Genomic DNA, 121,896 nt, shown 5'->3' with positions numbered 1-121,896 from the left:
AATCTCTATCAGGGAACTTGCCAGATACTGACATTGAAAATTTCTTCTTCAGTTAGAAGTTTGGCTAGAGAGGAATTTTCAATCTGAAGTATATAGTCAGCATCAGTATTAATAGAAGATGGTCTATTGCGAATACTATGGAAACATTCACCCCATCTCATCAGGATCATGGCCTTTTCACTGATCACTGTAGCTTCATTAGCACTGAGTAGATAAGATGCCCCACAGGCCTTGGCCATAATAGCCTTCCAAGCATCATAAAAACGCTTTGAATTGTTACTATCAGCATAAACTGAATTTCATCTACCTTCTTACTGAGCCAAGAATCCTGTACCTCTCTAAGCTTCGTTTACCCTTTACTTTTGATAGAGTTAAATGCAGCCTTCTTAGAGGGAGATGAACTATCCTGCTGGCAAATCTTTGACTTCTCACTTTTCATTTAGCAGCTTCTGAATTTCTCCATCATTTTCATCAAACTAATCATGTTTGAGTGATCTGGCCCAGATGAGTTAAAAAAAAACAACTAAAAAAACTCACTCCAGAAAAATGCATAAAAAGTTCCAACTTCAATAAGTTTCAATTGCCAGTCTTATTTCACTCAAAGCTGTGATTAGAATAAATTCAATAGGGTTAAAGATAAAATCTTATATTTAGATTCAAGAAGTCTATTTTAACAAATTCATAATGGGGTATGCGAGTTTCCCGTTGTTTTTAAATTCCAGTTCTTCATATAAATTTTAAAGAAAACAAGTTTTCCAAGTCTTCCTGCATTTGATGAATAAAAAAAACTTTACACATTGTAGACATGACCAAAGTATGAATTTGCTTTGCTTAATCACATATATTTGTTATAAGGGCATATAGGCAAAGAGATTTTTGGAGACATTTTACTAGAAAAAGAGAAAAAGAAAAATGCATAAAAGAAAATTGGAGAAGAGCAAGGAGATATGGACAACCAGTTCAGCTTTGAAATTAATGATGCTTTTATTAAATTTATTTTTAAAAGAAATGCAAATTGTACATAATGGTCATATGCAATTTTGCAAGCAACCTGCTTTTATTATGATGGAAAGATCTATGTTTGCTCATATTTGTCAAGTTCAGAAAAAAAAAAGATCAATTTATCCCTACTTTTCACCATTCCACAAAGATGATCCCTTCAGACATATGAAAATTACCAATATCTAAAATAACATTTAATGTGAAAGTGATGGATTTTATCAGTATGTCAAATAAACAACTTAGGGATATAACAAAAATACATTTTGAAATTAAGAAATGAACATTTCATTAAATTCTTTATTATATATCTTAGTATAATTTTCATTTAATGCCTCTACTTTGATATTCATCCATCTCCTATAGTCTGGCTCAGAGAAGTACTGGTGGGAGTTCAGAAGGCTGAGGTTTTGAATAGCTAATGACCCAAATTAGCACAATTAATCTGATGAGAAACAAGAGTTCCCAGACTACTACCTTCAAAAGAAGGTAACAAGCCTGCATTCCCACTACAATTATTTGTAACATCTTCAGTTAAACTTACAAACTTTATTTCTTTCCTCAATTGGAGGATAAAGTATACACACACACACACACACACACAAAACCAATAAAGGACCATAGGTACAATATCATTTCCTCTTAACAAAGGATACTGCCATTTTATCCCAAACAGCTTGATACAAGTGCATTCCTGGATCTGAACAGCACTACCACCAAATTTAGGAGATGCAAATAGTTTACAGCATTTCCTTTTCTAAACATAATAGGGAAAAGAGGGAAAGTCAATGTAAAATGTGAGCTTTGCTCCCATGAATTTTTTTAGGTTTTTGCAAGGCAAATGGGGTTAAGTGGTTTGCCCAAGGCCACACAGCCAGGTAATTATTAACTGTCTGAGGCCGAATTTGAACTCAGGCACTACTGACTCCAGGGCAGGTGCTCTATCCACTGTACCACCTACCCGCCCCCTCCCATGAATTTTTAACAAGTACTAATTACAGAACTAGTATTCAAATCTCAAGTGTTACTTTCTACCAATGTGAACCTGGACAAGTCAAAACTCCTCTGAACCTATTTTCTGATCTATAAAATAAGAAGGATGGAATAGATGACCACTAAGGTATGTCAGACTTCAAATCTATGATCCTATGACTTTCAAATGACTAGGGAAATAATTGTCACACCAGTGTATGTGACATTTCTTTTTTGCTTCTTAAACATCAAATCTGCTTCTTAAGATCAAGTCAAGGATTCTTCCTTCTTTTCTTTTTCTCCAATTGTTGCTGTACTCTTTCTTCTTTTTTCTTCAAGTAATTAGTCATATTATCAAATGTGGTCTTATAGAGACTGCTAAAGCTATCATCCATGCCAGGGGATCCTATGATAGGAAAAAAAGAGAATGAATAAAATAAATATAATATATCATAATCTAACACATAAATATAAATAAATGATGAGCAACAGCTTCTTGTTCAGGCATCAAAATATGGTTCAGGGCTCTATTATAACTTATAACTTTATTAATGAATTAATACATAAACTACATTATTTAGGAAAAATGGATTGTCCTTCAGCAAAATGATGAAGGGGATAGCATTAGAAATTAGGAAATAGTGAGAGCATGATTATAGAAAATTGCAATCAAGAAATCTATATTATACATTTGGTTTTTAAATAAAGAGATGGGTGATACTGTATAATCAAATACAAATAATCTTGGTCTCAGATTTCTTATTGTTCAGTTAGATTAGATCAATTCAATTTTAAATGCTGAGATTGTTATTCAAATAACTCATCAAGTATTTAAATAAATGTCTTTATAAAAAAGCAAATGCTTTAATTCAAAACAGCATCAAACATAAATATAATGAAAAGGTTTCATATTAACTATTTACATTTAATTTCAAAGTCTGTAGGACTATTTTTTCACTCTCTTTTAAGTTCCCTTTAAATTCCTACCCATCAGAAATAAATGTCTATTTTATTCCCATTTACTCTCCCCATTAATCAAAGCATATATTCCATTCTTCTTTCTACCTGTGCTTTTTTCATTTTATATTATGTATATTATTTCATAAACATTTTTTCAAATTTCCTTGTTTTCCTCTACTTTTTAGCCTTAAATATACTAAAGTAAATCATTCCATTAATGTGCCTACTGTGGGACAATTAAGTTTTTAATTACTACATAAAATGCTGCTTCAAAAATCTGTAAATAGATAATTTTTATCATAGAAATTTCTCCAAGTGTCCCTCCCTTTTCAGCTTCCCTGAGAATCATCTTCTAAAACAAACATTTAGAAGAAAGAGAAAAGCAAATTTAACATCCCCCCAAATTGTTCTTATTACTTTTGGTGTTTTTAGTTTTAGAGTATGGGTATAGAGATCCTACGTATTTCTAAGGATATTTGTAATTATTGGTATAGAGACCCTTTGTATTTCTAGGTACAGTAATTCAAACATTTGTTGACTTTTGCTATACTCTATAGGTCCTTTTTCTTTCCCTCCCCTAAAAAATTTCATTAACATTTATTTTTTTCATTTTAGTTTCAAATTCTTTTCCCTTACAACCTCTTCTCCCTCCCATTGAAAAAGTAATGTTTTTTTCCCTTTCCCTTTAGTTCTAACTCTTCTTTCACAATATGACTAATATGTAAATATATTAAACATAAATGTACATGTACAACTTTTACCAGACTGTTCACCACCATGGAGAGATGGAGGGAAGGGAAGGTGGTAGAAAAATGTGGAACTCATAAATTTGCAAATAGACAAATGCTGAAAAATTACTATTGCATATATTTGGAAAAATAAAATAAAATTTCAATCTAAAAAAATTATATATGTGAAATCATAAAAATCACATTTCCATAATAGCCACATTATATTTTTTAAAAGTCAAGAAAAAGGTAAAAAATTTCATTTTGATATGCCCTCAGAGTTCATCAGTTCTCTCTCTCCATAGCTAGATAGTATTTTCCATCAGAGTCCTTTGGAATTGTCTTGGACTATGTCATCATAATTATAATATTGCTGTTACTGTGTACAGTGTTCTCCCAGTTCTGCTCGTTTCAATTTGCTTCAATTTATATATGTATTCCCAAATTTTTTTGAAATCATCCATCTTATCATTGATTATAACTCAACAGTATTTCATTGAAATCAAATGCCAAAATTTATTCAGCTCCTACCCAACTGATGAGCAACCCCTCAATTTTTCAATTATTCACCACCACAAAAAGAGCTGCTATAAATATTTTTGTTCGTATAAATATATTGCTGGGTCAAAGGTCAGGTATAGTTTGACAGCCCCTTGGGCACAACAACAAATTGTCCTTCAGAAAGGCTGGACCAGTTTACAGCTCTACCAACAGTGCATTAATGTCCCTACTCCTCCATACACTCTCCAGCACGTCATTTTCCCTATCTGTTATTTTAGCCTAGATGTGAGCAAAGTTTTTTTAATTTGCATTTCTATGATCAGTAGTGATTTAGAGTTTGTGTGTCTAGGGGGCAGCTTAGATTTCCTCTTCTGAAAACTGTCCATTCACAGATCATGACCATTTATTAACTGGGCAACAGGTCTTATTTTTATTAATTAGTTCAGTTCCTATATATTTAAGAAATAAGGACTTTTATCAGAGAAACTTGCTATAAAACTTTCCCCCAGTTTCCAGTTATCTAATTTTAGCTGCATTAGTTTGCGGAAAATCTCTTTTAATTTAATGTGATCAAAATCATATTTTATTTTCTCTCTATATCCTATCTAGTCATAAACCTTTTTCTTGTGCAAGGATCTGAAAGGTAAAATTTTCCATGTACCTCTAATTTCTTTATTACATCACCCTTTATTTATGTCTATATCAAGTACCCATTTTGATTTTTTTTCTTAGTATATGGTGTGAGATGTTGGACTTGTCTAGTTTCTGCCAAAATAACTTTCCAGTTATCCAAGCAATTTTTATCAATTGCGAGTTCTTGTCCTAAAGGCTTGGTTGTTTATATTTATCAAACACTATTCAGGACTTAAAAATTTGTTTTATTAATTGTACTTACAAATAAGAAGTGAAGAGCTTTTTATGGATTAATCTGTAATTGGCAATTTCCTTTACTAGTTTGTTAGTTGAAGAAGTTGAACTTTTTTGAGATACACTTTAAAAGTTCAAAAGTTCAAGATTTACAAATGATATCAATGCTATATGTTAAATAACAGCAGTTTAAGTATATATTCATATTTTGCATATATTTTAGTAAGAATGCTATGAATATTTTTCCATTACATACTAAGTTGATTCTTGACTTTTTACTGTGTTGTGTTGAAGAAATGTTTTCTATACCTATTGCTTAGAGTTTTTACACTATTAGATATTATCAAAGATATTTTCTGAACTCGATACAAGGTTTTTTTCAGTTATAATTTCATAGAATCAAAGAAGGCTATCTAGTACAATCCAAACTCAAAAAAGAAATCTCATTATAACAAGCCTGTACAAAAAGATATCACTAGTTTTAAATGAATCCCTTCAAGGAAGGGGGACATACACCCTTCCAAAAAAGCCTATTTCAATATAGATAACTAATTACTAAGGAAATGTCTCTATTAACAATCCTAAATTCTCTCTTCTAAAATTTCCATTTATTGTTCTTGGTTGTGAATTCTAGGGCTAACAGAATAAATCTAAATCCTCTACTACATAATAGCTCTTCAAAAGGGTTAAGAAAGCATTCTCCTTGAGTCTTCTCTGCTCCAAACTAAATATTCCCAGATCCTTCAATTGATCTTTATATGGCAATGACTGAGGGTCTTTTAGCACTCCGACTGCCCTCAATTGATCAATGTACTTCACAAGTAGCATCCAGAATTGCTGATTGTTAGACCCAGAACACAAATTCTATATGTGCTATGATGAGGACATATAGTCTATCAAGACCATTGCCATCTTGGTACTACAAGTTATTAGTTTAATGCTGTTCAGATCAAATTATTTTAGTTTTTTTTTTAGCAGTCACATCACATTGTTATTTAATTGTTCAATCATGCCTGACTTTTTGACTCAATGGACCACAATGTTCATGAGGCTTTCTTGGCAAAGATACTGGAATAGCTTACCATTTCCTTCTCTAGGAAAACAGAGGCCAAGTAACTTGCCTAAGGTCACACAGCTAGTAAGTGCCTGCAGTCACATTTGAACTCAGGTCTTCCTGACTGCAAGCACTGTGAATATCACATTACTGACTATATTGAGTTTATAGCCAACTAAAAACCCCAATCTTCCAAATTGCTATCAACTATGCTTCTACCATCTTGTATTTGTAAAATGAACTCCAGATCCAAATATTTTAATTTACATTTATTCCTATTAAATTTCAAATTGTTAAATTCAGCCCAAATTTTTGGCTCTTCAATATCTTTTTTTAAACTTGTCATTCCACCCAACTTTGTGTTATCTGCAAATCTAACAAGCATGGCTTTTATCCAAGTTATTCACAAAAATGTTAAAAAAGTATAGGACCAAGAATGAATTGGTCTCCTGGGTGTCTTAACTGGAGACCTTCTACCAAGGTGGAAATGAACTATTAAAGACTACTCTGAATCCAAACATTCAACCAGTTATAAATCCATAAAAGTGAACTATGTTCTAGCCTACATTTTTCCTTATTTTACACAAGAATAGTAGGGATTTTATCAAATTCTTTCCTAAAATCTAGATAAATGATACTAAATTTATTGACAATATTGATTCATGGTTTGGTTTGTTTGTTTTTTTAAAACCGTACCTCTGATTTCGTAAGCACAGGGAGTTCCTAGTGAGGAACTCCTCCTGATATGTATGAAAACCTCAGAAATTTATAGATTTAAAGAGTTTCCTAAGCCATAAAGAATTTAAGTTAATTTCCTAGAGTTACACAACCAATATATATCAGAGGAAGCACTTTCACCCAAGAACAGTTCTAACTATTCTGTAATGCCTCACTCAATTTAGTAATCCCTGTCTTAAGGTTAGCTCTGTACACAATGTTCTTGATGAACCCAAACTATGCTGGCTTTTTGTAACTACTATTTCCTTTTTTGAAGGTTCATTAGCATTTTCTTTTAAGAATCCACAGAAGTTTTGTTGGAACTTGACATAAAGTTAGTTAGTTCAAAGCTACTATCTTTTATTCTAACCTTTAAAAAAAATTGATTTGTTCTTTTGCAGATCTCCAATACCTCTCTAGTTCTTCATAATTATTTGAGTGGCTAGTGACCACATTCACTAGTTCTTTCACTATTAGAGAATGTGACTTCCGTGGATCAGATGACATTGCTTCATCAAGGTGCTCCCTCATCTCTTCAGGATCACTTTCTGAGTATTTTTTTTCCTATTCTTTATCCTATTCCTATTCTTTATCTTTCTCCTATTCCTATCCTATATCTTTATCCTATTCTTTATCACAGGCCATTCTACTTGGTGAAGAAAACAACAGTTCGACCTTTTCTTTGTTTTAACTTTCAGTGTCTCATCCACATATCCCAGTCTTCATGTTCCTGTTTTGGTCCTTCTCTCTCCCTTGACATAGCTAAAGCCTACCCTTCCCTCAAAATGAAACCTCCTTTTGTTGTCCTTAGCTTTCCTTGTTAACTTCAGAAGCTTAAATACTTACATTTTTCTTCTGATAGCTTTTCTGATGCTGTCAAGCCAAATATAAACTCTAACTCTGCAAGATGAATAATCTAACTATACTACAGTATTCTTAGCTAATACTATATTTACTAATTCTGGATCTAACTCAAAAGCAAAAATGAATTAAACTTTGTTAGTATTACTTTTTTAAGTTTTAATTCCATATTTATCTGCTACAAGGTAATGAGTAATGGTAAATCTTTTTCTGATATTTATGAATAATCTTTGTAACACAAATATTATTTGTTCTTGAAAAGTTTGAAAGAATTTGGTCTGAAAACTTTCTCTACTAAGTTGGTTTATTTTTATGGGGAAATTTCATTGCTTACAACTCTTATTTCTTCCTTTTCAGACTGGTTTGTTTAAATTATTAAATTCTTCTCATCAATTTTTGAAATTAATATTTTTCTAAAAAATGTTTTTAGTTTTCCAATTTTTTAGACATGGATCTGTTAATAATTCTTAATAATATTGCCATTTCTTTTGTGTTTGTTGTGAACCCCATTTTACAAACATGATTTAACTAATTGGTATTTTTTCTCATTTTAAATCTGAATTTGGTAGGAGTGAGGGGAAGGGGGGACAATTCTTGGTTTTATTACCTATTATTCTTTCATTTTCTATTTTCCACCCTTCTTTTCAGTCCTTAATTTCATCCAGGCACCATACATTTAGAGCAGCAAAGTACATCCAAGAAAATTTGATACAACCTCTTCATTTTAAAGAATGAGTGGCAGACAGGTCAAATGAGTCAATTTGTCCAACATCACCAATATAAACCCAAGTCTTCTGACTGCCAATTCAACACTTTTTCACTGCAACATGTTGTCTACATGAATTTTTTTCCTGCTAAGAATTACAAAGTACAGGGCAGCTAGGTGGTGCAAAGGGGGCGGCTAGGTAGCAAGTAAATAGAGCACCAGCCCTGGAGCCAGGAGGACCTGAATTCAAATCTGGCCTCAGACACTTAATAATAACCTAGCTGTGTGAACTTGGGCAAGTCACTTAACTCCACTGCCTTACCAAAAAAAAAAAAAAAAAAAAAACCCAAACATATCACTGATACTCTTTCTTTTATGAATATGCCTAAAGAGAAGTTACATTTTTATCCTTTTTAAACAGGAATGTGACGTCCTATTCATTTCATTAAGTAATTTATAATCGAAGTCTACTTTTATCAATGGAAATTATAATCATGCTTCTTTTTTTGAATCTCCAATAGCATGATCCACCTCAAAATAGTTGGACTATTCATATTTATTTTACATAAAACAAACACAACTGATCCAACATTTTTCTCTTACTCTTAAGCCTGACTAAAGGGAGTTAGGTCAATCAAAAATCATCTACTTTAACTAATACAATTATTAAATAAAGTATTTTAGCGGGCGGAGCCAAGATGGCGACAATAAAGGATCAAGTCTTAGGAGCTCTTTGATAAACTCATAAACCAAGGACTCTAACTAAACTTTCGAGAGACAGAACCCACAGAGGGACCCAGTGAGGCACTTCTCCTACTCAAGGTAACCTGAAAAAAGAGCAGAAAGGCTCTGCTCCCCGGGGTTGGAGGGGCTGCCCGCCAGAGGGGTGGCCCACCAGAGCAAAACAACCTCAGCCTTCAGGAGGCAGGCCCAGGGCGCTGGGAGCCGCAGCTCTGAGCAGCAGGGGAGTCTCCGGACCTACACCCCGGGGAGCACCAGGCACAAAGTGGGGGAACAGCGGGGGACTCTGCTGGAGCGAGCACATGGAGCCCAGCCTTCAGGGCACACAGCAAGCAACGTGGTCTTTCTGCAGCCCTGATCCAGGAACAGAAGCAGGTGGAGCCGGTAAGCAGGAGCCCCCAGGGCATGAGTCCATGGAGCTGAGGGAGGGGAGTGAAGAGAGAAAGACTACAGAGCTTTGTCCTCAGCCCCAGGAACAGGACTCTGGGGCTCTGACCAAGTTCAGATCCTGATTGCAGTCTAGGCTAACCCCACCCCCAAAGAGCAGCAGGCCCCCCCCCCACCTCAGCCACATGGCAGAGGGGGGCGCATATGGTCATTCACAGACCAGGAGGGAGGACAGAGCCTCACACACTGGGACCCCTGTGGGAGTGTCCCAAAAGATCAGGAAGCACCCCAAAACAGGCGCAGGCTGGAAAAAATGAGCAAGCAGAGAAAACAGAGGATCACAATTGAGAAATATTTTGCAAATGAGCCCAAGAAGGATCAAAATACTCAGTCTGAAGATGAGGAAGCACAAGCTCCTGCATCTAAAGACTCCAAGAAAAACAGAAATTGGGCTCAGGCTATGACAGAGATTAAAAAAGACTTTGAAAATCAAATGAGAGAGTTGGAAGAAAAACTGGGAAAAGAAATGAGAGAGATGCAGGAAAAACATGAAAATGAAGTCAGCAGTTTAGTCAAGGAAATCCAAAAAAATGCTGAAGAAAATAGCATGCTAAAAACCAGCTTAGGTCAAATGGATAAAACAGTTCAAAAAGTTATGGAGGAGAAGAATGCTTTAAAAAGCAGAATGGGCCAGAAGGAAAAGAGACAAGAAAACTCTGAGGAGAACAGATCCTTCAGACAAAGAATAGAATGCAGGGAGATACCAGAAATCAGGAATCAATACTTCAAAACCAAAACAATGAAAAATTAGAAGAAAATGTGAAATATCTCATTGAAAAAAAACTGATATGGAAAACAGACTTAGGAAAGATAATTTAAAAATTATTGGAATACCTGAAAGTCATGATCAGGAAAAGAGCCTTGACATCATTTTCAAAGAATTACTACAGGAAAATTGCCCTGATATCCTAGAAGCAGAAGGCAAAATAGAAATGGAGAGAATCCACCGATCCCCCTGAGAAAGAGATCCCAAAAAACCAACCTCCAGGAATATTATAGCCAAGTTCCAGAACTCCCAAGTCAAGGAGAAAATATTACAAGCAGCCAGAAGGACACAATTCAAATACCTTGGAGCTGCAGTCAGGATCACACAAGACTTAGCAGCAACTACAATGGAAGCTCGTAGGGCTTGGAATAGAATATACCAGAAGGCAAAAGAGCTTAGAATGTAGCCAAGAATGAACTACCCAGCAAGGCTGAATGTCCTCTTCCAGGGAAAAAGATGGACTTTCAATGAACTAGGGGAATTTCAAATGTTCCTGTTGGAATGGCCAGAGCTGAACAGAAGGTTTGATCTTCAGATGCAGGACTCAGGTGAAGCATGGAGACTGGAGGAGCTGGGGGAAATATGAAGGACTTGATGATGATGAACTACATGTATTCCTGCATAGAAAAATGACACTGATAATACTCATATGAACCTTCTCAGTTAATAGAGCAGGTAGAGGGAGCTTTTATAGTTGAAGCACAGGAGAAAGCTGAATTTGAAGATAAAATATGGTGTAAAAATGGAGTTAATAGAAAAAAGGGAGATGTAATGGGAGAAAGAAAAAGGAGAGGGGGAATAGGCCAAGATATTTCATATAATAAGACTTTTCTTTATTATAATGAGCTATTGCAGTGCTATGGAAGGGGGGAAGGCAAGGGGGAATGAGGGAAACTTCGCTCGCATCAGAGGTGACTAGGAGAGGAAACAGCATATATACTCAATGGGGTATAGGCATTCGGAGTAAGGAGAGGGGGTGACAGGGGGAAGGAGGGGATGCGAGTGATGGAGAGGATGGACCATGGGGGAGAGTGGTCAGATATAATACATTTTCTTTTTTACTTCTTGCAAGGGGCTGGGATTGGATGGTCTGTCCAGGACTAGGGATCTGTCTGCTGAGCCAGTCAATGACCCTACAGCAGAGTCAGAGTGAAAGGAGAGAGAAAATATAGTACATGGTAGTGGAGAAATACGAAAGGAGGGAGTTGCGATCAGCAATGGCAACGCTGGAAAATTATGGAAGTAACTTTTGCCATGGACTAATCATAAAGAATGTGATCCACGCATGACAGAGTTGTTGATGTTAGAACAAAGACTGAAGCACATTTTTTAATATTATTGCAGAGCAAATGGGGCTGGGTGGCCTGCCTGGGGCTGCATAGCAGGGTGATCCTTGGGTGTCTAAGACCAGATTGGGACCCGGGTGCTCCTGGCTCAAGGGCCAATGCTCTGTCCACCGCCCAGCCACCCCTACTATTATTACTATTTTATTTTATTTGGGGTCTTTTTTTCTTTTCTTTTGGTTTCTGCAGGGCAGTGGGGTTTGGGTGGCTTGCATATCACACGGCTGGGTGATTGCTGGGTGTACGGGGCCGGATGTGGGCTCGGGTGCTCATGGCTCCAGGGCTGGTGCTCTGTCCATTGTGCCACCTGGCCGTACCTACAATTATTACTATTATTTTTTTAATTTTAATATTTTTTCTCTCCCCTTTACTTTATCACTGAAGCAAGTCTATATTTATGGGGGAGGGCATATCTCGTTTACTCTTAAACAAGAATATTTTACTAATGTAAAAATAACACTGATTGTACAAAATGAGAATAAATATTAAATAAAAAAAAGAAAGCAAAAAAATAAAATAAAATAAATTTTAAAAAAAGTATTTTATATTTCAGGTTTATTAAACTATCAAGTCCTAGGCTTCCCTAAGTTTTGACTGTCTTTGAAATTGCCAATTCCTCTTCTTTCTCTTCCTTTTATCTGTGTTAAAGTTTTTTATTAGTAAATATGAAAATACCTCAATTTTTTAATCCTTTAGCAATCATAATTTGCTTTGTTAAATAATATACTTTTTAATCAAAACTGATTGTTGCTATTATAGATAGAAAAGATAATATACTTTATCCATACACATGTACATTTAGGTATTTAGTAATGCTTAACTAAAAATTTTAACAAGCAAACCAACACTATTCTTTACTTATGTAGTCAATTTTGTTTTTGCTGTTTGTGGAGATCTCTTTAATTGTGGATTTTTGTTGATTCTAAAAGTAGTGTCACTAGATTACTAGTCATGGAGAACAGTACAAGATAAGAACACAGTAAGGTAGGAAGGGGTCAAGTTAAGAAGAGCATTAAAACTTAAACAGATTTCAAATTTGATCCTGGAGATCACAGGAAAGATAGTAAGAGGAAAAGAAGTGAAGATAGCCATTGTAGATGTTTTTCTCAAGAAGTTTAGCCACAAAAGGAGAGAGGCAGAATTATGACTTGAAAAAGATTAAGTGAGGAAATTTTGAGAAGAGGGAAAAAACAAGCTTATTTGTTGGTAATAAAAAAACAGTCAATAAATAGGCAGATATTGATTATTAGGAGAGATAAAAGAAGGACACTGGATAAGAAGGAATGGAATGGAATTATTTGTGTATGTAGAGAGATTTGCCTCGGCAAAGGAGAAAAGCCACCTTTTTATATGAGACATAATTGAAGGAAATCATGGCAAACAGCATCTGGGTGATGTGATAAGAGGAAATGGGGAAAAACTTGTGAATAGCTTCTATTTTTTGTCAATGAAAAAAATATGAGGAAAAATTCTCAACTGAGAGGGTCAAGAAAATAAAAGATATTTTTAAAAAGGATGAAAAGGCTTTAAAAGAACTCCTATGGAGAATGGAACAGTTAATGAATAAAAAACCATAAAAGTATTACTTTACCACAATAAGGCCCAGTTGAAATTATGTAACAAAATTGTAGAGGATACAATCAGCAGAATGGGAAAATAAGGATAGTGGCAGCTGTTAATGTTTTCTTGATTGCCTTTTTCAGTATTAATATGATGAGAAATATGGATATTAAATTAAAAGCCTGTCTTGAATGAAGCAAAGTTACTACCAAGTTACACTGACTATTCAGCATGCTCTTAGTAACACAAGTAATTTTTCTTATTAGACTAAACAGCATAATTTAGAAGATGAATCTGCATGAAAAACAAAATACCACCTTATGTCACTGCAAAAATCAAATAAAATAATCAAAAGTTTATTCATCTTAATGCTTCCTTCCTAACAAGAATAAGTTGATTATAAACAAAAATTCAAAACATGTATAACTAGGTAAAGAGTTTCATACACTAAAAATTATGAAATATTTAAGAGGGTTTTGCTGTTTTTCTGTGAGGCAATCATGGTGACTTGTCTAAGGTCACACAGTTACTAAGTCAAGAGTCTGAGGCCACATTTGAACTCAAATCCTCTGACTCCAGGCTTGATGCTCTGACTACTGTGCCACCTACTTGCCCCAAATATTTAAAAGTTTTGATCAAAAAATATAAACTCTAAGAATATAGGATAATTGGATCCTTCCCATTAAGAAGGGGAACAGTGTCTTTTTATCCTTCATTTTCTTTCTTTCTTCTTCTTCTTCTTTTTTTTTTGCAATGCAATGGGGTTAAGTGGCTTGCCCAAGGACACACGGCTAGGTAATTAAGTGTCTGAGGGCAGATTTGAACGCAGGTACTCCTGACTCCAGAGCCAGTGCTCTATCCACTGCGCCACCTAGTCACCCTATCCTTCATTTTCTAAGAAGACCATAAGATCAGGGAGATGATGCCATGTCAAGCCCATGAATTGGATTTAAGTGAGGACATCTGTGCTAGGTCCCCAGTCTCTCTTTCTTCTTCAGAGCAATCTGGGTCCAGTGGCCAGATATGGATCAGGACAACTGGAGATGGACCTGGACGTAAGGCAATCAAGGTTAAGTGACTTGTCCAAGGTCACAGCTAGTAAGAGTCAAGTGTCTGAGTTCAGACTCCCATCTTCCTAACTCCAGGGTCAGTGCACCACCTAGGTGCCCACAGAAGGGGAACAATATTCAGATAGAAGCAGCTAGAATGACTGGGGAATATTTATGAATGCAATCTAAAAACTCCAAAGCAATTCTACTGACCATTGTGTTTTCCTTTATCTGAGCAACTAGAAATGGAATATTCTAAGGTACATGAGGTTGTGCTTATTCTCAGTTTGTGCATTTATAAGAGTCTCTAACTTCCTTGACCTAGCCCAATATAAAACTACACTGCCTCTAACATGGTCAGTCAGTGGTTGGGCTTTATCTTGAGAAAACTGATTTCCTAAACACTTCCCTTAAATGCTAATCCAGACAAATACAGCAGTTGATAGGAAAGTGAATGCACATCTTCTAGAGCCTTTCTTGAATCAGGGAGTCCACTTGGTTCATATATAACTCAATAAACGCTATCATTAGATCAAATGATTGTTTCCTTTAATTTTTGAAGCTGACTGAACACTCAGAAAATGGCTTTTACCCACACAGATAGACTCATATCCTTTCCTAAGCACAAACAACAAATTAAGTCTGTCATTGAGTTCACACCAAGTTGGAATAAGCCCTGAGAAAACTAGCTTTATAAGTATGAGTTTAATAGAACCTCAGATATCAATTAGCCTATGTATAAAAAGGTTAAAGTCAAGAACTGGGAAGTCACCTATTAAGATTCAGAAAATCCAGGGTTTAGACACCGGTTGTCTAAGGAAAACTCTAAAACTAAGTTGCAGGACAGCTGCTGATCTGTCCTAGTCAAAGGAAATATAAACAACAAACAAATGAAAGTATATGTTGCAGCCCCTTTCTGTCAAAATAGCCATGACATGTAATAGTGAATACATTTTCCTTTTCATTCCAAGACTAAGAGCAGTAATGCTGAAAATGGTCACAGGTACCCACTGGCAAAAGAATGCCTTGTCAAAAAGGAGACCCTAGAAATGATTTCAGACATTACATTAAAAGTAAATATCTCACCACCTTCCATCATGGTCCAGTTTTCATGTAGGTTATTAGAGATTTTCTTTAACACCTCATGTTTGGAAACAGGCTGAGGAAGGGAAAAAAAGTCAATATTTATCATAAGAAAAATGCAATTCCACGGAGTTCTCACCATAAAGAGGAAAACAAATATCAGAGGGGTGGGAGAGGAGCAAAAGAACTGAAATTACCTTGAGTCTGAATAATGCTTTATAGTTTTCAAAGAAGTTTATATACATTATTTATTGATCCTAATAAATGAGATAAGCATAGTATCATGAAAGATAAATGATTTGCCACACTTAAACAGCTGATAAAGTGGCAGAGCTAAGAACCCAAGCCATCACTACCCTAGACTGCTCCATAACTATGCTATACAGACTCTTCCTAAAAAATACAAACAAAAATACTGAAACATGATCCAGCAAAAATTTTAAGAAAAACAAAATAAGGTGCACAGAACTAGTACTGTACCTACATAGCCTATATTAATGTGAATAATTTATGTGATTTAAAATCATGCTTCTTACCTGCCACTGTCCATTCTCAAGGTGATAGAGCAAAACAGGCACTTCTCTACACTCTTGTAAAATCCAAAGTCCTTGCATTTCCTCAAAAGCAATGTCCCACACTCTGTGATTAAAGGTAAGTTGTTGTTTGTATATCAGCTGTTTCTTGGTACCCTCAAGTTGGAAGATGTAGATTACAGGAATACTTTTAAGAAGAAAAAAGAAAAATTTTTAAAAATTAATTTCATGCAAATTTTAACAATTCATATGCAAAAAATCTAGGTGTTTTAGTGAAGAGCAAGATAAGTGAGTTTAGTATTGGGGAGGAAGAGGAAGATTTATTTGCTTTTATAGTCCTATCTCCTTGGATTGAGAATATGAAGATTATAGCATCAGAAATAGCAATCAAAGATTGTAATGTTTTATAACTATATTCAAAGATTCCTGTATATAATTTTACAAATTTACAATCATGTACATAAGTTTCATATATATCAGATTTTTAAAAAGCCTCACCCTTAAGAATTCAAAAGTTAGATAGTATCAGCTTCATCATGGTAGCCCACCATATTTTCCCTCTCCCATTAACAATACTTACTGTCAAATCATATAATAAAAATGGCTTGTTGTATTCTGTTTTATCAGAGGTAATGTGGTCAACCCGCAGAGTGAGACAGTTAAAAGGGATTAAGGATAATTCCAAGTTCACTAAGTTTCGTAAGCTTCTCTTATAAGGAATAGACTGTGGCATAAGATATCATCATTCAACAAATACTCAGTAACTGGCTACTAATACTGTGCTAGACAATTGGAATAGAAAAAAGCAAAACATAAATTCTAAGATCTTTTATTAATTTGATTGCTAAAAGACAGACTGCTTTTACAGAATAAGTTACCAGATGCTCTTTCATCTGTAAATTACCAAAACTTTAATATTCAAGCAAAAAGTCTTTCAAAAAGATATGCAATTCTGGGGCAGCTAGGTGGCACAGTCAGTAGAACACTGGCCCTGGAGTCAAGTTCAAATCCAGCCTCAGACACATAGCTATGTGAACTTGGGCAAGCATCTTACTCCATTGCCTTGCAGGAAAAATAAAAATTAAATTAAAATTTTTTTAATTTATAAAAGATATGAAATTCCATCATTTTATTTGTAGTAGATACTATAGTTCTCTAAATAATTCTAGTCTATTTGACAAATATAACTAAATAACTAGGTAAAAGTTACTCTAATGGGAAAAGAAACAAATAAAGGTGTCAAGTCGCAAGAGATGAATTCTCAACACATCTGCCAGTTCCTACTGAACTCAAAATACCCAGTATGCCAGAAAATTCATACAACTCCATGATTGTCCCAATTATTTTTGCTGAAATGTGCCCATGTCTGTATCCCAAAGAGAAGTGGTAGCAAAGAAGTGGAAATAGAGGGGATGCCCATCAATTAGGGGATGGTCGAACAAGCTGTAGTATGTCAATGTAATGCAATATTATTGCTCTATAAGAAACAATGAGTAGAAAGACTTCAGAAAAACCTGGAAAGACTTACATGAATGAATGAAGTGAGCAGAACCAGGAGAACATCATATACCACAACAGCAACACTGTGCAATGATCAACTATGATGGACTCCTCTCAGCGTCACAAAAATCAAAAACTCTAAAAGATCTGTGATGGAAAATGCCATCCACATCCAGAAAAAGAACAATGAAATCTGAAAGCAGATCAAAGCACACTATTTTCACCTTTTTAAATTTATTTTTTTGCATTTTCCTTCTCATAGTTTTGTACTTTTATTCTGATTCTTCTTTCATAGCAGGATTAATTTGGAAATGTGTATAACATGATACACACACACACACACAAACACACACAGACATATAAAAGCTATATCAAGTTACTTACTATCCTAGGGTGGGGGAAGGGAAGGAAAGGGAAAAAACTACAAAATGAATATTGAAAACTATCTTTAAAGAGAATTGGAAAAATAAATTTAAATTTTAAAAAATGAAATAATGCCAATGGAAAAAGTCAATTTGAGGGGCAGCTAGGTGGTACAGTGAATAGAGCACCAGCCCTGGAGTCAGGAGTATCTGAGTTCAAATCCAGTCTCAGACCCTTAATAATTACCTAGCTATATGCCTTGGGCAAGTCACTTAACCCCGTTGCCTTGCAAAAAAACTAAAAATAAAAGTCAATTTGAGGCCTTTCCCACATTTTAATATAAATCTATCGATAATAAAGATAAGGTTAAAAAGAAGATTAGAGGCATTTTGGAAACTATAAGATAATTCTGTCAATCCCATGTTCCTCCTTTAAATATTAATCTTAACCCCATTTCAAAAACCTTAAAAAAATATAGAATCAGGAAAGGAGGTTAATGAAAATGTAGTAAAAATAAAGAATGGGCAGTCCAAGAATTGGTATTTATATATAAAATTGGTGGAGGTGTGTGTGTGCACATGCCTGCGTGTATATAAAAATTCTAGTGGTTGGTTTCAAGTCCAATGGATGATTTGTCCTTAAGACAAATTTATGGGAAGGACATGAACAAATTACACAAGATGAGAAAGTGGGTTATGATTTGCATCAAATGGAGAGAATAAACATAATAAAAAGGTCACACATCCACTAAAGCAGTGAATTACAATTACTATTAATAAAGCAGACAGTGTATGTTTACACATTCTCATGAAATAGCCCAAATTCACTGGAAGGAGGCATCCCAACAATGAAGCAATTATTAAGATTTTACAAATCAAAATTTAGCTTTAAATTCATATAGCATGAGGGGAAGGAAGCGAGATTGGGTAAAAAAAATTGTAAAATTAAAAAACCAATTAAAGTAAAAGAAGTCATATAGCATCCAGATAAAAGAGGAAAAGTCTACTGAAATAAAAAAGGGCAATCTCCCCTATTTTTGGAATATTCAAATTCTTTTTTCTTAATTTTTTTCCAATTTTATATAAAGATAATTTTCTTTTTTTTAGGTTTTTTTTTTTTGCAAGGCAGATGGGCTTAAGTGGCTTGCCCAAGGCCACACAGCTAGGTAATTATTAAGTGTCTGAAGCCGGATTTGAACCCAGGTACTCCTGACTCTAAGGCAGGTGCTTTATCCACTAGACCACCTAGCCACCCCAAAGATAATTTTCAATATTGATTTTTAGTAAGAGCTTTGAGTTCTACATTTTTTCCCTTCCCTTCCTTCCCTCCCCACAGCAGCAAGTAATTTGATACAGATTATATGTTTATAATCATACTTAACAATATTTCCATGCTAATCATGTTGTAAAACAAGAATCAGAACAAAAGGTGAAAAATCCATGAAAAAAATAATAAAACCAATTTTAAAAAGTGAAAATAGTATTCTTAGTCTTCATTAAGAATTCATGGATTTTCTCTGGATGTGGATGGCATTTCCAATCACAAGTCTTTGCTCGAGGTACTGATGAGAAGAGCTAAGTCTATCATAGGTGATCATCATACAATGTTGCTCTTAATATGCTCAATGATCTCCTGGTTCTGTTCACTTCACTCAGCCTTAAGTTCATGTAAGTCTTTCTAGGCTTTTCCGAAATCCATCTACTCATCAATTCTTATGGAACAATAGTACTCCATCATGGATATCCCCCTCAATTTTCAATTCTCTGTCACTACAAAGAGCTGCTATAAATATTTCTTGTTCATTTGGGGTCGTTTTCCACCTCTTTTTGATCTGTTTGTGATAGAGACCTCATAGTGGTATTGCTGGATCAAAGGGTATGCAATTTTATAATTCTTTTAAGGTATGCAGCTTTATAATTCTTTTAACATAGATTCAAACTGCTCTCCAGAAATATTACATAAATGTATAATTTTACCACATGCCCTCCACAATGCATCACTTTCCTTTTTTGGATATAAGTAAACTCAAATTCTTTTTTTTTTTAGGTTTTTTTGCAAGGCAATGGGGTTAAGTGCCTTGCCCAAGGCCACACAGCTAGGCAATTATTAAGTGTCTGAGGCCAGATTTGAACTCAAGTACTCCTGACTCCAGGGCCAGTGCTCTATCCACTACACCATCTAGTCACCCCCAAACTCAAAATTCTTAAACAGATCTGTGATTTTATTTAAGGGAATAATCCCTTCAATTATGAAGATTGCTATTCACCTGTGAACATGCACCCTTTGTGACGCTTTTCTATGTCTTCTCATGGCAAGGACACAAAGGAGGAGAGGCGAGCAGTTTTCAATGATCTTGCTTCCCTTTAATACTACAAAAGTACCACAAGTGGCATATATGTAACATAGAACAGTTATTCTGAAACTTTTGCCATAAAGCCACACTACTATCTATCTCCTGGATGAATCTGTCATTTGGGATCTTCACAGTAGACTTTTCACATCCACATATACCTCTTTACTGCCACCTGTGGAGTAGTGAAAATTTTGGACAAACCAGGAATATAGCAAAAAACAACTACATTTAGAATGTTTATTGTTCAGAAAATAACATGGAGATAGATGATAAATCTATGGAGCTCATACAACCTATTTACCTACACCTCAGTTACATAATGCAAATGGACAGGGAATTGGTCAAAGTTAAACAAAACAGTTCTTTTAATGACTCCAAAGATGTTCCTGCCTCAAAGATGAAGGCCCATTTTTAATGACACTACTCCATTAGCCATGTCATATGCCTGAAAGTCATGGTACACTACAACTTCCAGGATTTATGGTATGTCATAAGGAAGAGTAATAACGATCATTTGATAGCTTACCAGTCACATAAAATGGCAATGCAGTTTTCTTGGCAACAATAAGTTATCCTTGAAACAGCAAAATTCTGTGGGGAAAAGGGAGAAAAAAAGCATAGTAGTTTACATTTCTATAATGTTGTGAAGTTCACAAAGTATCTTGCTTTTCTATAATCAGAACTTTTATCAATTGATTCTCAGACAGTGGGCTAGAATGAAAGTTAACACTTATAAATTGGTTGGGGGTATCAAAAAAAAAATGAGGAAAGGAAACCTCCATAAAAGGAAATCAACAGGATGCACAGATAATATAGGATTAAAAGTCTGAAACTGCCCAAAATTCCTAAACACAAAAACAAAAACCCAATCAAAAAAATCTACAGAAAAATTCTTATACTGCTTATTCTAAGACTCATTCAGTCTTGAAAAATTCCAGCAAGTTCTGCAAAGTGACCAGGAGAAAAGAAATTCAAATAACACAATACTATTGTGCAACCCTAAGAAATCTCTGAAGAGAATAATCATTAATTGAAACAATGAATATTCTAAGAAAAAGAGAAGCATTTTAAGAATATCTAGCAAGATAACCTGACTTGAAAAAATTATTTATCTCTTAACACCCCATAAAGGAGAAAGAGAAGGGAAAACACATAAAATAAGCAAAAACAACAATAAAACAAAGAGATCATTAACAGATTTTCTTTCTAAAACTACCTAAAGAGAAAGAATTAAAGTTGAAAGCAATACAAGTAATAGGAAAAATGTGGAGAAAAAAATCTATTGTTTAAAGTAAACGGAAAGGGGGGCTAGGTGGCACAGTGGATAGAGCACCGGCCCTGGAGTCAGGAGTAGCTGAGTTCAAATCTGACCTCAGACACTTAATAATTACCTAGCTATGTGGCCTTGGGCCAGCCACTTAACCCCATTGCCTTGCAAAAACTAAAACAAAAACAAAAAACAAATAAGGTAAACTAAAAGAAGCACATGTAATAATCATGATCTCCAAAAGGCAACAATAAAAATAGCAATTATAAGAGATAAAAAGGCAGATTATATTACATAATAAAAAAGTATTATAAACAATATTTTGTCTTTTTTTTTCAGTCGTGCCCATCGCTTCATGACTCCATTTGGGGTTTTCCTGCCATTTCCTTCTCAAGTTTATTTTACAGATGAAGAAACTGAGGTAAAGAGGGTTAAATGACTTGTCCAGGATTACTCAGCTAGTATCCAAGGCTGGACTTAAATTCAGTTATTTTAGGGCCAGTGCTCTATCCTCTATACCACCAACAGTTAAAGCTAATATTATCAATGATTAATATACATGTATCAAATGGAATAATATTTAAATACAAAAAAATGAAACATATCCTTTATTAACTTCACAACAAAAATTATATTCAATAAAGAAATTATGAATATAGCTTAAAATAAATTTTAAAAAGTAATTTAATCCCAAGGGATTGGTAGGTACGGTAACATATCGCAGCAACAACAGAAAATTTCCAAGAAAATAAAGAGACATCTCAAAATGTTAGGGATGCAGCGAAAGTAGTCTGTAAGGAAAATTTTTTATAAACATTAAACAAGTTCATTAAAAGAAATGAAAAGCAATAAATTGTTCATGCAATTAAGAAGCAAAGAAAAAAACACCCAAATAGGAATTCTAAAAATGAAAAAGATTAACAAAACTGAAAGCAAAAAACAAAAAAACTGAATGAATAAATTTTAAAAATGAACAAGATAAACCATTACTTATTCTAATTTTAAAGAAAAAAGAAAGGGGAAAAAAAATCACTCTCAAAAAAAAAAAAAAGAGGAGGAAGCTAGGTGGCATAGTGGATAGAACACTGGCCCTGGAGTCAGGAGTACTTGAGCTCAAATCCAGCCTCAGACACTTAATAATTACCAAGCTATGTGGCCTTGGGGCAAGCCACTTAACCCCATTGCCTTGCAAAAAAATAAAATAAAATAATTCATAACAAATGAAAAAGGAAACTAACAGTATGCTGTCTTACTGTCAATAAAACTGACATCATAAAAATCAAAAAAATACTTGAAAAAGCATGAAATGTCCAGATGCTACAGAGAATCTAAATAATTTAAGTATAGAAAAAGAATATGAACAAGTTACAAATGGATTTTCAAATGGGAAAAATTCTAGAACAAGATGAATTTACAAGCAAAACAAGTCTCAACTATTCAAAGAATAGTACATAAACTGTTTACAAAAATAGGAAAAGCGATTACAAGGCCCTTTATTTTTAAAATTTTACTTATTTAAGGCGATGGGGTTAAGAGTGACTTGTACAAGGTCACACAGCTAGGTAATTATTAAGTGTCTGAGGCTGGATCTGAACTCAGGGCCTCCTGACTCCAGGGATGGTGTTGTATCCATTGCGCCACCTAGCTACCCCTATTAGGTTCTTTCTATCTAAAATACAGCCTGGGTTCCTAAACTAGAAAGAGACAGAACAGAAGAAGCAAACCTTAAACCAATATTCTTTTGTTTCCTTTCTATTAAAGATTTTATTTATTTTTGAGCTTTACAATTTTTCCCTTAATCATACTTCCCTCTCCTCACCCCCCACAGAAGGCAACTTGTCAGTCTTTACATTGTTTCCATGTTATACATTGATCCAAATTGAGTGTAATGAGAGAGAAATCATATCCTTAAGGAAGAAACATAAAGTATAAGAGATAGCAAGATCAGACAATAAGATATCAGTTTTTTTTCTAAATTTTTTTTAGGGTTTTTTTTTTTTTTTGCAAGGCAATGGAGTTAAGTGACTTGCCCAAGCCACACAGCTAGGTAATTATTAAGTGTCTGAGGCCAGATCTGAACTCAGGTACTCCTGACTCCAAGGCTGATGGCTCTATCCACTGCATCACCTAGCCGCCCCTTTTTTCTAAATTTAAGGTAATAGCCCTTGGTTTTTTTTCAAACTCCACAGTTGTTTCTCTGGATACAGATGGTATTCTCCATTGCAGAGAGCCCCAAATTGTCCCTGGTTGTTGCACTGATGGAATGAGCAAGTCCATGAAGGTTGATCATCACTCCCATGTTGCTGTTAAAATGTACAATGTTTTTCTGGTTCTACTCATCTCGCGCTCAGCATCAGTTCATGCAAATCCCTCCAGGCTTCCCTCAATTTTCATCCTTCCTGGTTTCTAATAGAGCAATAGTGTTTCATGACATACATATACAACAGCTTGCTAAGCCATTCCCCAATTAAAGAACATTTACTTAATTTCCAATTCTTTGCCACCACAAACAGGGCTGCTATATTTTTGTACAAGTGATGTAAACTAATATTCTTAAATATACTTATGCAAAAATTTTAAATAGTTATTAAGATACAAAAAAAATAAAAATTAAACACTAGGACAAAATAAGATTTATACCAGAATTTCAAAATTGGTTTAATATCAGGAAAATCATCAAATAAGAATATCAATAAAATCATTTAAAAAGCATAAAATTATATTAATATATGCAAAGCCCATTTTAAAACATTAAGATATATGGAGATAATTGTATCTTTTCTTAATGAGGAAAATAGTACCTATTTCAAGCCAAGAGACAGTAAAAGAAGGCTAGAGGGGTCTTTCAAATGAGGATATTCAGTGATAAAAATGCTAGGTATATTAATAATCTAAGAAAAATTAACTGAGAGACTAAGACTAGCAATGAAGAAATAGAATTATGATCCCTTTTACATAAGGCCTAGAAGTAAATCCTAGAGAATTTTTTAAATTAGTTGAAAACAATAATGGCAGCAAAAATAGCAATTCATATAAATTAAACTGACACAAACAATCAGATTTTCTAATATAACAAACAAAACCCAAGAGGACATTTACTCAAAAAAACTACAGAATATATAAAATAATTAAAATAAAACATCCACCTACTAAGGCACATATAGAAACTATATGAATACAACTACAAAATACTTTTTACACAAATAAGGATAGAATGAACTAACTGGAAAAACATTAATTACTGTACATGAGTCAGAGAGAGGCAAGAAATGAAAATACAAACTAAATAAGTTTATTTAATCAGTGCACACACAATCAAAAAGGATTACTTTACAAACCTAAAAAAGAAAAATTATATAAAATGTATCTATAAGAACAAAAGGTCAAAAATCTCCAGAGAAATAAGGGGGGGGGAGGGGGAGTAAGAAATGAGAACCTATCATCAGTTGCATAACAAAGTAATATTAATCCAAACTCTTTCATGCTGGTTAAAGAGTACAGAAGTTGATCTGTAAAAGGAATTAGGTACCCCCTCATTGGCTACACTTTTCTCTCTTTCCAATCTTGATGCTTTGGTTAAAAAGTTCAACTCTACATTATTTTTTTTCTTTCAAGTTGCTTGTCTCTTTATCAAGTCCTTCAATGCCTCAACATACACCCAACACCTGCTGTCTTTACTCTAACTCAAGGGCTAGAGAAAAGCTAGAGAAAATAAATGAAACCCGATTGACTGGGTCCAGTACAAATTTATGTTACATAATCTGAAATGGGCCTTTGAGTCCCCTGTCCTACTGAATACAATGGCTTAAAGCCATATATTCAGACAAAAAAAGTTCAATTCATGAGCTCTGAGATAATTCACCATGACTGTCACTATCATAAGAGTACACAAAAAAGCACTGAAAACATTTTCAACATTAAATATGCTTCGCAATCAGAGATATGGGGCATTTGTCACTGATCCAATGAGGATCCACTATAAACAAGAAATCATAGAAAACAGCATAATAAAAATACTAAAGGAAAAGATGATTCCAATGTTTAAAAATGAAAATAACTTTCTAAAAATTTGATATATGATGGAAACTAAAATGCCCATGAAAGATCGAGGAAGACTCAAACAATCATTACACTGACTTCCTGGTTTCTAGTGTTAGTGAAAAACCTAAATTCTAAGATTCATATACATGAGACATTATTCAAACATAATATATGGTTACTATGTAATGCTACATCAAGGAATTTGAACACGGAATTCTCATGTCAAATCTAATTTTTTTATCTACTATATACATATCATTTGAAAACATATTTGAGGGGGTAGCTAGGTGGCACAGTGGATAATGCAATGGCCCTTGAGTCAGGAGGATCTGAGTTCAAATCTGATCTCAGACACTTAATGTATGACCTTGGGCAAGTCACTTAACCCCACTACCTTAAATAAATTAAAAAAAACACATAGCAGAATAAGCAATTTAGCATTATTCCACTTCAGTTTCCTTAACTATAAAACGGAGTGATTATAATGCCTTGACTATCATATTAGGACAATATATCTACCAAAAAAATGCCTTTAAAAGACTGGAAAATATTTTTAGCATGGCAATATTAAATCTACCACAGCACTAATTGCTTTTGAAACCCCATTCCTTATTATTTTCAAAGACATTGCTTTATAAGATCTTTAAATTTTTGCTGGCTGATCCTGGCAAATAGAATCAATTCCTAAGTAAGATTAGACAACATAATAATTAATAAAATGATTTCTTTGTGTAATAACTAAATATTTCTTTTAACAAATTAAATTAACGCTGAAAGAAGTCCAATATTATTACTAAAGTCTTATCTTTCCTTTTACTTTATAGAAATGCAACTCAATAAGACAGAAATATGTCAACAAAAATAAGGTTAAAATCACAACCCTACCTTCTCAAATGGAGTCGCCTCAGGATTTCTCAGTTTGTTAAGATGAAAGCACTGCAATTCTTTTCCTACTTTGTATTCCCAGAGTCTTAGAGTACAGTCCTACATGAGTTCAACAAAGATAAATTTATTATTATTAGCTTCTATCCACTGCATACCACATTTAAATTAATTTAATTTGAAATTAATTTAAAATTGTTTTTACACTGTACATATTTTACAATTTACATTATTAGGTCCATACTCAAAGGCTTTTCAGGATGTTAGGTTAGGCTAAAGTTTGCTTTCTGATCTCAGATGTCAAAACTTCTGGGTAACCTTACCTGAAGATGAGTCATTCATTGCAGTAGATAGTAGAACAATAAACCATGGTACCTTGCTAAGGTAAGAATGCTACAATCTAAATTTTCTAATTGTGCACTTTTGTAGAATCTAAATGTTCCAGAGATTCAGGTATCTCTTTCATCTCCTTCATCTGAGAGAACGATGGTGTTTCAAAAATCATGACTGTAATCAACATAAATTAAGTCCATGTCAGGATCAATTAAAAGGGTCATGAAATTACTCCTTTTTGTCTAACTGCAGAAAACAAGAACTACAGTTAAGTGGTTATCTTGGGGGGGGGGGGGGATAAACTCCTATTTTGCAGGAGTACTGAATAAAAACAAACAAAAAATCTACCTCTAAAAGAATCTCTAACTGTAGCATCAAGTCACATACATATCTTATTAAAAAAAAAAAAAGAAATTATGAAAATACCTACCCCGGAAGTAGATAATAACAGATCTGGATGATTTGGCACCACAAATATTCTACTCACAAACCTAAGAATAAAAAGATTCACATAAAGACCTTAAACTTTTCAGTTGAGCTTTCTATACCAAACATGCTCATTGCCAAACAAATAGACACAAAACAAAGACATAACTACTCTCAGAAAATAACTTTCTCCTTTATCAATAACTACCCCCCAAAATTAATAAAAACAGAACAAGAGAGAATTATTTAGTAATTTCATGACAAAACACATACACAAAATTAGTAGTACCATAGTCTTTAGGGTCAGGGTATATTTTAGAGATAATCTAATGTGAACTCATTTCCTCTCACTCATCATTTGAAGTTTCAGAGGCCCAGAGAGCTGAATCTTACACAAGGTCAGACAAATAGTGGAATATGAATTGGAACTCAAGTCCCCTAAGCTCTTCCCTCCATAGTGTGCAATCTCCTGCTATTCTTTTTGTGCTGTTCTTTGATGCCTCCAAATAACACAACCAGCAGTTAAGATTTCTACGATGGGATATGTAGACATCAGGATATTATCGTATGTTTCACAACTGTTAATTCTCTAGAATCTTGATTCTCAAACTAGGGTCTGCAGGCCCTGGGGTACCCAAGACCCTTTTATAGAATGTTCCCCATAGCTCTGGCCTGGGGCTTTTATCTTTTATCACTATATACAGTCTCTCTCTTTTTTTAAGGTTTTTACAAGGCAAATGGGGTTAAGTGGCTTGCCCAAGGCCACACAGCTAGGTAATTATTAAATGTCTGAGACGGATTTGAACCCAGGTACTCCTGCCTCCAAGGCTGGTGCTTTATCCACGACACCACCTAGCCACCCCCAAGACCCTTTTATAGAGTTCACAAGGTCAAAATTATTTTCATAATTCAACCAAGACTTTACTTCCCTATTAAAATATTCCTATACTTTCCCAACTACATATATGTATGAGGCCAGATTTTCATCTACTTCAAACAAAACGATATACTACAACAGAAGCCAGCTCTTTTCTTTTAAGTTCATACAATAAATCGGTAAAAATATGTAAAATAATATCATTTTTTGACTATCTTTTGAAAAGTTGTTTTTCATAAAAAATGTATTTGTGTTAACATGTGGTAGTTTTACTATTTTTAGTTAATAAGTAATTTCTAACTGAATAAATATTTAGAGATAAACCTCATATAAACAAAAGGGGTACTCAATTTTTAAAAGTATAAAAGGGTCTTGAGATCAAAAAGTTGGATAACCTACCTAACTGATGATATCATCTTTCCTATTTCAGATTCACAATCATTATAAGTATTGGAATAATTTTTCCCAAATCTCTCCTCCTTGACCTAAGAAACCTTCTCCAGAGGTCTGAAACTGTGTGTATGAATATAAGATTTATAAAGACCTGACAGGTTATTTCATGTGTGTGACATAAGAGTTCGTTTTTTCCATTCCACAATCCAGGTTAACAATTACAGTAATAGCAGGACACCTTTTATTTATACGTAATTTTTTTCTCAAATTGCTGCAAAATTGAACAAAAGCCTAAGTCTAAGAGTTTGTAATTCTATTATGGAATAGCAAAGTTATCTTCCTTGATTTCAAGACCGAGGATTTAAGATACATCTGAGACATCTTAGTTCCGAAACACTTCAACATAGAGCTTAAAGACATAGATTTATTGGGGGCAGAGCAAAGATGGCGAGAAGAGCAGATCTTGTCTTAGGAACACTCTCAGAAATCTTTGAAACTAAGGACTCTAACTTTTCGAGACACAGAACCCACAGAGGGACCCAATGAGGCAGTGCTCCTACTCAAGGTAACCTGGAAAAAAAGCAGAAAGGCTCTGCTCCCCGGGGTCGGAAGGGCGGGCCGCCAGAGGGGAAGAACTTCAGCCTCCTGGAGGCAGCCCCAGGGCACTGGGAGCCTCAGCTCACAGCAGCATGGAAGTTTCCTGAGCTACATGCCGGGGAGCACCAGGCACACTTTGAGGGAACAGTGGGGGACCCCTGCCAGAGCCAGCACCAGAAGTCCAGCCCTCAGGGCACACAATAAGCAGCATGTCCACATCCAGGAAACAGAAGCAGGCAGAACTGGTAAGCAGGAGCCCCCAGGGCATGAGCCCATTGAACCTAGGGAGGGGAGTGAAGAAAAAGAGACTGCAGAGCTCTGTCCTCTGCCCCTGGAACAGGACTCTGGGGCTCTGACCACATTCAGTTCCTGATCCCAGTCTAGGCCCCCCCATAGAACAACAGGGGCCCCCCACCTCAGCCCCATGGCAGAGAGAGGTTCTTATGGTCATTCACAGACCAGGAGGGAGGACAGAGCCTCACACACTGAGACCCTTGTGGGAGTGTCCCAAAAGCTGAGGAAGCACCCCCCAAAACAGGCTAAGGCTAGGAAAATGAGCAGGTAGAGAAATAAGAGGAACACCACTGAGAAATATTTTGCAAATGAGCCCAAGAAGGATCAAAATACTCAAGTCTGAAGATGAGGAAGCACAAGCTCCTGCATCTAAAGACTCCAAGAAAAACAAATTGGGTTCAGGCTATGACAGAGCTCAAAAAAGACTTTGAAAATCAAAGGAGGGAGATAGAAGAAAAACTGGGAAAAGAAATGAGAGAGATGCAGGGAAGAAAAACTGGGGAAAAAAATGAGAGATGCAGGAAAAACATGAAAATGAAGTCAGCAGCTTAGTCAACGAAATCCAAAAAAATACTGAAGAAAATAGCACGCTAAAAATCAGCTTAGGTCAAATGGATAAAACAGTTCAAAAAGTTATTGAGGAGGAGAATGCTTTAAAAAGCAAAATTGGCCAGATGGAAAAAGAGATAAGAAAACTCTCTGAGGAGAACAAATCCTTCAGACAATAGAATTCAGGGAGATTGATGAATTTACCAGAAATCAGGAATCAATACTTCAAAAACCAAAAAAATGAAAAACTAGAAGAAAATGTGAAACATCTCATTGAAAAAAACAACTGATATGGAAAACAGACTTAGGAAAGATAATTTAAAAATTATTGGAATACCTGAAAGTCATGACCAGGAAAAGAATTACTACAGGAAAATTGCCCTGATATTCTAGAAGCAGAGGGCAAAATAGAAATGGAGAGAATCCACCAATCCCCCCAAGAAAGAGATCCCAAAAAACCAAACCCTAGGAATATTATAGCCAAGTTCCAGAACTCCCAAGTCAAAGAAAAACTACTACAAGCAGGCAGAAGGATACAATTCAAATATCGTGGAGCTGCAGTCAGGATCACACAGGACTTAGCAGCAACTAAACTGAAAGCTCCTAGGGCTTGGAATATAAAATACCGGAAGGCAAAAGAGCTTAGAATGCAGCCAAGAATGAACTACCCAGCAAGGCTGAATGTCCTCTTCCACGGAAGAAGAAGGACTTTCAATGAACCAAGGGAATTTCAAATGTTCCTTTTGGAATGGCCAGAGCTAAACAGAAGGTTTGATCTTCAGATACAGGACTCAGATAAAGCATAGATTGGAGAAGGGGAAAATATGAGGGACTTAATGATGATGAACTGCAGGTATTCTTGTATAGAAAAATGACACTAATGATTAATACTCATATGAACCTTCTCAGTTAACAGAGCAGGTAGAAGGAGCTTTTATAGTTGAAGCACAGGAGAAAGTTGAATTTGAAGATAAAATATGGTGTAAAAATGGGGGTCAATAGAAAAAGGAAAATGTAATGGGAGAAAGAAAAAGGAGAGGGGGAATAAGCCAAGATATTTCATATAATAAGATTTTTCTTTATTCAATCAGCTATTGCAATGATATGGAAGGGGGGGAAAGAAAGGGGGAATGAGGGAATCTTCACTCTCATCAGGGTTAGGAGAGGAAACAGCATATATACTCAATGGGGTATAGACAACTGGAGTAAGGAGGGGACAGCAGGGGGAAGGGGTGGGGATGTGAATGAAGGAGGAGAGGATGGACCATGGGGGGAGAGTGGTCACATATAACACATTTTCTTTTTTACTTCTAGCAAGGGGCTGGGATTGGATGGCCTGTCCAGTACCATAGGGCCAGGTGGAGTCTGGGCCTAAGGGATGGTATGGGGACTCAGGGCCTCTTGGCCCCAGGACCAGGGATCTGTCTACTGCGCCACTCAGCGACCCTACAGCAGAGTCAGAGTGAAAGGAGAGAGAAAATAGAGTACATGGTAGTGGAGAAATACGAAAGGAGGGAGTTGTGATCAGCAATGGCAACAGTGGAAAAATATGGAAGTAACTTTTGTGATGGACTTATTATATAATAATGAATGTGATCCACCTACGGCAGAGTTCTTGGTGTTAGTACAAAGACTGAAGCGCATTTTTTTTTATTATTATTTTGGGGGGGGTGCAGGGCAAATGGGGCTGGGTGGCCTGCCTGGGGCCGCATAGCAGGGTGATCATTGGGTGTCTTGAGGCCAGATTTGGACCTGTGTGCTCCTGACTCAAGGGCCAATGCTCTGTCTGCCACCCAGCCACCCCTACTATTATTACTATTTTATTTTGGGTCTTTTTTTTCTTTTTTTGGTTTTTGCAGGGCAGTGGGGTTGGGGTGGCTTGCATGTCACATGGCTGGGTGATTGTTGTGTGTATGAGTCTGGATGTGGGCTCTGGTGCTCCTGGCTCCAAGGCTGGTGCTCCGTCCACTGCGCCACCTGGCCATACCTACAATTATTATTATCTTTTTTAATTTTAATTTTTTTCTCTCCCATTTAATTTATCGCTCAAGCAAGTCTGTATTTTTGGGGGGAGGGGGAATTTTGTTTACTCTTGCACAAGAATATTTTATTAATGTATAAAAAACATTATTTGTACAAAATGAGAATAAATATTAAATATAATGTTTTTAAAAAAAGACAGATTTATCAAAATGATTTTAAAATGTAATTGTATTTTTAGCCTGAATCATTTCTTGGGTGAAATAAGTTTTATAATTTTGTCACTTTTTAAAAAAAATCTTACCATCTTTTATCTGATCTAAACTAGTTTAAGTTTAATTGTGTTAGTATTATATTACTAAAGATAACAAACTAGTTCATGCTTAACTTGTCAATGATTTATATGTCAAATAAGTCCACCCTAAAGTCTTTTTAAACTGATCTCTATTTAGGAAGATTGTCTAGAGCAGTGAGTTCTAAGTACTTCAGGTTCTGCATGTCTAACAATAAAAAAAAAAAAATGAGCCACATCAACATGTGTATATACTTAATTGTGTGTGTGTGTGTGTATATATATATCTCTAACAAAGTATTAATAATTATGTAAATTATAAACCTTACTCAAAATAGAAGCTAAAAATGAAATATTTGATCCTAGTATTCATAGAGAACAAGTAGAATTAGTTGAAAATCACTTGGGCAGCTGCGAGAAAGATGGATTTTAAAGTGAGAGGTAAGTCAGAAAGTCTAATTAGGAGGCTATCTTACAAAGTACAATGTGATAAAAAGTTTGAAGGAGGGTGGAGACTGAGTGAATAGTAAAGAAACAAGAGCTACAATGATGCAGAAATAACAAGGTTTCACAACTTTTTAGAAATGAGAGGAGAGAAAGAATGAGGAGTCTAAGTTTCAAAAAGATTGTAACCTTTTTGACTAGAAGTACAGTGGGACTTGCATAAAAGGAAATAGGAGTAGTAGGAAGATCTGGAAAAGAAAACATTGATCATATGACTGAAAACATTAAAGAAACAATTACAGGGGCAGCTAGATGGTGAAATGGATAGAGTACCAGCCCTGGAGGCTTCAGACACTTAATTACCTTAGCTGTGAGACCTTAGGCAAGTCTCTTAACCCCAATGCCTTGCAAAAATAAAAAAAAAATTAAAAAGGCAGTTAGGTGGCGTAGTGGATAAAGCACCAGCCTTGGAATCAGGAGTACCTGGGTTCAAATCTGGTCCCAGACACTTAATAATTACCTAGCTGTGTGGCCTTGGGCAAGCCACTTAACCCCATTTGCCTTGCAAAAACCTAAAAAATAAAAAATAAATTGATAAAAATGAATAAAAATAAAAAACCCAATTATAATAACAGAAACAGAAAAGGCTTGACAAAATAAAACACTCCTTAAAAACACCTAGAAGTGAACAACAGAGCATTCCTTATTATAATAAATAGTACCTATATAAAACCCAACCCCAGCATTATATATTAGGGAACAAGGCTAGAAGCTTTTTCAAAAATTTCACAGTTTAAATCAAAAATGTCCATTAACTAGTATTTAGTATAGTACTAAAAACACTAGCTATAGCAATAAGACAAGGAAAATAAAAGATTAAATACATACCAGCAAGGAATAAAGCTATGACTTTTGCAAATAATACAATGATTTACATAAAGAATGAGTCAACTAAAAATTAATTTAAAAAATTGATAACTTCAGAATATCAGTTCACAAAATAAACCTACATTTTCACCCTTTTTGATGAAAAAACCTAGCAGAATTAAATAGAAGAGAAATTCCATTCAAAATAAATATGAAATACAAAAGCCATTATTCAACAGATTAGTTGATATGAACACTTCTCAGAAGAATTACGAACTATTAAAGCATATGGCAAAAAATACTTCTAATCACTAAAAAAATGCAAATCCATAAAAATTCCTGAGATTTCCACATCCAGTAAATCAGTAAAACTTATAAAAAATGACAACAGACAAGACTGAGAGACTGTGGAAGAACAGACTGCAGGAAAATACTTTAGGAAAGCATTTGGAGTTATGTAAATAAATTAACAAAAATGTCAATATTTTTTGACTAAGAGCTTCCACTATTAGACATATCCCGAAGAAGTTTGATATTAAAGAAAATCGCCATAGCCACCAAAATGGAAAAAAAGATGCTCTTCAACTGGGGAATGGCTAAACAAATTCCAATACATAAAAGCAGCATTAGAAGAATATAATAAACACAAAGAAGGATAGAAAATTTTACATATACAAAATAAAGCAACCAGAACCAGGAAAACATGTATGACTACAGCAATGCAAATGGTAAGAAAAACCAAAAAACCTTTGAAGATGAATGATCAAAATTACAAAGAACAGAGACACTCCACCCACTACTCTTCAGGTCGGAGGTCCATGGGTATGAATTACTGTAGTTTTAGACTTTTTCCAATATATTTAGCAGTTGTGCTTTTTTTCTTCTTTGAATATTTTTTTCTTTAAAAAATATTCTTTGTTTTATAGGATGGTTCTGCAAGGAGGAAAAGGAAGGACATTGTAAGAAATATAGCAATCTAAAAATCTAAAAGGTATCATCAATATAATTAAAAGAAACTACAACATATATAAAATATCTCTGGAGCAGACAAAAATAACTAAAGAATTATTTGCCCATTGATGGAAAGGTGTGAAAGTGACAACAACCTTATTTATTAATCAGTGCCACAAGAATCAAATTGTGAATTATTTTATACAGTTAGAAAAAAAAGTAACAAACATCATGTGAAGGAACAAAAGGGTTAGAATCTAAAGGGAAACCTACCATTTCAGATCTCAAATTAAACTACTAAGCAACAATCACTGGAATTACGTAATACTTATTTAAAAGCTAAGTTTTTCAGTGAAACGAATTAAGTAATCACATATATTAGTAAACTCAACTTCTAAAGAAACCTACATGGAGTGAATAGAGTAGTAGATTGGCATCAGGAAGAACTGAATTCAAACCCTGCTATGGACTTAATAGTGGGGTGACCCTGAGGCAAATCACTTAACTTCTTCCTGTCTCTTCTGTAAAGTGGAAATTATAATACCACCTACTTTCCAGAGTTGCAAAAATAAGAAAGATGCTTTTGTTTTGGGGGGTTTTCTAGAATATTTTTATTATTTATTTTTTTTCAAATATTCATTTTTGTAAAATTTTCACCCTCCTATCCTTTCTTTTCCCCCTTCCTAAAACAGCAAGTAATCTGATATAGGCTACACATGTACAATTGTCTCACACATATTTACATAGTAGTCATGCTGAGAAAGAAGAATTAGAAAGAGAGAAAAACAGGAAGTAAGAAAAAACACTAAAAAAGTGAAAATAGTATGCACTGATCTACATTCAGACTCCATAGTTCTTTTTCGGGATGTGGATGGCATTTTCCATCACAAATCTTTTACAACTGTCTTTAATCACTGTCTATCATAGTTGGCTGACCATCACACAATATCACTGTCACAATATTCCTCTGGTTCTGATCACTTTACTCAGTTCATGTAAGTCTTTATAATAGTTTTTCTGCAATCTGTCTGATTAGAGAACAATAGTACTCCATAGCATTTATATACCACAACTAATCAGCCATTGCTCAACTGATGGGCATCTTCTCAATATACAATACTTTACCACTACTGAAAGAGCTGCTATGAATATTTTTATACATGTCCTTTTCCCTTTTTTACGATTCTTCTGGAATACAGAGCTAGCAGCAATATTTTTGAATCAAAGGGCATGCTCCGTTTTATAGACCTTTCAGCATAGTTCCAAATTGTTCTCCCAAATGGTTGGATCAGTTCACAATTACACCAAAAATGTATTAACGTTCCAGTTTCCCCATATCCCCCTTCAACAGTTATCATTTCCTTTTCTGACATATTAGATGCTTTTAATTTTAATATGAAAATAATGCTATTTTCCTGATGCTTAATCATGCTTTAATAGATCAATAGGGGGGCGAGGTCAAGATGGCGACTACAGTGGATCATATCTTTGGCGATGTCATAAAACTCATAAGCTAAAGACTCTAAATTTCCGAGAGACAGAACCCACAGAGGGACCCAGTGAGGCAGTTCTCCTACTCAAGGTAACCTGGAAAAGAGCAGAAAGGCTCTGCTCCCTGGGGTCGGAGGGGCAGCCCACCAGAAGGAAAAAACTTCAGTCACCCGGAGGCAGCCCCAGGGCACTGGGAGGCCCAGCTCACAGCAGCAATCTACGCCCCGGGGAGCACCGGGCACTTCTGCCAGAGCAAGCACCTGAAACCCAGGCCTCAGGGCACACAGCAAGCAGGAAGGACAGCACAGCCCAGATCCAGAAACAGAAGCTGGAGCCACCAGGGCATGAGCCCATTGAACCTAGGGAGGGGAGTGAAGAGAGACTGCAGAGCTCTGTCCTCTGCCCCTGGAACAGGACTCTGGGGCTCTGACCACATTCAGATCCTGATCGCAGTCTAGGCCCCCCAACAGAACAGCAGGACCCCCCCCACCTCAGCCCCGTGGCAGAAGGGGGCGCTTATGGTCATTCACAGACCAGGAGGGAGGACAAAACCTCACACACTGAGACCCTTGTGGGAGTGTCCCAAAAGCTCAGGAAACACCCCAAGAAACAGGCTAAGGCTAGGAAAATGAGCAAGCAGAGAAATAAGAGGAACACCACTGAGAAATATTTTGCAAATGAGCCCAAAAAGGATCAAAATACTCAAGTCTGAAGATGAGGAAGCACAAGCTCCTGCATCTAACGACTCCAAGAAAAACAGAAATTGGGCTCAGGCTATGACAGAGCTCAAAAAAGACTTTGAAAATCAAATGAGGGAGATAGAAGAAAAACTGGGGAAAGAAATGAGAGAGATGCAGGAAAAACATGAAAATGAAGTCAACAGCCTAGTTGAGGAAATCCAAAAAAATGCTGAAAAAAATAGCATGCTAAAAACCAGCTTAGGTCAAATGGATAAAACAGTTCAAAAACTTATTGAGGAGAAGAATGCTTTAAAAAGCAAAATTGGCCAGATGGAAAGAGATAAGAAAACTCTCTGAGAACAAATCCTTCAGACAAAGAACAGAATTCAGGGAGACTGATGAATTTACCAGAAATCAGGAATCAATACTTCAAAAACCAAAAAAATGAAAAATTAGAAGAAAATGTGAAATATCTCATTGAAAAAACAACTGATATGGAAAAGACTTAGGAAAGATAATTTAAAAATTATTGGAATACCTGAAAGTCATGATCAGGAAAAGAGCCTTGACATCATTTTCAAAGAATTACTACAGGAAAATTGCCCTGACATTCTAGAAGCAGAGGGCAAAATAGAAATGGAGAGAATTCACTGATCCCCCCAAGAAAGAGATCCCAAAAAACCAACCCCTAGGAATATTATAGCCAAGTTCCAGAACTTCCAAGTCAAAGAGAAAATATTACAAGCAGCCAGAAGGACACAGTTCAAATATCATGGAGCTGCAGTCAGGATCACACAGGACTTAGCAGCAACTACAATGGAAGCTCGTAGGGCTTGGAATACAATATACCGGAAGGCAAAAGAGCTTAGAATGTAGCCAAGAATGAACTACCCAGCAAGGCTGAATGTCCTCTTCCAGGGAAAAAGATGGACTTTCAATGAACCAGGGGAATTTCAAATGTTCCTGTTGGAATGGCCAGAGCTGAACAGAAAGTTTGATCTTCAGATACAGGACTCAGGTGAAGCATGGAGATTGGAGGAGAAGGGGAAAATATGAGGGACTTAATGAGGATGAACTGCATGTATTCCTGTATAGAAAAATGACTCTGATAATACACCTATGAACCTTCTCAGTTAATAGAGCAGGTAGAGGGAGCTTTGATAGTTGAAGCACAGGAGAAAGCTGAATTCGAAGATAAAATATGGTATAAAAATGGTGTCAATATAAAAAAGGAAAATGTAATGGGAGAAAGAAAAAGGAGAGGGGGAATAGGCCAAGATATTTCAGATAATAGATTTTTCTTTACTCCAATAAGCTATTGCAATGATATGGGGGGGGGGGGGGGGGAGGCAAGGGGGAACAAGGGAAACTTCGCTCTCATCTGAGGTGGCTAGGAGAGGAAACAGCAAATATACTCAATGGGGTATAGACATCTGGAGTAAGAAGGGGGGGGAAGGGGGGGTGATGTGAGTGATGGAGGAGAGGATGGACCATGGGGGGAGAGTGGTCAGATATAACACATTTTCCTTTTTACTTCTTGCAAGGGGCTGGGATTGGATGGCCTGCCCAGGACCATAGGGCCAGGTGGATGCTGGGCGTAAGGGGTGGTATGGGGGCTCGGGGCCTCTTGGCCCCAGAGCCGGGGATGTGTCTGCTGCACCACTCAGCGACCCTACAGCAGAGTCAGAGTGAAAGGAAAGAGAAAATACAGTACATGGTAGTGGAGAAATATGGAAGGAGGGAGTTGCGATCAGCAATGGGAAAAATATGGAAGTAACTTTTGTGATGGACTTACCATAAAGAATGTGATCCACCGGCGACAGAGTTGTTGGTGTTGGAACAAAAGACTCAAGCACATTTTTTATTATTATTATTTTGGAAGGGGGGGTGCAGGGCAAATGGGGCTGGATGGCCTGCCTGGGGCCACACAGCAGGGTGATCATTGGGTGTCTGAGGCCGGATTTGGACCCAGGTGCTCCTGGCTCAAGGGCCAATGCTCTGTCCACCACCCAGCCACCCCTACTATTATTACTATTTTATTTTATTTTGGGTCTTTTTTTTCTTTTTTTTTTGGCTTTTGCAGGGCAGTAGCATTGGGGTGGCTTGCATGTCACACGGCTGGGTGATTGTTGGGTGTACGGGGCTGGATGTGGGCTCAGGTGATCGTGGCTCCGGGGCTGGTGCTCCGTCCATTGCGCCACCTGGCCATACATACAATTATTACTATTATTTTTTTATTTTAATTTTTTTCTCTCCCCTTTACTTTATCACTCAAGCAAGTCTATATTTATGGGGGAGGGGGCTATTTCGTTTACTCTTAAACTAAGATTATTTTATTAATGTAAAAAAACATTATTTGTACAAAATGAGAATAAATATTAAATAAAAAAACAAATAAAAAAAAGATCAATAGACAGGGGCAGCTAGGTGGCACAGTAGATACAGCACTGGTCCTGCAGTCAGGAGGACCTGAGTTCAAATTCGGCCTCAGACGCTTAAATGATTATCTAATTGTGTGACCTTGAGCCAGTCACTTAACCCCAATGCCTTTCAAAAACCAAAGGAAAAAAGAAAAACCACAGATTTCTCCTTTGAATCCATCAGGATCAGTAGCATTTTTTTCTAAAAAATCATTTCTTTCCTTTTTCGGACACTGGATTATTTAAGATTTCAATTGGGTATTTTGTTAGTTTAGGTATTTTGTATTTTTTGCAAACTTTTCTTAGTGTTGTTATAGTAACATGTGAGTAAGCTTTTTTTTTAAGGTTTTTGCAAGGCAAATGGGGTTAAGTGGCTTGCCCAAGGCCACACAGCTAGGTAATTATTAAGTGTCTGAGACTGGATTTGAACTCAGGTACTTCTGACTCCAGGGCAGGTGCTTTATACACTGCACCACCTAGCCGCCCCATGAGTAAGCTTTAATAATTTCTTTGTATTTCTTGTAATTACGTTGTGAATTCCTCTCATTCATTTATGATTGGACTTTCTCCCTCCCCTTCCCTTTTTAAACAAAAATACTAGATCATTTTTATCAGTTTTTTCCTAAAAAAAAATCAGTGTTCAATTTTATTTATCCATTGCTTTTTGGTTTCCAGGTGATTTCTCCTCTAATTATTACTATCTCTCCTACAATGTTCATGTTGGCTTTCCTAATTTTTTTAAAATTTTTGCGCAATGGGGTTAAGTGACTTGCCCAAGATCACAGAGTTAGGTAATTAAGTGTCTGAGGTCAGATTTTAACTCAAGTCCTCCTAACTCTAGGGCCACACAGCTCCACCAAGTTGCCCCTTTTCTAATTTTTTAATATACATTTAGTTTATATGGACATATGATCATTCTCCAATAGAAAGGTGGTTAAAGGTTACAGATGGGGCGGTTAGGTGGCATAGTGGATAAAGCACTGGCCTTGGAATCAGGAGTACCCAGGTTCAAATCCAGTCTCAGACACTTAATAATTATCTAGCTGTGTGGCCTTGGGCAATCCACTTAACCCCATTTGCCTTGCAAAAACCTAAAAAAAAAAAGGATATGGATAGAAAGTTCTCACAAGAGGAATTGCAAATTCTTAATCACTAGGAAAAACATTTCAAGCTAAAACAATCTTGTGGTTTCACCTCACACTTGGCAAACTGGCAAAGATATCAAAAGATGGGAATAGCCCATTTCCTCCCTCTCTCAAGTTCACACTTCATTTGAAACAGCAGTAGTATTAAGGAATTTGGATTTTTAGGACAGAAAAAACTAGGATAACCATGATGAAGAAAAGGAAGAAGATAAAAGAAAAAAAAGAATCAAAATTGCAGGGAAAAAAATCAAAATGAAAGGACAGCAAAGAAGAAAAGACAAGAAGAAATTAATAGTAAGTTAGAAGAGCCAGAAGAATCCAAAGTACAATAAGAAGATAAACTACTAAAAAAAATTGCTAGAAGAGGCAAGTTAGCAAAAGGAACCTTTGGTTAACACCAAATAACAAACTGCTCTGAATGCTATAAACCCATCTTCAAGAAATGACTTCACAAAGTTAGAAAAGTTTAGTATACTATAAAATTTGACACTATGAAAAATTTCTATAATATGAGTTTCTATGCTAAAAACAAAAAAAAAGAGAAAAAACAAAAAAAAAGAAAGATGTGTTTCTTGGAGAAGGATTAAAGGCTACAGGAAAAATGATCTTACAACTATGGTAGCTATGATGGATGAAAGATGTAAGACTTAGAAAAGATTATGTGACATTTCACCTCTCCATTGTCTTCTTCTGTTATCCACAGTCCCCTCAATATATAGCACAAATTCTTTACTTTCAGTTCTGCCAAATACTAAATCAATGCCTGTATCATTTTGTTTTGGCCATTTAAACCTCCTGACACTTAGATACAAAGGAAACAGGGAACTGGATTTTTGATGCCAAGGGGTTAAATATTGGTAAATTCATTTACTACTAAACCTCAGTAAAAGAAATCCTAGTAAAATCTTCATTGCTGCTATTTCTTCCCAAGGCAGCAAGGTCACTAAATTGGAAAATAAGTGCTCTGTGATTTTCTAAATTATGTAATATTCACAAGCACTATTCAATAATTCAGCCTTAATCATACCTCCCTGAACTATTTCATATCTGATTAACAAAGGTAGTTTGCAAAAAGCATCTTATATTAAAATTGTTTTTGTCTCAAAATAGAGCATGAAGATTTTTAAAACACATAGTAAAGGGGGCAGCTAGGTGGCACAGTGGATAAAGCACCGGCCCTGGAGTAAGGAGTACCTGGGTTCAAATCCCGTCTCAGACACTTAATTACCTAGCTGTGTGGCCTTGGGCAAGCCACTTAAGTCCATTTGCCTAGCAAAAAAAATCCTTAAAAAACAAAACATTTAGTAAAGACTGTTTGTTTCAGAATTAGAATATTTATCTTGAAAAACTACTTATCTGACACTTTAAAATTAAATGGCCAAAACCTACCAATCTTGTGCATATATGTATATTCTGTGTATATACTAGAATATTTCTACTGATGTGACTCTAAAGTGGCGAGGGAGTTTATTTCCCTGTTTTACTTTCTTATTTTATTTTTTTGATTTAAAATGTTTAGGAAAATAAACTTCTTTTGTTCTGCTAGGCTGCAATAGAACAATTCACATAGGTTTTAGCATTTTCTTTCTTTTTAGAAAAAGCAATTAAAAACTACAAAAGTGTAATTGTTAACAATTACAAAAAGGAAATTGTTAACAATTATGACATCTGCACTGTTTTTTACACAGTATCTAATTTAATAAAATAACTGATGAGACAAAGATAGGAATAATTAAAGTTTGAGATGTTATGAAAAGTTAGTAACACTGCGACATTGTGTGGAAGGTAATTAATGATGACTATTGACTATGTAGTTAGAATGAAAGGGTCAGGGTGAATTCCCCCAAAGACCTTTCCAGTAATACTGAGAGAATTTTTATACATAAAAAACAATCAAATAACACCAATTAACTATAATAAAACAATTAGCCAGGATACAAAATTAGGCAATTTAATTTCTAATTAGAGTAAAGATTAGGGGTTTTCCAATTTGGGAAGGGGTAAAACAAGAGTTTTGGTTGAGCTGGGAGGAAGACAAGTTGGTTTCAAGGCCTCTATCCATAAAACAAAAAGATGTTGATTATTGCATCCATCTGCATGTGTAAATCAATAGATGGATAATTTAATCTAGTTTCCTATGGATCAATAACAGAAAAACAACAAAATGAAAAAATACATGAAGCAAAACAAGATGGAATCAATGTTCATGAGATAGTATTTGGTTCTTTTGATTCCCATATAATACCAATTTCATTTTGTAAGGGGTAATCATTTTATCTCATCAATTACTGATGGAGCTCCTGATGGAGCTTTGAATAAGTACAATAATTTTGGAAAGTAATTTAGAATTATGTAAGTAAAGTGACCAAACTAACTTACTCCTAGGCTAATAAGTCTATGCATAAGAAGAAACCCCCTATACACACCAAAATATCTATAGCAGCAATTGATTAAAAACCAAATGAACATCCAAGTGGTGAACAGCTAAAGAACTGGGTAAATAAATGTAATGGAATATGTTAATAAAAGAACATGTCAAAAATATCAAAGGTGCTGCAAAATTATAAAGGACAATTATGGCTTAAAAGAGATATGTAATGGCACTCCCACCTCACCCTATTCCAGGTTTTATTTCATTTATTGTTTATTTTATTTATTAATTTTTTGGAGGCAATGGGTGAGATGAGATTTGCAGAAAGAAAGGATTCATGGGGTTTATAAAATACAGCATCAAATTTTTTTTCTAACATACTAAATGAATTTACTGGAAATTTTTTTCCTTATTTTAAAAAATTATTTGGCATAAGGGGTGGTTCTTTGGGAAAGACAAGGGGAGAAGCAAGAAATCTAGGTGATGTACAAAAAAAAGATGAAAATTATTTTTAAAAAATTGGGGGAGGTGAACCTTGAATGTGAATACTTTATTTTTAAACACCTGTCATTTTCAAATTGAAAATAGTAAATTTATTGCAATTGTAATCTTGATTAGATGTAAAAAATATATCAATGTCAGTTTTTAGATGTCAAAACAAATATAAAATATAAACATAAAATAAAGTTCACAAGAATTTATTAGGATATGTGCCAGACACCATGCTTAGTATTAGGGATACAAAGAAAGCAATACATGAGTACACAGCAGTATGTAAGTAATTTCCATATATTTTTAAAGAAATAATCTGGATGGACAATAATGAATATTGGAAGGGATGTAAGAAATCTGGGACACTAATACATTGTTGGAAGAGCTGTGAACTCATCCAACCTTTCTGGAAAGCAATTAGGAATTACACCCAAAAGGCATCAAAAATGGCCATACCCTTTGATCCAGCAATTACCATTCCTGGGGCTATACCCTGAAGAGATGATGAAAAAGGGTAAAAACATCACTTGTACAAAAATATTCATAGTAGCCTTGTTTGTGGTGGCAAAGAATTGGAAATTAAGTGAATGTCCTTCAATTGGGGAATGAACAAAATGTGGTATATGTATGTCATGGAACACTATTGTTCTATTAGAAACCAGGAGGGATGGGAATTGAAGGAAGCCTGGAGGGATTTGCATGAACTGATGCTGAGCAAGATGAGCAGAAACAGAAGAACAATGTACACCCTAACAGCAACATGGAGGTGATGATCAACCTTAATGGACTTGCTCATTCCATTAGTGCAACAATCAGGGACAATTTGGGGCTATCTGCGATGCAGAATACCACCTGTATCCAGAGAAAGAACTGTGGAGTTTGAACAAAGACCAAGGATTATTACCTTCAATTTAGGAGAAAAAAAACTGATTATCTTATTATGTAATCTTGTTATCTCTTATACTTTTCTTCCTTAAAGATATGATTTCTCTCTCATCACATTCAATTTGGATCAATGTATACCATGCAAACAATGTAAAGACTGGCCAATTGCCTTCTGGGGGGGGGGGGGGGGGGAGAAAAAGCAAGATTAGGGGAAAAAATTTTAAAACTTAAAATAGATAAAATCTTTAAAAATGAAAAAAAAAAAGGAAAGAATCTGGAAATGAAGCAGAGTGAAGACTAGAGTGAGATGGAGCACATACCTTCTCTACAACATAAAAAACACAACAGATCAATTTCTGACTGGGTAAGCCAAGAAAAAGTCATAGCAATTCTAGGGCAATTTAGGGAGAACCACAGAGAGGTCTATGGATACTGGACATAGGGAGTGGGCAGGAAGCTTTCTAACACTGAGGGGCAGAAAGGAAGCTAAGACAGAACACCAGGGCAGGTAGCACCAGGACAGAAAGAAATCCTAGGATATCAATGAACTAGCTTAGGGTATAGGAACAGATACTATCTGGCAGTTTTATCACCCATCACAAGTTCAAGGTCATAGATAAGAGGTAAAGAAAAGTAGCTGAGAGAAAGCCTGGGCCTGGGAAGGATTAAGAAAGACACAAGTTCTTCTAAGGTAGCTGTAAGCTCTGAGCCTGGGAGCAGAGCAGTAACTGTTTCAGCCTTCAGCCCAGCCAGCACAAAAGCCTTCAGTGGAATAACCCAGGTGGGAATGAATCCCACAGCAGAAGGGAGCAAGCAAGCAGGCCTCTCTCTGAACCTGCAGAACCTCCTAATGGGCTAACAGTAATTAAGTCCAATAGAAGTCTACTGGACCTACAAGGCACTAGACCCAAAACCTCCAGACACTTGATACTTTTATTAGTGTGACCTTGAGCAAGTCACTTAACCCCAGTGCCCTAGCCAAAAAAAAAAAAAAAAAAAACCAACAGACTGGATATGGAGTTAGAAAGATAGTAAGGAAATTCAGGTCAACAACTTGAGGAACTAGGAAGGTGATTATCCCTCAATACTCATAAGGAAGGCAAGAGCAAAGGAAATTTCAGAGAAAAAGAGAATGAATTACATTTTAGATCTAGGGAGTTAAGATGCCTCCTGGACATACAGTCTGAGATATCTAAAAGGCAGATGGGGATGTGAGATTGGAAATCAGCAGGGAGTTTAGGCAGGAGAGGTAGATTAGACAATCAACAGAATAGAAATGGTAATTAAATCCATGGGAATTAATGAATATTACCAAGCAAAGCCTTAGAGGGAGCTCAAGGCAAATGAACCCAATTTTTTCCTTAAAATATGAGGCAAGACTATCAAGGAAAGCACTGAGGGAAAAGACTGCACCGAGAGGTTTGAGGAGGAATGAAATGTCTCAGAAGAGCTAATGTAGTGAGTAGGAAGATGGATTGATAAAGGAGGTAAAATAGGTTAAGCCAGTTGAAATGACATCCAAGAAGAGGTTACATAAAATAAATTTGTAGTAGATCCAATAAGAACAACTGATTGGCTCATAGTATAAATAACTGCAGTTTCCTTGGACAATAAAAGTAATGATTCTTACATGAATTATGAACATGCCCTGAAGAGAAAAGACCTGTGTTCAAGTCTCAGCTTGTGCTTACTAGATGTGCTCCCTTGTGCAGGCCACTTTTATCACCTTCATTACAAGGAAAATGAAGATAAAAGTACTTATCTTTACCTATTTCACAGAGTTGTCATGAAAGCACTTTACAAACTATATAACATCATATAAGTGTGAAGTATTATTATAACTATTATCAAATGTGAAGGACAATTTACTTACTCAGTGTGACCCAAGCAGAAAGATTCTATGTTGTGTGGTGCTGCAAACAAACTAACGCGGATTTTCTCATCTCTGTCAGCTGTGAGAATATAACGGTCATCAGGACTCATGGCCTCCATGAAAAGAAAAAAAATTCATTTCACATAAATTCATTTCTCAAAAGCTAATGACTTCTTACCAAGCAACAAAGTTAACAGCTTAAAATGACAAGCTAACATCTTTCACTTCTAAATACAGATAAAAAAAATCTGTCCATTCATCTACGGAAAACCTCTACACTCTCTCCCTAAATGATCCCACCCATTCTTAAGATTTCCATTTTAATTTATATGCAGACAACTCCCACAACCACATCAATCAGTCCAGTGTTTTCTTCTTGCCCTCTACTAAGTGCTTGACACCCAGTTCAGCACAGGAGGTACCAAGACATAATTAAACTAGTTGCTGCCTTTAAAGAGCAATCTTCATTCTCTCCCACACATACCCCTGTAAAGGGGGGTGGGGGTGGGGGTGGAGAGAGGAAGGAATAGCTAAAAACATGTATCATTCAAACAAAACAAATTTGTACATTGGTCATATAAAAAAAAATACACACTGACTCCACCACCTCTCTGTCAGTCTCTGTCAGGAAAGGAATATATGTCTCATCATGAGTCTTCTGGAATCATAGGTGGTCATTCCACTGATCAGTTTCTAAATCTTTCAAAGCTTTCTTTATAATACTGTCACTTTATAAACCATTCTTTTTGGCCCATTTTCCTCTACATCAGAATATACAAGTTTCCTCAGGCTAAAACCATTCCTTTCATCATTTCTTCTATCGCAATAGTATTCTATCAGATTGATAAACACCAGAACTAGTTTAGCCTTTCCCAGCTGATCAACATTCCCTTACCTTCCAAATCTTAATATCTTTTTAGAATTAGTTTAGTTGGGGGCAGCTAGGTGGCACAGTGAATAGAGTACCAGCCCTGGACTCAGGAGTCCCTGAGTTCAAATCTGGTCTGATACACTTAATAACTGCCTAGCTGTATGACCTTGGATAAGTCACTTAACCCCATTGCCTTGCAAAAAATATATATATTCTATCATATGAGAATTAATTTTGTTTAGAACAATTCTTCTTTTCATCTAACCTTCCTTTCCCTTCTTTCTCTCATTTCTCTGTTGAATGATATTATTTTATTCCCAACTTGTGTTTCTTCAGTGCCTTTAACAAATTCAGATAAAAGTGAGCTTCAGGCATTATTCAATCACCCCATTCCTTGTTTGCACACCCTCAATATGAGATAATTCTCATTTTTCTTCTCCTTTTGTCCCTTCCTTAAATGTACTGTTTTCCCTGTCCTTTTAGATACTTTTTTTTTAAATATTAAAACAGCTTCAGTTGCTGACCTAAAAACTTTTAGCCTCCCAACAAGGTCCGACCTATGGCAAAGTTTGATCACTGCCCTACTGGTATGAGTTCTATAATTTCCTCACCTGGATTCAAGTCTAAGCAGTAAAATTAAGGTCTTGCTCCAGTTGGAGTCCCAGCAGGGTACTGTGGCTGTTGATCTCAGCCACCATCAGTCAACTAAAGAGCTCTGCTGTTTCAGTTATGGAATTGCAGATTCTGCTTTGTTTGGATATTCCAGCCAGTTATTCCACTGCAGGCTTCAGGCAAGGCTAGAAGTTATATATAACTGAATCCATCCTCATTTTGGGGGGTTAGAACCACACTGCCATTGCTTGCTTCTCAAAATTGTTCCTTGATTGATAGACAGTCTAGAGCCTTGCCACCATTCCTAATCCTGAAACATCACCCTTCCTCATTCTGACCTGCCAGGTCAAAACCTGGAACTGGCTAGTGAGAAACAAAGCTTCCAATCCACATTTATTTCTGACCCTGCACAAGGCTGGACTCCCCTTTGTTGCATTTGGAACCACTTCTTGCCCTGGACCTCACTGTCTATCTCCCTGGGCTGAAACAGACTGGAAAAATCATCCACCTGAGTCATTATTTCTTTCTCAAGTGGTTTAATTGCCTGGCTCACAGCCTTCTGTTCTACCTCAACTTTAGCTTTTGTTTTCCTTTATTCTTGTGTTTTCAAGGATATTAATATTGATAGATATGTTGATATCTGACTTCTCAGTGTTAGATACTTTTCAACTCTACTTTCTCTACTATACCTGAGCTAAGCACAGGCTCAAATCTGACCTCTATCATTTACTATATGTAAATCTCAACATCTCTCCCAACTTTTTTGCTTCAATGAGCAAAACGATGAAGTGCCTTTATCAGACCATAAACTGTCTTTCCAGCCTTCCTATACCTTATGCCTTAAAAATTTATACTTTATTCTCACCATGACCTATAAATACCATTATTTTGTATTCTCTTGATTAGATCATATCTGCTCTAACCTTCCCCAATCTTAATAATTAACCAGTTCAACTCAGCAGAGACCTACCTCTATTCTTCTCTTGAATCCCTCACCCCCCTCCTCCACCCTATTAAATGCTAAATCTTTGTCAAACACCAACACTAGGTTAGTCCCTCTACTTGCCAACTCAAACTGGTCACCAACTACTGGTAGAAGAAATCTTGAAACCACCTAAATAGATCCTACATAAATTTATGTTATCGATAACTTACAATACATTTGGACCTCCCTAAACGATTCTGGGTCTCCCAAAGGCAGCTCTAAACCTTCTCAGTAAGCCTTCCACAACATCTTATCTTAGGCCTCTCCATTTCAGCCCAGGATCTTGCTGCCTACTTTAAAGAGAAATCACAGGACTTCTACTCCCTCTTGTACATCACAATTAATCAACAAGTATCTATTAAAAGTGCTTGCTACTTGTTAGGCCCTGTGGTAGGTGCTGAGGACAAAAACAAAAATCAAACAGCTTTCATTACCCTGAGGAGAGAACGTATGCTAACTATATGTGAGATTAATATAGTCCACATTTTTTCCAGAGAAAGGGGACACAAAGAGCTTTTCCCTGAGAACAAACCACCCCACGGGCAACTAAGATGTACTGACTCAGCCCATAGATCTAGGATAAAACTCAACAATACCCAATCCACCTCATTCTTTACAGTTCATGAAGTTACAGGTCCAGGCTTTGGAAGGCTGCTGAGGCCATAGTGGCTACCCAGTGGCATCTTGTACTGCAAAAAATTTCTGGAGAACAGAAGGAAAAGGGCAAGATGCATGCCTGGGGTGAACCAGAGGGCAAACCCATCTACAGCTTTCCCATTCACCGGGCCTCTGAGACCCAAACTCCAAAGAGAGAAATCACCCTGGCCTGCAGTGACACCAATACAGCCATGCTCTGTATTGCTATACTAGAGGCACGAGGGAAAGAGGGAAGAAGAGAGAGCAATGGGTGGGAGGGAGCTGTGTGGCACTCCATGAAGCCAATGAGAAAAAACCCAGCTTCCAGATGGGAACAATTCTGAACCCTCACCCCAACATTCATTACTTGAGGGAGAAACCCAGGCAGGCAAATCATGACATGCCCAGCAAATGAGATTAGAGATGATCTGACCAGGGAAAAACACCATCAAAGGGGAAGGAGTCAGAAAGTGAGGAGAAAAAAGGGAAAAAATAAGAAAGACTGAAATTACCAAAGATTTTAGAAGAAGATTCATAAACTTTGAACAGAGGAGATAAATCAACTGGGAAAATATAAACAATAGAAAGAAATATGGCCTCCAGATCTAGCAAACAAATTCAGAAACTTTTGAATATTCCAAACAAAGGATATCTATATAATACTTGATGAGAAAGAGTACCCTGTGGAATTTAAGAAAAACTGGGAATTATGACATACTGTCCAGAGTGATTTATAAGAGAAAAAAGTTTTAAAAGTAGAATCGATAGCCTGCACAACAGAATAATGGACAGAACAAAAAGTTGGAAACTGAGATGGTAAATTTCAAAGAAACAAATTGTAAACAGTTGATTGAAAATGCAAACTATTGATTGAAAAATATATAGGAGGTTAATCAGGAAGATCAGAAAAAAAATCATGTTAAAAGAAAATATGCTTTCTAACCAAACAAAACATACTAATCTTGAACACAGGATATATAGACAAGCATCATTTCCCCAAACACAAATTAAAAAAGCCATACATCATAAAGCAAGAAATACATGCAAATTGCCCAGAATTACTGAACTCAGAAAATGAATGGCAACTGAAAGAATTCATAGATTATCTCCATAAAACAACCCAATGTTGCAAACTCCAAGACAGTGGTTAAATTTAATAATTCATTTTAGAAACATGAAGTTCAGCAAGCAATTTGGAGAAAGATTTTCAATAAAAAATAAAGGAAATTCAAACAACAAGACTATTATGAACACACCAGAAAACACAGGATAAAATAGAATGAGTTGTTCCAAAAATAAATGGAGCTTAGAATACAGGTCAGAATGACCAACCCCACAAATCTGACTTAAGTATGAATGAAAAAAAATGGACAATCAAAACATTTTCTTTAAAGAAAGTGGGAAGGGACACTTGAAACTCTTAGAAAGACACATAAAAGGAATAGTTGCTTCTCAAATAACTAAGACAACAGAAATGCAAGAAGGGTGAAAGAATACAGAAAGTCAAGGACAACAGCAGCAAGAAAGGGATCAGCAAAAGAAGCTTGTAAAAGACTTTCTATACATATATATATATGAAGATAACAATGAAGGCAGAAATCAGGTGGTCTTTAACAGTAGAGAGGAGGGGTTGAGAAATGATGGACAGAAGCCTTTAACAAATTTCATACATGTAAAACAATGTCTTTTATAGGATTATATAACAATGAGAATCGAGATGAAGAGTAAAGCAGAGAGATCACCAGCAACAGCTTGAAGGGGTGGTGAGAGAACTCTGCTGTACCTGGGTAAGGAGCGCCGGCTGCAGAGGCTGCAGCAAGAATCAGGAGAAAGCAACCTGCACCCCCAGAGAAGGCAAGGGAAGTCTGCAGAGAATTCTCTGCTCTACCTCAGAGTAGGACCCTGATGTTTGCCTATACTCGGATATTGCAGTTTGGGCTTCCATACTAAGTTACCTGGATCCCACCTTATAGCCCCAGGACAGAAGGCAGTGTTGTGGTCATCTACATTTCAAAGCACAGGCTAGAGATCATAAGACCTTGGAGGAATAAAGGTTCCAGTGGGATTCCCCCCCCAAAAAAAAACCCAAAGCCTTGGAAGTGCTGTAAATTAGTCTTGGATTGAGGAACAGAAAAAGAAGGATCTGACCATAGAGAATTACTTTAGTCCCATGAAAGATCAAAACACATACAGATGAAGACAAAATCGAAGCTTCCATATCCAAAACCTCCAAGAGAAATAGAAAATGGGCTCTGACTATGGTTGGGCTCAAAAAAGACTTTGAAAAGCAATTAAGGGGGGCTGCTAGGTGGCGCAGTGGATAAAGCACTGACCTTGGAACCTAGCTATGTGGCCTTGAGCAAGCAAGCCACTTAACCCCATTTGCCTTGCAAAAGCCTTAAAAAAAAAAAGCAATTAAGGAAGGTGGAGGAAAAATTGGGAGGAGAAATGAGAGCAATGCAGAAAAATCATGAAAACCAAATCAAAAGCTTGGTGAAAGAAATATAAAAAATACTTAAGAAAATAATGTTAAAACTAGTTTAGGCCTAAAGGAAAAAAGCAACACAAAAGGCAAATGAGGATGCCTTAAAAAGAATTGACCAGCTGGAAAAGGAGAGGAAAAAGCTCTCTGAAGAAAATAACTCCTTCAAATGCAAAATGGAACTAAAGGAAGTTGATGATTTTGCAAGAAAGCAGAAAGAAATAAAACTCTTCCTTTTTGGCTTTTTTAGCCAAAAATCAGAAGAAAATGTGAAATATCTCATTGGAAAAACAACTGACCTTGAAAACAGATCCAGAAGAAATAATCTGAAAATTATTGGACTATCTGAAAGCCACGACCAGGAGAAGAGCCTAGACTTCATTTTTCAAGAAATAATACAGCAAAATTGCCCTGAGATCCTAGAAGCTGAGGGTAAAATAGAAATCAAGAGAATTCACCAGTCACCCCCTGAAAGGGATCCCAAAAGAAAAACTTCCGGGAATATTATAGCCACATTCCAAAACTTCCAAATCAAAGAGAAAATTCTAAAAGCTGCCAGAAACAGACAATTCAACTACCGAGGCTCCATAGTCAGGATTACACAGGATATGGCAGCATTTACATTAAGGGCTCATAGGGATTGGAATATGATGTTCTGGAAGGCAAAAGATCTTGGTTTACAACCGAAAATCAACTACCCAGCAAAACTGAACATCCCCTTTCAGGGGAAAAGATGGATTCTCAATGAAACGGGACTTTCAAACTTTCCTAAGGAGACAACCAAAGCTGAACAGAAAGTTTGATCTCCAAGTACAGGATGCTGGTGAACCACAGAGGAGCGGAAGAGAGGGACTAACTATGAGGAACTTGATGATGCTGAACTGTTTGTATTCCTGCATGGGAAGAAGATATTGATAACTCACATGAACTTTCTCATTTAAAAGAGCTGTTAGAAAGAGCATATATAGACAGGGTATAGGAAGGAGTGGAATATAATGGTATGATGTGGTAAAGGGATGGAGTCAATGGGTGATGGGGGAAAGTACTGGGAGGAAGGAAAAGGAGATGAAGAAGAAGCTGAGAGATTCACATAAGAGTGGAGTGGAGGGGGGAGAAGGCAAGGGGGAATGAATGAGCCTTCATTCTCATCGGAAATGGCTCAGGGAGGAAATGACATACACACTTAATAGGGTGAGGAAATCTGTCTTGCCCTGGAGGATGGGAGGAAATGGACAGGATGAGGGAGAATGGGGGTAGAGAAGCGGGGAATAGAAGATATAAGAGAGGGAAGATTGAGAGAGAGGGTACTCAGATACAACACACTTTTGGACAGGGCCAGGATGAAAGGAGAGAGAGAATAGAATAAATGAGAGTGGGGAGGAATAGAGTGATAGAGTGGAGGTACAGCTAGTAATAGCAATGGTGGGAAAAATATTGAAGCAATTTCTCTGGTGGACTTAGCAACTCACCCCTGAGACAGAGCCATTGAAATCTGAACACAGACTAAAGTACATTTTTTTTTCCTCTCTATTCTTGATGTTTCCCATCTTCTTGTGGGGGGGGGGGGGGTATGATTACTCTTATAACATTCAATTTACATCACTGTATAGCATGGAAACAATGTAGAGACTGTCAGACAGCCTTGGGATGGGGGGGAGGGAAGGGAGAAGGGGGGAAAATGATAGAATTCAGAGCCTTGCAAAAAATTATGGGTACATATTACTACTGTATATAATTGGAAAACAAAATGTTAAAATCAAGAGTGAAGCAGAGACAAAAATAAAATATAAAAATAACTATAACAATGTAAATGAAAGACAAGACACAAAAAAGTAATATAACAAAATTATAAAATGATTAGAATGAAAAGATCTAATGCCATTCCCAATACACATTTTTGGAGGCTGAACATTTTTCACACTGGTATTGTAAAACTTTTGTATTATCTTTTCAGACCTATTCAAAGCATTGATCAGTGTGTACTGATTTTTTTCCCTCTTTTAAAAAATGCTTTTGGCTTTAGAAAACACTATTTGGCTCTATGGGAGAGTAAGAATGGATACTGGATCTAACTATGATGATGTTAAAAACAGCAGATATTAAAAATTTATTTTTTAAAAAAGACTAAAAAGGAATAAGATGGAGAGAAATTTATAATTAATAATTGCAATTTTGACTATAACTGGGATAAACTCAATCATAAGATGAAGATAGATGGATTGAATTGATTAGAAACTAGAATCCATTAACATGTCTGCAAGAAAAATACATGAACATAGATTCAAAAAGTCAAAATAAAGAGCAGGAGCAAAATATATTTTGATAGCTTAAGTAAAAAAGGAGGATGAAATATTTATGATCTATGACAACAGCAAAAAATGCCTTAATTAAGAGAAGTAAAAGGGGAAACTGCAATTTGCAGAAAGGCAAAGCAATGAATTCATATTAATACCAAATTAATATCAAATTAATACCAAAAACATACAAAGATGAAATAGCATCTAAATACTTAAAACAATAATTAAAAGAGTTAAAGGGAGGAAAAGAAAATAGAATTCCAAAAGTAGGGAACCCAAATTTACCTCAATTTTTGAATCCAGACAAAACTTTAATAGATAACACAATTAAGAAAAATAAAGAACCGGGATAAAATTACAGAAAAGTTAGATATGATAGACCTCTAGAGATCACAAAATAAAGTAGAAAAAGATATACATATTTCTCATGTATACAAGGCACCTTTTAAAAAAACTAAATGAGGACATAGAAACCTCTCTAACAAATGTAAAAAAAATATTAAAAATATTAAAACACATATACTAACCTCTTCATCCTGCAAAATCAGTACAACCCTAAAAGTCACTTATTATTAATATCTTCCTACTCCCAAGGCTCCTCTGAAAGATTAGAAGGTAGAGTTCCTCCCAGAACTTCCATGTAAGGAAAACCTCTGAATACCCTCCGTTCCTCCTTCATCTTCATTTTTTGTGCACTCTTCCCTCATTATACTGAAAGCTCTTTAAAGGAAGAGACTTTTGTTCATATTTGTAATTCTCAGGTATTTGTATGCAAAGCACTAAGTACATAGCATGCTACTATAATAGTGTTTGTCCTTCATTCTCGAAGAATACCAGGACATTAAGGAAGGTGATACTATGATTGGATCTGAGTGAAGGGGTGCTGTGCTAAGTCACCAGTCTCACTTTCTCCTCCAGAGGAATCTGGGTACAGTGGCCAGACAGGAATCAGAATGACTGGAGATGATCCCCAGATGCAGTGTGAGACTTTGGCCTTTTTAAGATAAAAGGCCATGTCTGGCTGAGGGAACATCCATTCAGTAGCCTCTCAATAAATATATACTGACTGGTCTCTTTTAACAGATCATAACACAATTAAAAATACAATCAAAAAGCCACTGACCAAATAATTAAATTTACCTAGAGAGTAAATAACATAATCCCAAAAAATGAGTGAGTCAAAGAGCAAATCACAGAAACAGATGATTTCATTAAAGATAATAAAAACAATGATAATACACCAAAATTTGTGGAATTCAGCCAAAGAAGCTCTTAAAAGAAAACATTTCTCTAAACATTTTCATCACTAAAAAAGAAAGAGTTGATCAAGAAATTGGTATAGGAATAAAAAAAACTAGAAAACCAACCAATTTAAAGCCTTCACTTATACATCAAAAAGAAATGCTAGGAGCAGCTAGGTGGCACAATGGATAAAGCACCTCCCCTGGAGTCAGGAGGATCTGAATTCAAATCTGAACTCAGACATGTGATAATGACTAGCTGTGTAATCTTGAGCAAGTCCCTTAACCTCACTGCCTTGCCAAAAAGAAAATGCTGAATTTGGTACTATGCACAAAAGGCAACTATGCATATTGTACAATCCAGCAATACCACTATTAGGTCTGTATCCCAAAGAGATCACAAAAAAAGTAAAAGGACCTGCATATACAAAAATATTCATAGAAGCTCTTTTAGAGGGACAAAGAACTGAAAATTGAGGGGATCAATTGAGTCCATCAACTGCGGGCTGGCTCAACAAGTTATGGTATATGAATGTAATGGAGTACCATTATTTTACAAGAAATCACAAACAGGTAGATTTTCAGAAAAATCTGAAAGGCTTACATGAACTCTGAATGAAGTGAGCAGAACCAAGAGAACATTGTACCCAGTAACAGCAACATTGTGTGATGATCAACTATGACAGACTTAGCTCTTCTCGGCAACAGTTATCAAAGACAATTCCAAAAGATGGAAAATGCCATCCATATCCCAGTGAAAGAACTAGGGAGTCTGAGTACAGAACAAAGAACACTATTTGCACCTTTTTACATCTGTTTTCGTTATTACTTTCTCGTGTTTTTTTCCTTTTTGTTCAGATTCTTCTTTCACAATACGACTAATAAATTTGTTTCACATGAATGTATATGTATAATCTATATCAGATTACTTACTGTCTTGGGGAGGGGGGGAGGGAAAAGAAGGACAATGAAAAATTTGGAACTCAAACTCATATAAAAATGAATGCTGAAAGAATTTGAAAATGAGTGGATGTCCATCAAATGGGGAATAGCGGAACAAATTGTGATATATGTAAGTTAAGAGACACTATTGTTCTATTAGAAACCAGGAGGGATGGGAATTCAGAGAAGCCTGGAAGATCTGCATGAGCTGATGCTGAGTGAGATGAGCAGAACCAGAAGAACACTGTAACACCCTAACAACACCACGGGAGTGATGATCAATCTTAATGGACTTGCTCATTTCATCAGGGCATCAGTCAGAGACAATTTTAGGGTATCTGCAATGGAGAATACCATCTATATCTAAACAAAGACAAAAGACTATTACCTTTAATTTAAAAAAAAAAGGTTATTTATGTAATTTTGCTATCTCTTATATTTTATTTTTTTTCCTTTAGAATATGATTTCTCTCTCAACACATTCAATTTGGATCAATGTATAGCATGGAAACAATGTAAAGACTGTCTTCTATGGGGGTGGAGGGAGAGAAGCGGGATTGGGAGAAAAATTGTAAAAATCAAAAAACAATAAGTTTCATCTCTAAAATTCTGTGATTTCATTAAAAATAAATTTAAAAAATCATTAAAAATGAATGGTGAAAATGATGTATATGTAATTGGAAAAAAAATAAAATGCTATTAACTAAAACTCATTTACAACCCAAAATAAAAAATAAATGTTGAAATAAAAAAATCAAAGGTTAGTAATTAGTAAGACTGAAAGAAAAATAACTATAGAATTAATAAATATAGGAACTGATATTTTTTAAAACAAAATTAAATGGTGATGAAATTATTAGTGAATTAGATTATTTTTTTAAAAAGGAATTCAAATTACCAGAATAAAAAATGAAAAAAATGAATTCACAATCAATCAAGAAGAAATAAAAGAAATTATCAGAGCATTCACTCAATGGCATGCCAATAAAATTGAAAATCTCAAAGAAATGGATGCATATTTACAAAAACATAAGCTACCCAGGTTAAAAGTATAGAAATTGTAGATTGAAGTAACCAAATCTCAGAAAAAGAAATTGGGCATTTCATAAAGGAACTCCCAAAGAATCAGGATCAGACAGGTTTACAAGCAAATTCTTACAAACATTTAAAAGAACACAATTCCAATACTTAAACTGTTTGGAAAAAAAAAGAGCCCTGGCAAATTCCTTCTATGATATAAATACAACATAAGGGACTGTATTGATACAAAAGCAACAGAAATAACATAATTATTTTGATAAAGAATAAGTTTTTGACAAAATACAATTCATTCCTGTTAAAAACATTAGAAAACATAGGAAGAGGGGGCGGCTAGGTGGCGTAGTGGATAAAGCACCGGCCCTGGAGTCAGGAGTACCTAGGTTCAAATCCGGTCTCAGACACTTAATAATAACCCAGCCGTGTGGCCTTGGGCAAGCCACTTAACCCCATTGCCTTTCAAAAAAAAAAAAAATCTGCTTTTGGGGCGGCTAGGTGGAATAGTGGATAAAGCACTGGCCCTGGAGTCAGGAGTACCTGAGTTCGGATCCGGTCTCAGACACTTAATAATTACCTAGCTGAGTGGCCTTGGGCAAGCCACTTAACCCCATTTGCCTTGCAAAAGCCTAAAAAAAAAAAAACCATAGGAAGAAATAAGATTTTCTTAAAATGATAAAAGTATCCATCTAAAACTAAGAACAAGCATTATCTATAATAAAACACATGCTTATCTCATGCATTCATTTATTCCATCGACTGACTGCATTTCCACTGGTTATTACCATGATATCACTCTCTACCTCTACCTCCTGAGCTTCTTCAACTCTGCTAAAATCCAACCTTAGGCAAGAAGCCTTCCCAGTCTCCTTCAATGACAGTGCCTTTCCTATAAGAGTACCCCTAACCACCTATCCCCAAACACAAACACACAAACACACACACACACACACACACACTAGAATGTGAGCTTCTTCTGGGCAGGGAATATTTTTTTTTTTACTTTTTTGTAACCCAAGGAACTCAATAAATGCTTGCTGACTGTTTGGAATACTGGGCTGTGAATTGGCTATGATTGGGCTATGAATAAGGAAGTGCAAACAGTGCCAGAAGTAGTCTGCCTATGTCACTAATCTCTCACAAAACCACACCTCAACCTTCCAATACAATCACATGCCATGGAGATGAGGACCATAACTGATACTGTTCACATCACAAAATCTGCTCCCTCTCTAGGAATCAGTGCAGAAGATTTTTCTGCCCCAGAAAGTACTACTACCACCTACTCTGCCCTAAGAAGAAAAAAAAAATCCCCCAGTTCCTACTAAGCACTTTTAATAGATAGAGGCTATGTGGTTGAAGGTAGGGTGCTAGACATAATGATGTGTAGTCGAAATCTCACTAATACACTTTAACTGAGGGCTGGCACTGATCACATCTCATTCAACTCACTCAACATTAGAGCAACCAGTTCCCAACCAGTCAGAGTTAAGCCAGTCTTATTGCCCCAGAACCCAGTACCAGATGTGCAAGAATTATCTACAATAGTGGAGAAGATATATCCATTACTACAAAATTATTGATCTTTGAAGAACTGAATGAGAAAATAACGCTACTTTATATTCTCCTAGGACTTCTAAGAATCTATCTAAATACCTTCTCAATTCATCTTCACATGGAAAAAAAAAGTAGGAGAGGAAACATTTAACTCACTATATAAGAAATTATAAGTTACAATTTTTTTTAAAGATCACATAAACAAACTTAAGATAAAGTTAGTGTTGGACATGGTGGCACACACTTGTAATACCTGCTACTATGGAGGCTGAGGATCTCTCGAGCTTAGAAGTTCTAAGCTGTGAGCTTTACCATCAGGTGTCTCTACTAATTTTAGCATTAATATAGTGTGAGAGAACACCAGGTTGACTAAGGAGGCACAAATCAGCCCAAGTTGGAAATAATGCTGGTCAAACCTCCCATGCTAATAAGTGGTGGGACTGGGCCCATAATTAGCCCCTGTACTGACAGCGTAGGTAAGATAGAGAGACTAAGTCTTTAAAGAAAGAGGAAAAAAAGACAAAGTTAATGAGCTAATCAGCTACATACCACATCCAACAACATAGACAGGTGTCCAAGTTCAAGTTTTCCACCCTGACATGGTGCCAATACTGAAAATGAATACACATCTCCAGACTTGTCTGCCACCAAAATCTTCTCATCTGTAGCTGTAAATATCAGAGAGGTACATCTTCTCACCACTGTCCTGGAATCAAAGACCATTAAGAATTAATTAATAAAGATAGTAAGGAATAAGGTAATATGTCCTCAGAACAGTTTTTTTAATTTTTATCTTATTTTTCCCCCAGTGACACATAAAGACAGTTTTCAACATTCATTTTTTTAAGATTTTTGAGTTCCACATTTTTCTCCCTCCCCCTTCCTTCCCTTAGTCTCTCCATGAAAATAAGTAATCTGATATAGGTTATACATGTATAATCATGTTAAACTTGTTTAATGGAAGAAATCTTAGACACCAACTAATCCACCTCTTTCATTTTACAAAAAAGAAAACAGTGATGCTATTCAATTCAATTCATTCAATATATTAAAGGAAGAGAGGCTAGGGAATCAGGCAAAAATAAGAGTTCCTTTCCTTAAGGTAACTTACATTTTATTGGAAAGATATAAATTACACACATAAATAAGTAAAAGCAAATGAGGAGAGATGCACAGAGGTGGCACATAAAGTTAATTTTGAATGAAACTAAGGATCCAGACATACAAGGGTAAAGACAAGAATATATTCTTGACATAGGGGACACAAAGTGAAGCTGAAATACCAAATTTAGGGAACACCTAGTAGGAATATACAATATGTGAATAGAAGTAAATAAACTAACTCTGAAATGGTTGATACAAGTCAGGTTGTAGAAAGTTTTATATGCCTGTCAGAAATTTGTACTTTATCCTAGAATTATCAAGAAACCACTCACAACTGATGAGCGGGACAGTGATAAAAATCAAGCTTGAGTCTTGGAAAAATTACTTTCATACCTCTATGGAAAGTGGATTGTAGGAGCGGAGCCAAGATGGCAACAAGAGAGCATCCTGTCTTAGGCATTCTATCATAAAACTTACAAACTAAGGACTCTTAACTAAATTTTTGAGAGACAGACCCCCACAGAAGGATCCAGTGAGGCAGTTCTCCAACTCAAGATAACTTGGAAAAGAGCAGAAAGGCTTTGCTCCCCGGGGGTTCGAGGAGTGGCCCTCCAGAGCGAAAGAACTTCAGCCTCCCAGAGGCAGCCCCAGGGCACTGAGAGCACACAGCAACGGGGAAGTTTACTGAGCTATCTGGGAGCCCCCGGCACAACTGGGGGGAAGGGGGTTGGGGGAACCTCTGCCCTCAGGGCACACAGCAAGCAGCATGGCCAAGGCAGTCCAGATCCAGGAAACAGAAGCAGGCAGAGCCCATAAGCTGGAGTCCCCAGGGCATGAGCCCACTGAACCTAGGGAGGGGCGTGAAGAGAGACTGCAGAGCTCTGTCCTCTGCCTCTGGAACAGGACTCTGGGGCTCTGACCACATTCAGATCCTGATCCCAGTCTAGGCCCCCCCACAGAACAACAGGGCCCCCTCCACCTCAACCCTGTGGCAGAGGGGGGCGCTTACGGTCATTCACAGACCAGGAGGGAGGACAGAGCCTCACACACTGAGATCCTTGTGGGAGTGTCCCAAAAGCTCAGGAAGGACCCCCAAAACAGGCTAAGGCTGGGAAAATGAGCAAACAAGAGAAACAAAAGGAACTCCATTGAGAAATATTTTGCACATGAGCCCAAGAAGGATCAAAATACTCAGTCTGAAGATGAGGAAGCACAAGCTCCTGCATCTAAAGACTCCAAGAGAAACAGAAATTGGGCTCAGGCTATGACAAGAGATCAAAAAAGAGGGAGATAGAATATAAGATAAGGAGATAGAAGAAAAACTGGGAAAAGAAAGGAGAGAGATGCAGGAAAAACATAAAAATGAAGTCAGCAGCTTAGTCAAGGAAATCCAAAAAAATGCTGAAGAAAATAGCATGCTAAAAGCCAGCTTAGGTCAAATGGATAAAACACTTCAAAAAGTTATTGAGAAGAATGCTTTAAAAAGCAAAATTGGCCAGATGGAAAAAGAGATAAGAAAACTCTCTGAGGAGAACAAATCCTTCAGACAAAGAATAGAATTCAGGGAGATTGATGAATTTACCAGAAATCAGGAATCAATACTTCAAAACCAAAAAAATGAAAACTTAGAAGAAAATGTGAAATATCTCATTGAAAAAACAACTGATATGGAAAACAGACTTAGGAAAGATAATTTAAAAATTATTGGAATACCTGAAAGTCATGATCAGGAAAAGAGGCTTGACATCATTTTCAAAAAATTACTACAGGAAAATTGCCCTGATATTCTAGAAGCAGAGGGAAAAATAGAAATGGAGAGAATCCACCAATCCCCCCCAAGAAAGAGATCCCAAAAAAAACCAACCCCCAGGAATATTATAGCCAAGTTCCAGAACTCCAAAGTCAAAGAGAAAATACAGGACACAATTCTAATACCATGAAGCTGCAGTCAGGATCACACAGGACTTAGCAGCAATTATATTAAAAGTTTGGAGGGCTTGGAATATAATACACTGGAAGGCAAAAGAGCTTAGAATGCAGCCAAGAATCAACTACCCAGCAAAACTGAATGTCCTCTTCCAGGGAAAAAGATGGACTTTCAATGAACCAGGGGAATTTCAAATGTTCTTGTTGGAATGGCCAGAGCTGAACAGAAGGTTTGATCTGCAAATACAGGACTCGGGTGAAGCATAGAGATTGGAGAAGGGGAAAATATGAAGAACTTAATGATGATGAACTGCATGTATTCCTGCATAGAAAAATAACACTGAAAATACTCATATGAACCTTCTCTATTAACAGAGCAGGTAGAAGGAGATTTTATAGATGAAGCACAGGAGAAAGTTGAATTTGAAGATAAAATATGGTGCAAAAATGGAGTCAATAGAAAAAAAGGAAATGTAATGGGAGGAAAAAAAAGGAGAGGGGGAATAGGCCAAGATATTTCATATAATAAGATTTTTCTTTATTACAATGAGCTATTGCAATGATACGGAAGAGAGGAGGCAAGGGGGAATGAGGGAACCTTTGCTCTCATCAGAGGTGGCTGGGAGAGGAAACAGCATGTATACTCAATGGGGTATAGACATCTGGAGTAAGAAGTGGGGGAGCAGGGGGAAGGGGTGGGGATGGGGATGGGAATAAAGGAGGAGAGGATGGACAATGGGGGGAGAGTGGTCAGATATAACACATTTTCTTTTTTACTTCTTGCAAGGGGCTGGGATTGGAAAGCCTGTCCAGGACCATAGGGCCAGGTAGATTCTGGGCCTAAGGGGTGGTATGGGGGCTCAAGGCTTCTTGGCCCCAGGACCAGGGATCTGTCCGCTGCGCCACTCAGCAACCCTACAGCAGAGTCAGAGTGAAAGGAGAGAGAAAATATAGTACATGGTAGTGGAGAAATAAGAAAGGAGGGAGTTGCGATCAGCAATGGCAACATTGGAAAAAAATGGAAGTAACTTTTGCAATGGACTTACCATAAAGAATGTGATCCACCCATGACAGAGCTGTTGGTGTTGGAACAAAGACTGAAGCACATTTTTTATTATTATTATTTGGGGGAGGGTGCAGGGCAAATGGGGCTGGGTGGCCTGCCTGGGGCCACATAGCAGGGTGATCTTTGGGTGTCTGAGGCCAGATTTGGACCTGTGTGCTCCTGACTCAAGGGCCAATGCTTTGTCTGCCATCCAGCTACCCCTACTATTATTACTATTTTATTTTATTTTGGGTCTCTTGTTTTCCTTCTTTTGGGTTTTTGCAGGGCAGTAGGGATCGGGTGACTTGCATGTCACACAGCTGGGTGATTGTTGGGTCTACGGGGCTGGATATGGACTTGGATGCTCGTGGCTCCAGAGCTGGTGCTTAGTCCATTGCGCCACCTGGCCATACCTACAATTATTACTATTATTCTTTTTTTATTTTAATTTTTTTCTCTCCCCTTTACTTTATGGTCCAAGCAAGTCTATATTCATGGGGGGAGGGGTATTTTGTTTACTCTTAAACAAGAATATTTTATTAATGTAAAAAAAATTTTGTACAAAATGAGAATTAAAAAATAAAATTAAAAAAAATAGGGATAGAAAGAAGTAGAGCAAGGTAGGAGAGAGGAGCTAGAGTGAATTCCCTTTTAGACATGATGGGACATTCAGATGGATATGTCCACTAAGTAGTGACGACAGAGGAGATTTCAAATGAAAGGGATTTAGTGATGTGTAAGTTACCTGTGAAGAGGTAACTGAATCCACAACAGCTCATGATATCACCAAGAAAATGGATACAGAAGGACACATGCACTTACAGAATGAGAATGAAGGCTGATCCAGCTGAAGAAACTGAGAAAGTGCATTCAGACAGGTGAGGAAATTGAAGAAATTAAGAGAAGTAGGACAGCAAAATGTGAACAATGGAAACTGAACTCAAATCTGGAGCTAGCTCAGTTCCTTTTCTATCCACTTATGGGTCTAATCCAATTTCTATTTTATGAGAAAACCATTCAATTGTGGGAATTGGGAAAAAAAATCTTACTCCATTGTTTGAAACTTACCTGTGTGATCAGGAAGTTAGATCACCTCTGTCTGCTTCTTAGAGAACCTTACCTAGGGACCTAGATTATACTGACCAGAAACCCAGTTGACCCCAAAAAGTGATGTTAGGAATTCTCTCATAATTGTACATCTCAAGAAATCCATGTCTTATCTGAAAACTGGCCCCATACTAAGCAGTTATCATTTCCAAGTTCCTTTGATTGCATGTAGACATTTGGGAGGAACGAACATCTCTTTTTCTGATTTCAGAGAGTTGTACCTGTTCACTCTTCCCCTCTAAACTTGGAAAGTCTGCAATCTTTCCTCCAGTTAGAAATCAGATTACCTAATGTTGTGTGTTGGTTAACTGTTTTCTTTTAATCAATTGGTCTTATTTGATTGTTTTTATTTTTTGTTTGTTTTTGTTTTTGCAAGGCAATGGGGATAAATTATTTGCCTAAGGCCACATAGCTAGGTAAGTATTATGTATCTGAGGGCAGATTTGAACTCAGAACTTCAGAGCTCCATTGCTGCACCACCACCACCTAGCTGTCCCTACTTGATTGTTTCTAATACATAAATCTATTCAGCGTCCAGGCATAGGTTGAGGAGGTCTGATACCAGTTTATTGGGCAATTATCATGCTTAACAAATCAATAAGCTAAGGAGGTTGAGTCTTTGTTTCCTCAATCATTCATTTCATCTTTCATATACCACAAATAAGAGAAAACCAGAAGAGAACACTGCAGAAACATTAAGAAAATGATGTCAGGGCGGCTAGGTAGCGCAGTGGATAAAGCACCAGCCCTGGAGTCAGGAGTACTTGGGCTCAAATCTGGTCTCAGACACTTCATAATTACTTAACTGTGTGGCCTTGGGCAAGCCACTTAACCTCATTTGCCTCGCAAAAACCTAAAAAAAAAAAAATGATGTCAAAAGTAAAAAAAACCATAATGAGTAGTTAAGATACTGTTGACTACCTTAGAAGTCACAATGTCTTGATCCTTATCTAGCCTATGCCTTCTAAACATAGGTGACCCCACAATTTCATCCAGAGTCCTCTGCTCTTTTCTTCCATATTATTTAACTTGGTTATTTTATCAGTTCCCATGGATTCAATGATCATCTCTATGCTGAGGATTCACAAATCTACCAATACTTTAACCTCTCTGCTGACCTCCAATCTCACAACTCCAGCTTCAGACACCTCAGAGCCATAAGTAAACATCTTAAACTCAGCAAGTCCAAAATAGAATTATCTTTGTACTCCTACACCATCCCCATCCTAAGCCTTCCATTCCCTTTTACTTTAGAATGCAATACTGTCCTCACAACCTAAAATCATCCAGGTTTCCCACTAACTCTCACTTTCCACATGCCAAACTCCTTCCACATCAACTCCTGGTTGATATCACCATTTTTACAACTTCTTTCAAATATGCCCCCTTCTCTCTTTTGACACTGCCACCACTCTGGGACATTACCTCATGCTTAGGCCATTACAATATCCCTAAGATGCACGATTCTCAAGATTCTCCCCACTCTAATCCATTCTTCATTCATTCATCACCAGTGATTTTCCTAAAGTGCAGGTCCAACCATGTCATCCCAGTGGCTTCCTATTTCCTCCAGGAACAAATAAAAAATGTGAGGTATGGTATTCAAAACCCTTTATAACATATCCCCTTCCTACATTTCTAGGCTTCTTATACCTTATTCCTTACATATTCTCTTTGATCCGGTGACTCTGGCCTTACAACTATTTCACAAATAAGACAACTCTTAGAAAAGAAAAGTGATCACCAAAACACAGGATAGATCCACTATGACTAGTTCTCCATCTCTTGTTCCAGATATTTTTTCTGGCTGTCCTCCATTCCTGGAACACCCTCCCTCCACTCCAACTATTGAGTTCCCTAGCTTTCTTTAAGTTCCTAATAGAATCTCACTTTCTGCAGGAAGTCTTTGCCAATTCCTTTAAATTCTAGTGTCTTCCCGTTTTTTTAATGATTTCCTTTTTATTCTATACTTAGCTTGTTTGTGTATTATGAGAATAACAATACTACAATAACTACTAGGAAATCACTACAAATCCTCAAAGCATTAAAATACTGAGGTGCTGTTAGTTGCATAAATTCAACAACTGTTAAAAGGGGAAAAAAAAAGAGAGTGCTTCCAAATACTTTTGACAATAGATATTATTTCATGTATATAAACATCTGAATCATTTAAAAAAAGCAGAATTTCATACCTGATACTTAGACATTTCCAGGGCTTTGTACAGAAAAGTATCAGACGTTTATTGTCATCAGTCAAAGCAAAATAGTTGCCAGATCTTGAGAAGGTAGAAGCTAGGATGTTATCACTTCCTTTGTACAATGTCTGTCCTTCCTCTCTAAGCATTAGAAAACAGAATTAACATTAAGTAAATATCACTGTCTGAATTTCATCATTGGTCAGCAATATACAAATGAAGAATTCAGCTAAGACATTACAAATTAATTCATAAAATTCACCAAGTAAATGATTTCATGATATTTGAAAATAAGTCCTTAACTATATTAAAACTAAAATTAATTAGACTTGTACCAAAGAAATCCATTCCATGAAACTATATATATCACAAATAATTTCCCTAGTCATTTCACAACTGTCTGGGATCTTCTGCCTCTCCTCTCTCCAAACCTTAGGGGTTACCTGGGGAGGGGAAAAGGGATAAGGAAAAGCAAATATGCCCTTAATGATCAGACTGACCAGTAGAAGAGAACAGAATGTAAAAAGAAGCTTCCTGCTAAGGTGAGAGTGCAAGAGAGAAGGAAATTTTTCAAGACTAAAAACATTTTAATTCATCTTACTTAAAAGAATGCTCTTCATTTTTTTTTGTCATGTCTTTTAGTACTCCTGAACCCTCCCTATCTACTAAGTATCTGCAGAAACCTCAAAAAAATTCTCAAATTCAAAATTCGAAGCTTCAATACTTTTTCTGAGTATCTACTATATGAAACTTAAAATTAAAGATTCAGTTTCTTAATAACATACATTGATATAGTTCCAATATCTTAAACTATTAATGAGCCCTGAAAAATTCCCCATAATTATCTCACCCTTTATCCTCTTGTGGCTTCCTTTCTGCCTTGCTGCAGTCGTATATGAAGAAGCTGTCATCATCACTAAAAGTAATTTTAAAAAGAAAACATTACTAATTTATTAAAGAGGTGTTACTTTGTCAGCAGTTGTCATCCTTGTGTTCAAATAACTCAAGAAAAAGGAGAATCTAAATTTCCTTTTTCCAATTACAAATTTTAAAAAAATGTTTAAATTAAATCTCCATAAATAACAATAATTTTAAACCTTGCAAAACATGTTTTACATATACATATATGTAAAACACACTTTGCAAACTTTAATACATATGTATAACTATATAAATATCTATATAGATATATAAGTTGACACAGTGGAAAAGAGCAATAAATCTGGAGTCAGAAAAACCTGAATTCAAATTCAGCCTCGGACATTTACTAGCTATATGATTCTGGGGAAGTCAGTTAACTTCTGTTTGTCTCAGTTTCCTTATCTGTAAAATAGGAGTAATAATAATATCTATTCCATAAGGTTATAATAAAGATAAAATGAAGTAATAATTATAAAGTGCTTAGCATAATGCCTGGAACATGGTAAATACTATATAAATGTTAGTTATCATTATTATTGTTGTTGTTATTACTATTACCTCATTTGATCCTCACAATAATGCTGTAATATTCCCATTTTACAGATAAGGAACCAGAGGTTGAAAATTTTCAAATTATTTTTCCAGACTCACACAACTATTGCTCGGTACTGAATTTGAACCCAGGTCTTCCTCACTCTGAGATCAGCATTCTAACCAGGAGGATACATTCTTTCAAATTCTGTATTTAGTTTATTTGTATAGTATGAGAATAACAATACTGCAATAACTACTAGGAAATCACTTTACAAATCCTCAATACGTTAAAGTACTGAGGTGTTGACAAGAAAGAAAATGATCTTTGAAAAATTTGTCAGATAAAACCTCTGTGCAGTGACTTAAGGACTTGCTAAAGGTCACAAATCAAGCAAGGCTGGAAACCAAGTCTCTTGACTCCTACTCCAGAATTCATCTTGCTTATTTAGAAAAACATACCAAAGAAGTCAAGTTTTACAAGTAGCTGCATTTCATCTACTTCTTCACTTTGAAATTAAAATTAAAAATTTGTACTTAGGGGCAACTAGGTGGCCCAGTGGATGAAACACCAGTCCTGGAGTCAGGAGGACCTGAGTTCAATTCTGGTCTCAAACACTTAATCATTAGCTAGCTGTGTGATCTTCGGCAAGTCACTTTACAACCCCACTGCCTTGCAAGAAGCAAACAAAAAAAATCTGTACTTCCCACCATTCATATTTTCTTAAATGACTTAAAATCTGATGGGAGATCTGGATAAATAATAAACCTGATGCTCACTGTTCAGCATTATCAATAACTGTCTAAATAAAAATTATTTTTTCCACATAAAAGATTGGTGGTTAAAATGTTTGAAAGACTAAATATAATCTTTAAGTGACCAATAGGTACACAAAATATAATGGATAGTTATACGAGTCTAATTAAATTCCAATTTTTATTTAGAGTGTAGATAAGCTGTTGCAACCATTTCTACCAAAATCTAGTAAATGACATATGTTTACTGAACCCTGCTTGGGAATTAAACAGTGAAGTCCAACCTTGGTTTGTTTGTTTTTGTTTCCAGAAATACTGGACTTGGGGTATGCAGGAGGCTCAAGTCAAGAATGAAGTCTCCCCTAAGCTGACTTGATATTCTTATTTGCTACTTTCAACCCTGACTGAACTCTCAGGGTTTCTCTGGGACTCAGAGCAGCTCTTGCTCAGAGACCAGTCAGTTGGCACCAGACTGAGCAACTATTGGTGCACCTGGAACATCAGTAGATAAAACAGACCTTCTATCTTCTGAGCTAGTTATTTCCCTTGGAAGAAGAATGGGCTCTCTCTTGCTCCCCACTTCCCTTTGGGTTGGGTACTCTTATCCCTTATGCCCTTATCCCTCTCCTATGACTTCCCCTTTTCCTTATGACTTAAATATCCAAGGCTTTCCCTGCATTTCTGGACCCCTATTTTGATATAAGGAATTTCCACATACATCTACCATTCTCTTGTAATAAATCAAGTTACTATTTACATCTTGAGGTATTGTGACTTTTGGTCAAGTCTGAAATCAGAGGTAACACACAGTCCCTAAAGTCTGAGGTTCTTATTAAAAACTTCAGTTTTAATAAATATCATCACTGAATAAATATTTGCAAGCCGAGTTCCCTAAATTCATCATCTATGGGTAAAAATCAGAACAAGTCAAAAGCCCAATAAATACTTGCAAGTTACCATTCAGAAATTTATCATCTCAATGTTGTTAACACATAATCAATCTATCAATCAAACTAGGAATTTCATATTTTATATTTGATTTCCCAAAGTAACAGGATATCACAGGCTACTGTGAAGAGAGATAACATGGTTAAACCTATGCTTTAAGAAAAAAACTTAGTAATTCATCAGAGACACAAGGCAGGGAGACCATTGGAAAATTTGGCAGTAGTCAAAGAAACATGATAGAATTAGGGGTAAATGTTAGTGGAAAGAACAGAAATTATGTTACTCAAGAGAGGGAGAGAAAAAGGAACCAAGAAAAAAAAGAGAGTCATGAAAACTCAAGAGGAGACAGTGTCCAAGAAAAAGGTGGTCAAGAAGGATTCAGATAATAAAAATGCCATTAGATCTGATAATTAAGAAATCACTTGTGGAATGTCCATCAATTAGGAAATTACTAAACAAATGATGGTATATGAAATACTATTGTGCTGTAAAAAAAGAAAAGGCAGTTAAATGAGTAAACTCAATTTATATGTTATGCTAATGTAAAAAAAATCTGAAAGACTAGGTACTCTAAATAAAATAATCAACCAAAATGAGGACCAATAATGAAGGATGCCATCTACATCATGACAAAGGTGATGGACCAATCTATATGATGACATATTGCTGGGCATGGATAACACAGTATTTTTATAATTAAAAGTTTTATTTCTTTTTTTTTCAAGTAGAGCAGAGGGAGATTAAGAGGAATTTTTTTAAAAGTTTCGGGGGTGGCTACAGTTCAAATCCGGCCTCAGACACTTAATAATTACCTAGTTGTATGGCCTTGGGCAAGCCACTTAACCCCATTGCCTTGCAAAAAAACCCAAAAACTAAAAAAAAAAGTTTCATAACTGAAGTAAAAAGAATCATCACTAACTTTGAGGAAGGCAGTTTCAGTTGAATACTGATGAGATAGGAAGCAAACCTACAGTGAATAGAGGGAGAGTATAGAAGTTGTAGCCAGGGAGGGGAGGAAAGACATACATAAGGGCAGCTGGGACAAATGGTAGGATCTAATGAGTTTTTAAAAGATGAGTAAGATTTGGATGTATTTGTGGGCAACAAAGAAGCCAGTAAATCCTTAGGGAGAGTTTGAAGATTAGGGTGGGGAAACTGGTAGGTGTGAAATAGGGACAAGAGGGGGGAGATCAAGAGCATGTGTACAGGGCTCAAATGGAAGAAAATTGGGGACTGATGAGAGAAGGACCAAAAGAAGAGATGAATGGCCAAGGTTGGGTGAGAAGGGGGGAGGAATGGGGGAGGCTGAAGTTGTGAAACAAGGTCCTCTGAAAGGGAGAGCAGAATGGAGCATTCTTGTGAGATGAAGTTTTCTAATATCTGTGTCATGTCGAATGAGAAATCAATTACAAAAGAATAGCAGGAACTATTTCTGTCAAATTAGAAAAAAAATTATATTATTAAGTAATTTCACTATCTCATACTTTTATTTTTCTTCCTTAAGGATATGATTCTCTGTCATCATATTCAACTGAGATCGAACCAATGTAAAGACTAACAGAATGTCTTCTGTGGGGGTGGGGAGAGGGAAGCAAGAATGGGGGAATAATTGTAAAACTCAAAATAAATAAAATCTTGCTTGAACCTAGAGCTTCTGCTTTGCATCCTGGCTGATTGACACACAAAAAAAATGTTTGTTGACTGACTGTTGTGAGGTGAGTTCTCTGAAGACTGAGACATAATTTTATTAAAACATCGGGGCTCAGGGAGGCTAGGTGGTGTAGTGGATAAAGCACCGATCCTGGAGTCAGGAGTACCTGGGTTGAAATCCGGTTTCAGACACTTAATAATGACCTAGCTGTGTGGCCTTGGGCAAGCCACTTAACCCCATTTGCCTTGCAAAAAAAAAACCTAAAAAAAAAGTCGGGGCTTCGGTGACCAAATGGTTTAGCAAAATTGGAAAGCGAGGTAAAGGATAAACACATGTGAAGGAGCATGTCAGCTTAAAAAGAAGTGCGGGAAACCGGCGTCCGGGTGGCGCAGTGGAGGCAGGAGGACCCGAGTTCAAATCCAGCCTCAGACACGTGGCTAGAAGGCCTTGGGCAAGTCACTGAACCCCACTGTCTTGCAAAAATAAATAGATAAATAAAAATAAGTGCAAGTTAGGGAACCAGAATGAGCCGGGCTGAAGCAGAAGCTGGGGCACAGGGGCGTTTCGGCCTCTCATTCGTTTCACGAGGCAGGGCGCACGTGTCCTTACGCGAGATCCACATCCACACGTGCCAGGGCGAGTTTTCCCCGCACACACCACTTTCTCGGCCTGCGGGGATCCAAGAGGGGCAGCGACAATCTCGCCGGCCCCGGGCCGGGAATGCGTGGGCACATCCCGGCGGGCGCGGCCCCCGCCCGCCCGACTAACCTGCAGTCTGTACCTGTCGCTAGAAACCGGCTGCCGCCTCTCACCACCAGCCCGTTTCGGGACACGTCCAGAGCGGCGGAACCCGCCATCGGCCCCGCCGGCGAACCGGCGCGCTCAGACTTCCGCACGCGCCGCGTGCTGGCGCCGTGTGTGCTGACGTCACGCGCTCGCTCAGAAGCGGAGAAGGGGCTGTCGGGAGAGTTGGGCTCCCTGGGAGTCCAGGGGCATGCGCAGAGGTGCCTCGCTCGCCCGCCCTCCTCAGGTCTCGCGATAGCTCCGGCGGTTGAGTTAACTTTGTCAATGACGTAAAGCATCTCACATCCGGGATCGCCTCCCTGTCTTGTAGCAGGCATAGCATTCTTTATTCAAACCCTCGAGTACAGAAATAGGTCAACTGGAAACAGTTCAATTGTCTTAAGACATCCATTATTTCCTTTTTTTGTACTTAAAGATTTTATTTATTTTGAGTTTTACAATTTACCCCCTAATCTTACTTCCCTCCCCCACCCCACCCCCACAGAAGGCAATTTGCCAGTCTTTACATTGGTCCCATGGTATACAATGATCCAAATTGAGTGTGATGAGAGAAATCACATCCTTAAGGAAGAAATATAAAGTATAAGAGATAACAAGCTCAGACAATAAGATATCAGGGTTTTTTCCTAAATTAAGGGGTAATAGTCCTTGGTCTTTGTTCAAACTCCACAGTTCTTTCTCTGGATACAGACAGCCCAAATTGTCCCTGATTGTTGCATGATGGAATTAACTACATTTTTAAATACAAAGATAAGATTAACTGAAAGGAAAAGTGCTCAAAAATATTCATAGCAGTTCTGTTTGTGATAGCAAAGAATTGGAAATTGAGGGGATGCTCATCGATTGGGAAATGACTGAATATGTTGTGGTATATCAATATAGTAGAATATTATTCGTTAAAAATAATCAGATCTTATACTTTATGTTTCTTCTCTCAACACACTCAATTTGGATCAATGTATACCATGGAACCAATGTAAAGACTGGCAAATTGCCTTCTGTGGAGGGTAGGGGGAGGGAAGTAAGATTAGGGAGAAAATTGTAAAACTCAAAATAATTCAAAATAATAATAATAATAATAATAAGCAGTTCTTTCATGATGAGGGGAGAGGAAAAAGAGAGGAAGAAAATGTGAAACTCAAAATCTTAAGAAAAATGAAAACTAGGCCAGTTAGATGGCTCAGTGGATAGAGCTCAGTTCAAATCCAACTTCAGACTCTTAATAATTGCCTAGCTGTGTGACCTTGGGCAAGTCACTTAACCCCATTGCCTTGCCGAAAAAAAGAAAAAGAAAAGTTATTTTTACAATGTAATTGGAAAAAATGAATTTTAAATTAAAAAAAAAGAAATGATGAGCAGGCAGATTTCAGAAAATCTTGGAAGACTTGCATGAACCGATGCTGAGTGAAGTGAGCAGAACCAGGAGACTACTGTAAACGGTAACAGCAACATTTTGCAATGATCAACTATGATTGACTTAGCAGTGATCAGAATTGTGATGGAAAATACCATTCACATCCTGAGAAAGAACTTTGGAGTCTGAATGAGAACAAAACATACTATTTTCACCTTTTTAAACTTGTTTTTTATTTTTTCTTTCTCGTACTTTTTCCCTTTTGTTCTGATTGTTCTTTCATAGCATGACTACTTTGGAAATATATGTAACATGCTTGTGCATGTGTAGCCTATATCAAATAATTTGCTATCTTTAGAGTAGGGGGAAGAAAACTATAAAAATGAATGTTGAAAATTATATTTAAATATAATTAAATTATATACATTTTTTCAAATAAAGGTGAAGAGAAGTTAGTATCTGTCCTCTATACTACATGATATTCAGTGATCTTTAGAAACTTTATCACAAAAAAGATTTTCACCTTTTCAGCATGTCTATCATCCTACCTCAATTCTTTCCTTTCACAAAACCATCACACTACTTCAGGTTCTTCTTACTCTTACTAAAACAATCCCTAATTAGGGTCACTGTCTCAAGTGTCTAATAAATTCATTTTCCACTTACCAGCATTTCTCCCAACACTCTCTACAACCCAGTCACTAATGTTCTGGCAAATCTGTTGGGAGCCGGGGTCTCTAAGCTGTTTGACACAGGCGTGGCAAGAAGACTCAAGGCATGGGGCGGCTAGGTGGCGTAGTGGATAAAGCACTGGCCTTGGAGTCAGGAGTACCTGGGTTCAAATCTGGTCTCAGACACTTAATAATTACCTAGCTGTGTGGCCTCTGGTGAGCCATTTAACCCCATTTGCCTTGCAAAAACATAAAAAAAAAAAAAAAGACTCAAGGCAGTCACACTGCCTGATGTGGCCTGATGGAACAACATTTCCTTCTTCCCTATATATAGGGATTCCATGTATACCCATATTTATTATACCCATATTTATAGGTCTATTATTGATTGCAAAACTTACTCATCCTAATAGTGGAATGACTATAAAGGAAGGATAAAAAAAAATTAAAAATAAACCAAGAATTTCAGAGAAATTCCTTGTGAACTCTGTCCAAATTTAACAGGACTGCCTCTCCCTGAGACATACAAAAGGCTTCAACATTATGAAATCTTTGGAAGATACAGCACTGGGAGTTCCAGGAAGATGTCAGAATATATACAGGGAAACCAGATACAAGATGGGTTAAATAGAATTCCAGGGAAATTAACAGTTTTGCCCCCCCTTATCATACACAGGAATATATGATAAAGATAGTGAGAGAATAGTTAATATAGGTAACCAATATGTGAACTCTAACAGCCTTAGTTTATTGGGAAAGAACAAAAAGTCATAGAAACCGTAGCATCTACCAACAAGGGCTGAAAGGAAAATTGGTTACTGAAGAAGTCAACGGACAGGTGGACAAACATAACTATCCTTACTATAGGTTGTCAAGGGAGCATATTGAAAAACATTACATATGCGGCACAAAAACATAAAAGCATTCCATTAAACAAATTATATCAAAGATTATTATAAGGAAAGTTCTGTTTAATGAATAACTTTACTATGCAGCAACAAACTAGGCAACAGACAGGTTGAAGTCATCAAGGTCTGAGCAGGGACAAGAAAATTAACTACATGATTGATAATCACATTTGTAACCACTACATGATCAAACTTGTAACATATGAACTATATGATTAATGATGAAAATTGTACACTTTTGTAACCAAGGAAATGATTTTAGTTTGCTTGTTTCATATGATTCTGAGACTATAAAAATAAATCTAAGCAGCTGACAGTCAACCTGCTCCTGCCTTTACCCACTTGACTCAACTCATTTTGCAGACTCTATCCCTCCTGTCAGGTTCCAAGGACCCCGCAGAGGCTGGACCCCCACACAAATCAGCCTTGCCATTCTTCAAACTGGTACAAAAACACAACTAAAATATTCAAACATCATTAGGTCACCAGAGTTCCAAAGTCCGTTTACTGGTATGAGAGTCTCTACTCATTGATGAAGGTCAAGGGGAAGAGCCTGTTCTAGTCTCTCTGGTTTCTTCATTCTTTGTCATATATCCTTTGGTCTGTTTTGGCTTTAGGCACTTCTGGCTTCCAGCTTCAAGAGTGAAAATGGACATTTACAACTCGGCTTCTGATTGCTGAAGGACAAAATGAGAGACAGTGTTGATTGTCATCACATCCTGATCCCTAGCTTGCTACAGATTTCAGAAGTCCCTCTTGGAAGAGATCACTTTTGGATAAGCTTTTTTTTTAAGCCTTAATGGGCAGTCTCTTCCAACACCCACTAAGTTAATTACTCTGCCAGAGCTAATCACTTTCCCTACCCCAAAGAGAATATTCTCTACACACAATTAGGAGACTTTTTGATTTCTCTTTGATTTGATAAATCCACCCTCCATATTTTTCCCTAGTTCAACTATAATTTGAACCAAAAGGCCGTTTCATCTCATCCCAATTATCAACTATACCAAATGTTATAGGTGAATTCTAACACTAGCAGTATTTGTTCAGGTTTTAATTTGTGACACAATGAAATACTGGCAAGTAATTGAAGAGGTTTTTTTTTAAACTGATATCTTATTGCCTGATCTTATCTGTTATGCTTTATGTTTCTTCCTTTAGGATATGATTTCTCTCTCATCACACACAATTTGGATCAATGTATAACATGGAAACAATGTAAAGACTAACAAATTGCCTTCTGTGGGGGTGGGGGAGGGAAGCAAGATTAGGGGAAAATCGTAAAACTAAATAAATAAAATCTTTAATGGAAAAAAGGAAAATATAGGGGTGGCTAGGTGGCGCAGTGGATAAAGCACCGGCCCTGGAGTCAGCAGTACCTGGGTTCAAATCCAGCCTCAGACACTTAATAATTATCTAGCTGTGCGGCCTGGGGCAACCCACTTAACCCCATTGCCTTGCAAAAACTAAACAAAAAAAAAACTTGCCTTAACTCCATTTGACTTGCAAAAACCTAAAAAAAAAAAACCCTTGCAATTTATAGTGTTAGTTGGTATCCATAAAATATTAAAAGAATCATTAAAAGGTCACAAGAGCATTGAGGTATGAAGGATTCACACCAGATGGAATCATAGAACCATACTTTAAATGACCATAGTGAATACAAAACACTCTGATAGATACAGTCGGGTAATTTAAGTTAAAAAAAAGAGTTTAATGGTCGAGTGGAGTTCTCCAGTTCACGTGTTCTTGGGGGACAGAAATCAGAAATGACGTTTATGAAGCATTTTAAGATTCTAGAAAAGACATTCACAAACCAGGATGCTGCTGCTCGAGGTATTTCGTAACCGCATCTTCGTTTTTGTTTGTTTTATAAACCAGAGAGATTGATTTCAGAGCCTGTGCAGCAACAGAAGGCCCTCGGTTGCCAAGGTAACCAGCTCGCCTTTGGTTGGGGGCGGGGTCATCGGGTGACTGGAGCGCGGGAGAGGAAGTGGGGGCTACGGGGTCAAAGGGCCTCCGAGGGGGACGGCGAGGCGGGCAAGCCCCGGCCCCGCCCCCGGCTTGCGATTGGCCAGTCGTGCGGGCGCCTGGGAGACCGGAAGGGCGCCCGGTGGACGTCCTCGGGACCCGGTAGAGAGCTATGGCGTTTTCCTCTGTCCGGGCACTGGGCCGGGGAGCGGTGTCGAAGGTAAAGTCAGGAAGGGCCCATGACGGCCGGGAGTCCCGCTGGAGAGTCGCTGGGCTTGGGCTGGGCTCGAGTCCGCTCCGACGGGGCGGGCGAGGGGGGAGGGGCAGAGGAAAAAGGGCGTCGGTTTAATAGTTTGTGCGCATGTGCTCCGGGCGAGTCAAGGTCGTCCTCTGCGGGAAGTGACGTCACGGGGCCGCGTCTAGCCGGAATCTAACTACGCATGCTAATTCGACTTTGACTTTGTATTTTGGTCTGTTAAAAGAAGAAATAAAATTACACGTAACCAGGGCAAGATAAATATTTTCTGTCGTATTTTTCATCCTCTTCTGTGATCACAGGAGCTTTGTGTAATGGTCAGGCATCTTTGTCAGCCCAATTAGCTCGTGATTTCTTTTTGTGATTAAAAGATTTTGTCTCCTGTTTGCATCAGATTTAGTTAAATCAACATACCCAAGCCAATACCAATTAGTCTTTGGCAACAAGGTATCCTGTTTTACACAAGTCAGTGAGAAGATTGTGTTTGCTCAAAAGAACCTACTATAAAAATGTGAATATGTCCGTAAAATCCGGATTGACCAATGTAGGCATAAAATAGTTTGTTAATAAGGAGAAAGAAGAAAATCTAAAATAGATGTCGAATCGCTTAAAATAATTTGCTTTAGAGCTTGTACTTTTTTCTATAAGTATTTTATTTGTTTTCCAATTATATACAATAATAGTTTCCACTTACCATTTTTTTGTAAAGCTTTGAATTTTACCATGCTCTCCTTTCCCTCTCCCCACTCCCCCACAGAAGACAGTCTGATAATCTTTTTTTTAAATATTTTTGCAAGGTAAATGGGGTTAAGTTGACTTGCCCACGGTCACACAGCTAGGTAATTATTAAGTGTCTGAGGTCGGGTTTGAACTCAGGTTCTCCTGACCCCAGGGCCGGTGCTCTATCCACTTCACAACCTAGCCGCTAGCCGCCCCAGTCTGATAATCTTTACATTATTTCCATGCTATATACATTGATCAAAATTGATCAAAAAGCTGGAAGCTTTTTTTGAATCATTCATATTCTCTCTCAGGATTTTTCATTCACTTAAGTTAAAAAGCAGAAGTAACAATATTTTGTTGATAACTCTAAAATTTTTGTCAGTAAATATTTATGTTTAAGAGTTCCTTTTTGTTTCATTACAAAATAGCAAACATAGCCAGAATAAATGAAATTAATTGACTGGAATTGTATTAAGAAATATCTATAATTCCTTTTTTTTTCCAGACCATACAACTGAAACTATGGGGAATTAGAGAATTTGCTTCAACAGTTTTTCTCTCGACAAAATCAGGAGATGGTGAAAAAGAACAAAAGGAACCTAAAATGCAACAGCCACCAAAAAGTAAGATTTTTATGATAATAAAGGGAAGATTCTACAAAGTAAATAAATCACTATGCCATGCATAAAAGCCATTTTAAAAATAGCAGATATAAAATCTGTAATTGAAATTTAGCTTTTAGCACTGTTCTGAATCATTTCTATATGTATTCTAAGTGTATTATTATTATTGTATATTATAAAATAATATTTGTTATTCCATCATTTGTAATGTAATTCTATACTACTATGAACTCAACTTCAGGTTAGCCAGCTTTTTTCTTCTAATCTTGAAATGTTTGTGTCCTTCAAACCTCCTGTGGTAATCTTATTATTCTGTGGGTGTTTTTGTAGTGTGAGAATAAGGTATATTCTCATTAAACCACCTCCTCCTTGGTTGCTTCAACTGTAATTCCGGTTTACCTTTTCATATTATATTCCATGCTTTCTTTTCTTTTTCTTAAAGACTTATCAAAGGAAAATCATCAACCAAACCATGAGAACACTAATGTGTAAATTGTTCTCCTGACTCTGCAAATTTCTTTATATGAATTTTGCATTATTCATCCTCTTTTGTCTCTGAATACTTCATATATTATCATTTTATGATAGCATTAAATTAAGAATCTTCATTTTTTCTATATTACCCAGGATTAAAGTCAGTAAAATTTCCTAACTTTCATGGACTACAGGTTGTTTTAGCTATTCCCTAATTGATAGATACTTATTTTGTTTACCAATCTTTAACAAAAATTGTTCCCATAAAATATTTATATCAGTTCGTCTAACTATATATATGTCCTTTTCTTATGACCCTGATCTGTATCATTGGGTTGGTAGGTAAATAGAGTTTAGTGACATTTTGAGTATAGTTCCAAATTGTTTTCCAGATTGGTAGTACCAGTTTCACAGTTCTATCAGCAGTGGACTAATGCATCTGACTCCACTTTGCCCTTATCCATTGGTGCCAGCCCTGGGCTAGTGCATCTGATTTCACTTTACTCTCATCTATTGATTATTTTCCTCTTTGGTTGTCTTTGCCAATCAGGCAAGGTATGAAGTAGGGCGCTAGAGTTATTTGGACTTGATTCTTCTACATTATTTTTTTTTTAATTAATTTTAGGCAGTGGGGTTAAGTGACTTGCCCAAGATCACTCAGCTAGGCAATCATTAAATGTCTGAGTCAGCGTTTGAACTCAGGTCCTCCTGACTCCAGAGCTGGTGTCTATCCACTGAGCCACCTATCTGCCCCTCTCCTACATTACTGGAGCATTTTTTCTTGTTGTCATGGTAGCTTTCGTTTCTTCATTTGAGAAATACTTATTTATATCCTTTGAACATCATCTATTGGGAAATGATTCTTTTTCTTATGTTTTTTATAAGAATGCAAATTATAAATTTGTATAATTCTGTATCTTTCTGACATATTTTTCATATGGTTAATTCAGTAATCTATCATCTATTATGATTTTCCCATACCTGGTTGTTAGAAATATTTTTCTTTGTCAAGGGAGGTAGGAGAGAGAAAAGACATTGTCATACATTTAATCTAAAATTTTCTTTACAGATGCCAGATCTTTCTTTATTAGTGATTTGCTGTGAAGATTTTTTTTCCAAATTGTGAGCCAATGGAAGTTTACTAAGGATTAAACAAAGTTAGTGACTGTATCAAACCTGCATTTTCAGAAAAATCTCTTTGATATTAGAGTGGATAGAGATCTGAGGTAGAAAGAACTACCAGAAGTGTATTTATGGCAATAATTCAGGCATGGGGTGATGAGAGATGAGAGTTTACACCAAGACGTCATAGCTATGTAAGTGGGAAAGCATAGGTTTTAACCTGTGTGAAGGTTTTTTGGAGTAATTGGGTGGGGGACTGGATCATCTATCTTTATTTAGAGAGTTATCTTGACTGGCACTCAAAAGTAATTGCCTTTTACTTCCCTTCTTCCACATTTTCCTTTCATTATGCCATATTTGTACTCCAGTTCTTACGTTTTCTTCCTCTTCTTTTCTTTGGGGATATATAGTACTTGGTAATCTTTTTAATCTTCTAATTATGACATTAGGCAATAATTGACATTATTATCTTCTCATTACCTTTTCTTGCCTTTTCTATTTGTCTAGATTTATGAAATGGTAATTTAATTGCTCAAGTACTGAATCTACAAATTAATTTAGTTAGTATTGACCTTTTTATTATCTTGTCATTGTCTAGTTAGGAACAATTAATGTTTCCCCAAATCTTAAGTTTCCTTCTATAGAATTTCCCTAAAAACCATTTTTGTTGTACCCTCATGTGTCCTAAATGTGTCTTGGTAGATGCCTAACTGGTTTTTTTTTTAATTTAAGGCAATGGGGTTAAGTGACTTGCCCAAGGTCACACAGCTGGGCAATAAGTGTCTGAGGTCAAATTTGAACTCAGGTCCTCCTGACTCCAGGACCAGTGCTCTATCTACTGCACCACCTAGCTGCCCCCAGATGCCTAAGATTTTTATACATTCTCTAGTAACTTTTAAATGTGGTGTATGTTTTCTCTTTCTTTCTGCTGAGGTATTTTTTTTTAGTAACAAAAATAATTTTTTTGAGTTTTATGTTTTACTACTTTATTGAAGTCATTGTTTCAGCAAACTTGTTATTTGAATCTCCATGGTTCTATTATATCTTACTTCAAAAACTTCTCTTCAGGTTGTTAAAATCTTACCTATTTTTCTTTTCCTTCCTTTTTTCTTCTGTTATATTTGTATGAGTTTTTCAAAGAGGACAATTAGATGTCCCCTTTCTTAACTTTACTACTATTTTTCTATATGAATCATTTAATTTAGCATTTTTCCAATAGCATGTCTATTGAAAATTTGAATTTCTTTCTCTGAAAACTGGCAGTTCATATCCTTTGACCATTATTTGGAGATTGGTTCTTAGTCTTATAAATTTGAAGAAATTCTTCATATATTTGAGAAATGACACCTACATTTCCCCACGTATAACATGCTGCCATGTATAAAACTCAACTTAATTTTGGGGGCCTGAAATTTGAAAAAAAACATTCTATAAAGTTATTGAACTTAAATTTTATTCATCATAAAATTTATACAACTCCTCCCCACTGTCAAAACTCCCATCCATTAGCTTGTCCTCATCTGTGTTTGATGATGAACAATCATTGTCTTAGGAGATGCTCTGACTGCTTTCCTGCCTATGCTGTGGTCTGGGGTTGAACATAAGCACTCCCTGCGCAAGTCTGGTGCATAGATACATTTCATGAACCTGTAGCACCAATTGTGTCTTACTTTGAAATTAGTCACTTCTTTTTCTTTTCTTTTTTTTTAAAATTTATTTCTATTAAAGATATTATTTGAGTTTTACAATTTTCCCCCTCAATCTTGCTTCCTTCCCCCCCCCCCCCCCCCCCCCCCCCACGGAAAGCACTCTGTTAGTTTTTACTTTGTTTCCATGTTGTACCTTGATCCAAATTGGGTGTGATGAGAGAGAAAAATCATATCCTTGAAGAAGAGAAGTCTAAGAGGTAACAAGATCAGGCAATAAGATATCTGGTTTTTTTTGTAAATTAAAGGGAATAGTCCTTGAACTTTGTTCAAACTTCACAGCTCCTTATCCGGATACAGATGGCACTCTCCTTTGCAGACAGCCAAAAATTGTTCCCAATTGTTGTGCTGATGGAATGAGCAAGTCCTTCAAGGTTGAACATCACTCCCATGTTGCTGTTAGGCTGTACAGTGTTTTTCTGGTTCTGCTCATCTCACTCAGCATCAGTTCATGCAAATCCCTCCAGGCTTCCCTGAAATCCTGTCCCTCCTGGTTTCCAATAGAACAACAGTGTTCCATGACGTACATACAACACAGTTTGCCAAGCCATTCCCCAATTGAAGGACATTTACTTGATTTCCAACTCTTTGCCACCACAAACAGGGCTGCTATAAATATTTTTGTACAAGTAATGCTTCTACCCCTTTTTCTTTTTTTTCTTTTTCTTTTTTTTTTTTAACCCCTTTTCATCATCTCTTCAGGGTATAGGCCCAGTAGTGGTATTGCTGGGTCAAAGGGTATGTACATTTTTGTTGCCCTTTGGGTGTAGTTCCAAATAGCTCTCCAGAAGTGTTGGATGAGTTCACAGCTCCACCAACAGTGTAGTAGGTGTCCCAGATTTCCCACAACCCTTCCAACAATGATCATTATCCTTCCTGGTCATATTGGCCAATCTGAGAGGTGTGAGGTGGTACCTCAGAGAAGCTTTAATTTGCATTTCTCTAATAACTAATGATTTAGAGAATTTTTTCATATGGCTATGGATTGCTTTGATCTCCTCATCTGTAAATTGCCTTTGCATATCCTTTGACTATTTGTCAATTGGGGAATGGCTTTTTGCTTTAAAAATATGACTCAGTTCTCTGTATATTTTAGAAATGATTCCTTTGTCAGAATCATTAGTTGTAAAGATTGTTTCCCAATTTACTACATTTCTTTTGATCTTGGTTACATTGGTTTTATCTGTGCAAAAGCTTTTAAATTTAATGTAATCGAAATCATCTAATTGGTTTTTGGTGATGTTCTCCAGTCCCCTTTCCATAGATCTGACAGGTAGACTAGTCCTTGATCTTCTAATTTGCTTATAGTATTGTTTTTTATGTCTAAGTCCTGTAACCATTTGGATCTTATCTTGTTAAAGGGTGTGAGGTGTTGATCTAATCTGAGTTTCTTCCATACTAACTTCCAATAATCCCAGCAATTTTTATCAAAGAGGGAGTTTTTATCCCAGTGGCTGGACTCTTTGGGTTTATCAAACAGCAGATTACTGTAATCATCTCCTGCTTTTATACCTAGTCTATTCCACTGGTCCACCATTCTGTTTCTTAGCCAATACCAAATAGTTTTGATGACTGATGCTTTATAATATAATTTTAGATCAGGTAGGGCTAAGCCACCTTCTTTTGCACTTTTTTTCATTAAGCTCCTGGCAATTCTTGACTTTTTATTTCTCCATATGAATTTACTTACAGTTTTTTCTAACTCATTAAAGTAATTTTTTGGAATTTTGATTGGTAGGGCACTAAACAGATAGTTTAGTTTTGGTAGAATTGTCATTTTTATTATATTAGCTCTACCTATCCATGAGCAGTTGATATTTGCCCAGTTATTTAAATCTGATTTAATTTGTGTGAGAAGTGTTTTATAATTGTTTTCAAAAAGATTCTGAGTCTGTCTTGGCAAATAGACTCCCAAATATTTTATATTGTCTGAGGTTACTTTGAATGGGATTTCTCTTTCTAGCTCTTCCTGCTGTTTCTTGCTAGACATATATAGAAAAGTTGAGGATTTATGAGGGTTTATTTTATAACCTGCAACTTTGCTAAAATTGCTAATTGTTTCCAGTAGTTTTTTGGATGATTTCTTGGGATTCTCTAGGTAGACCATCATGTCATCTGCAAAGAGTGAGAGTTTTGTCTCTTCTTTCCCAATTCTAATTCCTTCAATTTCTTTTTCTTCTCTAATTGCTGATGCTAACATTTCTAATACAATATTGAATAGTAGTGGTGATAATGGGCACCCTTGTTTCACCCCTGATCTTATTGGGAATGCCTCTAGCCTCTCCCCATTGAATATAATGCTTGTTGATGGTTTCAAATAGATACTGCTAATTATTTTAAGGAACAGTCCATTTATTCCTACACTCTCTAGTGTTTTTAATAGGAATGGATGCTATATTTTGTCAAAAGCTTTTTCAGCATCTATTGATATGATCATATGATTTTTGATAGGTTTGTTGTTGATATAATTGAGTATACTAACAGTTTTCCTAATATTGAACCAACTCTGCATTCCTGGAATAAATCCTGCTTGATCTAGTCACTTCTTTTTCATCAGCAATTCTGCTGGCCTCCTGCTAAACCATCTTTGTGGATACAGGAATTCCAGTGACCCTTTGCTATTCAATCCAGATCTCCAGTTCCTCTCTAAATCAGATCATCAGGCTGATTTGCCTCTAATGGCCTTCTTCTGCCAGGGAGTTTTCAGTAGGGTTTCTTCTTCCTATAGCCAGTCTCAGATTGTTTTCTCAGTTGGAGGACCAAACTGACATTCAGCAGCACAATTTCCATTCACTTTTGCAAACTTTGGAATTCAGCACTACAAAAATGTTCCCAGAGCCATTTCTGGTCAGAACGTAGCAAAACATAACCAAATATACCAGTAACAAATGCAAAACAATGAGCATATAGACAACAAACACAAAAAAGCAGGAAATGCTAGTAAAAAAAATCTACAACTACTGTATAAGATGCTCCCAGTTTTTAGAGCTCAAATTTTTTGAAAAAGGGTGTGTCTTTTATATAGGGAAATATGGGGTATGTGTGCGTGTGTGTGTGTGTGTGTGTGTGTGTATATATATATATATATATATATATATATATATATATATATATATATATATATAAAACAAAGATTCTCTCCCAGTTTCCAGCTTTTAAAATTTTAGTTACATTGGTTTTGCTTGTGTAGAAACTTTTATTAAAATAGTATCTTTTATTTCCTGTCACTCTCTCTCTAGTTCTTGTTTAATCATGAACTTTTCTTCACCTTTCCATAGATCTGACAGTTAATTTCTTTCATTTTCTAATTTATTTTTTAAAAAAATTTTTAGGTTTGTTTTGTTTTGTTTTGTTTTTGCAAGGCAGTGGGGTTAAGTGGCTTGCCCACAGCCACACAGCTTGGTAATTATTAAGTGTCTGAGGCCAGATTTGAACTCAAGTACTCCTGACTCCAGGGCTGGTGTTTTAAACCACTGCACCACCTAGCCACCCCCATTTTCTAATTTATATGTCAACCTTTATATCTAAATCATAGACTCACTTGAGGTTCATCTTTTTATTTTTTTTTTTTAGGTTTTTTTGTTTTTGGGGGGGGTTTTTTGCAAGGCAAATGGGGTTAAGTGGCTTGACCAAGGACACACGGCTAGGTAATTATCAAGTGTCTGAGGCTGGATTTGAATTCAGGTACTCCTGACTCCAGGGCCAATGCTCTATCCACTGTGCCACCTAGCCGCCTGAAGGCTCATCTTGATATAGGGTGTGAGATATTTTTCTATACCTAGGTCTTCCCATTCTACTTTACAGTTTTCCCAGCAATTTTTGTTGAATAGTCAATTTTTGTCCCAATAGCTGGAATTTTGGGGCTTATCAAACACTAGATTACTATGCTCATTAATTTCTATATATTTAGTCTGTTTCATTAATCCTTTCTCTGATTCTTACCCAGTATTAAATTATTTTGATCATTATACTCTTTTTAGTATACTTAAGATCTAGCCCTTCCTTCTTAGGTTTTTTCCTAAGAATTTCCTTAATATTTTTGACATTTTGTTATTTTTTCCAGTTTTTAAAAAATAATCCTTTGGTAGTGTGATTTGTATGACTGAATAAATTAATTTAGGTAGTATTATCATTTTATTGTATTGATTTGGCCTGTCAATGAGGTGGTTAATATTTCTGCAATTATTTGATATCTTTTCAGGTAAATACTATTTTATAATTGTGTTCATAAACATTCTCTGTGTTTTTGGCAGATATGTTTCTGGGAATTTTTTTGTTGTATGTATTTATTTCAAATGTAATTACTCTTTCTATTCTGTCTGCTGGATTTTGTTGGTAATAATAGCAGATTTGTGTTTGTTTTATATTTTATAATTTTGCTGCAGTTATTTGTTTTGATGAGTGTTTTAGTTGACTCTGGGATTCTCTATATAAACCATCTTGTCTTTTGCAAAAACTATTCCTTCCATAAGTTTATTCCTTAAATTTTTGATTTTATTACAGTAACTAGCATTTCTGACACTATATTACTAATGTTAATAATGAACTTCCTTTCTTTATTTCTGACTTTATTGGAAAAGCTTCTAGCTTATTTTCCACAATCCAGAAAATTCTAGTATTTGGAATTAAATATTATATTAAGGAAAGTTTCTGTGTTTTCTAGTATTTTGATCTGTAGTGGGTATTGAATATATTCAAAAGTTTTTTATATCTATTCATATAATCATTTGGTTACTGTTGTTTTCTTCTTTTTGGCCATTTTTGTTTATCATTTCCTTAATAATAGAGTGAGTAGTTCCATTACTGATAAATCCAGGTGTAATCTTGGTGATTTTTTTTTATAGTTTGCATATCAATACTTATTAAAATTTTTGCAGCAGTGGCCAAGATGATGGAGAAAAGGCTGGGACTCACCAAGCTCTTGCAAATTTCCCTCCAAACTACTTTAAATAATGCCTCAATATGAATTGTGGAGTGGCAGAACCCAAGAGGTGAAAAGTTTTCCAACCGAGTCAACTTAGAAGGTTGTTAGAAAAGGTCTCTTGTAGTGAGATGAGAGTGGACCATATTCTGGAATAGACTGGGCCAAGCAAACCAGCAGCAGATGTTGGGGTCACTGAATCAGCAGTACTTTCAGTGACTTCCAGAGCTCTCAGCCCACAGATGGTAAAGGTCAGCAACTGGTGAGGAGATTACAACAGTCTCATTGCTTGTGCTGGGTGCAGAACTACTGCATTGTCTCTTCTACTCAGATCTGTGTAACAGTCTTGACACACAGTCCCAGTGCAAGAAGAAGCACTAGTATGTCAGACCTTGTGGCAACAGGGGAGTGGGGATCTTGGTCACAGTTCCAGGTTGGAAAAGAATGCTTATGATTGCTCATAGATTAGAGCACAGCCAGAAAAGCAGTGACCACACATCTCCTTAGATCATCCCATCCTGCAAGAGCTAAAAACATAGAAAAACCTTCAGAACCATCTGTAAGCAGCAACAAAAAAGTATAAAACTTGAAACAGTTCTCCCTGTACCCCAAGAGCAGAGCCCCACTTTAGTATTATGGTGACAGGGAAGATAAACAAGAAGAAAGTCAAAATTGTTACATCTAAAACCTCAAAGAAAATTGTGAGTTGCTCTTAGGCTCAAAATATTTTTGTGGAAGAACTCAAAAGAAGGATTTTACAATCAAATAAGAGATAGAAGGGAAAAAAGGGGGAAAAGAAATGAGAATAATTAACAGCTTGGTAAAGGAAGCACAAAAATTACTGAAGAAAATAATGCCTTACCCTTTGACCCAGCAATACCACTACTAGGTCTATACCTTGAAGAGATAATGAAAAAGGGTAAAAACATCACTTGTACAAAAATATTCATAGCAGCCCTGTTTGTGGTGGCAAAGAATTGGAAATCAAGTAAATGTCCTTCAATTGGGGAATGGCTTAGCAAACTGGTGTATATATATGTCATGGAACACTATTGTTCTATTAGAAACCAAGAGGGATGGGATTTCAGGGAAGCCTGGAGGGATTTGCATGAACTGATGCTGAGTGAGATGAGCAGAACCAGAAAAACACTGTATACCCTAACAGCAACATGGGAGTGATGTTTAACCTTGAAGGACTCGCTCATTCCATCAGTGCAACAATTGGGAACAATTTTGGGCTGTCTACAAAGGAGAGTGCCATCTGTATCCGGATAAGGAGCTGTGAAGTTTGAACAAAGTTCAAGGACTATTCCCTTTAATTTAGAAAAAACCAAATATCTTATTGTCAGATCTTGTTACCTCTTAGACTTCTCATCTCTTCTTTAAGGATACGATTTCTCTCTCATCATACCCAATTTGGATCAAGGTACAACATGGAAACAAAATAAAGACTGACAATCCTTTCTGTGGAGGGGTGGGGGGGAGGGAAGTAAGATTGGGGGGAAATTGTAAAACTCAATATCTTTAATAAAAATAAATTAAAACAAAAAGAAAATAATGCCTTAAAAAGTAGAATACACCAAATGGTAAAAAAAGATACAAAAATCCACTGAAAACTCCTTAGAAAGAAGAATTTACCAAATGGAAAAGGAAGTTTTAAAAACTCAAGGAAGAAAATAATCTCTTAAAAAATTAGAATTAGGGGGCAGCTAGGTGGCACAGTGGATAAAGCACCAGCCCTAGAGTCAGGAGTACCTGGGTTCAAATCCGGTCTCAGACACGTAATAGTTACCTAGCTGTGTGGCCTTGGGTAAGCCACTTAACCCCATTTGCCTTGAAAAAACCTAAAAATAAAAAATTAGAATTAGGCATATGGAAGCTAATGATTCCATGAAACATCAAGAAACAATAAATCAATGAAAAAAAATAGAAGAAATTGCAAAATATCTCATTGAAAAAAACTGAATGGAAAATAGGTCCAGGAAAGATAATTTAAAAATTATTGGGGGTGGCTAGGTGGCGTAGTGGATAAAGCACCAGCCTTGGAGTCAGAAGTACCTGGGTTCAAATCCAGTCTCAGACACTTAATAATTACCTAGCTGTGTGGCCTTGGGCAAACCACTTAACCCCATTTGCCTTGCAAAAACCTAAACAAAAAAAAATTATTGAAGGGACAAAACTTCATAATACTTGGAAACACTTGCATAAACTGATGCTGAGTGAAGTGACCAGAACTGTACACACTAACAGCAACATTAGGTGGTGATGATCAACTATAATGGACTTGTTTATTCCAGTCTAATATGTAGAGAACAGTCATTTATAAAAAGAAAAGATATTGTCCAATTGATAAATGGTCAAAGGAAATGAACACAGTTTTTTGATTTAGTAATCAAAACTAGCCATGGGAAAATGTTATTAATCACTATTGATTAGAGAAATACAAATTAAAATAACTCTGAAGTACTTCCCCACACCTATTAGATTGACTAATATAACAGAAAAGGAAAATGACACATATTGGAAGGAATGTGGGAAAATTGAGATACTAAATGCATTGTTGGTGGAGTTGTGACCATTTGACCCATTCTGGAGAGCAATTTGAAACTCAGTACTCATAGATCTATAAAACCATCGTACCCTTTTACCCATCAGTATTGCTCCTAGATTTGTATCCCAAAAAAGATAAAATTAAAAGGATAAGAACTGGCACAGTGGATAGAGCACCGGCCCTGGAGTCAGGAGTACCTGAGTTCAAATCTGGCCTCAGACTCTTAATTACCTTAGCTGCGTGGCCTTGGGCAAGCCACTTAACCCCATTGCCTTGCAAAAACCTAAAAAAAAATGTTTTACATGACCTCACATGCATAATCTAAATCAAATTGTTTGTCTTCTCAGGAATCAGTGAGAGGGAGAGAATTTGTAATTCAAAATTTTTAAAAATTATTATTATATTTTATACATGTAATTGTGAACTATTTAATAAAAATTAAAATAATTTTAAAAAATAAAATTACAAGAAAAAAGTAAAATAGGAGAGTATGGGAAAGTGTCAGATCTATGAATAAGGGAAGAGTTTATGGACAACAAAAGAGAGAGAGTTTCATGGGGAATAAAATGTATGATTTGATTTCATTTAATTTAAAAAGGTTTTGCCCAATCAAAACTAATGCAGCCCAAATTAGAATGAAAACAGGAAACTGGAAAAAAAGCATATAACAAGTTTCTCTGGTAAAGGTCCCATTCTTCAGAAATATAGGAAACAACCAGATTTATAAAAATATGAGTCATTTTCCATTTGATAAATGGTCAGTGAATATAAATAGAGAATTTTTGGAAGAAATCAAAGTTATCAATAGTCGTATTAAAAAATGTTCAAAATCACTTTTGATTAGAGAAATTCAAATTAAAACAAACCTCATTTATCAGATTGACTAATATGACAGAAAAAGAAAATGACAAATGCTGGAGGAGATGTGGAAAAATTGGGATACTAAATAGTTTGTCCAAGCATTTTGGAGAGCAATTAGGAAACACACCCAAAGGACTATAAAACTGTGCATACCCTTTTACCCAGCAATACTAGTCATAGGTCCATATCCTAAAGTGATCAAAGGAAAGGGGAAAGAAATATGTACAAAAATATTTACACTATTTCTTTTTGTGGTGTCAAAAAAATTGGAAATTGAGAGGATGCCCATCAATTTGATAACAACTGAAGAAGTAATGGTCTATGACTGCAAAATGACAAGCTGGATGATTGCAGAAAAACCTGGATAATTTAGATGAAAAAAGCAAGTAAATAGAACCAAGAGATCATTACACACAGTAACAGCAGTATTATAGGGATGATCAATTGTGAAAAAGAACTACTCTGATCAAGACAGTCATCCAAGACAATTCAAAAGGAACCTTGAAGAAAAATGTTATCTTCAGAGATAAAACTGATAAACTCTTGAGTCCGTATTGAAGAATACTTTTTATCTTTATTTTTACTTGTGTGTTTGCTTTTATAATTTGGCTAATATGGAAATATATTTTGTTTGATTTTACATATGCAATCAATATATTGCTTACCTTCTCAAGATGTGAGGGATGAAGAGAACATTACAACTCAATTTTTTAAAATCAGTGTTGAAAATCTATATACATGTAATTGGGAAATATTTACAAAATAAAAATATATATATGCATATAGATCACATAGATGTGTACATAGATAAATTCATATACATATAGTTAAAAAACAACCAAATGAATAAACCCACACTTCAAGTCCCATTTTTTTGTCTTGCTTGTTTTTTGATCCTTGAAGAAATTAGTATTCTGGAAAAATACTTTTCTCTGTTCTCTATATTAGGATGTTAGCATTTCATTGTTTAGTCCTTCCAAATATTCATACCTTTCTAGATTTTTCTTCTTTCTTGTGTTTACATTTAAAAGCTTCCACTCTGCTCTAGGTTGTTCACATATGGAGAGGTCCATAATTCTAGTAAAAAAAAAATCCATTTTCTCACCTTTGGGATTATACTTTGTTTTTCAGGTTGAATTGTTTGTAGTTGTATTTTTCTTTGGCTTTTGGAATATGCTTTCTTTGCTTTCTCTGGTACCCAGATTTTTTGATACTTGGAATTTGTGTTTCATTTTACTGGCAGAATATTTTTTTCTTTGACTTGGAAGTCCTTGATTTTGGCTGTGATGTTCCTGGATGTTTTCATTTTATGTTTTTCAGAAGATGATTTATGAATTCTTATTTTTCCACCCCTTTTTCCACTTTTGCTCTCTGTTTCTAATAAATATGGACAGTTTTCATTTATAATTTCTTAACACATGGTATCACAGTCTTGGTCATAATTCTCATAGTTTGATGCTTCTTTAATTATCTCTTCTTCACTATTTTCCAGATTTCTTTTTAATATTCAATATCTTAGATTTTCTGAAATTTTTCCAGTCTTTTGATCTTATTCTATTATTTTTATTTTTATAGAGCCATTGAGTTCTTTTAGCTTAATTTCATTTTCTAAAGTTGATTCCTTGGCTTGGTTTTTCTAATTTCTGTTATCAGTTGTTTTTTTTCTTTCACTTTTTTCTCCTGAGCTTAATTTTCACTTCTGATTTCATTTTTTTTTTTTATTATCTCATGCTTCAAGTTGTTTTCCATCAACTCAAAAGACTTTGGTATTTTTGTTATAGAGTTACACTTTTCTGAGTTCTGTGACTCAATAATATCTCTTCACTGTGTTTTCTGTTTTAAGCTATTTATTTATACTTTAATGTAATGGAGGAAAGTGTGAGCAATTGTGTAGGCACTAACTAATTAACTCATTTATGATTGTTCATTGTTCTTATTGCTAAATATGCTAATTAATAAGCTTTGTTCTTTCCATTGCTGAAGAAAAATACTTCAGTAAAATGTTATTGGGTAATATATATATATATATATATATACATATATATATATATATATATATTCATAGATTGTGTTTTTCCTATTTTTTATTTATGTTGAACAACTTTCCTTTGATATTTTTTTTGTATTATGGGAACAATACTTTAGATAATCCCAAATGAATGTAATAACATTAATATAAGCATTAGATTGAAAAGTATTCATTTTAAACTTCCTGATTATGCTTTACATGTGTTCTGACCTCCCAGCAGTATACATATTAGTTTGATATTTAATTAAATGGTTTTAAACTGATTTAATGTGTTATATGCATCTGATTCCACTGGATTGTGGTTTAATTTAAATTTTTAAAAATTTAAAACCGTATTCATATAAGAAAATTATATTGGAAAGATTAATGTTCCTTTTTATGCCATTTCCTAGATGTAGTGGCACCAAAGGAAGGGGCCAAGCTATTACTACCAGCTTCAAGAGCTGAATTTCCTAAAAAATTATCATCACCTAATTCTTATCCATCAGCTGTGAATAAAGGCAAGACCATAGTTAATAATATTAACTCTGATGACATCAAACAACAGACAGATGAAGAAGTCAGTAAACTTTTGCCAGGAAAGAATGTAGCAGAACTTACTCCAAAAGTTTCAACTTCTTCACTCAGAGTAAAGAATGATGAAGCTGATTTGCCATATTCTTCATCTGACTCAGATTCTGATAGAGAAGATGGTGACTTGAAATCTCAGATTGCTGTCAAAATCAAAGGAGAGTTTCCACAACAGGAGGTTTTTGAAACTAGGACCCAGAAAGCACATATGGACTCTATGCATTGGGAGAAACCTCTTCAATCGGAGATGAAATTGACTGAACAATCAGAAACCTATAAAGAGCCTAAAATACCCAAATCAGAAATGATAGGATCTTTTAAAGATGAAAGTACAAAAGAAGCACAAATGCAGAATTCTATATTTCATTTGAATGAAGTAACTAAAGAAAACCAAAAACTAGTTGAAAATAATAGGAATTTATCTGATCAAATGGAAGGAGGATCCTCAACCCAATTAGACATGGGATCAAAATTGTCCATAGCGAAGAAAGAAAACAGTAAAGAGAAACCAACAGCTATTGATTTTACAGAAGATCATTTTGAGCAAAAGGACATTTTGCAGAAACAGATACCCATCCCAAATTTGGAAGCACCTCCTCAGACCAGAGAGGGCATTTTAGAAGAAAATGTGCCAACAGTTAACACTGGTACAGAGGAAGAAGTGTTTCAAGTGAAATTGAAAAGTCAAGACATCATGTTGGGTACAACTTTAATTTGTGATTCAAAACTTTATTATGTCACTGAGGAGATTTCATAATCAAAAGAATTTTTTAATTATAAATAATTATGTTATGAATTTTGTTAGTTTGCTTCTTAGAATGTCTTTGACTAAGAGAAAAAAATCTTTACCATAAATCTTATTCTTTTGGCTAGCTCCACCAAATTTTTAATATATGTTTCCATTTGGAAAGCAAAGTTGATGTAGTCTGGATTATATAGCAAATATAATCTTTGAATATTGATAGCTTCTCTGATTTAACTACTTTTGTATAGGACATAGTCATATGTTCTCATGTCATTTCATGTGACTGAGTGATCATCTGGTTAAGTATTATCATTTAAAAGCTGTATGGTCTTTGATTCCATTGTTTTGTATGCATACTAGTTCAAAGTATATTTCAACTAAGTATCTAAAGTAGTTATTAGAGCAGTTGATATAGAGTGCTGGACCTGAAGTCAGAAAGATCTTGAAGGGATCCTGATTAGATAATGTGATTCTAGGCAAGTAACTTAACCTCTGCCTTTGTTTCCCTCACTTGTAGGAAGATATCACCTACATCAAATGAGATTATTCTGAGAATCAAATGAGATAAATATTTGTAAAAACACTTTGCAAATTTTAAAATACTATATATGCCATCATTTTAATCTGAGAAAGAAAAAATGTTGGATCCCAATTCTAAAAAGTTTCAATATTTGTCCTTTGTTGGTAACCACAGAATACAGGCTATAAGTATACCCCATTGCATTCTCTGGTGACAGATACCATTGGAGACTTGACTTTTTTTTGTTTCTAAGATTTATTTTTATAAAAGAATTTTGCATAAAATATTTTAAAATAGAGACAAATACAATCGCTTGCTTGTTCTTGCTTGAAACTTTTTTTTCCCTTTGAGCATTAAACTGGAAAGCTTCCTATAATTTTAGGTTATGTGTGTGGCACTTTAAAAAATTTCAAGGTGCTTAATACTTTTATTGCTTGGATTGTATGTTATAGTGCTTTATTATATAGCATCTTTATCTGTTCTCTCTATAAAAACATAGATCTAAATACTGCTCTAAAATACAGTGTTTACTAATAAGATTTTTTTGCTTCCTCTGTCTCTAACTCAAGTTTCTTCTTGACCACTAATTTATATGCTTTCTAGTATATATTTCCTTTGTAAATTGTAACATATTTACTAAATTTACATATTTTCTGTGCTCTTATGTATTTTTTTCACTTGTTACACCATTACCATGCAAATAGTGCTTGTTACACCATTACCGTGCAAATAGTGCTGCTATTAGCTTACAAAACTTGCTCAGGATTTCAAAAAATAACATTTACCTATACTTTTTTAAATCATCCTCTGAAATGAACAGGAATACCAGAAACTTTCAAACAAGTTTATTTATGGGGTGGCTAGGTGGCACAGTGAATAGAGCACCAGCCTTGGAGTCAGGAGTACCTGGGTTCAAATCTGACCTCAGACACTTAATAATTATCGAGCCGTGTGGCCTTGGGCAAGCCAGTTAACCCCATTGCCTTGAAAAATCTAAAAAAAAAAAACAGAAACAAAAACAAGTTTATTTACACTGTGAGTTCAATATTTTTTTCAGGTAGCAAAAATTTGTTGGAAAAGGAGGCTATTTACATATAGAAAATCCTTTGCGGATATATGTTCCTTGTAAGAACTCTTTTTCTTTGTGTTAAGCTTAAAGAAGAAAAGAAAATTTAAAGGGGGATAATGTGTAACTTTAACTTCATGGTAATAAGATTTTTTTTTATAATTGTGAATCCCTTTCACAATGACATATCTATATTAAAATATTTTTGAGGATTTAATTTTTCAACAGTAAAGACACTGAATATGTTTAGTCAAGTGTTAAATGCCTTTTAAACAGAACAGTACTTTGTCGTATTTAATTTAACTTAGACATAGAATTTAAAGGAATGAGGTCAGCTAGGTATTTCAGTGGATAGAACAGAGGCCCTGGAATCAGGAGTTCAGTTTTGGCCTCAGATACTTAGTACTTACTTAGCTGGGTGACCTTGGGCTAGTCACTTAACCCCATTGCCATGCAAAAATACAAACAAAAAAGAAAGTAAAGGAATAAAGACTGTAATATATCTGTGTTGAGGCAATGTGGTATACTAGAAGAGAGGGAAGCAGTGAGTGACAGTTGGTAGGAATCTGAATTCTAATCTTTTCTATGACTTTCGTGTCAGAGGTGTCAAACCAAAGTGCTGTAGCCCCTCCAAATCCGTAGAGTAGAACAAGATTAAAATTTAATTTGTGGGGGCAGCTAGGTGTTGCAGTGAATAGAGCATGGATAGAGCAACTTACTCTGGAGTCAGGAGGACCTGAATTCAAATCCAGACTCAGACACTTAACAATTCCCTAGCTGTGTGGTCTTGGATAAGCCACATAACCCCATAGGCTATTAATTTAATCTCTCTGTGATTCAGTTTCTTCTTCTCTAAAATGGAGCTAATAATAATACCTATTTATGCCATTATTGAGGATCAAATATGACATTATATGCAAGGCACTTTGTAAACCTTGAAATGCTGTCTAAAAGTCAGGAATTATTTTTATAAAGATAGGTTTCTTGACTTGAAGAAATAGAAATTAAAAAGAAATTTTTGACAACTTATTTAGTCTCAAGATATCTGACATCATTAAAAGCTAAATCAAAAAGAATGTGTCATTTCAGATAATTTTATTTTCTCATTTTATGTGACATGCTCTGTTTCTGGAAAGCATGTTATTTCTTAGTTTTCAGTAATCTTAAACTAATAACAAACTATTTAAATATGTAGTTGAATGAAGGAATTTGAAAAAAGCATTTATCAAGTGCTTATTATGTACACTATACTGTGCTGTGGACTGGGGACATAAACACAAAAGATGGTCCTTATTCTCAGTAAACTCATTCTAATGGGGAAGACAACACATACAGAAAGTTTCAGCTTCAGAGATAAACCTGTAATGAGGGAGGGTAGGGTATATTATTTAAAACGTTTTGTGTCTAATTGTTATTAAATATTTCACTGTGTACTTCTGAATTTTTTGTAATGAGGAAATAAAATTATATTCTATCGCATATAAAAACAAAATTTGAAAAAAAATAAATCCAGTGACTTTAGTGATCAGACTAATAGTTTAAAAAATGATTAATTGATCACATCTGTTCATTGTAGTTATAAACAATTTTTTTTAAACGATTAGTGATGAAATTGTTCTATGCTCATTCAAGATTAGGGGGAAATAGTTCAGCTTTTGTTGACTTTTTAAAAAATATTCCACTATTGCTTTATCTGCTTTTTCAAGCTTTATCTGCATTTTCAAGTTCGCTCAAAGTGCATCTATGCATTTTCTTGGTTAGTATATTAAACATGCAGTCAGGTTACTAGAAAAATGAGATTATTAATAAGGAAAATTTTAATTATATAATCCAGTTTAGTTACTGATTTGATCTTTTAAATGTTCATATTTTAAAAAAGTATAAGATTAATTTCATTTTGCTTTGAACAACTGTTACCAAGTGAGTATTCTTTTTAAAAAAAACAGTTTAGAGGGCACAGTGGATAGAGCATCTGCCCAGTAGTCAGGAGGACCTCAGTTAAATCTAGATACTTAACTAGGTTATGTGACCATAGGCAAGTTACTTAAAATCCTGATTGCCTCAAAAAAAAAGTTTAGTAATTTTTAATTATATTGTACTAGATTATGTATTTGGAAAATGTTTGAACATCTTAAGCGACTGAATACTTGATAATTGACTTATCCAAAAAGTAATTAATTGATTCTTCTATTCTTAAAGTTACTAACTAGCTTTATTTTTCCTCCACAGGGTCTGAAACGGCTGAGACATTTGATAATTCTACCTACAAGAACCTTCAACATCATAACTACAACACTTACACCTTCTTAGATTTTTACCTGGATATTTTGAAATTTAGGTTGCCTCAGCCATCCTCAGGTCGAGAGTCACCTAGACACTGAGTGTAAAGTTAAAAGAAAAATTTCAAGTGTGTGATTCAATTAGTGAGTCATCATTGCTGCATTTTCTCCTATATAAATAAAGTCAGTCAACAGTAATTTGTATAAATATTTTATTTGCTTACTTCACCTTCTAAAATTAAAGGAACAGGTGCGGCTAGGTGGCGTGGTGGATAAAGCACCGACCTTGGCGTGAGGAGTACCTGGGTTCAAATCCGGTCTCAGATACTTAATAATTACCTAGCTGTTTGGCCTTGGGCAAGCCACTTAACCCCATTTGCCTTGCAAAAAAACATAAAAAATAAATAAATAAATAGACAGATAAATAAATAAAGTTAAAGGAACAGTCTTTCCTGAGAATATTAATACATTAATAAAATTTTTTTGAAAATTCTTTGACCATTTATTCATGGGGGAAGTGGCTCTTGGTCTTACATATTGGTGTTTAATTCCTTCTCTATATTGGATTGATATCCTATGTTAGAGATATTTAATGCAAAAATTTTTTTTTAACTTCTCTTATCCTAGGTGCTAATGATTTTATTCATGAAAAAGCTTTTCAATCTCATATAATCTAATGATCTGATTTATATTTTGTTATTTACTCTATCCTTCAGTTAAAAATTCTCCTAGACTATTTATAAAATGCTCTGGAGCTGAAAGAAGGTTTGATTGTATCTAAGGCATTAACAAGATGCTGGTGGAAAAGAATGGAAAGGCCTTTCTTGAATTACAGAAATCATAAATTTTTGCCTACATTTAAATCCAGTTTTGTTTCTTAAATTTGGAATGATTTTTATTTAAACAGTTCCTTTATTAAGAAGATGGAGATATATCTTAAGTTAGAGACAAATAGTATGAAATATGAATTCAGTTTTGAACATTCTGCCTTTAAGATGTCTTTAGGACAATTAGTTTTGAATAGCCAATAGATAATTGGGGGTACAAAGTTGAAGCTTGGGGGAAGGACTCAGAAACTTAATCTGAGTCATCTGCATGGAGATACTATATAAAAAGAGGGCTTTGGGGAACACAAAGTTAGAAAGCATAAGGATAAAAACTGTTCAGATAGGTAAAAGGAGAAACACTAAAGTCATTAAAATTAGAATAGAATCTAGGTGGAGAAAGGTGTTCATCTGTGTCAAGATGATAACAGAAAGGAAAGATGAGGTTTAAGAAGAGACTATCAGATTTGACAAGTGATGTAAGATGAGAAGTTAGATTGCAGATGGTTTTAAAATGCAAACTTACGTGATAGCTCATTATTTGACAAAAACTGGGAAAACTAGGAAACAGTATGGCAGAAACTAGGTATAGAACAACACCTCACACTGATAAGGTCACAAGATAAGGTCAAAATAAGGTGCATGATTTAGTCATAAAGGGTGATGCCATAAGCAGATTTTGGGAACATAGAATTGTTTACCTGACAAATCTAAGGATAAGGGAAAAATTTAGGACTGAACATGAGATGGGGATTATAAAATATAAAATGAATCATTTTGATCATAGCACATTAAAAAGGTTTTGCACAAGAAAAACCCAACAACAATGCAATCTGGATAAGAAGAAAAGAAGAAAAACTGAGGGGAAAAAAATTTTACAGTAAATATTTCTGATGAGCTTCATTTTTCAAATATAGAGAACTGTGTAAAATTTTTATAAGAATACAAATCATTCCTCAATTGATAAATGGTCAAAGGATATGTACAGGTGGTTTTCAGAGTAATCAAAGTTTTTTGGGGGGTTTTTTTTAGGTTTTTGCAAGGCAAGTGGGGTTAAGTGGCTTGTCCAAGACCACACAGCTAGGTAATTATTAAGTGTCTGAGGCCAGATTTGAACCCAGGGTCGGTGGCCTATCCATTGTGCCACCTAGCCACCCCTTCTATAGTCTTTCCAAAAATACTCTAAATTACTTTTTTATTGCTGCAGTTCTCTTTCTTTTTTCTCTTTTTAATAGTATTTTATTTCTTTTCCAATTACATGTACAGATAGTTTTCAACATTTTTTTCATAAGATTTTTGAGTTCCAAATTTCTCTCTTTCCCTCTCTCCTTTTGGGGAATGATTTAGAAAATCAATCCAAATTTAGGAAACAAAACTGGATTTAAACATAGGCAAAACTTACTAAATTTATAATTTCTGAAATTCCAGCAAGGCCTTCTTGCTTCCTAAGACAGCAAAAATCTGATATAAGGTATACATGTATAAGCATGTGTAAAATATTCCCCACATTAGTCATGTTGTAAAAAAAGAATCAGAACAAAAGAGAAAAACCACAGTAAAACCAAAAAAAAGTGAAAATAGTATACTTTAATCTGCATTCAAACAACATAGTTCTTTCTCTATATGTGATTAGCATTTTCCATCACAAGTCTTTTGCAAACATATTGGGTCATTTATATTACTGAGAAGAGCTAATAAGTCTATCATGGTTAATCATTGCACAATGTCGCTGTTACTATGTACAGTGTTCTCTTTGTTTTGCTTCACTTAGCATCAGTTCATGTATGTCTTTCAGATTTTCTGAAATCTGCCTGCTCATCACTTCTTAGTTTTTTGGGGTTTTTTAGTTTTTTAGTTTGTTTTGATTTTTTTGCAAGGCAGTGGGGTTAAGTGGCTTGTCCAAGGCCACACAGCTCGGTAATTATCGAGATCGGATTTGAACTCAGGTACTCCTGACTCCAGGGCCAGTGCTCTATCCACTGCACCACCTAGCTGTCCCTGCTTATCACTTCTTATAGAACAATAGTATTCCATCACATTCATATACCACAATTTGTTCAGCCATTCTCCAGTTGATGGGCATTCACTCCCTTTCCATTTCTTTATCACCACAAAAAGAGCTTCTATGAATTCTATATCACTATTGGTTATAGAGATGCAAATCAAAACAACTCTGAGATACCACCTCACACCTATCAGATTGACTAATATGACAGATAAATGCTGAGAAGGGGATATTAGAAAATTGGGACATTAATGCACTATTGGAGTTGTGAACTGATCCAACCATTCTGGAGAACAATTATAACTATGACCAAAGTTCTATAAAACTACATATCCTTTGATACAGTAATTCCACTACTAGGGGAAAACAGGCTAGGGAAATGAGGAAAGGACCTATTTGTATAAAAATATTGTTTTAGAAAAGAATGAGAAACTGAGGGAATATCAATCAGTTGAGAAATGACTGAACAAGTTGTAGTAGATGATTGTGATAGAATGCTGTTGTGTTCAGATGATAAGCAGGATGCTCTTTGAAAAACCTGGAAATATTTACATGAACTGATAGTGAAACTAGCAGAACCAGGAAATTATTGTACACAACAACAGCCAAGACTGTGCATTGAACAGTTGAATGACCTGACTGTAGTCTCAACATTTCAATGATCCAAGACAATCACAAAGGATTGTAATGTAAAAAAAATGCTATCTGCAGGGGGCAGCTAGGATGTGTAGTAGATAAAGTACAGGCCCTGGAGTCAGGAGTACCTGAGTTCAACTCCGGTCTTGGACACTTAATAATTACTTAGCTGTGTGGCCTTGGGCAAGCCACTTAACCCCATTGCCTTGCCAAAAAGAAAAAAGGAAAATATCCTTTTCTTTCTCTATATTGTTCCTTATGAGCAAATCCTCTATAAATAAGGTATAAACCTAAGGAAATAGGCACTCTGTTAAATTTTAAAACTTCAACTTTCCCTATTTCTATATTTACTTTATATTGATCTGTAATGTAATCCTATGTAAACTAGTGTTTCTAAGTTATCTCATCAGACTCTCCTAGTTATACATCATAAATTGTCTACTTTTTTGCTAACAAGGACAATAACTCTTACTCAAACTGATGCCTTCATCGAAGATCTTATAAATTCTTACCCCCCCCTCAGTCAGTGTTTTTTGATTTCCTCACTTCAAAGAACCACAACTGTCTGGGATTTCCCACCCCAGCAGAGCTCTGGAGTTCTGCTGCAATAGGAGGCAAAAGTGGGAGCAGAGGCACTTGGAATGGGGTTGGTTTTGGGGAAGAGGACTATCATATAGTTAGGGTCTGGAGCAAAGGAATATAGTGGGAGATGACATCCAGACGTTTTGAGATAAAGAATAAAGTTCTTCAACCTATCTGACTACTCCTTAATCTGTCCTTACATCCTTGAACTTTGGTCAAGATGGCTGCCTGAATAGCAAGCAGTCTGCCCAGCTTATGTACCCTACTCCACCAAAAATGTGAATTTGCACTAGACCAAATAATTAAGAAATCAAATTTTAAAATATAGTGGAGGCAGCAGGGTGATGCAGTGGATAAAGCACAGACCCTGGAGTCAGGAGAACCTGAGTTCAATTTTGGCCTCAGACACTTAAAAAATTTGCCTAGGTGTATGACCTTGGGCAAGTCAATCCCATTGCCTTGCAAAAAAAACAAAAACTAATATGGGTTTTTTTTTCCTACTTTAGAATTGCATTAAAATGTCAGACAGAAACCCAAGGACAATAGAAAAAGAGGCCACTAGCAAAGGGAATGCCTAGACGGGCAAAAAAACAAACCCTAGCTTCTCAATTCAGTCAAAGACAAAGTAGAGCCCAGAGACTGGGCAACAACCAAAGTAACAGGACAGATCTTAGGACTGGGCTGTGCCAGGCTCCTGGCCTCTTGTCTTGATATGCCAGAAACTTCCCTAATGATTTATCACAAACTAATATTCAATGGGGAGTTACTCTAAGAGAATTCAAAGCTAGCAAATTGGTGGAGGGAGAACAAGTTGTGCAGAAAACCTGACCTCTTCCCCCAAAGCACAACTTAGTGGAACATGACCTTGACACAGTTTCAAGTCAGGAACTCCAGCTGGAGAGATGAGTAAATCGAAGAAAAAATATATAAAAATTATTGTACAACCATAGATTCTTCCAAAGAAGGAGCAAAAAACTAGGTTACAATTATAAACAGACTCAAAGGAAAGTTCTGAAAAACTACATGAAAACCTAGAAGTAAATAAATAAAAAATTAAAATCTCTGCAAGAGAGAGACTTGAAGAGATAAACCATATCCAAAAAAAGCACAGATGCGTTGGAAATCAAATTAAGTTACCAAAAAATATTAAAATTTTAAAAATACAATGCATGAGCTATTGTAAACCAAAAAAAGACTGACCTAGAAAAGAAAGGTCAAAGAAAATTTAAATATCAGAATCTCTGAAAAATGATAGAACAAAAAAGCCTAGCTACTCATAAATGAAAAATAACCAGATTTATTAGAACCAAACAGCAAAGTGAATATAGAAACAATGAGCCCATTAAAATAGTTTATTGGGGAGGGGGAAACCCTTTGCAGCAAGTTTCTTATTTCAAGGTCTTATTTTCAGGGTACACAAGGAACTAATGGAAATTTATAAGAATAAGGCATTTCTCTAATTGATAAAATATCCAAAGGATCTGAACAAGCTGTGTTAAAAGGAAGAAATCCAAGCTATTAACAATCATGAAAAAAATTATCTGAATCACCAATAATTGGGGAAACACAAACTAAAAATCCGAGGTCTATTTTATCCCCATCAGATTGGATAAAATCAACCAAAAAAAAAAAACAACGATGTTGAAGGGGCTACAGAAAAACAGCTACATTACTGCCCATTGATAGAACTATGAATTAGTACATCCATTCTGGAAAACAGTAAAAAAATATGCTCCCTATTTACACTGCATCCTTTTTTGACCTAACAGTGCTACCAGACTTGTACCTCAAAGAGATTTTTTTTCCATGTATAAAAATATTCGTATTTTTTTCTAGTAGCTAGAATTGGAAATGGAAAGGTGACCATAACTTGGGAATGACTGAATAAATATGATATATAAAAGAAATGAAATAATATTGTGCTCTAAGAAATGATGAAGGGTATAGTTTCAGAAAAACCCGGAAAGACTTCTATGAACTGATAACAAGTGAAGTGCAAAGAACCAGGAGATTATTTACATATTAACATTGTAAAGATAATCATCTTTGAAAGACTTAGTAACTGATCATCACTGTTTCCAAAGAATTCCTGATGAAACATGCTGTTCTCCTTTAGATAAATAGTAGACTCTGAGTACAGAATGAAACATTTTTTTAAAAAAATATATGGCTAATGTGGGAATCTGTTTTATATGACTTTTTGTGATTTGTTTTTCTAACCTCAATGGGAGGGTAGGAAGCGGAGGGAAGGAAAGAATTCAGAATTGAAATTAAAATAAAATTGAATTAAAAAATTATGGAGGGCAAAGTTTCAGGAAAATCTGAGACTTATATGAACAAATACAGAACTAAGAGAACAATTTATACAATAATAATAATAGCTGTACAGATAAAAAAAAGTCTCTAAAATATTTAAGAACCCACCATGATTCCAGAGAACCATTGGTGAAGCATGCCATCCAACTCCTGAAAGTTGATCAACAATGCAGAATGAAAAATATATTTTCAGACTTGGCCAATTATAGCATTTTGTTGGTTTTTTCCCAATGGGGGAGGGGTGGAGGGGAGGAATGTTTTAATTTTCATTAAAAAGCCACAACTAGCTATGATTTGATACAGTCATTCTGCAAGGCAATTTGGAACAATGCCCCAAAAGTTTCTAAACTGCATGCTCTTTAACTTAGTACCATACTAAACCTGTATTCTAAATAGATCAAAAAAAAAGTCCCTTATGTACAAAAATATTTAAATAGCTCTTTTTTATGGAACTAAAAACTAAGAAATTAGCAACTAAGCAGGTAGCCATCAACTGGGAGTCAATCAGCAGCATGAGGAAACTGCCAGGCTTAAGAATACAAGGTTTCCCTGTCATGGTGTATTTTATGTGCCTATTATGGGGGTTCCAGGAACTTTCCCATCAGTACAAAGTCTCCTGTTATGCCCACAACAAAGAAATCTTCATATTTAAGCTGAATATGTTGTAGGTATTGATGGATCAATTCTCCAAGTTCCAATGTAATTTGAATATAGGGACTTTACCTATCTGCATGGCAGGATCTTCTTATTTCCTTATAATGTGTTCAATTTTTTACTGTGCATCCCCAAATCAGTTCACTTTCTGGTCATACATTCCCTTTCTCCTATTCTTGAGCTTAAGTCTTCATTAGAAATATGATACAGTTTACTTGTACCCACTGATCTTCATTGCCCTTTGGACAACTGGGAAATTTTAGTTCCCTGAAAATTATTGTGTTTCAACATATCAAATTATACAGCCTCATTTGTATTGGCAAATGTTTACTCATTCAGGGGAGCAATGCTTCTCAGACAGTATGATGCAGTTAAAAAGAATGCTGTCTGGGAGGAGAGTTTGAATCATAGCTTTCACGATGAAAGTCGTAGGTTAGTCCCTTAACCTTTATGGACTTTAATTTCCCCAATTACAAAAGGAGAAATGTGGACTACTCTAGGATACCTTCTGGTCCAAAATCTAGGAGACTTTTAAATTTGGGGTCCAATTTGTTGCCTATTTGCAATTCCTTTCCCAGATATAGGTGTTTAAAAAGTACTAGTTAATAAGGATTCAGTCCTTGGAGCAGACGTAGTGGTCTCTAGTCCCACAGTGGACTCTTGGGTGTGACCATATGAAATGGAGGGATCTGTATCAATAATAGACTGGAGCACAAATGTCAGTCCCAGAATTCCTGATGCTAGTCCTAGTCAGCAGCTCATGAATCTAAAGGGCTCTGGAGAAGAGGAGTTCCCTGTCACTGGGACATGGAGTCCAAATATAGCCCTTGCTCTCTTCAGTGAAGGCAAGAGAAGGTAGCTGCTGTGAAGGGGTAGCTGCTAATCAGCCCTGGTCATTGGGTTTCAGAGGGAAAGAATTCCCTGCCATTGAGGCAAGATGTTTTCTTCAGAGAAGCAGAGGGTGGCAATAGAGCTGCCAGTCCTACTCTGTTCATGGAGACATGACTGCTAAGAAACTTATTTGCAGCTGAGGTTTATGGCTCATGTCTAAGAAAAGGTGTTAATGGCTAGTTTTGGCTTATTCAACCAGGTGGTTTGATTGGATTTGATTAAGGGACGCCTCCAAGGAATCATTATAGAAGGCATGTTGACACCACAACCAGATGTCAGTAGTGGATATAAATGAGGTCCAGAGGTCAGCAATACAAGCAGTAAAACTTTTAGGAAAGAAAAGGGGAGAGGAGAGAGAAAGAATAAGCAGGGCTAGAGATCATATTCAAGGAATATCTGTGGAAAGGAAAGCCTTATCCAAAGTATCTGCTGAAGGTGGGAAAAAGCCATAGCACTGACAGTGATTGCTTCACTAACTAGGGATCTTCAAGAACCTTCCCCCACTCAGCTAGACACTGGTGAGGAACTATCCCCTAGTGCAGGATAAAGGAAAGGCCTTCCAGTTGTCCGACCTTGGACATTTCGATTGGGGGGAGGGGAGAGTCTGCTTCACTGCATGGTAAGAAGCTATCCAATGTTCTGACCTTGGGAATCTAAGACAAAAAACTTCTCTGAGCACAGAATTAAGTGAAGGCCAATTCAATGTTCTGACCTTAGTCACCTCCACTGATAATACTATCTCCCAGTTCAGAATAAGTAAAAGCCCATCCATTCTGACTTTGGGTGTCTCAAACCAGGATGGCCTTATGCCAAAAGACAGGGTAGGAGTTAGTCACTTATCTAGCCACATAGTCATGGAGAGCCAAGTCTTAGTTCAGCAAACCACTAGTAAGTTTAAATTGAAATGGAATTAAAAATCACTTTTTAAAATTCTGAATTAAAATTAAAACATGATTCAGAGTTATAAGATGGGTCCCAGGTCATGAAATGGAATCTAATAAGCATTAAAGGATCATACAACAAAGTACATTTCCACCATAAAGCCCTTGCCCCAGTTCAGGGGAATTCTTTGACTATTTCCAATTATATGCTGAAGAAACCCTGACCTAGAACAAAGTGTACACATAAAAGGCTTTAATAAACCACATCTCTCTCTCTCAGCTATTGACTGTGCCAACAACTGCTGCTAAGCCTGAGTTGGGGGAAGAGGTTCCCCCTATAGCAGCCTACTCTTTCCACCTGGGGTGACATGAAACCATTAGCACCATCATGTTGCTATTTTCCTGACTTACTCTTTCCTGCTGTTGGGCGAATGACTTGGAACAAATCAAGCTACAACCTTGTGAGCTTTATGAGTAGAAGAACCATGATAAATTTTTAAAAGTTAAAGGAAAGACTTGGAAGGAGGATTAATTTAATACAAAAGATAAAAACCTTACCTAAGTCACAGGACTTCCTTAATTTGGAATGGAACAAATAGAAGTAAATGACTCAGTGAGTCAAAATAAACAAAAAGAAAAAGAAAATATAATTTCATATTTAAAAGAGATGATCTGGAAAACAGGTCAAGGGGGGAAAAAAGTTAGAAAAAGAGCCTGAATATTGTATTTCAACAACTGTGAATAAAGAATGTCTAAGCCTATTAGGATCAGAAGAAAAAAAGTAAAAACAATCTTTTTGGTCATCTCCTAAAAGAAACCCCAAAATGAAATCTACAGCTTCCAAGTCTAAAAGTTCTGCAAAGTGTCACAACAAGAGGTAACAAAACAAAGCAACAAAATTTTAACTGTGTTCTAGATATGGTACTAAATTCTAGGGACACATATACAAGAAAAAAGAATGATAATCTCTGCACTTAAGGAACTTGTACTTTAATGGAAGACAATCAATTAAAGGAAGATTAAAAAGTATGGAAAGAGGGAGGGTGGTGGCAAAGACAGAAGTCAGAAGCACAGGTGAATGTTGAATGAAACAGCTATCATGATTAAGTCCCCCAAACTGAAGGAATTTCTCAATAAGGGGAGGAGATGGCATGGAGGTAATATGAAAAGATAGTTAAGTCATGGTCACAAAAACTCAGCAAAACAGAAGCACAGCCAAGAAAGAAATAAAGCAAGGTCAAGGAATCACATCTTAGGCTGACACAAGATTTGGCTGCTACCACTATAAAAGACAGGAGCTTCAAATAAAATATTCCAAAAGGCAATAGATAGAAGCATACAAATAAGGATACCTTAATGAAAATTTGAGTATAATCTAGGTGGGGAGGGAGGAGCAGGGGAAGGGGTAGATCTTCTATTTTCATTTAGAAGATTTCCAACTATTATTGAATAAGTGATTGGAACTGAATAGAAAAATTGAAATATAAACACAGGAATCAAGAAAATTCCAATTTGAGTAATCAAAAGGGATTTTACAATGATAAAGTATTTATATTCTAATACAGATGAAGAAACAAGTGTTCCCATCAAAATCTTAAGATCTAGGAGCCCCCCCCCAAAAAAAATATAGGAGATGGAGACAAGTTAAAGGGTTTGGGACTGGTTTTATTATGTTTCAATAATCTTTTTTTCAAGAAAAAGGAAGCAGGGGGCAGCTAGGTGGCGTAGTGAATAAAGCACCGGCCCTGGAGTCAGGCGTACCTGGGTTCAAATCGGTCTCAGCCACTTAATAATTACCTAGCTGTGTGGCCTTGGGCAAGCCACTTAACCCCGTTTGCCTTGCAAAAAAAAAAAACCTAAAAAAAAAAGGAAGCAAAAAAAATAGAAAAGAAAGGAGAGGAAGGAACAATACTTTCATAATCTGGGTATATAAGTAGAAGACTACACAATAAGGAAGGAGATGTGTAGGCAGTGAAAACCACTTGAAACTTTCATCTAGACTAGTCAAAAAGGGGTAGAATTCACATGCACAAAGGATGTGTGTATGTACACACACAAATACATTCAGTTCAACAGTATAATAGACCTCGAAGAAGGGATGGGGGAATAAGAAGGATAAACTAAAATAGGATTTAATTATGAGTAAGTCTAACTTCAGAGGGTGAATCAAGAAAGGAAAGCAAGAAAGTCTAAGGCCCTGTGGTTGTCTTGGTGAAGAGAAGAGAAGGGAAATAGAAGTAAATTGCATCAAAAACATAGGTTACTAGTGCTGTCATTCACCACCCTCCTCTTTGTAACAGGTAGGCAGAGAATGCTATTAGTGAATAGGTTAAAGAGAAATCCACAATGATCATAACCATGACCTTGAATAAGATAAACTTAATTATAAAATGGAAGAGAGTAGAAAACAGAATCCAACAATTTTATTTATAAGAAACCAATTTTAAACACAAAATTAAAGGGGTTAAGCAAAAGCTATTAATCTTCAGCTGAATTTTTTTTAAAGTAAGCATGATATCAGACAAGCCAAAACCAAATTAGACTTGGTTAAGAAATAAAGAAATGGAAACTCTATTTTGCATAAAGGTATCATAAACACTGAATTAAGGTCGGTAAGAAATGTGCAAACTTCTCGTGGCTTCCCCTCCACTCTTTTAACTAAGAATCATATCTCACGTTTCACTGAATCAATTGAAGTTATTTGAAAAGAACTTCCTCTTTTCTTTTATCCAGTTCACATCTCCCACTATCTTCACTTTCATTCCTTTCTCATGATGAGTTGGCTAGTTTCCTACATGTAGAAGTGATCTCTTCCAGCCTATCTTCCTCAAATTTTCCCATTCTAACTTTTCACCTATAAATATGCCCATGTCTCCAATATCCTCACCTCATCCATCTACCCTTGCTATCATCCCATACCTGCCTTTCCTTTGGTGGCTGAACTCCTTGGGAAAGCCACATATAGTATATGCCTCCACTTCTTTTCTTCTTAAATCTTTTGACAGTCTGACTCTAATAGTTGTAATTTTCTTCTTTATTAAGTTTCCCATTCAACTGGCAGGAGAATAATTTAGCGAGATTCAATCCAGTGGGAGATTCCCTGACTCAACCAAACAATACTGAAGCCAGTTGCAGCCTTCTCCATTTCTCTGACTGCCTCCCTGATTCCAGGCAGTGAAAGAGTAGCCTTGGGGCATTCTAAAAGGTCGAAAATAACTCTCAAGGCCTCAGACAAACAACTTGAACTCAGCCCAGTTCCAACAGATTTAGAACCAGATCCTGGCCTAGCAGAGAGAGGTCTCAGAAGCTTTCCAAGCAGAGTCTAGTTGAGCACCAGTGATTCCAGTCATTTGGTAGGAGAAAGATCACAGGCAAAATCCAGCCCTGAAGTCCTGTGAAAATCCTGAGTAGGAATAAATAATCCCAAACTCTACAAAAGGGGAGAAAATCAGCAAGCAGAACCTATAGCAGGGAGAGGTTCTGGAGCTCCAGAGCAAGAAAGAATCCCAAACACATTGGGGTGGCCTTATACAGTTTCTTGGAGGGGTCTAGTCAGGTTCACTATACTCAAGAGAAGGCCCAGCCACTATCAATCATTTGTGGAACTTGACCCAAGTGCAGGCTCTCCAAATATCAAGTGAAGGGGAAAAAAAATCTGAATTCCATGAAGAAAAACTTGGTTTGAGAGATCCCCAAGGAATGAAATCCAAAATCCAATTGAGGTTATGTGAAAAGAACTTCTCCTCTCTTATCTAATTCATATCTCCTTCACAAGAAGTCCAGAAAAAGTATCAGGGGTAAAAAAAGTCCTAATCTTCCTATTTGATGATAGCAAGAATAGATGGATGAGGTGAGGATATTGGAGACATGGGCATATTTATAGGTGAAAAGTTAGAGTGGGAAAATTTGAGGAAGATATGATGGAAGAAATTGCTTATATAAAGGCAAAGGGTCCCTTCTCCTTGGAGGATCACTAGTTGGGTATAAATCTTGCTCTTGATATCCTTCAAATCCCAGCTAAAATTCTAACTTCTACAGGAAGCCTTTTCCAATTCCTTTGAATTCTAGTGCTTTCCCTTTGTTATTTCCATATCCATGTGCACATATTGTGTATGTGTATATAAATATATATGTATGTATATGTATTATATATGAGAGGAAGAAGAGAGTGAGAAGAGAGAGCTTATTTGTATAGATTTGTTTGTTGTCTCTCTCACAAGCTTGAGTTCCTCAAGAGCAAGAATCATCTATTGCCTTTCTCTGTATCCTCAGTATAAAGCCTTTGGTGGGTACTTAATAAATGATTACTGATTGACTGGGTTTGACCTGGCCAGGAGTATGCTAGGCAACGCACATTAATCTCAGGGGGAGAAGAGGTCCCAGACCCACATGGGTCACAACAGGGGTGTGGGAATGGATGGACAACTGTAAACTTGGATTTCCACTACAAGTTATGGGTTACAGATCCATGACAGAGTGAGAAGAGGACCTGCAACCCCAGGATGGTGTTCTTTGGAAGGGAGGCCCTAAGCAGTGTATTGAGAAGAGAGCAAAAAAGAGAAGAATCGAAAGCAGCTCTGGCCCTAGAAGCACAGAAAGCTCTATCAGTGCAGCCTAATCAAAAACTAGTAAAGGAATAATAACCAGTCAGAGCAAGAATTCTGGACTAAAGAGAAGCCTACAATCCTTCCATTCTGACTCAACAGAACTTTTCTAGCTGGTTCATAGGGGCTGAGCTCAGTAGTATTCTACTGATTCTCAGAACCAACCCAGGAACTTTGCAGAGCTGGGGTTGGAGGGTGAATGGGGTGGCCATCCTGGATTAGATCAGTTTGAGAGTATTGAATCTTTATAACTCTCCAGCCTTACCCAGAGATCCTGGAATAAGACAATATTTAGTATTCCCAAGAAAGGAGCAACAGAAACAGATCAGACCTTCCTTCCCCTAGAAATGCTACAGATCCCAATCTTAACATTTAGTCCAGAGTCAGGACGTAGACTAGAAGAATGGGCAAACAAAAGAATGACACTAAAAAGAACTATTAAGGTGGCAGGAAAAATAGACACAAAACAGAAACAAAAGGGTGATTCCAAAACATCATGAAAAATACTGCTTAGGCAAAATAATAATAATAATAATAAGAAGAAGAAGAATAGCTAGCATTTAAATTCCACCCACCAAGTGCAGGCAGGGGGGGTATAGGTTGTTTAGGGAGAACTAGCACTTCTGGCACTTGCTAAGCCCTTTTAAGGGCTATTCATCTACCTTTGTACATCTAACTCTTACCAGTGGCTCCAAGAAGCTCTAACAAGAAGCAGCAGCAGCACCTAATAAAATTAATTGGAGAGTAACTACAGGCTTCAAACCTGACAGTGAGTTAGGAGGAAGTTGACCCTAAGACTTCCTTCTGGCAGAATGGCCCAGTGAGAACTATTTGTTGTGAAGTCCAAGAAGTTGGCTGAAGCAAGCATTGTGGGACACTTAGAACTAGCTTGGACAGCACGAGGTCATCCATGCCATGCCCTGACTTTGATCTTGCCACTGGACTTCAATGACTCAGGAAGAGACAGTGAGGCTGAAAATTTTGGAGTTTTGCCTTACTGAAGTTCAATTCATGCACAAGACATTGTCCCATGATGTCACTGGTCTTCTTTGAAAATGAAGGAAGAGCTAAGGCACTGTGCTAACTGATTTGCAGTTATCTCATTTGATCATCAGTAGGAGATAGGTGTTATTATTATTTCCATTTTACAGACAGGGAAACTGAGGCAAGAAAAGATTAAATGATTTCCTCAAAATTAAAAAGTTGATAAATATTTTGAGGCTAGATTTCAACTCAAATATTCCTGACCTCACCTATCTGATTGGCAAAGATGACTAAAGATGAAAATGCGGGACATTAGAGGGGTTGTTGGAAAACAGATATGGTTGTTCATATAAAAGCATCAGATTTTTGATTTTGATGATCTTTACACACTTGTTTAAGAATAATGTTTTCTATAAAAGTCTAAGCAAATGTTACAAAATTTAATTCATCTTACTTTTTTTAGACATACTATATATCATAAATCATCTCCAATTCAAATATAATCAATATAAAAATGTTTTAGCAGAATTTTCTTTACATGATAATTGCATTGATATGCTTCTTGGGGCATGTCTTGAATTATTCCTCTTCAAGAATAAAAAATAACCACCACCACCACCAACAACAACAATACTTGTGTTGCCATTCTGGAAGGCAATTTTGAACTATGTCCAGAAAATTATCCGTTTGTGGTATGGCCCTTGTATAACACAACTAAGCCTATGCCCCAAAGAGATGAGAGAAAATGGAAAATGACCTATAAGCATAAAAATAGCAACTATTTTTGAAGTGGCAAAGAATCAGAAATTAAAGGGACATCCCCTTAATGGGTAATGGCAGAATAAATTTTAGTCTATGAATGTAATGGAATTTTTTTATATTTTAAGAAATGTTAAAAGGGAAACTGGAAGATTTATGTGAACCAAGTATAATCAGCAGAACAATTTATACAATAATGGCAACATTGTCAAGATAAACATTTCAAGACCTAATAACTTTCCTCAACGCATTGACCTACCAGGATTCTAGAGGACTCACAAATATGCTACTTCGTGACAGAGAGATTACATACTCATAATGTAAAGTGGGATCTTTTTTTTCTTTTAGACATGGTCAATGTATGAATTTGTTTTGCTTGATTATGAATATTTAATATGAGGGTTTTTCTTTCTTTTTTCATTAGGCAGGGAGGCAGAAGGGAGAGAGCTTTTCATCAAATAAAGGTATTTTAAAAATATTTTCAATGTGTAAAAGAGAAAGATGTTCAACAAAAGTACTCATCCTTGTGCTGGAATAGATTCTGTATAAAGTTCAAGTTGAAGATCTAGTATCCATAAATGGTGAGTCTTCCAGGTTTGCTTTTTACTGACTGTAGCTAATTTAGGAATACTGAAGAGGTTCCTAATAGAGATAAGTAAACTCTATTACTTTCAGCCTGAGAATCCACACAGAAAAGACTCAAGGATTATGACATGATTTTATGGAGTTTGTCCATCATTTTATGTCTGAAATATAGTTCTCATGGACAATTTTGTGAGCTAAGAATTGAACAGGAAGAGGATAGCAGGCTGTAAAGCTTTGAAAAATTGCAAATCTCCTTTAATGTCTGAACTTGTAGAAGCATAGTTTCTTCTTTTTAACACTAATATTCGGGGTGGCTAGGTGGTGCAGTGGATAAAGCACCAGCCCTGGACTCAGGAGTACCTGGGTTCAAATCCGGTCTCAGACACTTAATAATTACCTAGCTGTGTGGCCTTGGGCAAGCCACTTAACCCCATTTGCCTTGCAAAAACCTAAAAAAAAATACTAATATTCTATTAATGTTACTGCATGGACAGTGGGACATGGGATAAAATAGCTCCTGAAGAATTACATTTTATTTATATAGCCTTTAAGACTTGCAAAGTACTTTATAAATATTACAAATGAAAATAAATATCACACAGAAGAATGAAAACATGGTATATATATATGTATATATATATATATATATATAGATGTAGCAACAAATAACCAATTAAAAACTTCAAAGAAAACTAATAGAAACTATCATCAAGAAATGTATGCTAGGAAAAGACGATAATCTGGTCTCAGTGAGACCAAGTAATTACTGGTGGAATGAGGGCTCCACAGGTAATCCTTGTAGTATCAAGCAGGATGGACAAGTATTTGTGTAATCTGCACCTTTGGAGGAAATTTTCACAGTAGTGAGATCATACATCCATTTGAGCATTTGCATTAACATAAATTATTACTTTTTATTTCGAGAAAATCAACTTCATAATTCCAAACATAGAGACAAGAGTTTTAATGGGTTAGAATGGCTAGATGGCACAATGGATTGAATTCCCTGCCTGAAATCAGGAAGATCTGAATTTTAAATTATCTGTCACTCTGAGCAAGTCACTTAACTTCTGTCAGCATCAGATTCCTGAAATGCAAAATGGTGATGATATTAGCACTTACCATTCAGGGGTGTTGTGAGATCAGTAAAACACCTGTATTTAATAGATGCTGGTTTCTTTCTTTTTATTATAAACTCAAAATGAATTCAGTATGACATGGAAGCAAAAAAAGCTAATGCTACTTTGGATCTAGTGTCTATGCTATATCAGTAGGTAAAGATAGTCCAACTATTTACTCTACTTTGTTCACACTGCATAGAGATATTTCTAGGCCCCGCCATTCAGCAAAGACATTTAAGACCTGGATGGCGAAGGACCTTAAGTTCTGATATATGAAAACTTAGTGAAAGAGGTGAGGAAGAGGGGGCAGCTAGGTGGTGCAGTGGATCAAGCACCGGTCCTGGGGACAGGAGTACCTGAGTTCGAATATAGTCTCAGACACTTAATAACTACCTATCTGTGTGGCCTTGGGCAAGCCACTTAACCCCATTGCCTTGCAAAAACCTTAAAAAAAAAAGTGAGGAAGGCTTGACATGGAGAGAAGACTTAAACTGACTGATAGTTATTGTCAAGTATTTTAGCCTCTAAAATTTAAGGTAATAGACTTATTTTTTTTATTTTTTTTTTTTAGGTTTTTGCAAGGCAGATGGGGTTAAGTGGCTTGCCCAAGGCCACAGTGCTAGATAATTATTAAGTGTCTGAGGCCGGATTTGAATTCTGGTTCTCCTGACTCCAGGGCCGGTGCTCTATCCCTTGCACCGCCTAGCCACCCCTAGACTTATTCTTGATCCCAATACATAAATATGGGAATAATGGGCCAAAATTGTAAAGAAGGGAAGAAGGCTTCAGGGTAAGGAAACATTTCCTAACAATTTAATGTCAATCAAAAATGGAACTGTTGGCATTCCACAGGCTGTTCTTCCTCATTTAGATGTCTTTAAGCAAAGCCTGGACCATATGTCCTATAAATAGGACTCCTTTTTTTCAGGTACAGATTAGACAAAGGTGGCCATTGAGGTCCTTTTCAGTTTTCAATCTCTGAAGAAGGACATGTAGCCCAGATCTGCTAGATGGGTGAAGCCCTCGCCGTCCCCTCCTTCCCTAACCCCAAGCTCCTGGCTGGCCGGCAGGTTTGTGCAACGCCGGGAGCAGAGGGTCCCTAGGCAGGCTGCAAAGTTTCTCCTGAGTTTTGTGTTAGTCTTATTCCAAATCACCCGGGCAATCGCCAATTTTGCTGCCAACCCGGACCTTTATTTTGATGGAATCTGCAATACATGCAGGTTGCTAGGTTACGGTGCACGTCAACTTGGGCCGATGGTGGGAGAGAAGAAAATGAAGGCGAAATTGCGCTGCGAGGAAAGCAGCATGCCGGCTGGGGTCCCCCTGTGGCCCCGGCTTCCTCGCCAAGGGCCACCTCGTGCTCGGGGCCGGCCCCCGCGCGCTAGCCGGGAGTCAGGGCTGGGGCCGGGGCGGGGGGGGGGGGCTCCGGCGCGGTCCCCGGGAGGAGCAGGGGCGCAGGCTTCCAACTTCGGCCAGACGCGGCGGGCGTGGCCCGAGGCTCCTCCCTCCCTGCGCAGCAAAAAAAAAAAAGCTCGGGGCGTGGCCTGTCGGTCTCAGGCACGGAGGCGGGGGGAGGGGCGGGTGCGTGCCGAACGCCCTCCCAGCCCGCCCCTTCGCCGCAGTCCCCGCCCCCCGCACGTCGCCTCCTCGGGGGGGAGGAGCCGCTCCGGCGAGGGCCCCGCCCCGGCTCTGAATATTGATAAGGCGAGCGTCGGCGTAGCCCTCCTTCCATTGAATGAGGCTGTGTCGCGTGGCCCGGCGTCGGCGTGACGGTTGGACGCGGGTGCGGCACTGCGGGTCCCGATTGCTGCAGCCGCTTGTCAGTGTGATGAAGATTGGCACCCAGGTAAGCTGTCACTCAACCGCTCCGCCGCCGCCGCCGCCGCCGCCGCCGCTCTCCGCCGTCCCTATCAATCACACCGGCCTCCCTGCCGCCGCCCCACTGCTGCCGCCCAGGTCGCTCGTGGGGAGAGGAGACGCCGCACAAGCCGCGCCCAAGGGCACGGAGCGGGGCCGGGCGAGGGGGGCGCGCTCGGATGCAGGAGGGGCCGCGGCGGCGGGGGAGGAGAGGAGGCCGCGGCCCGGAGAGGGCTTAGGCGCTGTGGGCTTGAGTCCGTGAGCCGATGGAGGAGGAAATTTCTGGAAGGAGCCGCGGCGCCGGGCCCCGCCGCGAGGCGCGCGCTCCCAAACCGTCCCTTGTGGAGCGCGGCGCGCGCTCCTGCAGGGGCGGGGACACGGGGGAGGGGACGGGGGCGCGCCGCGCCGCGCCGCGCCTGTGGAGCCGGCGGGAGGCCGGCCGCGGGCGAGGGGCGCCGGCCCGCGCGGGCCGGGCGAGGGGCTTCTCCGCTCGCAGGGTCGGGGGCCGCGGGCGGGCCGCGTGATGGTGGAGGGCGGAGCGGAAGATGGCGGCGGCGGCGGCTCGCGGGCTGGGGGCGGCCGGGGCCGGGCCCCCGGGGCGGCCCGCGCGGAGCCGCTGCAGGCCGGCGGCTTTCACGCGCCCCGCGAGGCCGGGGAGGCGGCGGCGGCCCGGCCTTTTCGGGGCATTGGGTGCAGCTCGCAAACGGCCGGCCCGGCCCCGGCCCCGGCCCGGCCCCTCCACCGAGCGCTGACGCGTGTGGCCCACGGCGGGCCGCGGCCCAAAGCCCGCGGAGCTTGCGGCGAGCGTCCCCACGGCCGCCCGTGGCTGCTAGCGCGCCTTCCCGGCCGCGGCGGTCAGCCGCTCACCGCCCCAGAGCGCCGCTGCGCTGGACGGGTGTCCGGCTCCTCGGAAAGCCTCGTCCCGCCGCTGAGCCCTTTCAGTATCCGGCTTCTAACGCATCCATGCGATACAAACTTACTTTTTTTCCTCTTTTTTTCTTTGCAAGGCAGTGGGGTTAAGCGGCTTGCCCACTAGGTCATTATTAAGTGTCTTAGGCCACACTGGACGGGTGTCCAGCTCCTGGAAAAGCCTCGTCCCGCCTCTGAATCCTTTCAGTATCTGGCTTCTAATGCATCCATGCAATACAAACTACTCTTTTTCTTTTTCTTTTGCAAGGCAGTGGGGTTAAGCGGCTTGCCCACTAGGCCATTATTAAGTGTCTGAGGCCACACTGGACGGGTGTCCAGCTCCTGGAAAAGCCTCGTCCCGCCGCTGAATCCTTTCAGTATCTGGCTTCTAACGCATCCATGCAATACAAACTACTCTTTTTCTTTTGCAAGGCAGTGGGGTTAAGCGGCTTGCCCACTAGGCCATTATTAAGTGTCTTAGGCCACACTGGACGGGTGTCCAGCTCCTCGAAAAGCCTCATCCCGCGTGTGAATCCTTTCAGTATCTGACTTCTAATGCATCCATGCAATACAAACTTACTTTTTTTCTCTTTTTTTCTTTGCAAGGCAGTGGGGTTAAGCGGCTTGCCCACTAGGTCATTATTAAGTGCCTGAGGCTACACTGGACAGATGTCCAGCTCCTGGAAAAGTCTCATCCCGCCTCTGAATCCTTTTAGTATCTGACTTCCTAAGGCATCCATGCAATACAAACTACTTTTTTTTCTTTTTTTTTCTTTTGCAAGGCAGTGGGGTTAAGTGGCTTGCCCACTAGGTCATTATTAAGTGTCTGAGGCCGGATTTGAACCCAGGGACTCAAACCCAGGGCCGGGGCCACCCCCTAGAAACTACCTTTAAAAAGCCAACGATCTATTTTGTGGGGTAGGGGGAATAAGTTTTTATGGATACATTTTCTTTTAAAATTTGACTGTATCCTTCCTCTACCAGAGTCTTCTCTTGCAACATAAGGATGGGAGCGGGATCCAGGATTATCTCTCTCTGCCGCTGCAAGTTGGCATCTTTTCAGCAACTTAATGTTGAGTTAAGTGACTGTAATGAAAAAGAAGAAAGTACTCCTTTTCCTGAGTTCAGATAGGCCCTCAGATAGTCGATACTTTGCTAGCTGTGTGATCCTGAGCAAGTCATTGATCCCAAATGGTTTCCACCAAAAAAGCTAGAAGGATAAAAATAAAAAGCTTCTGAGAAGTCTAGAAGTTGCTTGAAAAAAACACTGGCAATCAACTGATTATTGGTAACTTTGAAGAGTAAAATTTCCATAGTCTTTGGGATAGAGGAGGGGTAGGAAATGGAGAAAAGGGGTGACTGATGGTAAAAAAAGAAAAATTGAGGAAAAGAAGAGGTTTTCTTTAAAAGATATGGGATAGTTATGAGCATATTACAGGAAATTGAAGGAGCTAGACTATTTCCCTTTTCCTCTCAAAAAAACAGCTCGATGATTTATGCAAGTAACAGCAGAACCTTCTCAATGATTTTGGAAAAGGGCGAACCCCTCTGTAACAAAGAAAAAGAAAAATTGACTGTGTCTGATTAAATAGACTTCATTCTTACTATCTACCATTTTTCAGAAAGGCAGTTAACCATCAATAGGCTCTGCATTATAAAAAAAATTGGTGTGATATGTTTTCCATCAAGTAGGTAGTTTGATTTTTTTTATTCTTAACCATCAAATCAAAAGAACAAGAAAAAAAGAGGATTATACATGAAACTGACTTAAACACAGCTTGCTTTTTCTTTTAATTACACAATAAATTGAACATGTAACTTTTCCAAGCTGTTTTCCTTGGCTGTGATTTATTCTGGCCTTCCTTCTGTTCTCAGTACATTAAAAAAAGTTTCAAGAATTCTCTTTTTTTGGAGGGAGGAGGGGTAGGAAGGGGAGACAACTCCTACAACTCCCCTTACAGGGGACAGAAGGCCAGAATAAATCACAGCAAATATGTGTGATCCAGCAAAATAAGTTCTCACATTGAATTGCATTCTTTCCCCTTGAAACTATTGCTTTCTGTTTGGAAGTGAGTAGCCTACTTCATTATCTCCTGTCAGGAGAAATGGTTGATCATTGCATTGATCAGAGACCTTAAGTCTTTCAAATGTGTGTTTCTACAAATTGTCAAGAAAAATGTACCAGTAAATTCATTAAACCAGTAAAATGATCTTGTGATAGGAACATTGATTTTGGAAGAAGGAATGCAATTTCAGTTCTAGGGTCTATTTTTTCCTCAAGCATTTAAGTATTGTTTTTTAAGATTTTATTTATTTTGAGTTTTACAATTTTTTCCCCAATCTCACTCCCCCCCACAGAAGGCAATTTATCCGTCTTTGCATTGTTTCCATGTTGTACATTGATCCAAATTGAGTGTGATGAGAGAAATCACATACCCAAAGAAGAAGAAACAAAGTACAAGAGATAACAAGATCAGACAATAAGATAGCAGTTTTTTTTTCTAAATTAAATGGAATACTCCTTGAACTTTGTTCGAACTCCAGAGTTCTTTATCTAAACACAGGCAGCATTTTTCATTGCAGACAGCACCAAACTGTCCCTGATTATTGCACTGATGAAATAAGCATATCCATCAAGGTTGCTCATCACCTCCACGTTTTTCTGGTTCTGCTCATCTCGTTCAGCATCAATTAATGTAAATCCCTCCAGGCTTCCCTGAATTCCCATGCCTCCTGGTTTCCCCATAGAACAATAGTGTTCCATGGCACACATATACCACAGTTTGCTAAGCCATTCCCTAATTGAAGGACATTTACTTGATTTCCAATTCTTTGCCACCACAAACAGGACTGCTATGAATATTTTTGTACAAGTGATGTTTTTAACCCTTTTTCACCATCTCTTCAGGGTACAGACTCAGTAGTGGTATTGCTGGATCAAAAGGTATGCACATTTTTGTTGCCCTTTGGGCATAGTTCCAAATTGCTCTCCAGAAAGGTTGGATGAAGTCACAGTTCCACCAACAATGTCCCAGATTTCCCACAACCCTTCCAACAATGATCGTTGTCCTTTCTGGTCATATTGGCCAGTCTGAGAGGTGTGAGGTGGTACCTGAGAGTTTAATGTGCATTTCTTTAATAAGTAATGATTTAGAGCAATTTTTCATAAGACTGGATTGCTTTGATCTCATCTGTAAATTGCCTTTGCTTGGCCTTTGACCATTTGTCAACTGGGGAATGGCTTTTTATTTTAAAGAAAATATGACTGTTCTCTGTATATTTTAGAAATGAGTCCTTTGTCAAAAATATTAGTTGTAAAGATTGTTTCCCAATTTACTACATTTCTTTTGATCTTGGTTGCAGTGGTTTTATCTCTGCAAAAGCTTGTTAATTTAATGTAATTGAAATCATCTAGTCTGTTTTTGATGATGTTCTCTTCTCTTCCTTAGTCATAAACTGCTCTCCTTTCCATAGATCTGACAGGTAAACTAAACTAGTCCTTGATCTAATTTGCTTATAGTATTGTTTTTTATGTCTAAATCCTGTAACCATTTGGATCTTATCTTGGAATAGGGTGTGAGGTGTTGGTCTAATCTAAGTTTCTTCCATACTCACTTGAATTGTCTCTCAAAGAGAGAGTTTTTATCCCAATAGCTGGACTCTTTGGGTTTATCAAACAGCAGATTACTATAATCATTTCCTGCTAATGCACCTGGTCTATTCCACTGGTCCACCACTCTATTTCTTAGCCAATACCGGACAATTTTGATGACTGATGCTTTATAATATAATTTTAGATTGAGTAGGGCTAAGCCCCCTTCTTTTGCACTTTTTTTTTTCATTAAATCCCTGGAAATTCTTGACTTTTTATTTCTCCATATGAATTTACTTACCACTTTTTCTAACTCATTGAAGTAATTTTTTGGAATTTTGGTTGATAGGGCACTAAACAGGTAGTTTTGGTAGAGTTGTCATTTTTATTATATTAGCTCTACCTATCCATGAGCAGTTGATGTTTGTCCAGTTATTTAAATCTGATTTAATTTGTATGAGAAGTGTTTTATAATTGTTTTCAAAAAGCTTCTGAGTCTGCCTTGGCAAATAGATTCCCAGGTATTTTATGTTGTCTGAGGTCACTTTGAATGGGATTTCTCTTTCTAGCTTTTCCTGCTGTATCTTGCTAGTCATATTTAGAAAAGTTGAGGATTTGTGAGGGTTTATTTTATATGCTGCAACTTAAGCATTTAAGTATTTAAAATGCCAGGAACTGTATTCAGCTTGAGGAGTTCAAAGACAGAATTCCTAAAGCACCTGTTTTCAATAAGTTAGATTTTCTTTTTTTCTTCAATTTATTTTCCAATTATATGTAAAATGGTTTTCAGCATTCATTTTTTTTTTTTTTTTTTTTTTTTTAGTTTTTGCAAGGCAGTGGGGTTAAGTGGCTTGCCCAAAGCCACACAGCTTAGGTAATTATTAAGTGTCTGAGACTGGATTTGAACTCAGGTCCTCCTGACTCCAGGGCCAGTGCTCTATCCATTGTGCCACCTAGCTGCCATTCAGCATTCATTTTCATAAAGTTTTCTTTCCCCCTTCATTTTTAGTATTCATTTTCATAAATTTTTCTCCCTGACCCTTCCCCAAGACAACAAGCAATCTTGTTAAATATAGCTCCATATTAGGTTGTGAAAGAAGAACAGAACAAAAAGGGAAAAACAATGAGAAAAAGCAAACATTTTTAAAAGTGAAAATAGGATGCTTTGATCTGCATTCAGACTCAAGAGTTCTTTCTCTGGATGTGAATGGCATTTTCCATCATAAATCTTTTAGACTCATCTTTGATTATTGTATTGCTGAGAAGAGATACCTGTTAAAATTGACCATCACATGTGTTGCTGCATACAGTGTTTTCCTGGTTCTGCTCTCCTCACTTGGTGTCAGTTCATTTAATTGTTTCCAGGTTTTTCTGAAATCTGCCTGCTCATTCTTTCTTTTTTTTTCCTATCTCATTTATTTATTTATTTACTTTTATTTTTATTAAAGATATTATTTGAGTTTTACAGTTTTCCTCCAATCTTGCTTCCCTCCCCCCACCCCCACCCCACAGATAGCACTCTGTCAGTCTTTACTTTGTTTCCATGTTGTACCTCGATCCAAATTGGGTGTGATGAGAGAGAAATCATATCCTTAAAGAGAACAGAATTCTCAGAGGTAACCAGATCAAACCATAAGACATCTGGGTTGGTTTTTTTTTTTTCCGAATTAAAGGGAATAGTCCTTGTACTTTGTTCAAACTCCACAGCTCCTTATCTGGATACAGATGGTACTCTCCTTTGCATACAGCCAAAAATTGTTCCCAATTGTTGCGCTGATGGAATGAGCAAGTCCTTCAAGGTTGAGCATCACTCCCATGTTGCTGTTAGGGTGTACAGTGTTTTTCTGGTTCTGCTCATCTCACTCAGCATCAGTTCATGTAAATCCCTCCAGGTTTCCCTGAAATCCCGTCCCTCCTGGTTTCTAATAGAACAATAGTGTTCCATGACATACATATACCACAGTTTGCTAAACCATTCCCCAATTGAAGGACATTTACTGGATTTCCAATTCTTTGCCACCACAAACAGGCTGCTATAAATATTTTT

General features: G+C 36.7%; 3 protein-coding genes across 14 annotated transcripts in view; 2 read left to right on the top strand and 1 right to left on the bottom strand.

Moving 5' to 3' along the window:
* Nucleotides 1-942: 942 nt before the first annotated feature.
* Nucleotides 943-76,501, bottom strand: WDR4 (WDR4 tRNA N7-guanosine methyltransferase non-catalytic subunit). 4 transcript variants are annotated; one of them, XM_074213909.1, is made up of 12 exons: nt 76,050-76,501; nt 74,719-74,909; nt 66,539-66,604; nt 65,686-65,829; nt 58,861-59,017; nt 45,654-45,766; nt 27,057-27,117; nt 26,297-26,395; nt 20,630-20,694; nt 15,891-16,074; nt 15,358-15,430; nt 944-2,377 (listed from the first exon to the last, which is right to left on the bottom strand). In XM_074213909.1, the coding sequence occupies exons 2-12, from the start codon at nt 74,760-74,762 to the stop codon at nt 2,244-2,246; spliced, it is 1,140 nt and encodes a 379-aa protein (XP_074070010.1). In that variant the 5' UTR covers nt 74,763-74,909; nt 76,050-76,501; the 3' UTR covers nt 944-2,243. The 4 variants fall into 4 exon arrangements, with proteins under 4 accessions (XP_074070011.1, XP_074070010.1, XP_074070008.1 ...); XM_074213907.1 differs by lacking the exons at nt 74,719-74,909; nt 76,050-76,501 and adding an exon at nt 71,264-71,397; XM_074213908.1 differs by lacking the exons at nt 74,719-74,909; nt 76,050-76,501 and adding an exon at nt 71,264-71,396 and having other exon boundaries at nt 15,361-15,430.
* On the top strand, nt 76,222-96,847 carry NDUFV3 (NADH:ubiquinone oxidoreductase subunit V3). The gene is made up of 4 exons (XM_074213906.1): nt 76,222-76,423; nt 77,688-77,805; nt 91,862-92,740; nt 96,600-96,847. The coding sequence occupies exons 1-4, from the start codon at nt 76,376-76,378 to the stop codon at nt 96,749-96,751; spliced, it is 1,197 nt and encodes a 398-aa protein (XP_074070007.1). The 5' UTR covers nt 76,222-76,375; the 3' UTR covers nt 96,752-96,847.
* An 18,359-nt stretch (nt 96,848-115,206) lies between these two features.
* Nucleotides 115,207-121,896, top strand: part of PKNOX1 (PBX/knotted 1 homeobox 1) — a 228,685-nt gene continuing 221,995 nt past the window's right edge. For 3 of the 9 annotated variants that reach the window (XM_074213900.1, XM_074213893.1, XM_074213892.1), the window contains exon 1: nt 115,251-115,337. Coding sequence is in view for 3 of the 9 variants with exons in the window: in XM_074213902.1 (XP_074070003.1) it covers nt 115,227-115,337 (111 nt within the window). In the remaining 6 variants the exon portion in view is untranslated. Of the gene's footprint in view, nt 115,338-115,428; nt 115,448-121,896 lie in introns of those variants that run through there. The other 6 variants (XM_074213902.1, XM_074213901.1, XM_074213891.1 and 3 more) reach the window with 6 other exon arrangements.

Source organism: Macrotis lagotis, chromosome 1 (assembly GCF_037893015.1).
Source record: "Macrotis lagotis isolate mMagLag1 chromosome 1, bilby.v1.9.chrom.fasta, whole genome shotgun sequence".
Taxonomy (NCBI): domain Eukaryota; kingdom Metazoa; phylum Chordata; class Mammalia; order Peramelemorphia; family Peramelidae; genus Macrotis; species Macrotis lagotis.
This window is presented reverse-complemented; position numbering and strand designations above follow the sequence as displayed.

What these genes read in the sequence shown, in the direction of transcription:
- WDR4 (XM_074213907.1), bottom strand. Translation starts at nt 71,352, where the DNA reads ATGGCGGGTTCCGCCGCTCTGGACGTGTCCCGAAACGGGCTGGTGGTG. An exon ending in TTGAGAATGGACAGTGGCAG is followed by an intron (nt 15,431 to 15,890) that starts GTAAGAAGCATG and finishes TCCCTTCCTCAG; the next exon opens with CCTGTTTCCAAACATGAGGT. An exon ending in CTGGACCATGATGGAAGGTG is followed by an intron (nt 2,378 to 15,357) that starts GTGAGATATTTA and finishes TTCCTATCATAG; the next exon opens with GATCCCCTGGCATGGATGAT.
- NDUFV3 (XM_074213906.1), top strand. Translation starts at nt 76,376, where the DNA reads ATGGCGTTTTCCTCTGTCCGGGCACTGGGCCGGGGAGCGGTGTCGAAG. An exon ending in GCCGGGGAGCGGTGTCGAAG is followed by an intron (nt 76,424 to 77,687) that starts GTAAAGTCAGGA and finishes TTTTTTTTCCAG; the next exon opens with ACCATACAACTGAAACTATG. An exon ending in AAGTCAAGACATCATGTTGG is followed by an intron (nt 92,741 to 96,599) that starts GTACAACTTTAA and finishes TTTCCTCCACAG; the next exon opens with GGTCTGAAACGGCTGAGACA.